The sequence below is a fragment of the Odocoileus virginianus genome, chromosome 11 (assembly GCF_023699985.2).
Source record: "Odocoileus virginianus isolate 20LAN1187 ecotype Illinois chromosome 11, Ovbor_1.2, whole genome shotgun sequence".
Lineage (NCBI taxonomy): Eukaryota > Metazoa > Chordata > Mammalia > Artiodactyla > Cervidae > Odocoileus > Odocoileus virginianus.
In genome coordinates, this window is record NC_069684.1 from 34124157 (window position 1) to 34250561 (window position 126405).

The 126405-nt window shown below is 44.4% G+C and overlaps 1 protein-coding gene and 4 long non-coding RNA genes across 6 annotated transcripts; 2 read left to right on the plus strand and 3 right to left on the minus strand.

The window, feature by feature from the left end:
* Positions 1–17202: 17202 nt before the first annotated feature.
* LOC139037480 (uncharacterized) lies at positions 17203–32824 on the minus strand. Its single transcript, XR_011490335.1, has 2 exons — positions 23120–32824; positions 17203–23041 (listed from the first exon to the last, which is right to left on the minus strand). It is a non-coding gene; the product is annotated as an uncharacterized lncRNA (long non-coding RNA).
* LOC110149102 (uncharacterized) lies at positions 24019–105618 on the plus strand. Of its 2 annotated transcripts, XR_011490333.1 has the most exons (11): positions 24019–24157; positions 55171–55288; positions 58951–59955; positions 64042–64167; positions 64695–64823; positions 72013–72053; positions 72350–72574; positions 72898–73294; positions 76381–76544; positions 80369–81197; positions 103099–105618. It is a non-coding gene; the product is annotated as an uncharacterized lncRNA (long non-coding RNA). The 2 variants fall into 2 exon arrangements; XR_011490334.1 differs by lacking the exons at positions 76381–76544; positions 80369–81197 and having other exon boundaries at positions 24021–24157.
* LOC139037481 (uncharacterized) lies at positions 35085–47419 on the plus strand. The gene is made up of 2 exons (XR_011490336.1): positions 35085–35722; positions 46974–47419. It is a non-coding gene; the product is annotated as an uncharacterized lncRNA (long non-coding RNA).
* Positions 48842–57037, minus strand: LOC139037482 (uncharacterized). Its single transcript, XR_011490337.1, has 3 exons — positions 54933–57037; positions 52113–54357; positions 48842–48931 (listed from the first exon to the last, which is right to left on the minus strand). It is a non-coding gene; the product is annotated as an uncharacterized lncRNA (long non-coding RNA).
* Positions 95772–96737, minus strand: LOC110147667 (protein FAM209-like). Its single transcript, XM_070474239.1, has one exon. It carries the CDS (start codon positions 96512–96514, stop codon positions 95864–95866), a length of 651 nt encoding a protein of 216 aa, XP_070330340.1. The 5' UTR covers positions 96515–96737; the 3' UTR covers positions 95772–95863.
* Positions 105619–126405: the final 20787 nt, after the last annotated feature.

Sequence of the window (126405 nt, forward strand, 5' to 3'; positions counted from 1 at the left end):
AGTGCACAAACTGTTAAACAAAATATGTTCTATTCTCTTACCTTGACAGTATAGTTCATAATGAACTATAAAAATTATGCATAAAGATACAGATTTTATATGATTTTAAAAGTCAGCAAATTATTCAAGAAACCAAATACTTTGGTGCTCTTTTCAGTTTTCCACTGCAAGTTAGTTCATCATGAATTATGACTCAGGATGTACTGGGCCTTGGGATCAGCATTCTGAGCATTAGATATCATTGTAGAGGGGTGTGGACATAGTGACGTTGGATGATGCATGCCGAATGAATCACCCAAGGAACACCAGAACAAAATCTGGCAGTTTTGTTATTTTTTTTAATAAATAGATTTCATTTTGGGCTTATTTCATGATATTTTAGGCAAGAATACTGGAGTGGGTTGCCATTTCCTTCTCCAGGGTATCTTCCTGACCCGGGGATCAAACCTGGGTCTCCCGCATTGCAGGCAGATTCTTTACCATCTAAGCCACCAGGGAATCCCCATGATATGATTTACGTTCTTTAAAAGAAAAAATAATTACCAACCCCTTTTATTCTTGTTAGTTTGGAAGATTTTTTTTGGCTTGATCTTAAAGGATCCCATTTTTTTCTCTCTTTGTACATCTTGTGCAGTGCTCTGGAAATGGAGCGAAGCTAAATAATTATGAAAACAGTTTCATGAGATAAGGTTTAGAGAAGTTCTTTATGAAGACACATGATGGATGACAGCTTTCCCTTTCCTGAATGGCAGTTGCACAGGTCAAGCAGAAGCAAACTTAATAGGCGGCTATTATGTCAAACCACAAAGAACTTTGAATTCCGTGGTGGCTGATCCTCTGACCTCACCGCCAACACGCAGAGACTTAACTCTTCTTGTGGTTTCAGATTCAGAAATGCAGTATTTCCATCCTCCTCTTTCAATGAGTTATCAAAGGGAAATGCTTCCAGAATCATCAATGTGAAGGCAGCTATGCTTCAGAACAGCGGTTGAATGTTTACAAGGGTTCAGCTGATTTCAAAAGCATTAATGTGCAGCAAGCAGACACTGGGGCTTTCAGGACGCAGTTCATATTGATATCCCAGAGGCTGGAAAGCTCCCCCCAAGCCCAGGAGATCAGCTTGGCCATGATCCATAGTTTTAATTGTGGAAATTCCAGTTTATTTCTACTTCTGGTCTAGACTAGACTCTGGCTACAGTCCCAGACACTCACCTTTTCTATCACTGCTCATTCAGGAAGACAGAACCCACATGTGAGAGGAGGAACTGAATTGTGTCGCCCTGAATCCATAAGTTGAATTTCTAACCCCCAGTAAGACTATATTCAGAGACAGAGCCTTTAAGGAAGTCAGGTTAAATGAGGTCATAAGGTTGAGGCCCTAATCCAACAGGACTGGTGTCTTTATAAGAAAAGGAAGAGACACCCTAACTCTCTCCCCATCTCGTGAGCACACAGCCAGAAGGTGGCCATCTGCAAGCCAGGAAGGATGCTCTCACCAGAACATGACCATGCTGGACCTTCAGCCTCTAGAACTGTGAGAAAATAATTTCTATTGCTATCTGTCATGTTGTATCATGGCAGCTGGAGCAGACTGCTACAGTGTGGTTTGCCCCCAGTTCACTTCTAAGTTAAATGTAGTGCATGTGTGCATGCTAAGTTGCCTCAGGTGTGTCCAACTCTTTGCAACCCCATGGACTGTAGCCCACCAGGGTCCTCAGTCCATGCACTCTACAGGCAAGAATACTAAAGTAGATTGCCATGCCATCCTCCAGGGGATCTGCCTGAGCCAAGGATGGAACCCAGTCTCTTATGTCTCCTGCATCTGTAGGCAGGTTCTTTACCACTAGCACCATTTGGCATGATCCCCTAAATTCTTCCTTCCCAGGATGTTGTATAGGAATTAGCTGTACCACTTGTTTAAAAATAGACTATTTTAGTTTGGACTTCGCTTTTTCTGATCCCCTGGAAATTGTTATTTGAATGTGAAAGTAGAATGAAACTTTTAATTTATCTATTTAGGTCATGCAGAAGGATGTGTCCTGGGCAAGGCTGCCACCCAGTTGAGATTTCCCCTTTACTTGGAGGAAAAAGGATTGGGTGAATTATAATGGTAACACCACTGATAAATGCCTTTTAACTCACTGTAAATGATCAAATCGGTACTTCATATTAACTCTTAGAGGCATATGGCACACATAAAAATATGTCTATTTCAGAGATGCTAAAAGTGAGGCTTAGAAAGGTTGAAGCCTTGGCCAAGATCGTGTAGCTGCTGGTGAGTGCCCAAACCTAGACCCCCTGCTCATGTAGGGGAAGATGAATGATTATGCTGTGTGGTGATGATTAAAGGGGTTATTGGGGGAAGTCGCCATAATAAACTGAACTATATCATGTCATTTAAAGAGGCTCCATGAGGAGAGAGTCTGGCTGTGTTCCCCTCTGCCCTATGCTGATGCCTGTAGTCTGGGTACCACCCACCTCCATCACTTGTGACCTAAAAGCCATCCACTCTTGGCAGCAGATGCTCAGATCCTTTATCTGTTACTCCTTTTCAAAACAAGAAATATTTTCAAAGACAGAACCATTTGTTATCTCTCTGAGTCATTTCTAAAAAGTGTAAGAAAAACTCTTGGTAAAAGAAGTCGTTCAATTGGGCTGTGCCCCACGGTTTGTTTTTGAGATGGCAGAAAGCATCTTTTATTCCCCCTCCATCCACGCGTGGAAATCTCTCTCAAAACAAGAAAAACACAAAACCGAAACACAAACTCAGTCCTAGTGAAACAGGAGAGAAACATGCAACTGAGCTGTTATTGGTGATAAAGGGGGAGGGGGGCAGGATTGTTGATAGAGGGCAGGAGGGCAGATGGAGGCAAGGAGCCCAAAGCCTGTGTGGCAGAGGGGAGGCCAGGTGAGGAGGGGGCTAAAGACAGGAGCCCTTAAAAACCGCCTGTTCACTTCTTTTTAGACTGCACCCTGGGGCAGGTGAGATCTTAGTTCCCTGACCTGGGATCAAACCCATACCCCCTGTAGTGGAAGCACAGGGTTTTAACCACTGGACCTCCAGAGAATTCCCTTTTTTCCCCCTTTCTTTTCTCCACCTGCTCACTTCTTTCTTTTTCTTTTTTTGCTGCACTGCAGGGCTTGCAGGATCTTAGTTCCCTGACCAGGGATCAAACCTGTGCCCTCTGCAGTGGAAGTGTGGAGTCTCAACCACTGAATCGCCAAGGTAGTCCTTTTTTTCTTCCAGCTTGTTCACTTCTGCTTAGGCCAGAGCTTCTTGCCCTGGCTACACCCAATCATCCAAGGGACTTTAAAAATGCTGATGCTCAGGCCTAGCCACAACCCTCCCCCCTCGCCCCCCAATTCATGCCTCCTCTCTGGGATTATGACTTGCATGGCTGGGGACACTGGGGAGAGGATCTGGACTCCATCGTGCTCCCCTCCCTCTCTGATCCTCAGGCTCTGCCAGCCTGCGGATAGCAGGTGTCCCATCGGTCTCGCCCATCTGGGGAGGCTGCCGCTTTCCGGCACAGCTGGGTGGGTGCACTTAATTCTAGGGTGCAGAGGGAGGATGTGCCCTTGGCTGGCAGACAGGGAGCCGCCTCCTCCAAACAGGCCTGGTGGTGAGAAAGCTGCTGTTCTGACCTTCATCTCTCTTACTCCAGCACCCACCTTTCAGCTGGCTCTGTATACTTGCTCAGGAAGCTTCTGGAAGATGTGGTCCACGAAGGGGAGGGAGGAACCTGAATAGCCAAGAATGAGGAAGAGGAAGTCCCAGGAAGGCGGGCTTAGAGGAGCAGAGGGAATTTCCAGGGTGGTGGTGAGGGGAAGTCCAAGGACAAGTTTATGGCACCTGCCAGGGGAACGGAGTTTAGCTACAGTCGATGAGCCTGGGTTCCAGGAAGGAGTCTCTTGGAGACAAAAATGGAACCAACAGATTATCAGCTGGAAAGAAGGAAAGTTAAGGGATGAGGGGAGAAAGTACAGATATGAATAAAAGAATGGAAATCCAAAATATAAGGCAACTATTTTTAAAGTGGGAAAGGGACTTGCCTTGCAGTCTAGTGGTTAAGACTGCACTTCCAACACAGGGGTGCAGGTTTGATCCCTGATCAGGCAACAGTGATCCTGCATGCTGTGTGGCCAAAAAAAGAAGAAAGGAAGAAAATAAGGAAACTATTAACTTTGAGACAAACAAGAAGTTGCAAAAGAAACTATAATCATAGTTTATTACTTGACTCAGCAGTGAACAATATTTCACATGGTCTTAATAGTATAGATTTTAAAGACTGATTTAACAAAAAGTAATGCTGTAACTATAATTGGGTGTCAAAGCACTAAATTCTCAGCTACCATAATGGGAAGACAGTAGATGGTATCAAAGTTGGATTAGTCAAGACAGAGTTGTAAATAAACTGTGAAAGAATGAAAGTGTTAGTCGTTCAGTCATGTATAACTTTTGCGACAACGTGGACTGTAGCCCGCCAGACTCCTCACTCCATGGAATTCTCTAGGCAAGAATACTGGAGTGGGTAGCCAATTCCTTCTTTCTGACCCAGTGATTGAATCTGCATCTCTTATGTCTCCCGCATTGGCAGGTGAGTTCTTTACTGTTAGGGCCACCTGGAAGCCTGTAGAAGTGTGTGTGTGTGTGTGTGTGTGTGTGTGTGTGTTAGTTGCTCAGTCGTGTCTGATTCTGTGGCTCCAGGGACTGTAGCCTGCCAGGCGCCTGGGTCTATGGAATTTTCCAGGCATGAATACTAGAATAGGTTGCCATTTCCTCCTTCAGGAGATCTTCCCAACCCAGGGATTGAACCTGCATCTCTTAAGTCTTCTGCATTGGCAGATGTGTTCTTTACCACTAGTGCCAACTGGGAAGCATTGTAACAAAATGCTAAATTGTTTCAGTCATGTCCAGCTCTTTGCGACCCCATGGGCTATAGCCCGCCGGGCTCCTTTGTCCATGGGATTCTCCAGGCAAGAATACTGGAGTGGGTTGCCATTTCCTCTTCCAAGGGATCTTCTGGACCCAGGGATCAAACCTGGGTCTCCTATGTTGGGCAGATTCTTTACCAATTGAGCCTCCAGGGAAGCCCTTGTAAACCTGTACTTAAAAGTAGGGAAATAACTATCAGAAGAATCTGCTAAGAATCAGAAGTATCCATACAACAGTCTGCCCATGATGCAGGAGACCCAGGTTCAATTCCTGGGTCAGGAAGGTCCCCTGGAGGAGTGCATGGCAACCCTCTCCAGTATTCTTGTCCAGAGAATCCCATGGACAGGGGAGCCTGGTAGGCTACAGTCCATATGGTCACAAAGAGTCAGACAAGACTGAGTGACTAATACTTTCACTTTTCACACACAAAAAAATTAGATGTAGACATGATATCAAAAACAGTCTTCTTGTGGGGAGGAGGGTAAAAATGCAGGGTTTTGAAAATGCATTTGAAATCAAGAGATTAGCAACTGAAAACAATCCCATGTCTATAGAGACTGCTATGAAAAACATCATGGCAACTGCAAACCAAGAGTCTAGAATAGATACACACACAAAAGACAAAGAAATCCAAACATAACACTAAGGAGAAGAGAACAAAATTGCAATAGGAGAGAATGAAAGAAGAAATGTGTAGAGGGGGAAAGATCTACAGGAGTTGGAAGTATCCAATGAAATTAAATGGGACAAGTGACCACTCTTTTGATTTTGTAATGAGCCTTTTAACACTGTTTGACAAGACAAGCCCACACACACCTAAACCAGACACCCATGTTTCATCTTAATAAAAATGTAAAAAGTTTGGGTTTATATTCAGTTCGCACCTCCTGCTCAGATCTCAGAGAAGGCAAGTGTAACCCAATATACACCCCAAGAAGAACTTGTACTGTCTTTTTAATCTCTGGCCTATAACCAAGCTGTGCATACTCTACCTGCATAATGCCAATGTATTGTTAGGAAAAGCAGTTAGCTATGTATTAAGAATTCTGGAGTGTCTTGAATAGCAGAAAGTGCAATTCTGTTTGCTTATTTCTGATAAGCAGCTACTTTAAAAATTTTTTTATTTTATTGTAGCTAATTTACAATGTTGTTAATTTCTGCTGTACAACAAAGTGACTCAGCTATACATATATATGTGTTCCTTTTCATATTCTTTTCCACTTATGATCTATCACAGGACATTGAATATAGTTCCCTATGCTATACAGTAGGACCTTGTTTATCCATTCTCTATATAATAGTCTGCATCTGCTAATCCTAAAGTCTCACTCCATCCCTCCCCAATCCCCCCTCCACCCTTGGCAACCGCAAGTCTATTCTCTACATCTGGGAGTCTTGATGAACAGCAGTTTGGATTTTATTCCAGCTAGGAAGCAGGAAAATTTGGTGTCTGTAATTTTTGTGTATGTTGAGGTAAACCCCTGCTGAGTCCTCTACCTGACACAGCAATGCTTGGTCCACATCGTACTTAGAAAATGCGTGGGATGCTCTAGACTCCCAGAGCTGGAGGTAAGAGAGTCATCCCACAAGTCTGTTCTGTTAGCCAGATCTGTGGTAAACCTTGATTCTACTTGGCAAGGTTTTAAAAAGTGAACTTTCTAGTGTGAACTGTTATGCATATTAAAATACAAACTTGTATTCCTGTTTACTTCCAAAGAGGCTTAGAGGCAGCTTACAATAAAGTGATAGTAATGAAAATCAGTAAAAATCAGTTTCTTTCTTCTTCTTACTAATCAGTAAAAATTGGTGGCTCAGGGGCGAATAATCCACTTGCCAAGCAGAGATGTGGGTTTGATCCCTGGATCAGGAAGATCCCCTGGAGAAGGAAATGGTTACCTGTATTCTTGCCCCCGGGAAATCCCACAGACAGAGGTGCTTGGCAGGCTACAGTCCATGGGGTCACAAGGGTCAGACACAACTTAGTGTGATTAAACCACCACCACTAAAAATTAAAAGCAATCAAGATATTCTTTCATAAGCAAATGGATAACCAAACTGTGGCACATCCGTACAATAGAATATTATTCAGTGATAAAAAGAAATGAGCTCTCAAGCCACAGAAAGGTATGGTGAAGCCTCAAATACATATTACTAAGTGAAAGAAACCAGTCTGAAAAAGCTACATACCTCCTGTATGGTTCCAACTGCATGACTTTACGGAAAAGCAAAACTAGGGAGATGGTGGAAAGATAAGGGTTGCCAGGGGTTATAGGGAAGGGAGGGTATGAATAGGTGGAGCAAGGGGATTTTTACGGCAGTGAAATTTTTCAGCATGATACTTCGATGGTGGACACATGATATTATGTGTTTATCAAAACCCTTAGAGCACAGCACAGAGAGTAAACCCTAATATAAACTATAAGCTTTAATTAATAATAATATATCAATACTTGCTTATCAACTGTAGTAAGTGTACCATAAATGAAAGATGTTAATAATACGAGAAACTGTACACAAGGAGAGGAAGGGGAGATATGGTAATTCTCCGTATTTCTGTGCAGCTTTTCTATAAATCTAAACAATTGCTTGAATGAATGAATGAATGAATGAACAAAGAATGAATACCTCAGTGAAACCCAAAATCATTAAAATAAGAGTCAAGAGACAGGTAAAATTACAATGAAGGACTCAGAGTAAGAAAAAGAACTGAACTGAACACTGACCTTTACTCTGAATTTTCCAACAAGAAAAGGATGGATTGCACAGTGTATTGTCTGCAAAGAGGAAATGGACCAGTTTGTCAGGTGAGACAGACAGACTCAGAGATGAATTTATTCTTAAGAGACAAACAACATAATGGGGGATGACCTTGATTGGACTTTCGGAGAAATTTTTAAGTTTATTTTTAATTGAAAGATAATTGCTTTACAGTGTTGTGTTGGTTTCTGCCATACAACAATGTGAATCAGCCATAAGTATACATATGTCCCCTCCCTCTTGAACCTCCCTCCCACTTCTACCCCCATCACACCCCTCTAGGTCATCACAGAGCACCAGGTTGAGCTCTCTGTGCTATGCAGCAACTTCCCACTAGCTAGCTATTCCATACACGGCAGTGTATATGTTTCTGTGATACTCTCCAAAATCATCCCACCCTCTCCTTCCCCTGCTGTGTCCACAAGTCTGTTCTCTATGTCTGCATCTCTATTCCTGCCTTGCGAACAGGTTAATCAGGTAGAGGGCGTAAAGAAAAGGGAACTCTCTTGCACTGTTGGTGGGAATGTAAATTGATATAGCCACTATAGAGAACAGTATGGAGATATCTTTAAAAAATTGGAATAAAACTACCAACAGTTCAGTTCAGTTCAGTCACTCAGTTGTGTCTGACTCTTTGCGATCCCATGGGCTACAACACACCAGGCTTCCCTGTCCATCACCAACTCCCAGAGCTTGCTCAAACTCATGTCCATCAAGTTGGTGATGACATCCAACCATCTTATCCTCTGTTTTCCCCTTCTCCTCCTGCCCTCAATCTTTTCCAGCATCAGGGTCTTTTCCAGTGAGTTGGCTCTTCACATCAGGTGGCCACAGTATTGGAGTTTCAGCTTCAACATCAGTCCTTCCAATGAACACCCAGGACTGATCTCCTTTAGGATGCACTGGTTGGATCTCCTTGCAGTCCAAGGGACCCTCAAGAGTCTTCTCCAACACCACAGTTCAAAAGCATCAATTCTTCGGCGCTCAGCTTTCTTTATAGTCCAACTCTCACATCCATACATGACTACTGGAAAAACCACAGCTTTGACTAGATAGGCCTTTGTTGGCAAAGTAATGTCTCTGCTTTTTAATATACTGTCTAGGTTAGTCAGAGCTTTTCTTCCAAGGAGCAAGTGCCTTTTAATTTCATGGCTGCAGTCACCATCTGCACTAATTTTGGAGCCCAAGAAAATAAAGTCTCTCACTGTTTCCATTGTTTCCCCATCTATTTGCCATGAAGTGATGGGACTGGATGCTATGATCTTAGTTTTTTGAATGTTTAATTTTAAGCCAGCTTTTTCACTCTTCTCTTTCACTTTCATAAAAAATCTTTCTCTTTGCTTTCTGCCATAAGGGTGGTATCACCTGCATATCTGAGGTTATTGATATTTTCTCCCTGCACTTGCAATCCCACTACTCGGCATATATCCTGAGAAAAACATTATTGAAAAAGACACATGTACCCCAGTGTTCATTGTAGCACTATTTACAATAGCCAGAAAGTGGAAGCAACCTAGATGTCCATCGGAGAGATGAATGGATGAAGAAGTTGTGGTACATACATACAAAGGAATATTACTAGACATTTTATACCAACCCCCTGATTTAAAAAAAAAAAATCCTAGAGTGTCTGATGTCACGTAGTAGTTAATAAAAGCAGATTTGTGAGACCAAGTGGAGTAGAGAACAGGAACATTCTTCTGTTGGGTGAATGCTTACTATGATTCAATCTTATGAATACCCAGTTGCCCTCAGCTTCTAAGCTGAGTCAAGGCTGAGCCACACGGTTTTGTATGCACACACATTTCCTTATCTGCTCAATTGTTTTTTTAAAGGGCTGCTTTAAAAATCAACACACAAGCAGTGTTCTTGCTATGATAGATTTAGTCTTTTATAATATAATCCCCTTGCTCCTTTACTTGCTTCTGCAAAGGAAATCACAATACCATAGAGGTTAGAACGGAAGGGATTTGGCCCATCAAGGACCTCCCTGCCCCCCACTATTACAAATGAAGGAACCCAGACAGGTATAAATGGTTTGCTCATTGGCACAGGGCTAGTTACCAGCAGAGCTGGTTCCAGGATCCAGATTGATATCAGTTAAGTGATATGCCTGACCCTTCTACTCACAGGAAATTACTGCTCTGGGTCGGGCCAGATTCTAGAGCATTCATCATGATGTGGGCGGGGACACCACCCAGGAGGAGGAGAGCACGTGACTGCCTGCAAACAAGCTGCCTGATTGCCATCCGCACCGCCCACCATCCTACTCCAGCCAGCTGCCCCCTCCAAGACAGGAGCTATTTGGGCTGCAGGGTTTTGAGCAGCCACACAGAAAACCCCGTTTCACCAGACGGCGGCAGACCTAGGAGTGGTGAGATGGGTGTCAGCTTATAGTTGTGTACAGGGCTAGGAAACTCTGATCTCCTGACCCTCTTAACACCCTGCACCCCTAAGCCGAAACAACGACTTTCTATCATTCAGTCTGAAAGGAAAATCTTCTCACACATCCTGCTGGCCTCGTGCTGTGAGTGTGGACAGGGAGGAGCCACAACTCTGTCAGCAGAACCCCAGCTGCTGTGACTTGGGTCTTTGCCACTGGTGACCTGTGCTGATGGCCCTGGTGGGTGTGTTTATTTTGCCTGGCTGTGGAGAAACCCCACCAGAGGCACTTCCGGGCTGATGCTGGTTTCAAACCTTTTTTTTCTTTTTTTTTTTTTGGAACTAAGAAGTGGTAAAGATAAAGTTAAGTGAATCTTAAGGTTAATGAATCAAGCCTGATAAAGAATGCCGATTCTCTATCACTAGGTTTCCTGCTATTGTAATATACAAAGACTGGCAGACTGTTGTGGATGGTGGCTCTGGGGTAAACAAAGCCTGGGATTTTTTCCATCCCTGAGGACAAAGAACTTTTCAGGAGCATCTCTGGCCTCTGGGGAGCTGAGCTGCCAGGATTGATGGATGAGTGGCATTTCTCTGTCCACTGACCCTGTGGACTCTGTGTAGGAATTATTATTGGAGCTGCTGGCTCTATCTTAGGACGGACAGCCCAGGGAAAGCAGGCCGTACATAAACACAAATGTCATTTTGTGAAAACAAAATCCACACTACATGTGAAATAATTCTATGGTCAGAAGTGAGAAATATAAATTTAATTTTTATCTAGGAAACAAAGGTGGATGTGATTATATTTGCTCTTTGAGATCTCCCATTTCTTTTTCAATTTTTTGAGTTCTCTATGCTTTTGTAAAATTTTTTATTGAGGTATAGTTGATTTACAATGTTATATTAATTTTATGTATACAGCAAAATGAATCTGTTACACTCTATATGCATGCATGAGTGCTTAGTTGCTCAGTCGTGTCTGACTTTTTGTAGTCCTATGAACTGTAGCCTGCCAGACTCCTCTGTCCATGGGATTCTCCAGGCAAGAATACTGGAGTGGGTTGCCATGCCCTTCTCCAGGGGATCTTCCTGACCCAGGGATCAAACTCTGTCTCTTATGTCTTTTGCATTGGCAGGTGGGTTTTTTTTTTTTTTTTTTTTTTTTACCACTGGAGCTACCTGGGAAGCCCTGTACTATATATATATATCTCCACTCTTTGCTATACTCTTTTCCCATATAGGTCATTATGTAGTATTGAGTAGAGTTCCCTGTGCTATATGGTAGGTCCTTATTAGTTATCTGTTTCATGTTATAGTCATGTGTATGTGTCAATCCCAATCTCCAAATTTATCCCTCCCCTCCTACCCCCAACTGCCCCATAACCATAAGTTTATTTTCTACATGTGTAGCTCTATTTCTGTTTTGTAGATAAGTTCATTTGTAACCTTTTTTTAGATTCCAAACATGAGTGATATCATGGGATACTTGTCTTTCTCTGTCTGACTTACTTAGTATGATAATCTCTGGGTCCATCCATGGTGCTGTAAATGGGATTATTTCATTGTTTTTTACGGATGAATAATATTCCATTGCATACATGTACCACATCTTCTGTATCCATTTCTGTGTGGACATTTAGGTTGCTTCCATGTCCTGGCTACTGTAAATAGTGCTGCAGTGAATATTGGGGTGCATGATTCTTTTCAAATTATTATTTTCTCTGAATATATGCCCAGGTGTGGGATTGCTAGGTCATATGGTAGCTCTATTTTTAGTTTTTTAAGGAGCCACCATACTGTTCTCTGCAGAGGGTGCACCAATTTACATTCCCACCAAAGTGGGAGGGCTCCTCTTTCTCTACATTCTCTCCAGCATTTGCAGACTTTTTGAGGATGACCATTCTGACCAATGTGAGGTGAGGCCTCATTCAAGTTTGGATTTGCATTTCTCTAATAATTAGTGATGCTGAGCATCTTTTCATATGCTTTTTAACCATCTATATGTCTTCTTTGGAGAAATGTCTATTTAGATTTTCCACCCAGGCTTGACAGAAGAAAATGGTTTCAGCCTCCACCTGCCTCTCTAAGAGTATGGTTGGTGGAGCAGAAGGGAAGGAACAGAGAGGGTCCCTGGAATGTGCTTTGCAGTGTGGGCTGGTCTTCCAAGGGCCAGACAGCCTCTCCAAGCTCCTCCTCCCAGTCACCCTGCCTTCATCCTGTGGCCTTCAGAGCAGCTGCCTTTCCTGGCCTTCCCCTTGGCTAGCCTGACTGGCGTCAGTCCTTTATGCCTGGGCCTTCAGCCTCTACAGCTGATAGACGTTTATTTTATTGTATGATGGAGGACTCTTACCTGGAGATTGAATTCATTATGGTGGAGGGAGGTTCCTTCTGTTATCCCTAAGTCAATGTTTCTCTTCTGTAAGTTTCAGGCTTTTCTCATATTAACAGAGCAGTACCACATCCCCTCACCTGTCTCCCAAGACACCTATATGTGGGTCAAGAAACAACAGTTAGAACCAGACATGGAACAACAGACTGGTTCATAATGGGGAAAGAAGTATGACAAGGCTGTATATTGTCACCCAGCTTATTTACCTTATTTTCAGAGTACACCATATGTAATGCAGGGCCTGATGAATCACAAGCTGGAATCAAGATTGCCAGGAGAAATATCAACAATCTCAGATATGCAGATGACATTACCCTGATGGCATAAAGTGAAGAACTAAAGAGCCTCTTGATGAAGATGAAAGAAGAGAGTGAAAAACCTGGTTTAAAGCTCAACATTCAAAAAACTAAGATCATGTCATCTGGTCCCATCACTTCATGGCACATAGATGGGAAAAAAGTGGAAACAGTGACAGATTTTCTTTTCTTGGGCTCCAAAATCACTGCAGATGGTGACCGCAGCCATAAAATTAAAAGACACTTGCTCCTTGGAAGGAAAGCTATGAAAAACCTAGACAGTCTATTAAAAGGCAAAAACATTACTTTGTCAACAAAGGTACATTTACTCAAAGCTATGGTTTTCCAGTAGTCATAAAGAAGGCTGAGCACTGAAGAATTGATGCTTTCAAATTTTGGTGTTGAGAAGACTCTTGAGAGTCCCTTGAAGGTCAAACCAGTCTATCTTCTAGGAAATCAACCCTGAATATTCACTGGAAGGACTGATGATAAGGCTGAAGCCCCAATACTTTTACCACCAGATGCAAAGAACTGACTCACTGGAAAAGACCCTGGTGCTGGGAAAGACTGAAAGCAAAAGGAGAAAAAGAAGACCAAGGATGAGATGGTTAGATAGCATCACTGACTCAATGGACATGAATTTGAGCAAACTCTGGGAGAAAATGAAGGATAGGGGAGGTTGGCATGCTGCAGTCCACAGGGTCGCAAAGAGTCGGACATGACTTAGCGAACTGAACAACAACAGCAATCCGCTTGGATGACTGGGTTAGGTTTCTCTGTTAGAAAGGGAGGTGCAGACTGATTAACACAAATATTCAGCATACTCGGTGTGGCGCAATGGGAAATAGATAAATGCTTTTTTGTCTTCGTACTTGGAATACAGCTTCTAAAACCCTTGGCATCCCTGGAATGATGACTCTTTTGAATGAGATGACCCTTGGCTGGAAGTCCCTAGGTAACTTCAGGTTGGGGGCCGGTTGTCAGCATGATCAAGACATGATTAGACAGTTAAACTTTCAGCAGCACCCACGAACTCTCAAGCGTACACATGCACACACCAACTTCTAGCAAGGAAACAGGGACTGGAGATTGAGTTAGTCACCAATGGCCAAAGATTTCATAAGTCATCCATTTGTACTGAAACCACTGTAAAACCCTTCAGTGGTAGAGTGTGGGTGGGTGAACATGTCCAGGTTCTGGGAGGGTGGTACTCCCAGAAAGGGTACAGAAGCTCCCCATCTTTCCAACAGACTTTGTCTTGTGTATGTGTCTCTTCCATCTGGCTGTCCCTGAGCTGTATCTTTTATCATAAAAACAGTAATAATAAGTAAAGTTCTTTCCTCAGCTCTTTGAGGGCTGCCCAGATGGCACAGTGGTAAAGAATATGCTTGTCAATACAGGAGCCACAGGAGATGCTTGTTCGATCCCTGGGTGGGAAAGATCCCCTGGAGGAGGAAATGACAACCATTCCAGTATTCCTGCTTGGGTAATCCCATGGAATTGATGCTTTTGAATTGTGTTGTTGGAGAAGACTCTTGAGAGTCCCTTGGACTGCAAGGAGATCAAATCAGTTAATCCTAAAGGAAATCAGCCCTGAATATTCATTGGAAGGACTGATGCTGAAGCTCTGATATTTTGGCCACCTGATGCAAAGAACTGACTCACTGGAAAAGACCCTGATGCTGGGCAAGATTTGAAGGCAGGAGAAGAAGAAGATGACAGAGGATGAGATGGCTGGATGGCATGACCAAGTAAATGGACATGAATTTGAGCAAACTCTGGGAGTTGGTGATGGACAGGGAAGCCTGGTGTGCTGCAGTCTATGGGGTTGCAAAGAGCCGGACATGATGGAGCGACTGAACTGAGCTGAACTGAACTGAATCCCAGGGACAGAGGAGCCTGGCGGTCTACAGTTCATGGGGTCACAAATAGTTGGACACAACTGAGCATGAACAACTCTTTGAGGTATTCTAGCAAATTATCAGGAGAAGGCAATGGCGACCCACTCCAGTACTCTTACCTGGAAAATCCCATGGACAGAGGAACCTCGTAGGTGGCAGTCCATGGGGTAGTGAAAAGTCGGACACGACTGAGCGACTTCACTTTCACTTTTCACTTTCATGCATTGGAGAAGGAGATGGCAACCCACTCCAGTGTTCTCATCTAGAGAATCCCAGGGATGGATGAGCCTGGTGGGCTGCCATCTATGGGGTTGCACAGAGTTGGACATGACTGAAGTGACTTGGCAGCAGCGGCAGCAGCAAATTGTTAAACCTGAGGAGGGTTTGGATAAATCATAAGGGAACCCCTGGCTTATCTGCTCATCTGTCAGAAGGATGAGTGGCCTGGGGACATGAGATTGGCAACCAAAGTGAGGACAGTCCTGTGGGACCGAGACCTTAACTGTGGGCCTGACAGGTAAGGTCAGAATTGAACTGAACTCTTGGACACCCAGTTGGTGTTGGTGCAGGAAAAAACCCACACATTTGATGTCAGAGGTGGTGAGAATAAAAACAGTTCCTTGGCAATGATATTCTGTTTTATGTATATATTTAATACAAATAAATTATAAGTATTACTTATAAGAAATTTATATTTATTCTGGTTTAATCACTGAAATTTATTTATTTCCAGTCCCATCACTTCATGGCAAATAGATGGGAAAACAATGGAAAGAGTAACAGACTTTATTTTCATGGGCTCCAAAATCACTGCAAATGGTGACTGCAGTCATGAAATTAAAAGACGCTTGTTCCTTGAAAGAAAAGCTATGACAAACCTAGACAGCATATTAAAAAGCAGAGACATTATTTTGCCAACAAAGGTCCATCTAGTCAAAGCTATGGTTGTTCTAGTAGTCATATATGGATGTGAGAGCTGGACCATAAAGAAAGCTGAGTGCCGAAGAATTGATGCTTTTGAACTGTGGTGTTGGAAAACTCTTGAGAGTCCCTTAGACAGCAAGGAGATCCAACCACTCAATCCTAAAGGAAATCAACCCTGAATATTCACTGGAAGGACTGATGCTGAAGCTGAAGCTCCAATACTTTGGCCACCTGATACAAAGAGCAAACTCATTTTAAAAAGACCTGGATGCTGGGAAAGATTGAAGGCAGTAGAAGAAAGGGATGACAGAGGATGAAACGGTTGGTTGGCATCACTGACTCAATGGACATGAGTTTGAACAAGCTCCAGGAGATGGTGAAAGACAGGGAAGCCTGACAGGCTGCAGTCCATGGGTTCATGAAGAGTTGGACATGACTAAGCAATTGAACAATTTATTTTATGTAAATTATATTAACATGCATCAATCTAGAAAGCTAGTTTCTTTTTTTTATATAGAATTTTATAGTTTTAAGTTTATTTATTTATTTCAGATGGGCTCTGGGCCAGCCTGACATAGACCCGCACACCCAGTGTGACTGGGCAGAGAGAGAGGGGTGGTCCCTCAGCCTGAGAAGAGCACAGAAGTGACTTCGAGGACTGGTAGGTGAGAGGAAACCTCACATTTGGTCCCTGAGAACAAAGAGCATAGCATTTGACAACCGGAGGCCTCAGCGGGTTGTAGGCGTCAATCACAGGGCCACAGGAATGGAGGGCAGAGCCCAGGACCTGGTGGACAAGGGACTCTCAGGAGCAGCCAGGGCAGAGGGCCATGGACCAGCTGTGCCAGCCTGTCTGTGACACTCAGATACTGTGTAAACCTCCCCTGAATCCCAGTCCCACCCAAGATAAGGAAAGAAGATGGGATAGAGTGGGGAGCACCTCAAACTGACCAGTCCAACACCACCGTCTTCAGGCAGAATCCCTTCTCCAGGAAACCACAGTATTGGCGCTTAAGGCCTCTGACTGGTTGGGTGAGGCCCAACCCCATCATCAGGGATCCTCTCATTTCCTTGAATTCAGTGATGGCAGAGATTGACCACATCTACAAAATACTTTCAAGGTAACACCCCAGTTGGTGTTTGATTAGATACCTGGACAGGACAGCCTGCTCAGGCTGACACAATAACCATCATTCTGGCTTTTTTTGCATATCCAAGTTTATGATTCTGTTTAAATTCACACTTGAGACAAATATAGTGTATAATCACACATCCTGATGCTTCTAACAGGGCATACCAAGACTCTTGTGTGAGGCAAATCCCCATTCTGTCCACTCCCATTTTTTGGGGGGCCTGGCTCCCCATTTTCTCTTGACGGGGAGGGAAGGCGCAGGAGCTTCACAACAGCCAGGCCCTGTGCCCTCCTTCCCCAGACTCGGGAAGGTTCTATTTTGTTGCTGTTGTTGTTTAGTCGCTCAGTCATATCCAACTCTTTGCAACCCCAAGGACTAAAGCCCACCAGGCTCCTCTGTCCATGGAATTTTCCAGGCAAGAATACTAGAATGGGTTCCCATTTCCTTCTCCAGGGAAGAGAGAAATATAATTCACAAACCGTAGAATTCACACTTTTAAAATATATAATTCAGTAGCCTGTAGTATATTTACAGAGCTGTGCAAACATCATTACAATCTAATTTGAGAGCAGTTTCATCACCCCCTGAAGAAACTCTGCCCCCATTAGCAGTCATTCCTTGTCTCTCCCTGACTCCTCTAGCCCAGGGCAACAATTAATCTGCTTTCTGTCTCTGTGGATTTGCCTGTTCTGGACATTTAGTATAAATGCTTAGTCACCCAATTGTGTCTGACTCTTTGCAACACTTTGAACTGTAGCTTGCCAGGCTCCTCTGTCCATGGGATTTTTCAGCCTATAATGCTGGAGTGGGTTACCACTTGCTCTTCTAGGGGATCTTCCTGACCCAGGGATCAAACCCATGTCTCCTGTGTGTCGTGCATTGCAGGCAGATTCTTTACTGCTGAGCCATCGGGGAAGCCCTTTGTGTAAATAAAATCATCCAATAGGTGGTTTCCTGTATCTGCTTCTTTAACGTCACAGGATGTTTTCCAAGTTCATCCACATTGTAGCCTGTATCCAGATTCCATTTCTTCTTGCTAAATATATTCCGTTGTACAGACACAGAGCATATTCCTCGTCTGTTCACCAGTTGATGGACATTTGGACTGTTTCTGCCTTTTGTCTGTTGGGAATAACGCTGCTGTGAACATTTACATGCCAGCGTTTGTGTGGACATATGTTTTCATTTCTCTCGGGTGTCCACCTCGGAGTGGAACCACACAGTCATATGGTGACTCTATATTTAACCTTTTCAGGAAGCGCCTGACTGTTTTCCACCGCAGCGGCTCTACTTTTACCTCGCCACCAGCAGGGTACGGGCTCCAGTTACTCCACATCCTCACCAGCCTGGGTTTTTCCGTCTTTTTGATGAAAGCCATCCTGTGGGTGTGCCTTAGCCTGTTTGTGTTTTTGTATGGCCTGTAAGCTAAGAATAGTTTTTCTATTTTTAAAGGGTTATAACACACACAGAGAGGAAGAAAATGTGACAGAGATGGTATGTGACCCACAAAGCCTTAATTAAACATTTACTGTCTGCCCTGTCACCTTGACCATCCTTACAGACTTCTCGCCTGCAGGAAAAAAACACTTACAAAACTTTACATGTTTCTGCTCACCGGTCTCCCACATGTGAATGCTAGCATTTTCCTTTTATACCTGGGAGATGCCTTCTACCCCCCCCCCCCACCTTTTAAAAAATATGTACATTTTATTTCTTTAATTAAAACTTTTAAAATTGTATTTATTTTTGGTTGCGCTGGGTCTTCATCATAGCACACAGGCTTAGTTTCCCCGCAGTATGTGAGATCTTAGTTCTCCAACCAGGGATCAAACCCACATCCCCTGCATTGGAAAGTGGCTTCTTAACCACTAGGCCACCAGGGAAATCCCTCTTCCTCTTTAAGACCTGAAGACCATCTCGTTTTCTTGGGGAAAGTTTCTGGGTGGTCTTCACACTCCCATTTGCCTTTCCATGCATTTGGCAAACACCCTCTCTGGCAGGATGCTGACCCTCAGTACACCGTTTATGTTTTTTACCATCTGAGACCCTGAGGACAGAGATCAGGGTTGGTGTGTTGATTCTCATCTTTCTTTCCAAGCCAAGTGCTGAGCACAGCATTTGCTTATTGAAGGAGTGAAGGCCCAGAAAGACAAGATGAAACCCTTGCCTTCAGAAAGCTGAATATCTCGTGGGGTGACACACCTTGCACATAAGACCCTGACAAGCTGCCAAGGCATTCGTGCCTCCTGCAGTGTTTTTTTAATTGAGGTTTTAAAAATTATCATCAAAATTTTCTTATTTTTTGGCCATACTGCACAGCATGTGGGATCTTAGTTCCCCAACCAGGGATCAAACCCGTGCCCCTTACATTGGAAGTGCAGAGTCTTAACCACTGGGCCACAGGGGAAGTCCCAGCAGTGTTTGCTGACTGCCTTCTTGTGCCAGGCCCCACGCAGGCAGCAGGGGTACAGCCATAGAAGGGAAAGAAGCTTGTGTCCCCATGGAACTGAACGTGCCGGTTGCAGCCTCTGTCACGTGGACACTTGGCTTCAGCTGGCACGTGGGCTCCCCTCCCTCCAGCCAGGGGTCTCCAGGTGTCGGCTAAGCAGGGACCACCGGTAACGATCCAGTTCTGGGGAAGTCACTAGCGTTCTTTACCTGAACCTCGGGTTTCCTCTTTCTAGGCTCTTGATGGGCTGGCACCTCCCTCCTTTTGGCTGGGGAGGCTGTTTGACTCAATGAAACATGAGCAGAAGCAAGGTGTGTCATCAGGGGGTGGGAGGACCTTGAAGGACCAGGGAACACTGTCCTGTTTGCTTCTCCATCCTGCACTGACCGTGGGAGCACATGGCCAGTGGAACCTCCTTCTGCCTGGATGACTCTGCAGATCAGAATTTTCCAGACAATGCTGGACATGTCTCATAGGACTTGGAGGTCGCACAGGACTGTGGCCTGACCTAGCCTCTCCTATCTGACACAAAACCCACATCCATGGGAGTTCCCCCGCAGGAGGCTCTGGAGTGGCTACTGTCAGAGGTGGTGTTGACCCAGGCCATACAGGATGAGTGGGGCAGGGGTGGGCAGAGGGCCAGAGAGGACTCAGGAAGGATGTGCTGCCCCTGGAAGGTTTCAGCTGAGATTGCTGCTCACAAAGACTGTCCCCCCCGCCGCCACCAACACCTTGTTTTCCAACCAGGGTTAGAGCCACTTTGCCAATGTCCCTCCCTCCTTCTCTCGGCAGAGATTCCATTAATGCACATTTTATACTTTGTGAGTGAATACACATTGATCCTTCCTTCTGCATCTTATTTTACTTCAGAGCAGATGCATCAGTAAAATATCTGTGCTCTCTTTGGCTCACAAAGTTACCCAATTCTGGCAGGCAGGTCAGAGGAGAGATGAAACAGCAGGGGTGTTTGCAGCCAGTTAACAAGAGTCAGGACCTCTCTTACGGAATTATGCTTTGGTCCAAAGCACCATCCATGAGTCTGGGTGATGGTGGCATATGGTCTGTTTTATTTCTAAAATCAAGGACTCACTGATGAAGCTGGGCTGGGATTCTTTTTTTTTTTTTTTTTGATTGGAGGATAATTGCTTTACAATGCTGTGTTGGTTTCTGCCATACAACAATGTGAATTACTCATAAGTATATATATGTTCCCTCCCTCTTAAGCCTCCCTCCCACCTCTCTAGGTTGTCACAGAGCACTGGGTTTAGCTCCTGGTGTTACACAGCAACTTTCCGCCAGCTATTTATTTTACATACGGTAACTTGTACGCTTCAATGCTACTCTCTCAATTTGTCCCACCTTCTCCTTGTCTCGCTATGTCCACAAGTCTGTTCTCTAGCTTCTGCATTTTTATTGCTGTCCTACAAATATATTCATCAGCACCATTTTTTTCTAGATTCCATATATATGCGCTGTTGTTGTTGCTGGTTAGTCACTAAGACATGTCCAACTCTTTGCGACCCCATGGACAGCAGCACTCCAGGCTTCCGTGTCCTTCACTGTCTCCCAGAGTTTGCCTAAGATCATGTCTTTTCAATCAGTGATGCATCCCAACCATCTCATCCTCTGTCTCCCCCTTCTCCTCCTGCCCTCAATCTTTCCCAGCATCAGGGTCTTTTCCAATGACTTGGCCTTTCACATCAGGTGGCCATAGTATGGGAGCTTCAGCTTCAGCATGATAGGGTACAAGAATATGTGCATTAATACATTGTATTTGTTTTTCTCTTCCTGACTTGCTTAACTCTGTAACAGGCTCTAGGTTCATCCAGCTCACTACAACTGACTCAAATTTGGGCTGGAATTCTTAACTGAAGTTTGAAAAGTGTTCCGTGTTTGCTTTTTTGTTGCAGGTCATACATCACTGTTTTCTGTCACTTTCATGAGTCTTGTTATTCAAAAATAATGACATGAATGATTTTAGTGCTGGGAAGAGTTAATTTACTAAAACAGTGTCAGCATAGAGGTGTTGATGGGATTTCAGAAAAACACCATAACAGCATCACTTCTTGCTCATCCAGGACAGCTATCATCACTCCTTTTCTCATGGGCTGCAAGATCTATCAGAGAAGCACCTGGTGAGGGTCCCCAGTAAGCTGCCTACTCCCAGAACTGGATTGTTTTTCTTCAGTGACAAGGGAGGGGAGGAACAATGATGCCCTTTACTCACCAGTGACTAAATAGCAACCTTCTGGGCCAAGAAGCCCAGGTGCAGGTGTTTCCTCTACAGGGAGTGTGCGAGCTGAGTTTTATGGGCTGCAAACTCCTATCAGAAGTTGATAAGAGAACTTCTGGGCCATTGGTTCTCCACTGATTGGACATGGATTTCCTAAGCCCCAAGTGTGAAACAGCTGAGGATGAATCATCCCCATGAGCCATGTTCTGCACAAAAAAATCCAACTATTGCCAACAAAGGTCCATCCAGTCAAAGCTGTGGACTGTGAGTTGGGCCATAAAGAAAACTGAACAGTAATGAACTAATGCTTTCAAACTATGCTGCTGAAGAAGACTCTTCTGAGTCCCTTGGACTGCAAGGAGATAAAACCAGTCAATCATAAGGAAACCAACTCTGAGTATTCATTGGAAGGACTGATTCTGAAGCTGAGGTTCCAATACTTTGGCCACCTGATGCGAAGAACAGACTCATTGGAAAAGACCCTGATGCTGGGAAAGATTGAAGGCAGGAGAAGAAGGGGATGACAGGGGCTGAGATGGTTGGATGGCATCACCGACTCAATGGCCATGAATTTGAGCAAACTCTGGGAGATAGGGGAGGCCAGGGAAGCCTGATGTTCTGCAGTTCACAGGGTCAAGAAGAGTCGGCCATGACTTGTTGACTGAACAGCAACAGCAACTGGTGTAAACACACACACACACACACGCATGCACACCTTCAACCTGGTAATCAGGGCCCCTGAGGAAGTGGTGAAATCAGACAGATAGTGTGTGCCACCCCCTACCCCGACTCAAGTTACAATCAGAAAGTGAGATCTACCAGCCCAGGTTGGGTGCATGAGATAAGTGCTCAGGCCTGGTGCACTGGGAAGACCCAGAGGGATCGGGTGGAGAGAGAGGTGAGAGGGGGGACCGGGATGGGGAATACATGTAAATCCATGGCTAATTCATTTCAATGTATGACAAAAACTACTGTAATGATGTAAAGTAATTAGCCTCCAACTAATAAAAATAAATGGAAGAAAAAAAAAAAGAAAGTGAGATCTGATAGAAGGGAGGAAAGAGGGCAGCCCCAAGGGATTCCTCAGAAGGAGCCAAGACATGGAGGGAATGTGACAGGAATCGTCGGCAGATGTGTAGCGGTGATTCCGTGTGTGTGTGTACATCCCAGGGTTTAAGTGCCAGGGGGGTGAGCCACCTCCGGGTACCCTCCCCACAGCCTCCCTGCTGCTCCTGTCACCTGGGCCCTTCAGAGGGGCCCCTCTTACAAGACAAGCTCCCTTACCGGGGTGGTGGGTCCCCTGGTCACACAATCTCACACAGCCATGGCTTTTCAGAGTTAGGATACAAAGGTGCGTCTCTGAGAGCAGACACTGCAACGCTTTGGAGCTGCCGAAGTTCTGAATGTTTTATAAGTCATACTTCACGGCCATTCATCTTCTGTCCCAGGAACACCAAGTTCTTCGAGGTCGGCGTCTGAGTCTCACTCTTCGTGGGGCTCCCCGCGTACCCACGAACCACACGTGCAACATCCCTTGACTCTGTGTCTCTGTCTCTCTCTTTGTCTGTCTCTCTGATGGAACTGCCACCAGCTGATCAGAGTCTGTGCCTCCGTTCCTTTTTCTTTTTGAGGGCCAGTCTTCGTGGAAAGCAATAAAATTTAAAGCTCTTTAAAATACCTAGGATACCACCCTCTTCAGGGACTTAAGATAATTACCGTGTGTGATGAGTTAGCACAAATGTAGCAGGTGAAGGTGAGTAGGCGGCGGCACTCGCTGGAAAGTTCAGAGGGGCTCTCCAGCTTCAGGCTCTGCTATGCCTGGGGTGGCAGAGGTGGCAGGGGGGTCCTGGGTGATTCCCCTGCAACCTCTGAGCTGTAGGCAGGTGGTACTGCCTTCAAATGCCCCCTGCAGGCCTTACCCCGTTATGTTTGAGCTGTCTCCACCTTATCTGGTCTCCACTGGCCCCATCCAGAAGTCAGGATAAAGTACTTCAGTGGAAGTGGGGGGATCAGGTGCTGTGAGCAGTAACACCAATGGGGGTCAGTGGGCAGTCTTAAAATGGGTGAGAGAAAGAGAGGGAGGGAGGGGGGCAGTGAAGAGGAAGAGCAAGGGAAGGAGAGGAAGAAAAGAAAGGAAGAGAAGGAAAGAGGAAGAGAGGGTGTGAGGAAGAGCGATAGAGAGGTAGGGAGGGAAGGAGGGGGAAGAAAGAAAAAAAGAAAGAAGGAAAGGAAGGAAGGAAGAGTCTGGCACTCTTCCCAGGCATCTCACCCACAAACTGGTTTAGGCCAGTGGGACGGGGTGTTCTGCAGAGCAAAGATCATGTGATCACACAGTGTGAACAAACAGATGGTGTATCATTAACAAAATGCAAGGCTGCGTCTCACCATCTCTGCAGGGTGTCAGTGACCCAGGCAATTTAATTAAAAACATAAAAAAATAAAATAAAAGTGACAAAGGCCAAAGTTTCATCCTGTTCAGATTCAACCTTGCCAACCACGTGGAGTGGCTGCCTGCCATGCAGGCCTGCACATCCGGCCCTCTGTGAAAGGTGGCCAGTCTGCCTTGTCCCATCCGTGTCATCCAATCTTTGTTCTAGCTCAGAGCAGAGGGAGGGGCTCCAGGACAGGGACCTGTCCTCTGCTTTCTCCTGGGGAGTCAGAATGGCAAGCTGCAGAGAGGATCAGGCGGTGCACATGGTGAACCTTTTGTACACACAAGCAGGTGTCACCTTGGTAATGGGATGCAGGTTCCAGGTGAGCTGGGAGGGCTCAACCACAAGTTGGCATCCAATGCCCCACTCTACTGTAGGCAGCCTAAGGTGATGATGTCAGGGCTGCATACCTGGGGCTCTACCATCCCCCAGTGGTGCACACCTTATTAAAGCCAGCCTCGGTGTTCTCACCTGCAGCATCACGGCAGGGTTCTTTCTTGGGAGAATCCATGAGAAGACCAGATAAAGGCCCAGGACTGTGCCTGGCATGGTGGCCATCCTGAATCCGACTCCTTGTGCAGAGGCTGCCTTAACCACCATGGCCAAGTTGAGCCAGGATACGCTGGCCTCACAGGTGGATGGGGCTCTGTGGGTAGGATGAGCAAAGAAAGGGAGGGCTTCCCTGGTGGCTCAGTGGTAAAGAATCTGCCTGCCAATGCAGAAGATATGCGTTTGATTCCTGATCTGGGAAGATACCACATGCCACTGAACAACTAAGCCTGTGAGCCACAACTACTGAGCCTGAGCTCTCGAGCCCGTGCTCGAGAAAAGCCTGCACGCCACAGCTAGAGAGTAGCCCCCAGGCACAGCAACTAGAGAAAAGCCCATGCGGGAACAGAGATCCAGCACAGCCAAAAATAATAAAAAGGAAGGGAAGGGACAGACAGGGACAGGGAGGGAGGAAAGAGCAGCCAGGTGTTCCCTGGAGCTGGCTGGCTGTGGCACGGTGTGGAGCTCTAGCAGGCTTGCAAAGGCACCAGCAGGCACAGAGCTGAGTGGCTCCAGGACTTGTCTCCAGGCAGGGGTGCTGCTGGAGCTCTTCTTTGGGGACCTGATGTGATGGATGCATGTTTTCAAAGGCTCCTTTGCAGTCATGGGGAACTCCTGTCCAGCAGTGGTGTTAGGCTGCACCAAGGCAAAAGAGCCTCAGAGCAGAGACAGGGAGATGTTGAAGGGAGCTAGGGACAGGGTAGGAATCTATGAGCAAGGATGTAGAGGTTTTTAGAAGGGGATATAGTTGTAGGCCTCTGAGAATGCAAATGAAAGAATTCCTGTTAATCCTAAATCCAGATCCAAAGAGTTTGGAGGGCTTGTTTGTATGTCAGCATCTATGGAGAGCAGTTGTTTAGTTGCCAAGCTGTGTCCCTCTCTTTTGCGACCCCATGGACTGGAGCCTGCCAGGCTCATCTCTCTATGGGATTTCCCAGGCAAGAATGCTGGAGTGGCCATTTCCTTCTCTGGGGGATCTTCCTGACCGAGGGATTGAACCCATATCTCGTGCATTAGCAGGGGGATTCTTTACCACTGAGCCACCAGGGAAGCCTTGGAGAGCAATAGCTTTCTAGAAATTCTCAATAAACTGTAGCATGGATAAACCTTTTAGCCCAGGGATACATCTAGAAGAAGCACAAACCTAAGGTCACGAGGCTTTCAAGAGAAACATTCATCTGTTACACTCAAGCTCTTTTTGAACAGATGGCAGAGAGCATCAGAAAACACAACCTACACAATGAACCATTCTGAACAAGCTTCCCCACCTCTCCCCTCAAATTTGTTCGTCATTTACTCTAAGCACCCAATACATGCTCTGCTCTAGATGCTGAGCTGGCCAATGGGACCCTGCAGGTCTCTGGGCTCTGCCTTGTTTAAACTGTGATCTGAATGACCAGAAGAATCCAGTCACACAGAGAGCTGAGGGGGAGACTTTAAGGGAGAAGGAATAGCTTGTGCAAAGGCCCTGAGGTGGAAATGAACCTGACACGTTTCTGGAAAGCCAATGTAGCTGGAGATTGGGAAGCAGGATTGCCAACACCAGATACAAGTGTTGTGGGGAGATAGGAAGGGGCCAGGTCACAGAGGATCTTTAGGGTTAGATAAAGGGTCTGACTTTTACTCCCAGTATGTGGAATAGCCATCAGAAGGGAGTTTGATTCAATTTACCCTTTTTTTTTTTTTTTTTTTTGGTCTTTATTGAATTTGTTACAATACTGTTTCTGGTTGGTTTTTGTTTTGTTTTGTTTTTGGTCCTGAGGCGCGTGGGATATTAGCTCCCTGACCAGGGGTCAAGCCTGCACCTCATGCCTTGGAAGATGAAGTCTTAACCACTGGACCACCTGGGAAGTCCCTCGATTTACACTTTAAGAGAGTATCCTGGGTCCTGGTGAAGGATGGAGTCTGAGTGTTGGTGGTAGATGTGGTGAGAGCAGAGAGGAAATTATTACAGAATCCTGGCTCCAGGGACTTCCCTGGTGGTCCAGTGGCTAAGACTCCACATTCTCAATGCAGGGGGCCCAGGTTCACTACTTGGTCAGGGATCTAGATCCCACATGCTGAAACTAAGAGTTCACATGCCACAACTAAAAATCCTAAATGCTGAAACTAAGACTTGATGCAGCCAAATAAATAAGTAAATACTAAAAAAAAAAAAAAGAATCCTGGCTCCTGCTGGGGTCAGGCAAGGAGGTCCACAGACATGGGTGACTGGGACATGCTTCAGACTAACAGGACTCTACTGAGGGTTGGAAGTTGAAAATGAAAGGATCATTTCTGTTCTCACAATGTGAGAGTGAATTGAGAGTGTGGTACATGGGAAGGTGGCGATTCCTGCTGTGGGAGGTTCATTTACTTCTGGGTTTTTGTTTTCATTTGTTTTTGTTTTGTTTTTTTTTCATGGAAGGTTAAGAAAGGATGCTCTGTTGGAAGGGAGGGAGAGTTCAGAGTAGAGAACTGTGGTTCTCAAATATTAGGGTGAATCAGAATCACAGGAGTGAGTGGAGTGAGTGAAAGTCGCTCAGTTGTGTTCGACTCTTTGCGACCTCATGGACTATACAGTCCATGGAATTTTCCAGGCCAGAATACTGGAGTGGGTAGCCTTTCCTTCTCCAGGGTCTCTTCCCAACCCAGGGGTCAAAAGGTCACCTGCATTGTGGGCAGATTTTTTACCAGCTGAGCCACAGAGTCTGCCCTCCCGCCTCCCCCCAACCCCCGAGTTCCTGATTCAGCAGGTCTGGGGAGGAGCCTGAACATTTCTAACATGTTCTCAGGTGATGCTGAAGCTGGCTTCCTGGGCTCCTCTTGGAGAAGGAATGGAGTTGATTAAGGAGAGTGCAGGAGGCATGTCTTGAAGACTGGGAAAGCAGTGTGGTGTGTGCTAAGTCACTTCAGCTCTGTCTGACTCTCTGCTACTCTATGGACTGTTGCCACCAGGCTCCTCTGTCCATGGGATTCTCCAGACAAGAATACTGGAGTGGGTTGCTATGCCCTCCTCCAGGGGATCTTCTAAATCCAGGGATCGAACCTGAGTCCCTATGTCTCCTGCATTGGCAGGTGGGTTCTTAACCACTAGTGCCACCTGGGAAAGCAGACCCAGGGGCATTTCTAGACAGAATGAGTGCCCATTGGAGATGTGCAGCCACTGGGGCTCTGTAGATGATACAGCGCTGGGGGTCAGTGCAAAACCCAACTGACCTTTAATAGCAGGTCCATGTGCAGAGAGAAAGCTTGGTTCGGCCCTACATCGAAAGAAGGTCGAACAACTCTACACTCACAAGATTTAAGTTGTAATAAAAAGTGTTTAGAACAGAATCCTCTTGGCATTATTATCTAAATAAACTTTATGCTTGACTTTGGGATTATAGAACTATTCCACTTTGGAAAACAATTTAGTGATACCTCAAAACTGAAAATATGCATTATCCTAAAACCCACACACAACAGTACAGTAAGCCCCCTACATACAAACCCACAAGTTGCAAACTTTCAAAGACGTGAACATACATTCCATTAGTGTCAGGTGTGAGGGACATTGCAGCTTGCCCTCCAACTCCTGCTGCTGACGACCCTTCAGCTCTACCGTCTCCCACCTCCTCTCTCTCCTCCAGGCAGTAACACTTTTGCCTGGTGACTTGATGCCAGCCCCTGTGTGCCAGCTGTTGGACTATACTACTGTTTACCTTTTCAAGGTACTATACTATAAGACTTTAAAAAATGGATATTTTTGTTTTGGGGTTTGTTTTTTATGTATTATTTGTGTGAAAATTATTATAAACCTACTATAGTACAGTACAGTATTTAACAGAAGCAGAAGATATTAAGAAGAGGTGGCAAGAATACACAAAAGAACTATACAGAAAAGATCTTAATGACCCAGATAACCACAATGTTGTGATCACTCACCTAGAGCCAGACATCCTGGATTGCAAAGTCAGGTGGGCCCTAGGAAGCATCACTATGAACTAAGCTAGTGGAGGTGATGGAATTGCAGTTGAGCATTTTTAAATCCTAAAAGATTATGCTGTGAAAGTGCTGCACTCAATATGCCAATAAATTTGGAAAACTCACCAGTGGCCACAGGACTGGAAAAGGTCAGTTTTCATTCCAATCCCAAAGAAAGAAGACAATGCCAAAGAATGTTCAAACTACCACACAATTGCACTCATCTAACATGTTAGTGAAGTAACACTCAAAATTCTCCAAGTGAGGCTTCAACGGTATGTGAACTGAGAACTTCCAGATGTTCAAGCTGGATTTAGAAAAGACAGAGGAACCAGAGATCAAATTGCCAACATCTGCTAGATCATCGAAAAAGCAAGAGAGTTCCAGAAAAGTATCCACTTCTGCTTCATTGACTAGGCCAAAGCCTTTGACTGTGAATCACAACAAACTGTGGGAAATTCTGAAAGAGACGGGAATACCAGACCACCTGACCTGCCTCCTGAGAAATCTGTATGAAGGTCAAGAAGCAACAGTTAGAACCAGACATGGAACAACAGACTGATTCCAAATTGGGAAAGGAGTACTTCAAGGCTATAGATTGTCACCCTGCTTGTTTAACTTATATGCAGAGTACATCATGCAAAATGCCAGGCTGGATGAAGTATAAGCTGGAGTCAAGATTGCCAGGAGAAATATCAATAACCTCAGATATGCAGGTGACACCACCCTTATGGTAGAAAGCAAAGAGGAACTGAAGAGCCTCTTGATGAAAGTGAAAGAGCAGAGTGAAAAAGTTGGCTTAAAACTCAACATTCAGAAAATGAAGATCATGGCATCCAGTCCCATTACTTCATGGCAAATAGATGGGGAAACAATGTAAACAGTAACAGACTTTCTTTTCTTGGGCTCCAAAATCACTGCAGATGGTGACTGCAGCCGTGAAATTAAAAGACACTTGCTCCTTGGAAGAAAAGCTATGACAAACCTAGAGAGCATATTAAAAAGTAGAGACAGTACTTTGCTGACAAAGGTCCATATAGTCAAATCTGTGGTTTTTCCAGTAGTCTTGTATGGATGTGAGAATTGGACCACAAAGAAAGCTAAATGCCAAAGAATTGATGCTTTTGAACTGTGGTGTTGGAGAAGACTCTTGAGGGTCCTTTGGACTGCAAGGAGATCCAACCACTTAATCCTAAAGAAAATTAGCCCTGAATATTCATTAGAAGGACTAATGCTGAAGCTGAAGCTCTAATACTTTGGCTACCTGATGTGAAGAAGTGACTCGTTGGAAAAGACCCTGATGCTGGGAAAGATTGAAGGCAGGAGGAGAAGTTGACGACAGAGGGTGAGTTGGTTGGCTGGCATCACTGACTGGAGGGACATGAATTTGAGCAAGATTCAGGGGTTGGTGATGGACAGGGAAGCCTGGCATGCTGCAGTCCATGGGGTCACAGAGTTGGACACGACTGAGCAATTGAACTGAACTGAACAGTACAGTACTGAATAGCCAGTTGTTTTAGTTGGGTACCTTGGCTAACTTTGTTGAACTTATTGGACTAAGGAACACACTCTCGGATCAGAGCTCACTCATAGGTAGGGGACATACTATAATCATTGCTTCTTTTTTTTTTTCTTAAACAGAAACTTCTTTGTTGTAATGAATTCAATAAACACTTTAAAACTGGTCCACATTAAAAAAAATCAAAAAAAATATATACAATTCAGTGGTCTTGAACATATTCACAATTTGTGTAACCATTACTTCTTAATATTCTTCAGAAGATCAGTGCATGTGATAGGTTCATATGAAAGAGTACAATGCATGTCAATGAGAACAAATCAAATCTGTTCTCTTCCTCCTTAACGTAGTTGTTTGATTTTTATCAAATGCCTTTAGGCAAGTTGGATTGGTTATATACTTTTTCACTTAGTTCAAATTCTGTTAATCTCTCATTAAGATGATTATATGAATTCATTTCGAATGGGAGAGAATTCTTTTACATATGAATAAGCTTGGTCATGAAACCCTAATACAAATAAAACCTCTATTTCAAAAAACAAAGCAAAATGCTTAGGATTTGCATATTTTAATTTTTTAAAAAAATAATTTTTATTTAATTGGCTGTGCTAGGTCTTAGTTGTGGCATGTGGGATCTAGTTCCCTGACCAGGATTCAAATCAGGGTCCCCCGCATTTGGAACAAGAGTCTGAGCCACTGGACCACCAGGGAAGTCCCAAGTCTTTGCTGTTTTTTTTTTTTTTAGGTTATAAGACTTCCCTCTATGTTCTGTTTTTAAAAAATTTGAAGTATAATTTATATATGAAAAATGTGCAGATGTTAAGGGTATAGTTTGATGAGATTTGGAAAATGTTTACACCCATGGAACCACTATCCCATTCAAAAAATATATTTCCATTTCCCCCAGAAAGTCCCTTGTATCTTCTTCCAACCAATAATCTCTCCCTGCCAAAGGCTGCCACTATTCTTTCTTTTGTCTCCATAAATTAACGTTGCCTGTTTTAGAATTCCTTATCAATGAAATCATACAATGTTTACTTCTTTGTAGGCAGTTTTTAAAAAATTATTGTTCAGCATAAAGTTTTTGAGTTTCACCCATGGTATTGAGAGTATTCACAGTAATATATTTGTTTTTCTTGTGGAATATTTTATTGTATGACTATAAGGGGACGACAGAGGACAAGATGGTTGGATGGCATTACTGACTCAGTGAACATGAATTTGAGCAAACTCCAGAAGATGATAAAGGACAGGGAAGCCTGACATGCTGCAGTTCACGGAGTCGCAAACACTACTTAGCGACTGAACAGTAACAATATGATGCTGTGGTTACTCATTTATTTGTTGATGAATATTTAGTTTGTTTCCAGTTTGAGGTTGTTACAAATGATACTATGGTAGATATTCTTTTTTGTGTCCTCATTGTTTTTTAAAATATAAAAACATTTGTCTCCAATGTGTTTATGATAGTTTATATAGTTTTGCTGGCTTTTAAGCTCTTTAGAAATGGCATTATGTTTCAGCAGTTCTTCTGGGACTTATTTTTCCCTTATAATTTTGTCTTTAGGGTTAATATATGACACACAACTGATTTTTTAACATAGCTCTTACAGGTAGCCATCGTGCTAAATTATCTTACTGTTTTAAAATGTCTATTTATCTATCTTTTGGGTTTTATTTATAGAAAATCATATAATCTGCAAATAATAACTGTCCTGATTCTTCTTTTCTAATGTTTATGGCTTGAATTTATTTTTCTTATTACATCCTCTAGAATGCCAGTAAATTTAGAGAAAGAGCAGTGAATAGTGACATTTGTGATTTGCTCCTGACTTTAAAAAAATATTTTGAACATTTCTATGTTTATAGTGTTATTTATATTCTCTGTATCAGGCTACAGAAGTTTTATCCTAATCCTAGTTTACTAAGGTCTTTTTTTTTATCAAAATAATTAGAAAATTTTATTAATATTTTTTCTGGATCCATTGAGTTTACCCAATTTTTTTTTTTCATTCATTCGACTACTAAGAGTTAGCCAAACTCAAGGTGATGGGCACAGTCTGCCAGGCTACCAAGTTGGCCTGAGACTTCTGACACCAGTTTCAAATTGAGGGGTCTCCAAGGCCACCTCTGCTCAGAGCATCTGGCTACAAATTCAGGGGCCTGGACTCTCTCATGGTCACTAGAATAATTCATCAGGCTCAGGGACATGCTATATGTAACAGTTACAGTCTTATTATAGTGAAAGGATATAAAACAGAGCCAGACAAGGGAAGAGATACAGAAGGCAGAATATGAAGTTGGGAAGGTTTCAGACACAAAGCTTCTGTGTGGTCAGGGATGCACAGTCCTTGCAGCATCAGCGCATGGCAATACACAGAGTGTTGTCAACCCACACAACTCCCCTAAGCTTTGCTGTCCACATTTCTTTTCCCAATTTTATTTATTTATTTTTGGTTGTGCTGGTTCTTTGTTGCCGTGCGGGCCCTCCCTAGTTGCCGTGAGTAGGGGCCATTCTACAGCTGTAGTGCCTGGCTTCTCATTGTTGTGGCTTCTCTTATTGCAGAGGATACGCTCTAGGGGCTTAGCAGGGGGTTAGCATAAGGGCTTTAGCAGTTGCAGCCTGTGGGTTCGGTAGCTATGGCTCCTGGGCTCTAGGACAACAGGCTCAAATTTGTAGCACAAATTTGGCTTAGTTGCTCCATGGCATGTGGAATTTTCCTGGATCAGGGATCAAACCTGTGTCTCCTGCGCTGGCAGTCAGCCTCTTCACCACAGAGCCATCAGGGAAGTTCTGCTGATTAAATTACTGCCCATGTGGTTAACTTCAGTTTCCAGCAACTTTCTCCCTGTCCTGAGGTCAGGTTGGATTCAAGTGCCCCAAAGCCCCAACTCTCTCATCAACCTGGTTGGTCTTTCTGGTGCAGCCAGTCCCCACCCTGAGTCATCTTGTTAGCATAAATGCTCAGGTGTGTCACAAGGGGCCCACCGTGAATAACAAAGACACTCCTATTACTCAGAGAATTTCAAGAGTTTAAAGGTTACCTCCCAGGATCTGGGACTAAAGCCAAGATCTGTCTTTGAGCGAAGTTAATTTTTCACTACACAATGACATTCACAGATTTCCTCATTTCAATCCAACCTTGCATTCCTGGAAAAATAAAACATCATCTGTTTTAAACATGGTTGGATACATTTTGCTAATTTTTAAAAGAATTTTGCACCAATGTATATGAATGAGCTTAGCGTATTTTTCCTTTGTCTTACTGACTTAGCCTGATTTTTTAAATTGATATTATACTGAGCTCATAGAATAAGTTGGAGAGCATGTTTTCATTCTTTCTGTGTGCTAGAAGAATTTTTGTTGGGTTGGAATGATGAGTCTCCTGAAATTTTGAGGAACTAGCCCGTAAAACCGGAGAAGGCAATGGCACCCCACTCCAGTACCCTTGCCTGGAGAATCCCAGGGACAGGGGAGCCTGGTGGGCTGCCATCTATGGGGTCGCACAGAGTCGGACACGACTGAAGCGACTGAGCAGCAGCCTGTAAAACACTGTCTGGTGTTTTGCTGTGGAAGGTGTTTTAATACTGCTTCAGTTTTCAAAAATAATATTAGGATTCTTCAAGCGTTCTATTAATATTTCTTCTTGAGTCATGATTAATAAATTGTATTTTTCTAGAAATTTGTTTCATCTAATTGTCAAATATATCAGCATAAAACTTCACTGTATTCTCAAGTTTTGCTTTCTTTTTTTATGAATGAATGAATGAATGGCAATGGTGGGTTTTCCTTGCTGCACTCAGGCTTTCTCTCTAGTTGCGGTGAACCAGAACTACTCATCACTGTGGTGTTGATTCTTCCTACTGTATGATATTTCTTCTCCTACTCATTGATGCCTGCTCTTTTCTTTATGATTTTCTCTTTTCTCTTTCTTTAGATTTTTGCTGTGATTTTTGCCATTTTTAGTTAGGAGTTTGCTCATTAAATTTCAGCCTTTATTCTTTGCAAATATAAGTATTTAAGACCATGCAATTCCCTCTGAGAGCAGTTTTTACCATAATACACAAGTTTTAGAGAACCTCATGGGCAGTATGAGTTTTATGATTATTCCAACCATTTCTAAATTTTCATTCTAATTTCTTTTTGGAGTCATGAATTACTTAGAATTCTGTTTTTTAAGTTCCAGTGTATAAAACATCATATCTTTTTGTTATTGACGCTACTTAATTAGGTCCCTTGTGGCTCAGATGATAAAGAATCTGGCAGCGATGCAGGAGATCTGGGTTTGATCCCTGTGTTGGGAAGATCCCCTGGAGAGGGGAATGGCTACCCACTCCAGTATTCTTGCCTGGAAAATTCCATGAACAGAGAAGCCTAGTGGGCTATGGTCCATGGGGTTGCAGAGTCTTGGACACAACTGAGCAATTAACACATTCACACTTTCACTACTTAATTACATTGTGTTCAAAGAATGTGGTAGGTATGTGATTTGTTTTTGGAAATTTGTTGAGATGTGCTTTACTTTATTTTTTATTTATTTATTTTTTGCCACACCATTTGGCATGTGGGATCTTAATTCTCTGTCCAGGGATCACAACTGACCCCCCTGCAGTGGAAGCACAGATTAATAACCTCTGGATTGCTAGGGAAGTCCCCTGATTAATTTCTGTACCTGTTTCATATGTACTTAGGGAAAATGGATTTGGTTGTTATATTCAGGATTTTACCTGTGTCCATTATATCAAGGTTTTTAATCAAATTGTCTAAATATATTTATTGATTCATTTTTGTTGCTCGACTGACCAATAATTGAGAGAGAGATGTTGGATTTGTCAATTTCTCCCTATACTACTAATTTATAGTAGTACATATAAATTTTTGATTTAAATGGTGTGAGACTGCTAGATGTGTATCCATTTAGAATTCTTATGTCTTCCTAGTAAGTTGAAAATTTTTCCATGATTTAGTAACAGTTTTTGTCTTAAAGATCATTTTTGTGTGTGTGATTTTGGTGAAGGTATGCCAATTCTCCTTTCTGGTGTATCTTTTTTCGTCCTTTTAATCTCAACTTTTCCACGTCCTTTAGTTTTAGTTGTCTCTTAAGCAGAACTTCTCCCAGTATGTCTGCCTTTTAACTTATGGGCTTAATCCACTTATATCTGTGAGGATTATGACTACTGTGAATATAAACTTCCACCATCTAAATGAAGGCACAGAGGAGAATGAGAGTCTTCACCAGTCATTAAAATGAGTGATCTGACAACTCAGACCTGTTGATTGCCTTCCACTTTTCCTCAATAGGGCTTCTATTAAGTTTCGAATCTTGAGAAAATGTTACTTTCTGATTAGGCATAGGAATGGAATCAAATCTTTGGGAAATTAAAGAATCCACTTAATTTCTCAAAAGATTTCTCAGGAAACTCTGAGACGTAGCAGAGGGTTGAGTGCTGGACAGAACTGACTGCTAATCTTTGCTTGGTCCTTTTCTAGCTATGTGATTTGGGGTACATTCCTGAATTGCTCTGAGGCTCATTCTTCAGCTTGAAATAAAAAATCACCACACCAGTTTCCCCAGGATTCTCTGCCTGTGGATGGGATCGCCTGTCATAGAGTGGGTGCCCAGACTATGTTTTCACTCTCTATGTTCCTCCTTCCTCTTTCCAAGGGCATGGCCTTAATGATGTCAAGAACATTTTGTAAATATTACAATAAGATGTGTCACTGTGACTATTACTTATTAAAATCACTTTGCTTTCTGACTTAGGTGATTCATTTCAACTAAAAGAAAGATTTGAGCAAAACAATAACTGCCTCATTTCAGCAGCTGGTTCTGTGTTGATCATGATGTCAGTCTACACTGGCATAGATTTCAGGTAATTACTGAGCTTTCTGAAGCTGTTTGTTTGCATATTTGTCTGAAGGCAGTTAAAGTGTGACTTAGGTAATGTGATTGTATTCTCAGGTATTCACAGAGATCAAAACACAGATTTGAAAGGTGCCAGAAGGAATAAGAAGTTCCCAGTGTGTAAGAGTAGAAAAGTACAAGAAAGTGAAAACACTCAAGGTTGGCATTTTGTAAAAATAAGGAACTTAGACATCTCTCTTTTCTAGGCTCCTTTGACCCATCAGATGCTGATAAAACAGGGTATTTATTATCTGTCACAAACCTTGTGTTGTTCCTTTTTCCACATTTTTATCATCATCAAATTTTTGAGTGTCCATGAGTGTTACATAGTTTTGATGTGATTGCCATTTGACTGGAAGGTATTTGAGTATCACTCTGTGCTCAGTTTTCTTTTTTGTTTTGTTTTGTTTTTGTTCATGCTCTCCAGCAGTTTGGAATCTAGCATGAAATCTCATAAAGAAGATGACACAGAGGAAGTGTGAAAATGCACACAAAAACTATGCTTATACCTTTGCGTTTTTCATGCATGTCATGGTTTGGCTAAGAAGGAAACATGAGATAATCAGAGAAGGCTTACTCGAGAGGCTGTACAGAATCTCCTCCCAATGCTGATTGCCACTTTCTGGCTGTGTGATCTTGGGCAAGCTGCTTTACATCTCTGTGACTCAGGTTCTTCAACCCTGAATACAGACCGATCATGTCTTCTTTATAGGGCAGTTGTAAGGATTAAATGAGTCAGTACCTATAAAGTACTTGCTGTGGTCTACAATTTCCCAACATATTTGCAGATTATATAGACTTCACGTGAGTGACAGAACTATTGGTCCCAGGTACCTGGCTGCAGACTTAATTTTCTTGGGCTCCAAAATCACTGAAGATGGTGACTGTAGCCATGAAATTAAAAGACACTTGCTTCTTGGAAGAAAAGCTATGGCAAACCTACATAGTGTTTTAAAAAGCACAGACATCACTTTGCCAACAAAGGTGCATGTAGTCAAAGCTATAGTTTTTCCAGTAGTCATGTACGGATGTGAGAGTTGGACCACAAAGAAAGCTAAGCGCCAAAGAATTGATGCTTTTGAACTGTGGTGTTGGAGAAGACTCTTAAGAGTCCCTTACACAGCAAGGAGGTCAAACCAGTCAATCCTAAAGGAAGTCAGTCCTGAATATTCATTGGAAGGACTGAGGCTGAAGCTGAAGCTCTAATACTTTGGCTACCTGATGTGAAGAGCCAACTCATTGGAAAAGACCCTGATGCTGGGCTAGACTGAAGGCAGGAGGAGAAGGGGATGATAGAGGATGAGCTGGTTGGATGTCATCACACATGGACATGAGTTTGAGCAAGCTCTGGAAGTTGGTGAAGGACAGGGAAACCTGGTGTGCTGCAGTCCATGGGGTTGCAAAGAGTTGGGCTGAGTGACTAAATCGAATTGAACTGATTCTTTGGAAAGACTGATACTGAAGGGGAAGCTCCAATACTTTGGCCACCCGATGTGAAGTGCTGACTCACTGGAAAAGACCCTGATGCTGGGAAAGATTAAGGGCATGAGGAGAAAGGGGCTGGAGAGGATGTGATGGTAGGATGGCATCATTGATTCAATGGACATGAATTTGAGCAAACTCTGAGAGATAGCAAAGGACAGGGAAGCGTGATGTCCTGGGGTTGCAAAGAGTCAGACTCGATTGACTGAACAATGCTTGGCTATGAGCATCCCCATCTGTTCCCCAGTGTGCTAGAAACTTCGCATTTACTATGATGGTCATGAGATGACAAAGCCTGTTAGGTCTGGTTCTCTGTCCCTGAGGATGTGGGTATCTTGGTGACAAATGCACTGCTGAAGTAATACAAGGCCACCATTATTAGTTTGTACTTGGGGACTTCCTCGGTGGTCCAGAGCCTAAAACTTCACATTTTAATGCAGGGGGAGCAAGTTCAATCCATGGTCGAGAAGCTAACATCCCATGTGCTGTAGGGCGCAGCCAAAAATTTTTTAAAAAGAAGAGTCTGTACTTGATCTATTGACATCAGAGGTTTTTGAACTTTTGTTTGATCTGTTGGGAGTAAAAGTATTTGACACTTGGGAGCACAGCCAAGACCAAAAACAACTGAAGTGACTTATGCCTCTTTAATTATCAAGAGGCAGAATATATTTTAAATTAAAAAATGTGAAAAATGATTCTTGAGAGTAAACATTTGCTGTAGGGGCTAGATTCCTACCTCCTCAGATAAAGTAAAAGCTGTTGCTCCTTAAGAAGTCTGATTTTGCAGAAGGACTGGCTCTGTGCTGTCCTGACCACCACATGACCAGAGGTGCTGGGGACGTGGGGCATCGGATTGAATGTGCTCAGTTAAACACAAGATGGCATGTTGCTCCTTGTGGAATGTGCATCTGGACACATATGCTTCCTTACATGAATCTCCCCGCTTTTATATAGGTCTGACAACTTCCATAATTAAAAGTTTTAAACATTCACTCAGATAAATAAAAGATCTTTATTTAGGGTAAAGAATGCTATGGAGTCATGATTAACTCTTTTATTGATATTTATATACATTTTTAAAGCTTTTATTTATTTTTTTGGCCACACTGGGTCTTTGTGGCTGTGCTGGCTTTCTCTAGCTTTCTCTAGTTGTGAGCGAGGGTTCCTCTCGAGTTGTGGTACTTGAGTTTCTCACTGCTGTGGCTTCTCTTGTTGCCCAGCATGGGAACTAGGCCCAAGGGCTTCAGGAGTTGCAGCGCATGGGCTCAGTAGTTGTGGCACACCAGCTCAGTTGCTCCATGGCATGTGGGATTTTCCCAGACCCAGGATTGAACTTGTGTCCTCTGCATTGCAGGCAGTTTCTTAACCACTGGACCACCAAGGGCATCCCAATATTTGTATTATTAAGAAACTTTCTAAACCATCCAGAAAGTCTGATTTCCCTCCTTTCTGTCATTTTGAGACTAGAGTTCATGAAAAGTAATAAATCATGAGTTAGCTTTCATGGGTACTAATTAATAATTGATAATAATAATAATAATGTCTTCCCTGGTGGCTCAGATAGTAAAGAATCTGCCCGCAATGTGGGAGACCCAGGTTCAACCCCTGGGCCAGGAAGATCCCCTGGAGAAGGAAATGGCTACCCACTCCAGTATTCTTGCCTGAAGAATCCCAGGGACAGATGAGCCTGGCAGGCTACACTCCATAGGATCGCAGAGTCAGACACAACTGAGTGACACTTATTTAATAACAGTAATAACAGCGAACACATATACTTCCATTTATGATAAGAAGGGCACACTTTTGACCACTTGGCACATATCAGAGAGTTCTCACCACAACCCAACGAGGTGGGTATTTCATTATCCCCATTTTATGGAAGAGGAGACTGAGGCATAGAAAGTAACTTGTTCAAGACCACCAGCCAATAAGTGGCAGAAAAAAAAAATGAAAGTATTAGTCACTCAATCATATTCAACTCTCTGTGACCCCATGGACTGTAGGCCACCAGGCTCCTCTGTCCATGGGATTTTCCAGGCAAGAATATTGGAGTGGGTTGCCATTTCTTACTCTAGAGGATCTTCCCAACCCAGGGATCGAACCCAGGTCTCCTATATTGCAGGTGGAGTCTATACTGACTGGGCCACCAGGGAAGATAAATTAAAAGTAGAACATCAAAGCTCATAAAGAGAAAAGTCCCAAACTCATGTATAACATGTCAGTGATAAATAATAATCTATCCAGACACAGTACAGAATATGAGAAGTGTGAATAAGTGGAGAAGGTGCTAGGGAAAAGTCAGGAAAGTTAAACTATTTTACTCTTCCATCATTATATGGAAAAGCACACCTATTTAATATTTTAACTGTGCCTACAGGAGTGACATAGTTGATAGCACTGAGAAACTTTTTCTATACTAGAATGTTAAACCTTTAAAATATAATTATCCAATTTTAAAAGTTCTAAGTTTTGAATATTTAAAATAAAATTTTAGATAGTTTATTATATCTTAGAAGTTTATTTTGTGAGGATTATTTATCTTAGGTCAAATATTGGCTTCTGTCATTGTCACTATTGGACCAAACTCTGCATTCACTGAACCTCTAGTAGCTAAAATTCTATAAAACAGGAATGAAATCAAACTTTATCTTAAAAATGATAAAGTCTAGCAGAGACTACCCAGATAGTATTTACAGAAGAAGAAGTAATCATTCAAATATGGGATAGGGAAGAACTTAACTAGATCCAAGGAAGAAAGATAAAGAGCTTGGGATCAGTGATGAATTCAGGTTGAGTGACAGTTGGCATTAAAAACAACAACCGGAAGTCCATTCTCTATGAACATTGTAAATCAACTAGACCAGTCAAACAACCATGACAACCACCACCACACTGGTATGATTTGGAGGGTAAATGGGTCTCTGTGTTTTGCATCTATCAAACAGTTATGAAATGTTATACCAAGTAAGAGCTGACATGATATCAGACCCTAGACAGGGTGTAGAACTGATCATAAAAATAGGTTTTTTAGTAGCTAAATAAACAAACTGGAACTGTTCCATCAACAAAACAGTTGATCAAGAGACATCTTGATTCCTTTTTCAGGAATGTGAAAGTTTAATAGAAGTTTGCAAATATATGTTCTTCGTGTTTACAGCAATCTGAAAAAAAGGAAATACCACACTTGTTAATAAGATTTGAAAGATATGAAGACTCCTTAAACCAATCAGTCCAAAGATACTTAGTGAGGTCAGATTATTTGTCAGGCGCTATCTTTGACATTATTGTCACCTCCAGAGCTGGGGCTCGGGGCCTCTGAGATGATCTCAAGCACCTTGAAACACTGTACTCAGTTGCTCAGTTGTGTCCAACTCGTTGCAACTTCATGGACTGTAGTCTGCCAGGCTCCTCTGTCGATGGAATTTTCCAGGCAATACTGGAGTGGGTTGTCATTTCCTTTTACATCTTGAAATATTGGGGTCCTGAAAAATTGTATTAACTACTAAATAAAGGAGAAAAAATCCTGAAATAATGTTTGGATACCTCTGAAATGTGACACATCATCAACCTTGTTGGTTTATAATTTGTAAGCATCTTATTTCATTAAAAAACCACCTGGAGGGTCTTCCCTGGGGTCCAGTGGCTAAGACTCCGTACTCCCAAACCAGTGGGCCCAGGATCCATCCCTGGTTAGGGAACCAGATCCCACATGCCACAACTAAGACCTGGCACAGCCAAATAAACAAATATTTTTTTAAAAGCTATCTGTAGATTACATATCTTCCCTCTTTCACTATGTCCCAATTTGCATGATAACTGCTGAGAATGTCACAGCTAATCATAAGTTAGTTATCTGGAGCCTAATCATTTCAGAAGCAAAACGATCAAAGCTGTTTCAGATACTTTCATGGACAGAAGCTTGTGGGGCTCAGGTTCTTTTTATGGTGTCTGGTACAATGTGGGCAGGGTCCCCACCTGTAAGAGTCCTCAGGTCTAAGTCCTGGAACAGACAGGAAACTGTTTTGTTTCTCTGACTATTGAAATACACACTCTTCGCAGACTTCAAAGGATCCTGGATGGAAATTTCAGATAATCCCCCACTCAGAGACACCCCCTATTAACATTTTGATTCAAAATACCTTCCAAAGTTTGCTCTATGCCTCAATCCACATAAATGGATTTTTAAACAGCTTGATTGAGATAAAATTCACATTTTGTTTTTTTGGCTGCATGGGGTCTTAGTTGTGGCATGCGTGATCTTTTTAAGCTGCAACATGTGGGATCTAGTTCCCAGACCAGGGATCAACTCAGGCCCCCTGCATTGGCCACTGGACCACCAGGGAAGTCCCTCACATGCCATTTAACTTACCCACTAAAAGTATACTCTTCAATGGTTTCTAGGATATTCACTGAGTTGTACCACCATCACTACAATCAATTTTAGACCATTTTTATCATCCCCATCCAAAAAACCTCTACCCATTAGCAGTCACACTTTTCACTCCAAATCACTCCCAAACCAGCCCTCAGTTCAGTTCAGTTGCTCAGTCGTGTCTGACTCTGAGACCCCATGGACTGCAGCACACCAGGTTTCCCTGTCCTTTACCAAGACTCTCTGAGCTTACTCAGACTCGTGTCCATTGAGTCGGTGATGCCATCCAACCATCTCATCCTCTGTCGTCCCCTTCTCCTCCTGCCTTCAATCTTTCCCAGCATCAGGGTCTTTTCCAATGAGTCAATACTTCACATCAGGTGGCCAAAGTATTGAAATTTCAACTTCAACATCAGTCCTTCTAATGAATATTCAGGACTGATTTAATGAATATTCAAGACTGATTTCCTTTAGGATTGACTGGTTTGATCTCCTTGCAGTCCAAGGGACTCTCAAGAGTCTTCTCCAACACCACAGTTCAAAAACATTAGTTCTTTGCCACTCAGCTTTCTTTGTAGTCCAACCAGCCCTAGGCAACCACTAATATACGTTCTGTTTCTATGGATTTGCCTATCCCAGACATTTCATATAAGCCAAATTAGACAACATGTGGTCTTTGGTATGTGGCTTCTTTCATGAAGCATAATGCTTTTAAGTTTCATCCACGTTGTAGCATGTATCAGTACTTCATTTCTTTTTATGGTAAATAATATTCCATTATTTATAGACAAACCAAAATTTATTTATCCATTCATCACATGATGGACTTTTGGGTTATTTTCATTTCTTATATCTTTCAAATAGTGCTGTGAAATTTGTATACAAGCTTTTATGTGGACACATTTTTATTTCTCTTCAGTATATACTTAGGTTTTTCCAATAGTCATATGCAGATGTGAGAGTTGGACCATAAAGAAAGCTGGGTGCCAAAGAATTGATGCTTTTGAATTGTGGTGCTGGAGAAGACTCTTGAGAGTCCATTGGACTGCAAGGAGATCAAACCAGACAGTCTTAGGAAATCAACCCTGAATATTCATTGGAGGACTGATGCTGAAGCTGAAGCTCCAACACTTTGGCCACCTAATGTGAAGAGCTGATTCATTAGAAAAGACCCTGATGCTGGGAAAGATTGAAGGCAACAGGAAAAGGGGGCAGCAGAGGATGAGATGGTTAAATAACATCACTGACTTAATGGACATGAGTTTGAACAAACTCTGGGAGATAGTGAAGGACAGAGAAGCCTGATATCCTGCAGTCCATGAGGTCAAAAAGAGTTGGACATGACAGAGACTGAACAACTGCCAATTGCAATAAACCCAGTAATGGAATCACGTCAGATAATGACTCTATATTTAATCTTTTGAGGAACTGCCAATCCATTTTCCAGAGCAACTGTACCATTTTCATTCCCACCAGCAGGTCTGAGGATTCTAATTTTTGAACATCGACATCGACACATTATTTTTGATTATAGCTGTCTTAGTGGTGAGAAGTGGTACATAATTAGGTTTGTAAGAAGGAAAAAGAGGAGGAGAAAGAGATGAGATCATTTGACATGCATTTTTATTTCTTTTTCAAATAACATTTAATGGTACATATCACTCCAAGTCAACAAATATAATTTTAAATGCCTGTATGCGATACCAACTCTGTGCGACCCCATAGACGGCAGCCCATTGAAAGGTAGTCCAGTAGTTTAATTAATCCTTCTTGCTGGACACTGTCCTTGCTTTCATTTTTTGCTATTATACTCAGCAAATTTGGAAAATTCAGCAGTGGCCACAGGACTGGAAAAGGTCAGTTTTCATTCCAATCCCAAAGAAAAGAAATGCCAAAGAATGTTCAAACCACTGCACAATTTCGCTCATCTCACACGCTAGTAAAGAAATGCTCAAAATTCTCCAAGCCAGGCTTCAGCAATACGTGAACCGTGAACTTCCAGATGTTCAAGCTGGTTTTAGAAAAGACAGAGGAACCAGAGATCAAATTGCCAACATCCGCTGGATCATCGAAAAAGCAAGAGAGTTCCAGAAAAATGTCTATTTCTGCTTTATTGACTATGCCAAAGCCTTTGACTGTGTGGATCACAATAAACTGTGGAAAATTCTGAAAGAGATGGGAATACCAGACCACCTGACTTGCCTCTTGAGAAACCTGTATGCACATCAGGAAGCAACAGTTAGAGCTGGACACAGAACAACAGACTGGTTCCAAATAGGAAAAGGAGTATGTCAAAGCTGTATATTGTCACCCTGCTTATTTAACTTATATGCAGAGTACGTCATGAGCGATGCTGGGCTGGAAGCACAAGCTGGAATCAAGATTGCTGGGAGAAATATCAATAACCTCAGATATGCAGATGACACCACTCTTATGGCAGAAGGTGAAGAAGAACTCAAGAGCTTCTTGATGAAAGTGAAGGAGGAGAGTGAAAAAGTTGGCTTAAAGCTCAACATTCAGAAAACAGATCATGGCATCCAGTCCCATCACTTCATGGCAAATAGATGGGGAAACAGTGAGAACAATGGCTGACTTTATTTTTCTGGGCTCCAAAATCACTGCAGATGGTGACTGCAGCCATGAAATTTAAAGACACTTACTCCTTGGAAGGAAAGTTATGACCAACCTAGATAGCATATTAAAAAGCAGAGACATTACTTTGCCAACAAAGGTCCCTCTAGTCAAGACTATGGTTTTTCCAGTAGTCGTGTATGGACGTGAGAGTTGGACTATAAGAAAGCTGAGTGCTGAAGAATTGATGCTTTTGAACTGTGGTGTTGGAGAAGACTCTTGAGAGTCCCTTGGACTGCAAGGAGATCCAACCAGTCCATCCTAAAGGAGATCAGTCCTGTGTGTTCATTGGTAGGACTGATGTTGAAGCTGTAACTCCAATAATTTGGCCACCTGATGCGAAGAGCTGACTCATTTGAAAAGACCCTGATGCTGGGAAAGGTCAAGGGCAGGAGGAGAAGGGGATGACAGAGGATGAGATGGTTGGATGGCATCACCGATTCAATGGACATGGGTTTGGGTGGACTCTGGGAGTTGGTGACCGATGGGGAGGCCTGGTGTGCTGCAGTTCATGGGGTCGCAAAGTGTTGGACATGACTGAGTGACTGAACTGAACTGAACTGAACTGCCCTGCAGTGGCTAACCTCATACTTCTGTGTCTTTTTACATTTGTCCTTTTATGGCTTCTTATGTTAAAACATTGACTTTTCTTAAGATCTTTGATGGATATTGGCAAGTATCTTTCCAGAAAGATTCTACCAGTGTATTCCCCACTCCTATCCTTATCCATAGTGGTTTTATATTAATTTTTTTTAATGTAATAAGCTAAAAATTCTCATTTTAGTTCAGATATCTTTTGCAGCTCGTCAATCTTTTAAATTGCCTAATCATAGTCTGTTTTTATGTAGGAAAATTTTTTTTCTGTTTGTTCTTTGTATGACTTAGCCAGTGATTTTTATTTTTAATGTTGCAGAAGATATATTGTCATCAGTCTTTTAACTTTGATTATGGTATTTTTGCATTCAGATGTGTGCTCAGTTGCTTAGCTTTATCTCACTTTTTGAGACCCTGTGGGCTGTAGCCTGCCAGGCTCCTCTGTCCATGGGATTCTCCAGGGAAGAATACTGGAGTGGGTAGCCATTCCCTTCTCCAGGGATCTTACCAACCTAGGGATCGAACCCATATCTCCTGCTTGGTAGGTGGATTCTTTAGCACTGGACCACCTGGAAAGCCCACCTCACATATACACAAAAATTTAGTCGAAGTAAGGGAGATTTCACTCCCAGGGCCCCTCCCTCAAATTTTACTAAGTCCCCAGCTATTATTGGGCTGGGGGCTCTTCCTGTGAGAACCCTTTTCGCTTCCTAATCATGCCTACCTTCCTCACTTACGGGAGCCAGATTTAACAAGTATAAATACAAGACACTCAATTAAGCAAGAATTTAGATAAACTATGCATCTTTTTTTGTTGTCAGCATAAATTCACCCCTTGTAACTTCTTAACTGATGGCCCTCCCCCTCTGGGTCTGGGCTCACAGACCAGGTGTCATGGCCTAGTCCTAGAACATAATCCAGCTTCCATTGGTCTCAGTTGATCAGAATCACTAGCAAAGTTTGAAAGCCACTAGTGGGGGTCATGTTTATTTAGACCCAGTTGAAACCAGAAGAAGAGGGGAAGTGGGGGAGGGAGTATGGGGGGTATTTTATTTTATTTTTCAGTTCAGTCACTCAGTCGTGTCCAATTCTTTGCAATTCCATGGACTGCAGCACACCATGCTTCCTAGTCCGTCATCAACCCCTAGAGCTCATGTCCATCAAGTCAGTGATGCTATCCAACCATCTCATCCTCTGTCGTCCCTTTCTCCTCCTGCCTTCAATCTTTCCCGGCATCAGGGTCTTTCCCAATGAGTCAGTTCTTTGCATCAGGTGGCCAAATATCGGAGCTACAGCTTCAGCATCAGTCCTTCCAGTGAATATTCAGGACTGATTTCCTTTAGGATTGACTAGTTGGATCTCCTTGCAGTCCAAGGGACTCTCAAGAGTCTTCTCCAACTCCACAGTTCAAAAGCATCAATTCTTTGGTGCTCAGCTTTGCTAGGTGGTATTTTTACCCATGGCCCCTGCAGTGGAAGCACGGTGTCTTAACCACTGGACTGCCAAGGAGTCCTTATGTTCATATGTGTGTGCTCAGCCATGTCTCACTCTTTGCAACCCTCTGAACTGTAGACCACCAGACTCCTCTGTCCATGAGATTTTTCAGGCCAGAATACTGGAGCGGGCTGTTATTTCCTCCTCCAAGGGATCTTCCTGACCGAGGAATCGAACCTGCATCTCCTGTGTCTGCTGCATTGCAGGCAGATTGTTAACCTGCTCAGCCATCAGGGAAGCCTTAAGTCCCTATAGGAGTAGTTTAAATTTATTTTAATGCTGCCTATAAACTTGTCTTTGGTGGTCCAGGGACACGATGGGATGGAAGAGGGTGTGAGGATGGAAGCAACCTCTCCAGAAAGGCTGAAACCACCTGGGACCTAGCCCAGCTTCCCATGGCCACAGTGATATCCCTTCTGCTAAGCCCCTATCTGGCGGACTTTCTCACACAGCTTTGATCCCAGGGGTCTCTGTGGCTAAAGTTATGAGTGGTCTACAATTGTCCCAGTTACATTTGTTGGGTGAGGGTTAGGGTTCAGCAGAAAATCCAGGAGGATGAAGGAGTCAAACGCATGGATAACTCTGGACATGCCTCTTTCCTGTGTCCTTTAAAGACCGTAACTGTGGATGATTTTGGTTTCCATAGAATCCCACACAGGAGAAGACTGGACCAGAGAATTCCTGAGAGTTCTTCCTTTTCTGTAATGGTTGAGTCTGTGAAGGGCTCACTAAGCCATGGGTTCTGAGCCTGAGGTCCGATGAGCTTCAGTTCAGCCTTCTCTGGCCAAGATAGTTTTCTTCCCTCTGAATCCGTGAATAGCCAGCATACGTCTTCGATTCGAAAGGGAACAGAGAAGAACTTGGGAATGAACGAGAAAAATGCATTGCACCTGGACAAACAACTCAAAGCAGATGGTCCGTGGAACAAAGATCAGCCATGCTATGTTCCTATAGAAACGCTCACATGTTGTTCAGACAATCATGATGAACTGCTTACCATCTCCCCCAGGAACTGAAGGAGAGGAAATTGGTCCAAATCGCAACAGGAAGTTTACATTATAGTAAAAAAAAAATTTTTTTAATCCACCCACAGTAAGTGGTCCTTGATAATGTTATTGTGTCTCTGGGAGGATGTACGTGTTCTGGTACATGCTCGCTCAGTGATACAGAGATTCTCACATGTACATCTTGTGTGGGCTCAAATCCCAGTGCTTTGAAATTCAGATAGATCAAAACCTCACTGAAACCTGTGTAGGAATCAGCATCTTAGATGAAAACTTAAATGGTGACAGATGTCTGAATGTTTGCCTGAGCAAACAAGACTTCGGCACTCTGCCCATGTTTGGTGTCACTTCTCAAAAAGGCTACTCTGGCATTTATTAGGCATGACATCATTTTCTCTTTTATGAGCTGAAAGGATGAAATATCAAGAGAAGGAATTAAATATATGGAACTGGGGGCTGGGAGACATTTAACTACAAGGACCTTCCTTATAACTGTGACATAAGGAGACTGATCCACCCAGCCTTTGCCTTGTTTGGACAGTGACTAGGCCATTAAAATTGTTTTTGAAGCTACTAGAAATAGAATCAATTGCTGTTTGCTGTGATATCAAAAACATATGTCTTGGGCTGGGAAAAGAGAGAACAAGGAAGCAACAAACAATTAGGGAGTATGTTTTAATCTGGGTTGAGCTTTGGAACATTTACATTAGCAAATGTATATTCTAAAAACAATGTTATACTTAAAAAAAAAAGTCCTTTCTATGAGAAACATGAAAATACAAATCCACCCAGAACGGGCCTTTCTGCAGAGCCTCATGGGTGATCCTAAGGCCTGACATTGGGGTCTACCTAATGAGGGCTCCTCAAACAGCCCTAGCATCCTGATCTTATCCTTTTAATCACACCTATTGTCACTCCAAACGTGGCAGGGGAGCATGAGAATTTCTTTGGGTGTAACTGAACAACCTAGAAAGACTGGGTAGCTTAATTGACTAGGTAGCTATTATTCTCCTGCTGCTCCGCATCCAGCCTCGAAACAGGGTTAGTGCCTGCTTCCAAGGAACATGATGAAGCTGGAAGCTAAAACAAATATCCATGAAAAACATCAGACCCAAGAAAGCATTTTTTTTTTCAATTTATTTATCTTTGGCTGTGCCGGGTCTTCTTTGCTGCAGGCGGGCTTTCTCCAATTGCAGCAAGTGGGGGCTACTCTAGTTGTGGTTGCAGGGCTTCTCACTGTGGTGTCGTCTCTTGTTGCAGAGCACAGGCTCTAGGGCTCTCAGGCTTCAGTAGCCGTGGCATGTAGGCTCAGCACTGGGGGCTTGTGACCTCCAGAGCACAGGCTCATTAGCTGTGGCACACAGGATCGGTTGCCCCGTACATGAGATCTTCCCAGACCAGAGATCAAACCTGTGTCCCTGGTATTGCAAGGTGGATTCTTAACCACTGGACCATCAGGGAAGCCCAGAGAGCATTCTTGAGTTACAGGAAAGTTGGGTCACAAATGTTGGTGAGTGGAAGGCCCACACCCTGGGGACAGTGAGCCCAGGCAGGAGGCCCCTATCATTATCCGCAGAGAGATTACAGGAGCTGGAGCTACCTGAAGAGAAGAGGAACAGGAAAGGAAGAACGAATAAGATGTGGACCAAGGAAGAAAGGTGAGGGAGGAGACGGAATCTGGAGTTGATGGCCTTGGAGGAGATAGGTTTGGTTGCAGGGGAAAGAGAAGAGCTTTAGAGTGGGTTATCCTGTGGGGTCCTGTGCCCAGCAATTCCAAATACAGGACTGGCCAACTGACCAAGCTGGAGATAAGGCCTTAGGAGTCATCCTCCTGGAGATGCTAAGTTGAAGTCCTAAGAACGGAGGGATCCAGTCAGGAGCAAGAATGCAAGGGACCCCAAATTCCTCCTCTCCCCCTCTTTCTCTGTTCCCCTCTTCCTTCCTTCCTTCCTCTCTTGTCTGTCCCCTCCGCAATTTTTTTATTCTCTTACCTCTCCCTTTCCCACTCGCATCCCCCTCCTTCCCATTCTTCAGTATTTGATGGGTGTCGTTTGGTTTTTCAGGGCTTCCCTGGTAGCTCAGACAGTAAAGAATCTGCTTGGAATGCAGGATACCTGGGCTCAATCCCTGGGTCAGGAAGATCTCCTGGAGAAGGAAATGGCAACCAACTCCAGTATTCTTGCCTGGGAAACCCCACAGACCAGGAGGCTGGCAGGCTATCGTCCATGGGGTTACAAAAGAGTCAAACATGACTTAGTGACTGAGCAGCACACATGCGTTTGATTTTTATAAGATCTTGCTATTTGTGTACTGCTATTTCAATGCATGTACTTCTGCTAAATTTTATTTTGGAATAATTTAAAATTTCTTGAAAATCTGCAAGAATAGTACAAGGTGTACCCTTTGCTCAGGTTCATTCGTTGTTTACACATTGCTCTGTAGGCTGTGTCTACAACACACATACACGTCTGAAAGTGTTAGTCACTCAGTCATGTCCAACTCTTTGTGACCCCATGGACTGTTGCCCACCAGGCTCCTCTGTCCATGGGATTTCTCAGGCAAGAACACTGGAGTGGGTAGCCATTCGGATCAAATCTGGGTCTCCTGCACTGCAGGCAGATTCTTTACCATTTCAGCCACCTGGGAAGCCCACACCTAGATTCATATTTTTTTCTGAACCATTTCAGAGTTAAGTAGGAGGCACTGTGCCTCTGGACACTTCAGCGTGTGTTTCCCAATCAACAAGACATCCTCGGATACCACCACACCACAGTGACCAAGATCAGGAAATTTAACGTAAAGAGAAAGCCAGGATACAGTCCACAATTTAAACTGGAATTCCACCAGCTGTCCGCATGTTGTCTGCGCAGCTCCTCTCCTGGATCTGAGACCTAATCCTGGATGGCGGGGGCCTTGGTCATCCTTTCTTTTCCACCCACGCCTTGCACACCTGGGCCTCTGATCTCCCAGGTCTTAGAGAAAGGTCACCCTGTGGCGCTCCTCCTAATACGGGTCCTGAGCCCTTCCTGCAGCACTTTGCTCCCTGGCTTTATCAGGTTATCTCTTGGTCCACATCCTCTTTTATTATCTCTTCCTTTTGATAGTCGCGGATACGGCCTGGGGGCAGGCGGGCTGGACTTCCCAGGGGCCCTTCTGGGACTGCGTGACCCTGGGCAGCTTAGCCCCAGCTCAGCCATTTGTGAAACAAGGATGATGACTGCACCCATTTCACTCGGGTTTCTGGGGAACAGACGGATGGATCCATTGTGAGAAATGAATGACTCCAAATGTGTGAGTGCTTGGCACACACTAAGTACTCAGGAAATAGAAGCTGTTCTCCCTTTCCTCCATCCTTCATCATTACCAACCTTGTCATTGTTTAGAAAAAGTGCCTGACACAGAGTAGATATCCAATAAAATATTTGTTGGACAATTGGGTTTAGGCAGAGGTGGTGGGAGGCAAAGGGGGAAAGAGAGGAGGATGCCAAGAGAGCATGTGGAGCAGGACCCGTCATTTCATCAAGTCCTTTCATTCTGCAAATCCCACCATTGGGAGATGCATGGTTCCCAATGACACAAGAATCAATTACACACAAGGAGATGGGATGCACTGTAACTAGACTCACGCGCATAAAAGTGTTAGGGTGTAGGTTCCTTCACCAGCAGGACTGGTGGAACAGGGATGCGTGTCCAGGGAGCCCCTTCTGGATTGAACTGTGAATGATCAGGAACAGATCGCTTTGTTGTTATCATCACAGCTTGGCAAATGGAGCACTACCTAGCTCACAAGAAGACAGGATTATCCTTACTTTGCAGGTATGGAGTCTAAGGCTCCGAGAGACGGTAATAGATGGAAGACCTGAAGTTCAGCCAAAAATCTGGGAAGGTGAGGGCAGATTGTAGTGAGAGAGTGAGAAACATCTTCCCCTAAAACTGGGAGCAAGAAAAGACAAGGAGAAGCAGCAATTCTCGGGGATTACTGGAGCGTGACTGGGGGACGCAGCTGTGGATTCAACTGCCTTGTCCTATTCAGGTTTTCTGAGAGAGAGGATGGAGAGAGGTCCTGAGGCCAAAGAATAAGCCTCCCCATCATAGGAGCTGGGGAATTTTGCTAGGAAGAAAATTAGAGGTGATCAGAAGGTCTGAGCTGATGGGGCACCTGGCTCTGTGTCTCCAGAGGACTTTCTGTGATTGGGAGCAGGAGTAGGGGGGCCCAGGGAGGAGGCTCAGTGAATAGCAGGGGTCCCCAGAGCTGTAGTGGGGCAGGTGCATGGAGGTGGTGGACTCCGGGCTTCGGGGTGGAGAGAGGCTCCAGTGCCCGGATGGACTCCCACGCGCTGAGTCAGTGCCCCTTGTTGATTCAGGCAGGAGTTCGTGCCCTCGGTAAACTAGGAGTGGTCATGACCCAGGAGGGAGGGGGAGGGAGGTCCAAGGCCAGAACCTTTGGACGTGTCCACGTGCAGGGAGGAGGGCGGAGAAAGGCAGCCAAGTTAAAGACAGGCAAGAAGCAGCGGGAGAAGCAGGAGATGGCTGTGCTCAGAGCCCACCCGTGGGGAGGGGTCAACTCCAGAGGGTGGTCCCAGAGGTGGGGTGAGGGAAGGTGGGGACGGGGCCTGGGGACTCCAGGTGTTTTGTTTACCCATCCAATGTCAAGGGATGAAGGTCTGACCTGGAAAGAGGAGGTGGTCAATACTAGTTAACATGTAAAATCCGGGAAAAGCAAATTGTTTGAATCACACCCAGATTTTCCCAGTTACCCCTCCCCAGCCCTCACTTCTCACCTGATGACAGAGGAGTGGGGGCTGCCCCCACCCAGACCAGACTTCACAGGGTCATTACTGAATCGTCCATCTAGCAGTTACACTCCAGGTAGTCTTGAATGTCACTGAGCCCCCGGGAACAGAATCATCTCATGGTCTTCTGAGCCCTGACAGCTTTACTGATTTTTTTTCTTTTTAACTGACAGTTTTAGCTGATCTGATTTGATGAGGGTGAAGAAAAGCCCAGGACCCACGTCTTCTTCCTTTAGCGGTTGTTTTGATCTCACCCTAGCAGAGGTGCAGAGAAATGCAAACCATTTCCTTCCAGCATTGCTTTTTTATTTTGGAGAGTCCCTTGGACTGCAAGATCAAACCAGTCAATCCTAAAGGAAATCAACTCTGAATATTCACTGGAAGGACTGATGCTGAAGCTGAAGCTCCAATCCTTTGGCCACCTGATGTGAAAAGCCGACTTATGGGAAAAGACCCCGATGCTGAGAAAAACTGAGGATAAGGGGGTGGCAACAGAGGATGAGATGATTGGATGGCATCACTGACTCAATGGCCATGAATCTGAGCAAATTCCAGGAGATGATGAAGGACAGGGAAGCCTGGCGTGCTGCAGTCCATGGGGTTGCAAAGAGTCAGACACGACTTAGCAACTGAACTGAACTGAGCTTCTTTAGCACCCACTAGAGAGAGGAGCTAAAAATCTTTTTTTTTTTTTTCGGCTGAGCAGCATTCTGGATCTTAGTTCCTGGATCAGTACCCCTTGCATTAGAAGTGTAGAGTCTTAACCATTGAACCACCAAGGAAGTGCCTAAAAAGCTTTTTAAATTCAGGTCCATGGAGGAAGATTAGCTTGATTGTCCTGTGATGAGGGGGCATGGCTCACCCGAGGTGACAGAGGGCGATTTGGCAAAAGCTTCTGTGTGCCCCAGGAAGTACCAGGCTTCAGAGTGAGCACTGGGAGTGCAAAGGGGGTCCTGGCTGCACACAGCACCTGTGTTGGGAAGGTTTGGATTGCACTTGACCTTGAGAGTGGCTGGAGGGTGCCTGGGGCCAAGTCCTCAGAGAGCTCGAAGATTTGGGGTCCGCAGGGCCTGGAGGGTGACAGTGATGTTCAGCCAGAGACAGCTGGGAGAGGAGACCTGGGGACCAACCCTGGGGCCCCTTCTTTTTGTCTCAGATTCTTGGATAAGCTCTTGGAGGAACAAAGTATCCTGATAGTAACTGAGGGTGCTGCCTTCCTCGTCCTGTAGAACAGGATGTGGCCGTTTGGGTACCCAGTTCACGGCTTGCCTTGCCCCAGAGCTGCTAAAAGGAGTCTACACATGCGTCCTGACTTATACTCGAAATGTTCAGATCACTTTTCCCACACTTTACATGTTTCTTGCATTTCTATTCTTTTATTGTGGAAAATTTCAAACACACAGAAATAGACTAGAACTCACCCAACTCACAGATAATGTTGTTTCAACTGTAACCCCCACCCTTTATGTCTTCTCCCTCTATGATTACTTTTATGTGTATATAAACTTTTTAACAAAGTCTACTATCAATGGTAACTCACTTCAGTATTCTTGCCTGGAAAATGCCATGGACAGAAAAGCCTGGCGGGCTACAGTCCGTGGGGTTGCACAGAGTCAGAGATGACTCAGCACAAGCGATGTTAGAGAACCGTACACAAACCATAAGTGTACAGTTCAATGAACTTTTGCATCCTCCCGCATCATTTCAAAGCCACTGTGTTGTATTATTTCACCTACCTATTTCATCCTTAAAGATTTTTTTTTGTTGTGGTAAAAAGTGCTGCTTTGAGTTTTAGCATCTTAATTATTTTTCAGCGGACACTTCGGTAGTGTTAAGTGCATGCGCACCCTGCAACAGAGCTCAGAGAGTCTTTTCACCTTGCAACACTGACACGCAATTTCAAATCCTTTTTAACAAGCATCAGGGGAGAGCTAAGCTGTCTCAGCTGCCTGAAAAAAAAGATGCATGCATCCTTCTTATATCACAGCACCTGCCAAGGAAGACAGGGAAGGAACACACGGGGGTCATGATTATATACACCTGACGCCAGAAAGGCTCTGTAAACAGGAGGCTGACAGCATGTGCTGCTTGGCGGGCAGGCTTCCTGGAGGCACAATGATTACGGGGTGGACGGCACGTAGGAAATGAGATGAGGTCAAGGCTCCTCAGCCTGGGGGCCGTCACCTTTGTTCCTGGGGAGTGACTTGTCGCTCGGTTAGCAGTGCGCTGCGGCCTGCAAGGAATGAAGGGAAAAGTTGATTAATGTGTTTCTAAAGGGAGTGGAGGAGAGTGCAGAGCCTTGGCCGGCTTTCCCACTGAACCAAAGGGTCTTTGACCCCCACCCCCACCACGTCTGGGCTGGGCAGTGGGAATGGCTGAAGCCAGGGAGACTGTAATTCCTCAACCCGATTCTATCATTCTTATTTACATTCTATGTCCTCTCTTTCAAGAATATTTTTCTGACATTTGCCTTCTGGCAGAGCTGGGGCCCGTGCGTGGGAGTTGTGGGGAGGTGGACTTGGCTGGAAGCAAGGAAGAATTTTCTTAGTCAGAGTTGTCCAAAAATGGAACGGCCTGACTCAGAAGGCAGTGTGTCCCCAGCCTGGATAAAGTCCCGGAGAGGTCCTTTCAGGGGAGCACTCCCTCTGCTGCCACCGTTGTGTGCAGAAATTAAGGATGACCACTGCTTTCTGAGCACCTACTGTGTGCCAGGCATTGCTCTCCTGTGTTTGTGTGGACTGACCCATTTCATCATCAGATAGCCCATTGTAAAGATAGGGAAACTAAGGCCCGCAGAGGCTTACTGACCTGCCCAAGCTATGGGTCACGAATGCTAAGTCACTTCAGTCGTGTCTGACTCTTTGTGACCCTATGGACTGTAGCCCACCAGTCTCCTCTGTCCATGGGATTCTCCAGGCAAGAATACTGGAGCGGGTAGCCATGCCCAAGCTGACGCACTAAGTGAGGGAGGCAGGATCAAGAGCCAGGCAGTCTGCTCCCCTCCCTCAACCCCCACTGTTTGTAACTCTGTGAACTGTGACCTCAGGTGAACACCCAGCCGGGTGACCAGCTGTTGTCTGCTAAAGTGAGCTGAAACAGCAGTTGACTCAGCATGCAACGTCCGGTGAGAAGGCCGGAGGACTGCCACATTCCAGACCCCACAGGTAACAGGGGCTGGGTTTGCTCAGGACTGTGTCTAAGTGACAGGTGGACTCCAGGGCCCAGACCTCCCAGCCCAACCGTCCAGCTAGCAATGCCCTTCTTGACCCCAAGGTCTGTAAACTGGCTTCTTGCCTCGTTCCTTCAAGTTTATCCTCCGGTTTCAGGAATCCATCCCAAACTACCACTGCCCCTTCCCCAAGGCTGAGTCCTTGCCTTTATCATCTGCCCAAGTTGTGGTCTCTATGAGGAAGCCTCAGGGTCTGGAGAGGCAGGCAGGCCAGCCCTGGAATCTGGGCGTGAAGCCTGATTCTCCCACCCCCAGGGGAAGGTTGCTTACACATCTGATTCCTCAGGCAGGAAACTGATGCCTGTTTCATAAGACTGCGGTAAAGATTACCAAGTGATCACATGGGAGGTGGCCAAGCACCTGGCAGCCTCTATGGACGATGGTAACCTCCATCATCTCCCTCTATTGACGGAGGGTCTCATCCTGAGCTCAGTGCTTACTGAGCCCCTAGGGTTGTTGTTCAGTTGCTCAGTTGTGTCCAACTCTTTGCGACCCCACGGACTGCAGCACGCCAGGCTTCCCTGTCCGTCATCATCTCCCGGAGTTAGCTCAAACTCACATCCATTGAATTGGTGATACCATCCAACCATCTCATCCTCTGTTACCCACTTTTCCTCGTGCCCTCAATTTTTCCCAGCATCAGGGTCTTTTCCAATGAGTCAGGTGGCCAAAGTACTGGAGTTTCAGCATCAGTCTTTCCAATGAATATCAGGGTTGATTTCCTTTAGGATTGACTGGTTTGATCACCTTGCTGTCCAAGGGTCTCTCAAGAGACTTCTGTAAAAGAACTCACATCCACAAAGTCTGAGGAAGAAGGTTCTTGGGTATGAGTTTGCCCCACAGTGGGAGCAGGGAATCAACTGCTGCGTGGGCCATAGCTGGGTGGAGCTAAGTGGTCCCTTTGAACAATTCTCAGAATCAGAAAATTCAGCTCTTAGCTCCATGGCCCGCTGTTTGTAAAACGAGAAATAACTAGAAAACCCCTAAAACTCCTCCTAGCTATAAAAGTGTTCTGGTTCATGATCAGGGGAAGGAGGAAAATGTGTATGTGATAAAATAAAAATACTTTCTGCAGTGGGCCAAGAGAAGAGAACAGAAGTAATTCGCCTTCCAGTTCAGCCCCACACTGTTGAAAATTCAAGCTGCTGCACAAGGCACCTTCTGGTTTCCTTCTGCTCAGATTGCACTATGGCCCCCGAGGGACATTTCTGAAGTCCCTGACAACAGATTCCAATCAGGTGAATTGGCTGTAACTTTACACCATGCAGGCTTCCCGGGGGCCTGGAAATCTTAAACATTTATGAGACAGTTAACAACAAGTGAATACTTCTCAAGCTTTATCCAAGGTTGTGTTTCCCCTGCAGTATCATAAAATAGGTTAAAATAATTTTTCTGATTTTGCACTTGGGATAACTGAGGTACAGGAAGGTTTAGTCATTTTTCCAGAATGTGTCTAGGGAGAGAAACCTTGGGTCTTGGAATTGGCTAGATCCTTGCTGGCTAAGCAAGCTGTGGGACCTTTACCCATCATGTCTTTGGAGAGAGGAGAGTTTCTTCTTGCTTTCCCTCAAATATTTTCTCCACATTGCTGCACCTGCTATATTTGGAGAAGATTTTCTGAGGGGTGAAGTTATTATAAAACCTCTGTCTCCTCTCTGCATTTCAAGACCTCTTAGCCCTGCAGCCAAACTTTCATTCTCAGCAAAGGAGTAGCTTCCTTCATTGCTAAACTCACTGTCGCAGGACATAGTTTGGGCCAGAAAGAATAACAATATGGGTGTTTTTAACCACTTGAAGCATCTGTTGTTATGACACAATCTTTAAAGCCTTTGTTAACTTTTCTGATTACGATCACCACGGTACATTCTTTCCCACGTGTCTGGTCCTTTACTGGGCCAGCCCGACCATCCAAAATTACAAGATTTCTGAAATCCCAACCATTCTCTGTCCCAAAAGACGATGAGCTTTAGGATTCATCGGTGAACTGGGCAAAGAACTAAAGGACAACTGGTCAGGTTGGAAGGACACAAGATAGGAACATTGATACCTGGATTTTCCCCAAACCCTTTCCCAACGATACAAATCAATGCAGCCTTGAGTGTAGGAAGCACTTGCCCAGATAGGGAAATCTCACAGGCAAACACTGCCTGTCCCCTGTGTTTGCTAACTTTCTCTCCCAAGTTTTAAAACTTACTGACACATTTAATGAGGTGATAATACTCTGTCTTAGAAACTGTGCCCCAGTGGGGGAAAAAGCAAAAATAATTTTAGGGAATTTCACATTTGAGTCTCTTATGGAAGGAAAAATCTCCGTCACAGATGTGGATAGGAAAAAAAGGACTTGGCTGTTAGATGTGGGTCATGTTCTCCGCATGGGTTTGGATGGACCAAGGCACCCGGGAAATCCACTGTCTGAAATCAGTAAGGTTACAGTGTCCTGAAGATCTCCTCCCTGGGAAATTTGACAGTGTCAAGGACATGGAGTAGGGTCGGTATTTTCTCAGCTACTTTGGATTTATGTGATGGTCTAGAAGGGGAGATTTCAGTCACCACTCTGGAACTTTCTTATATCTTTTCTAAGCTTATTCCGTGATCTTTTGGAGAATGACAACCAGGAAGGCTCCCAAGCTCACAGAACACACACGGCTCACTATCAGTCGCATGCGATCCACATGATCCCAGGATATGATTTAGATTAATTTAGGATGTAATGCTAATTTATGCTATGATGCTAAATTAAGCCTCATGCTTTTAATCCATTTCCCAATAATAAAATTTTTTTAACTTTATTTTTTTTTATTGAACTATAGTTGGTTTACAATGTTGTATTAGTTTCAGGTACACAGCAAAGTGATTCCATTATATGTATTGTTTAAATTAAAAAAAAATTTTTATAATGTTATGTTGGTTTCTGCTATACAAGAATGCAAGTCAGCGATAATTATACACACCTCTTGCCTCATCCCACCCCTCCAGGTCACCACAGAGTACCAGACTGGGCTCCTGTGCCACACAGCAGCTTATATATATTCTTTTTCCTTATAGGTTATTATAAGATATTGAGTACCATTCCCTGTGCTCTATAGTAGGTCCTTATCGGGCACCTATTTTATATATAGTAGTGTGTACCTGCTAATCCCAAGCTCCCAATTTATCCCTCCTTCTCCCCTCCCTCAATAGCTGTCAGTTTGTTTTCTACGTATGTGGGTCTCCTCCTGTCAATAATACAAAAGTTTTACAGAGGAAAAATCACGGCACATTGTCACAGAGAGGGTTTGGTCATTCTATACAAGGCCGTCCTCATTCAACTCTGCCCAACAGCAGAAGGGATGTTCACTAACCTCTCCTTTTATTGTACACCAAGCCCAGGATCTGAGATGCTGTGCATTCTCATGCAGTAAGTCTAGATCCTTTTCTGCTGTTTTCCATTGCCAATAATCATAAAAGCTGTTTGTTGCCAGGAAGCCATGATATCTTGTATCTCCCACTCTGGGTTTTCAGATCATAAAATGGGCTTTGTCATGTGCTTAGAATCATAAGATGCTTTAAGAGCTAGAAAAGATCTTGAAGATCACATTGCCTAATCTCCTTTCACAGGTGAGAAAGTCAGGCTTGGATCAGGTGACCCTGGGCCTCTGGCTGTGGCGGCCAAGCCCACAGGACTACAAGGACCCCGGCAAGTGAGCGTGGTAGACCAGTTCACTCCAGCAGCCCACGTGCACTGGATGAGGAGGAGCACACAAAACACAGACAACTCTATAAAGTACACAAACCTGAATGCATCGGCTAGGCCAGGCTCTTTAGCCAAGGTGAAATGACACCGGTTGTAGGGAGTTAGGGATTTATGAGGCCCCAGGGCAAAGTAACAATGCAGGACTCCTTGTTCAAAGAGCAGAAAAGGGATTTCCTTGGCAGTCCAGAGGTAAAGACTTTGCCTTCCAATGCGGGGGATGCGGGTTCAAACCCTGATTGGAGAGCTAAAATCCCACATGCCTCATGGCTAAAAAACTTAAAACCAGAAGCAATGTTGTAACAAATCCAATAAAGATTAAAAAAAAAAAAAACGGCAGGAGGAAAACTTTGTCCTTTCTTCCATGGTCTGTCTCCACCTTCCATGGTATTTTCCATTTGCTGTTTAATGAGGGTACTTCTTCAGACGGGGGGTAGGGGTGGCACAGATGTCTCTGGGAGTACAGATCATCCCCTACTAGGGGCCTGGGAACCCTTTGACTTTGAGAGGGGCGTGAGTGTGTGTCCCCAACCCTGACTCTCCTCCCACCTGGGACCAGGCCCCACTGGTGGTAGAGGGTATCAGTTGTCCTTGGACAGGGGCAGAGAAGGGGATCTGGGTCCCCCAGGGCACCAGGACACCAGGCAGTAGGCAGCCAAGGACCCACAGGAAGTGGACCAGAAGATCATGTGTGCGACTCCAAGCCCCTGACACGCGCTTCATCATCCCACTGAACTTCATTCACAAACCACAAGATCAAGGATAAAATTAGTAAGTTCAAGACCACAGTCACAGAGCATGAAACCCTGCGCGCATGGTCTCCTCTGAGCATCGGAGCCAGTGTGTCTGATCCTCACATATTCAGGCCAGAGGTGAGTAGGCTGGGACCTCTGCCATGGCCCTGGGCTGACAGAGGCCCAGGCCCTGCAGGGATGCAAGCTTGAGTCTTTCTTATCTGCAGCCTTTATCTACAACCTTTCCTGGGAGGGTAGGGGATAGGGCTCCAGCTCAGACCAGCATGACTTGGTGATGGAAGATTTCGGGGTGGACTCTGTCTCGGCTTCCCTAGTGGCTCAGATGGTAAAGAATCTGCCTGCAATTTGGGAGACCTGGGTTCCATCCCTGGGTCAGGAAGATACCCTGGAGAAGGGAGTGGCTACCCACTTCAGTATTTTTGCCTGGAGAATCCCATGGACAGAGGAGCCTGGGGGACTACAGTCCATAGCGTCGCAGAGTTGGACAAGACTTAGCAACTAACAAACTTTTTCTGTCTCAGGTGGTGGCTGAAAGAATTCTCAGGTTAGCAGGTGAATAATACAGCTTATCAAAGTTGATATCACCCTTCGAAGGAGCACTCTTCTGAGAGGTGTAGAAATGGGGCTGCCAAGGGCCCCATCCCATTCATCTGAATCTTTCATTGGGCAAACACAGGTTTTGCCATTTGACCCAGGCGTTAAACCTGGATCTCCCACATTGCAGGTGGATTCTTTACCATAAGCCCCCAGGAAAGCCCGAGTTTTGCTATTTAAGATGGCCTCTTCTGACAGCACAGACCTTCCCTCCTCAGTCTTGCTGGACCCTAACCTCCCTGCTCTTTGCTGGGCTAAGTCAGTGTTAACACTCATTTGATGGAGCCATGGGATTTAACCCTGAAAGACCCCACTGAGAAAGACTCAGACCCTAGAATGGGGAACTCCACTCCTGAAGTCCCCACCTGCCACAAAATGTTCCCTGGGAAAGAATCTTGCGTTTATTTGTTCATTTAACATCATGGAGTCCAGGCACTGTCGTAGGTACTTTACAAAAATAGTTTGCCTTGATCACAACCCTGCTATGATTCCTGGTTTTCAGGTTCAGAGAGAGAGGATCAGTGATTCCCAGAGAGGTTAAAAAGTGAGCTCAGAGAATGGAGAGCTGGTTGGGATATTGGGATTGGCATATATACACTGCTTCCCTGAAGGCTCAGGGGTAAAGAATCTGCCTGCAATGCAAGCAATGAGAGTTCTATCTCTGGGTCAGGAAGATCCCCTGGAGGAGGAAATGGAAACCTGCTCCAGTATTCTTGCCTGGAAAATCCCATGAACAGAGGAACCTGGTGGGCTACAGTCCATGGGGTCACAAAGACACAACTGAGTGACTGAACAACAATATATACACTACTAGGTAAAAAATAGATAACTACAAGCAGGAGACTTGGGTTTGATCCCTGGGTCAGGAAGATCCCCTGGAGAAGAGAATGGCAACCCACTCCAGTATCCTTGCCTGCAAAACTCCATGGACAGAGAGGCCTGGCAAGCTATAGTCCAAGGGATCACAAAAGAGTCAGACATAACTTAGCAACTAAATAACAACAGCAACTGAGAACATACTGTATAGTATGGGGAACTTTATTCAATGCTCTGTGGTGACCTAAAGGGAAGGAAATCCAAGGAAGAGGGGATACATTGTATACATGTGGTTGATTCACTTTGCTCTACAGCTAAAACTATCACATCTTAAAGCAGTTATATTTCAATTAGAAAAGAAGAAAGAAATAAAGAAAATGGGGAGCCAGGAGCCAGTCCTGGTCAGCTCCAGACCCTTAGCCTCTGGCTCCACTCCACTGCTCCGTATTCACGCTGGGGGCTCTAGGCCCCCACTGTGAAGACGGGTAATGCAGGCAGGGCTATCTCTTTATCAGCTTAGTTGCCACATGGGCACAAGGCCTTGGTGGCACAAGCAGAGCCAGTTTCAAAGATGATAAGTTTAGGAGGTGCTGCAATAGGCCGGCCACCTGCAGGAGGTGGAGAACTACAGTGCCCACCTGTTCCCTTCTCAGCTTCTCATGATAAACGGATGTTTGCTTGGTGAGCATCTCAGGGACCCTTCAGAGCCTGTGTTGCACCCACCCCACCTGCATCTGTTGGGTGTGAGGGTCCTACTGGCAACCTTGGGGAATCTGAGTTTTCTTTCTTCCAGATGAGTTACTATGAGTTTGTAAATAACTCCTGAGGGGTGTCCACTGCTCAACACTGCTTTGGGCTATTGGCCTTGAAACAGTGACTACCTACAGGCTGCAAAGGGGACCCTGCCTAAGGGTGGAGGGGGGGGGGTGCTGGGGGCTAGAGAAAGCCACTGACAACCTCTGCCCAGCGAGGCAGGCTGGTGATGGGTCCCGTCTCGCTGCTCATGAGCCCTGTGGCCAGGCGCCCAGAGGTGGGTGGAGTGAACAGGTGGCTCTACTGTGGAACATTAGAAAAAAAAAAAACCCTGCAAAGCATGTGCTGTGCGTTCAGGGAGAGTTGCCAAATTCTTGCCCTTGGAATAATGTTTCAGGTCTTTCGATTAGAAAAAGGCTTAATTTGGAGAATGAGGGAGGAAGAATGAAGTCCAGGAAGGAAGAGCCAAGTTAGCATAAAGCCCCAGGGTCTCTGAAAATCAGAGAAGAACTTTGTCACGGGAGCCTGTTCTAAGGACAGAGCCCCCACCTTCCCTCACCCCTGTTTCCGCAAAAGGAATAATCAGAACCACAGCTGAATTCACAGAGTTCAGGCTGGCACATCTGATCATAGATACAAGCGCCTCGTAGACCTCTCACTCCAGCTTTGAGAAAACAAGATTGTGTTTATGTGGTTGGTCTCTGCACACCCAGTGCCAGGGCAGCCCCCAGACTTGGGGGACCCGCCGACTTGGCAACAAGCGCTCTCCGCCACCCTGTCCTCGTTAGCCCTGCTCAGGCTCAGCAGCCCAGGGAACTGTGAGTCATCCGCCTCCTTCTCAACCACGACATGTTTCTGGGAATGTGAGAGTACTCAGCGACGTGACATTCCTTAGCTCGTAGTAGGAAGGCAACTCCCCACTTCCTTTCTCGTCACGTTGCATCATCTTTCCCAACAGGACCGGACAGATTTACTTGAAACTTACATGCCTTTAGGAAAGAAGGACCTGAGTCCACGTCCAAGCCCCACCCTCTCTTTATAGCACAGCCCGGTTATCCTGCCCTAGAGGAAGAGGGCAAGTGTCATGAAAGACATACGTGACATACGTTCTGCGCTCACCTCACCATCATGAAAACAGGGATGCGACAGTCAAGGCACCTGTGTGTCGCGACACACAAGTACATGGTGCCTAGTTCACCCGTATCAGTTCAGGTGGGGGTATCTCAGTTTTAAAAAAATTCTACTCACTTGTCATCTCAGAGTAAGTCTTGGAAAGGTAAATGATCTCTGCGAAACTTTGGCCTGTGGGTAAACTTTTGAACACTGAAATCCTGGGAGAATGTTATTTATTAACAGTGTGGTTAACAGGCAAACACTGGGGGTTTGTGGACGGGAGATGGGGCGGGGGTGGTGGATACAGAGGTGACAGAAAGTGAATCTGTTCCCACGAGGGCAGAGTCATGATGGGGAATGGACCTTCTTTGGCATGCAATCGAGGGCAGTGGGGTCGGGGGAGGGCAAGGGTGGGGCTCAGGGGAGGGGGCACTGAATGTCCTGGGGGAGGGCTGGGAGGACCAGCTGCAGGAAGGATGTTTGAACCGGGCTGGGAGATGCTGAGATGGGGTACTAGTGTCCATTTGGGTGATGGGACCACCACAGAGAAGGTGGGAACTGTGCAGGAGAGATGGACAGGAAGTGGACACAGAGATGGGGAGGTGGCAGCCAAGGTGGGTAAGCGCAGGTGACAGAGTGACCAAGCTGGAAATAGGCACAGGCCAGGGATCCATGCAAGGACAATTCAGGTTTTAGTTTGTAGATGGTCACAAGCCATCGAGAGTCTCAAGTAGATGAAAAGCTCCAGAAATTTGGCCTGGGAAAGGCTGAAGGTGGGAGGCCATGTCTGTGCCACAGGTGGGCTGGGACTGCACTCGAGTGATAGCAAAGGCCAGAGAAGGTGAGAAACAGTAATCATGGTGACAGAGCGCATCGGAGCTCATCCCTTAGAGATACTAAGCACTTCCTGTCTCCTTTCACCATCAGAACCTCGGTCCTAAGTGACAGTTCTATCAGCCCATCTTACAGATGAAGAAATTGACACTCAGAAAAGGGAGGGAACTGCTTCCCAACACATCATGTGTCAGCAGCAAGGCCAGCATTTCAATCGAGGTCAGTCTGACTCCAACCCCACCCCGTATCATGGAATAACAGAACTGTTTGGCACCCAGTTGTGGGAGGGGTGGGGAGGTGTTCTGGTGGTTTCTGCCTGGGCGCCTCTGAGGAAAGATGACGGTGGGTAAGATGGGGGCAGGCATGATAAAGAGGAGGAACTCATAACTAATCTGATCGGGACCAAAAGAAAACACCAGCAAAATACCATGGGTGGTATTCACAGTCTGGGATCAGACCTAGAGGCCTGGGGCGCATGTAAAAGGTGAGACCAGAATTGTCCACTTGATACAAGGGAAGATTGTTTTTATCTCAGGGGCAGGAAAGCAACGTGCAAGCAGAAATGGAGGAGCACGGCTTCAGCCAGGGGCTGAGCTCCTTCCTGCCATTTGTTGCTACTGTTATTGTTTAGTCGCTCATTTGCATCCAACTCTTTGCAACCCCGTGGACGGTAGCCCGCCAAGCTCTTCTGTCCATGAAATTCTCCAGGTAAGAGTACTGGAATGAGTTGCCATTTCCTTCTCCAGGGGATCTTCCTGACCCAGGGCAAACCCTTGTCTCCTGCACTGGCAGATAGATGCTTTACCACTGAGCCACAAGCACCTGCTGTGCATTCTGACAACCAGCCCTTCTGCTATTGCCATCTTGAGTTACAGGTGAGAAAACAGAAGCTTGATGACAGTAAGTCATCACCTGAAGCCATACTGTCAGTAACGGTAAACCTGGCACTTGAGCCACAGTCTGACTCCCGAGGGCATTCACATAGACAATTGTGGGACAAAGTTACCCAACAGGGGTTATCAGGCAGCACCGGAGTGGCAGGCTACCCACAACTACTCTAGCTGCTTAACTGCCTCCTGTCTATAGTTCATAAGCACTATTTTTATAACAGAGACAAAAGGAGTTTTATAAAAGCAAAATGGTGGATGTGCAGTTGGATAGACTTTTTGGAAGACAATTTTCCAACCTCCATCAAAACTGAAAACTTGGCTTATTCTTTGACACAACAGTTCTATCTTTAGAAAAAAATCAAAGGAGACCCGCAGAGCACCGACCTAGAGACGTATGTACAATGCAGCAGATTAGAGGCAACTTGAAAATACCATTAATGTCTAGTAATAAAAGGTTGAGATAAATTTTGGCTCAGTCATACAGTTGAATTCAACACCAGGTAGCATTAAAAATGATTACATCGATTGAAATGGGTGTGTAAGGATTATTCACAATGACGGCACCTCCCTGGGGGTCCATTGGTTAGGATCCTGCACTTTCACTGTTCGGGGCACAGGTTCGATCCCTTGTTGGCAAACTAAGATCCTGCATGCCATGTAGTATGGCCAAAAAAAATGTATATGATATATTAACATATGAGGAAAATACACTACAAAACACTATCTACCAGTTGATCTTACTTTTGTTTAAAGAATTCATTCATATGAATATATTCATTAAACAATTCAGCTTTTTAGAAAAATAGCATGCAAATATTTAGTTCTAATTATGATAAATGTTCATCAGAAGAGGCTGCACTGAATGTATGTGATGGGGAGGAAATTCAGTAAGAGTTGTAAGGGTGTATGTCAAAATGCTTTGTGGCTTTAATTATTCTTTTTAAAACATTTTTTTCTCTTATATTGGAGCATAATTGATCTACAAGTTTGTGTGTTTCAGGTGTACACCAAAGTGATTCAGTTATACAAATACACATATCTATTCTTTTTCGGATTCTTTTCCCATATGTTATTACAGAATATTGAGTTAATTTTTCTTTCCATGGTGGGTGGTGGTGTAGTCACTCGGTCATGTCCGACACTTGTGACCCCATGGACTGTAGCCTACCAGTAGCCTACCTACTGTAGCCTACTGTAGCCTCCTTTGTCCATGGGATTCTCCAGGCAAGAATACTGAAGTGGGTTGCCATTTCCTTCTCCAAGGGATCTTCTCAACCCAGGGACTGTCATCCCTTTCCTTCCAGGCGGTCTCCTGCATTGCAGGCAATCTTTACCAACTGAGCCACCATTGTATTTTCTAGTTTTTTTTCCCAACAGCAAAAATGGATTACTTGGGGAGAAATATTTAATTTTAAATAAAATTTAAAACAGAAAGGAAAAAAACTGAGGTAGAAAGAAAAGACGAAGGGTATGTGAGTTCAAGGGCTGATGGAAGAGAGACTTTCCAGAAGGTAGTTGATAGCATCAGCTGCCTCTGAAAGATTGAAGGGGATGAAGACCAAGATGAAGGAAGGAGGTATGTACAGAATCCAAAAAGAAATGATACAACTGAACTTACGAAACAGAAAGAGACTCACAGACTCAGAGAACAGCTTTGTGGATGCTGGGAGAAGGATGGGGGAAGGGTAGTTAGGGAGATTGGGATGGACACGTATGCACTGCTATATTTAAAATGGACAACCAACAAGGACCTACTGTACAGCACAGGGAACTCTGCTCAGCCTAGATAAAAGGAGAGTTTTCGGGGGGAATGGATACACGTACATGTATGACTGAGTCCATCCATTGTTCCCCTGAAACTACCATAATATTGTTCATTGGTTATACCCCAATACAAATAAGATGTTTTTTAAAAATGAGGTAAGAAGGGAGACACACATGACCTCACCCAACTTACAGAAAATGTTTATTTATTGTTACTTATCTCCCGCCACTTTCCTTTTTCAGCTCAGACCTCCATTCTCCACTGAGTCCTTTCAGCTTCCATTTCCTGGTTACGGAGCTTCCCAGGTGGCACTAGTGAGAAAGAACCCACTTGCCAATGCAGGAGACCCGAGAGAGGCAGGTTTAATCCCCGAGTCAGGAAGGTCCCTTGAAGTAGGAAATGGCAACCCATGCGGGTATTCTTGCCCAGAAAATTCCACGGATAGAGGAGACTGGTGTGCTACAGTCCATGAGACCGCAAAGAGTAGGACACAACTGAGTGACTGAACACTATGGCATTACCTGGCTATTCTGTGGGTGGTTCAAATTTGGCATTAGAACTGCCTACACCCTCCACCCCTTCATTCCAGCCCCCAAACAGTCAGACAGGCAGAAAGACAGAAACCAGGCTCATTCACCTACACTCTCCATCTTTCAGGCTACGCCACCATCCACCCAAACAGAGCGTCATCCTAGATTCCTCCCTCCCCTCTCACTATACACATGTAAATGATCCTTAAATATCTCTTTGACTAAGCTCTCCTCTCTAACCTTGAGGGGACAGCCTTAGTCAAACCTTTCTCATCTCTTGTGTATACTGATTCACCTACACCTTAATCCATCCTCCACACCTTCATCAATTCTAAATGCCATTGGACCATTTGACTCACACCTGACACCCTACTCCCATTCTGTCAAGAATAAATCTAACTTTAAAATATTGCAAATAATGAAGCAATAAGCATCTGTGTGCAAACAATTCAGTTTTTTTCATTCAAATTATTTCCTTGGGATAAATCCACCCCTCTGATATTGAGTACTAATGCACCCCACTGGCATTCTTCTCCAATATAAACGTTTTTAGAGTTTGTAGGGAAAGTAAATTTTAATTTCTGTGCCCTGACTGTCAGAATTTTTTTCTCCTGTTTATGTCAGGTCCAAGTTACCTTTTTATCAAGAAAGAAATTATTTTCATTTTAAAGCATGGTATATATAAGCACCTTCCTCCCTCTAGTTTTTGATTTTGCTTTTACACTCATACTGCTTCAGGTTATAGAAAGTGAAAGTTGTTCAGTTGTGTCCGACCCCCATGGACCATGCCATCCATGCAATTCTCCGGATCAGAATACTAGAGTGGGTAGCTGTTCCCTTCTCCAGGGGATCTTCCCAACCTAGGGTTTGAACCTAGGTCTCCCACATTGCAGGCAGATTCTTTACCAACTGAGCTATCAGGGAAGACCCTGAGGTCACAGAATCTTGTCTCTAATTGGCAGGCATTTCAAAAGCTTTGCAATGTGATGATTTCTCCCCAGTGAACTCTTAAAAATTGGGGCAGGGATGAAAAGGAGGTTGGGTTTACTTTCTTCGAGGTGCTCCAAGTTAACAGCTTTTTTAAAATGTGGAGAGTCATCTGTATTCAGAGAGTAGTTGACTCTTACTAGCCTAGTGGGTCATTTTCTCTTTTTGAAAAAGAAGAATGTCATGGGTGAGGCCCCTAGATGGGGAGATATGAAAAATCTCTTCTGAATTGACTGTAGCCATTTTGGGCAAACTAGAAACTGCTTGGGATTGACATCAGGATAAAATGACAATTGAATGAATGACTGAGCCATTCTTCCTCGCCCTCCATAGAATTATCCAGGAATATCCTGAGCAAGGAGGCCAGGACCATGAGTGCTTATACCTGCTGGACAGATTTAAATGATTGTTTTGGGGGTAGTGGAGAGATTTCAGAACCTGGTTCATCCATATAAATCATCAAATAGAACTTACCATCTCTAGATCAGATACACATTTTCAGTGACATAACTTTTCCTCAGATCAGGAATACTCTGTGAAATGGTGTTTTAAAATGCCCTTCTCACAGTAACAGACTCACAGAGGTTGAAAGCAAAATTATGGTTCCTAAGGGGAAAAGGGAGCGGGGGCAAATTGGAAGTCTAGGATTAACAGATACACACTACTATATATAAAATAGATAAACAACAAAGCCTGCTGTAAAGCACAGAGAACTATAGTCAGTATCTTAAAATAACCTGAAATGGAAAAGAATCTGGAAAAGAATATAGATAGATAGTGTAGGATAGATTGATAGATAGCTCTTCATTTGAAGGTCTGATGCTAAAGCTGAAGCTCCAATACTTTGGTCACCTGATGTGAAGAACCGACTCATTGGAAAAGGCTTGATGCTGGGAAAGAGTGAGGGCAGGAAGAGAAGGGGAAGCAGAGGATGAGATGGTTAGACAGTATTATGGACTCAATGGGCATGAATTTGAACAAACTCCGGGAGATAGTGGAGGACAGATGAGCCTGGTGTGCTGCAGTTCATGGGGTCACAGAGTTGGACACAACTTATCAACTGAACAACAACAGATAGACAGATCTAAATTATTTTGCTGTACATCTGAAACTAACACAGTGTTGTAAACCAAATATAGTTCAATTATAAATATGTTTATCAAACACCTGCAAGCCTCTGACCTGCTTTATCATCCTCACAGATGACCCAAACATCAGCAAAGAACACCTCTCTCTTCTGAGACAAAGAAACCCACCTACACTTGGCCCTCCCTACCTTCCTTGCTCTCTTGCTCAGTGAAGGCCCCTGCCCCAGGGCCTTTGCACAGCTACTGACTCTGCCCACAGGCTCTCAGGTGACACTAGCGACAAAGGATCTGCCTGCCAATGTAGCAGACATAAGAGATGCAAGTTGGATCTTTGGGTCTGGAAGATCCCCTGGAGGAGGAAATGACAACCCACTCCAGTATTCTTGCCTGGAGAATCCAATGGACAGAGGAGCCTGATGGGCTACAGTCCATAGGTTTTCACAGAGTTGGACACAACTGAACGACTTAGCACACACACCTGTGGGCTAGCTTACAAAGCAGATCTGTCACTTCTTGTCTCCAATGCTGTTACCATGGCCAAAGGTAGACCAGCTCTTTGGTGGACCACTCAAACACCTTCCCCCTGTGTGACCTGCCTTCACTCCAGCTCTACAAAATTCACGTTCCACACAGCAGCGGGGATAATTGGTTAATAAGCTAAATAGAATTACATCACAGGCCTGTTCATAGCTGGGCATGGCTTACGGTTCCAACCTCCCCATCTGTGCCTTCCTGTGCCACCTGGTCCTGACCTGGTTCTCCTGTCTCTCTCCTCATCCATTCTGCTCTAGCCACTCCGGCTGCTTTGGGGGACCTCAGCTACTCGAACCCGGAGGTTGTTCTCTCTGCTGGGAAAGCCTCACAGGACCACCCCCTTTCTTATCCAAGTGAAAGAAAAGTGAAAGTTGTGACTCTAGGCCAGAATACTAAAATGGGTAACTTTCCCCTTTTCTAGGGGAATCTTCCCAACCCAGGGATCAAACTCAGGTCTCCCTCATTGCAGGCAGATTCTCTACCAGCTGAGCCACAGGGGAAGCCCAAGAACACTGGAGTGGGTAGCCTATCCCTTCTCCAGCGGATCTTCCCGACCCAGGAATCAAAACGGGGTCTCCAGATCTCCATGTAATTGTCTTCTTCCTGGAGAGATCTTCCCCACTCTCATGCACACAGTTCTCATTTTGTCTTATTTTCTCCCCAGCTCTTATCTCTGACTTTGTTGTTGTTTAGCCACTCTGTCATGCCAGACTCTTTGAGACTCCATGGACTGTAGCCCGCTAGGTTCCTCTGTCCATGGGGTTTTCTAGGCAAGAATACTGGAGTGGGTAGCCATTTCCTCCTCCAGGGGATCTTCCTGACCCAGGGATCAAACCCACATCTCCTGCATTCCAGGTGGATTCTTTACCACCGAGTCACCAGGGAAGCCCTATCTCTGACTTGGTGCTGTTTATTTTCTCGTTGACGTGTTTACCGTGTTTTCCTCCCAGTCTCCTTAGTACCCAGAAAAGACCTGGGACCAGGAGGCACTCCGCACAGGCCTGCTGAGTGGGAGAATAAAACTCCCTGAATGATCACCAATGAAAACGTCCTAGTTGAAGAGGAGGAGAAATCCAGCATGTTAGGCTTGGGAAGGTCTTGGACAGCATTCCTAAGGTGGGCGTCCAGACTCTGCCGGACCTCTTGCACGGACCGAGAGCTAATTCTCATTCAGGGCACAAAGGCAGATAAGAATAGCCAATGAGATGGCACATTACATAATTTTCCAGGTGGCACTAGTGATAAAGAACCTTCTTGCCAATGCAGGAGACGTAAGAGACACAGATTCAATCCCCGGGTTGGGAAGATCCTCTGGATAAGGGCATGGCAACCCACTCCAGTATTCTTGCCTGGAAAATCCCATGGACAGAGTAGCCTGGCAGGCTACAGTCCATGGGGTCGCAAAGAGTCGGACACAACTGAAGCAACTTAGCACAGAGTTTTCAAGAGCTTATTTAATAACCAGGGCTTCCCTTGTGGCTCAGCTGGTAAAGAATCTGCCTGCAATGTGGGAGACCGGGGCTCGAACCCTGGGTTGGGAAGATTTCCTGGAGAAGGGAAAGGCTACCCCCTCCAGTATTCTGGCCTGGAGAATTGAGTCCCAAAGAGTCGGACGTGACTGAGCGACTTTCACTTTCTTTCACTTTCTATTTAATAACCGCACTCTGAATCACCACTTAGTGTAACATTTATTAAGCACATGCTAAGTGAGGGAGTATTAATAAAAAATTAATTAAAAAAAATAATCCAAGCCGGTGCTCCAACTTAGAAGAAAGTCAAAGTGAAAGTTACTCAGTCGGATCTAACTCTTTGCACCCCATGGACTATACCATCCATTGAATTCTCCAGGCCAGGATACTGGAGTGGGTAGCCTTTCTCTTCTCCAGGGGATCTTCCCAACCCAGGGGTCGAACCCAGCTCTCCCACATTGCAGGCAGATTCTTTGCCAACTCAGTAGAATAGGTCTAAAGAGGTCTTTCCCAGCTGTCTCAGTGTGGGTAAAGGATTGTGAACATTAAAAGATAATGTAGGTAGGGACTCCCCTGGTAGTTCAGTGGCTAAGACTCCGAGCTCCCAATGCAGGTTCAATCCCTGGTCAGGTAACTAGATCCCACATGCTGCAACTATAGATTATGCAGCAACTAAGATCGGGAATAGCCAAATAAATAAATACCTTAAAAAAAAATGGTGGGGAAGACCTCAACAGAGGCACCAATGCTGAACTGCACATTAAACGATTAACATGAAATTTATCAATAAAATTTCCACAGATTCAGAAAGAGGGACCCACACTGGACGCAGAAGTCTGGAGGTGAGAAAGCCCTTGCTGCTTCTAGCCTAGTGTTTCCCTATTAGACTTGTCTGCTTGTTAAATACAGATTCCTGGGCTCCCTCCACCCCCATCCTGACTCCACGACTCAGACCTTTTGAATCAGAATCCACAGGGCAGGAGCCAATGAACCTGGATTTTTACCTGGTGCCTCGGGGCACTATTGTGACCAGCAAGTTTGGGAAAGCTGGACTGAGCTGCAGTAAGTGGCTGATGGGGTTTTGAATTCATCAAGACTTTGAATCTTAACACAAAACCCTTCGGTTTTTTTCTTTTAGAAGAGAGGCCACAAATTCTTTTTAAAACGTGATGAAACAAGCCTTTTCTGAGAAAATGCTTCTCCCTGACACACAACATTTGAACACATTTTCAGGAACCCAGGAGTCTGCTCTTTGGAACCTAGTGGGAGAAGCTTGAGGGCAGTAATTGCAATCAAGAGAGACCCTGGATAACATCCAAGGCAGTTCTCATAGCGGTGCAGAGATGATGGCAAAGGGCTCCAGGTAGGAAGTCTAGTCAGTGGGTAAATAAGGATGGAGAACGAAGGGTGTAGATGAAAGTCAGAATGAGGTTTCCAGGGCACGTGACCAAGAACTAGGCAAGAGCCTGGAGGGGGTAGAATTCAAAGGGAGGGAGGTTCACCTTGGAGAGCCCTGCAAAGAGGGACATGGGGGAGGAGGTTCCTTGTCATGTCCAGTTTACAAGGAGTGGAAGGATTTCAAGGAATCAGGCACTGCTTCAAGGAATTTCAAGGAATCAGTGGACATTCAAGTAGAAGTTTAGAAGGGGGCCCAGGCTAAGAAAGTCAAAGCTGTGGTTTTTCCAGGAGTCACATTCGGATGTGAGAGTTGGATCATAAAGAAGGCTGAGTGCTGAAGAATTGATGCTTTTGAACTGTGGTGCTGGAGAAGACTCTTGAGAGTCCCTTGGACAGCAACGAAATCAAACCAGTCAACCCTAAAGGAAATCAATCCTGAATATTCACTGAAAGGACTGATGCTGAAGCTAAAGCTCCAATACTTTGGCCATCTGATGTGAAGGGCCAACTCACTGGAAAAGACCCTGGTGCTGGGAAAGATTGAGGACGATGGTGTTACCTACTCAATGAACTTGAGTTTAAGCAAACACCAGGAGATAGTGAAGGACAGGGAAGCCTGGTGTGCTGCCATCCATGGGGTCCCAAACAGTCAGACCAGACTTAGGGACTGAACAAGGAATGACAGGTAAGATTCAGTGCTGGAAGAGGACGGGTGACAGCTAATGCTGTGAGAGCCCTTGGCCTCCTCCGGGAAGAAGTGGTAAAGTGAGATAAGAGGCAAGACCCTGGAGAGATCACCTGTGAAGGGAGGGAAGAGAGGAGCCAAGGAAAGGGGAGAATCAGAGTAGGAAGAGACAGAGACAGACAGAGAGAGCAAGGAACAGAAGGGTCAAGCAAATGAACTCTGCCAGGCCATTGGACTGGGCAGCTCAGAGGTCACTGGGCATCCCCAAGACAGTCTTTTTCTTTAGCTGACCCTTGTCCTTAGTGATAAGGAGACAGGCAGTCTGCAATTTACCTGCAAATGATTTAGAAAAAAATACAGATACATAGAGAGAGAATGATCAAGCAAAGGTGATAAAATGTTCCCAAGGGGAAAAGCTGGGCAAAGAGTTTGGGGAACCTTTTTGTAGTATTCTTGCAATGTCTAAGTTTGAAATGATAGAAACATAAAAACTCTCTTGTTTTAAAAAGAATAGTTTACCAAGAGTCAGGCAGTGTGGGTTAGCCTGAAGATTAAGCTTTGGAGAAATCTGAGGTTGCGTGTGTTATTCGCTCAGTCATGTCAGACTCTGCCACCGCATGAACTGTACCCCACCAGGTTCCTCTGTCCATGGAATTCTCAAAGCAAGAGTACTGGAGTGGGTAGTCATTCCCTTCTCCAATGGATCTTACCTTACCCAGGGATCAAATCCAGGTCTCCTGTATTGCAGGCAGATTCTTTATGGTCTGAACTACCAAGGAAGCCCACAATTGAGGCTGAAAGAAAGGAAAAGGAGGGTGGGATTTTTTTTTTGGGGGGGGGGTGCGGGTAGATTCACTGAAAGGTATCTGGGATCTTAGTTCCCCCACCAGGGACGGAATCGGCGCCCCCTGCAGTGGAGCTTCCGTGGTGGCTCAGTCTTGGAGTGGCACGTGGGGCCCTTTGCAAACTGGGGCCATTTACCCCCGTGGGAGTTAGGTGGGCCCTCCTCCAGTCGGCCACCGGAAGCGATTGCCCGTTTAAGGCGCGGGCCGCTGCAGTGAGTCACGCGGCCCGCCCGGTGGGGGTGCCTCGCCCGCCCCCCTCGTCCCCGCGCCGTCAGCGCGCCCCGCCCCCGCGCCGAGGGGCCCAGCGGCCGCGGCGCAGGAAGTGGGCTCTCGGCGCCGCTCCATTCCTTTCTTCTGAGCCAGGCGTCTTCGCGCCTTTATCAAAGTTATTTTTACACGTTGAGAAATGTTCGAGTGAGCACTTGTGCGGTGCCACCTTCCCCTTGTGGCACTGGGGACTTGAAGAAATTCCCCCGGCTTATTTATAGGCTCTGTGTATTTTTACTCGGGTCCCAAACTTGAGCCTCTAGGAAGTGCTGGTCTGAGTGGCCCGCAGGTCTGTAGGTAGTCCCGGCTTTCTGATCACGGATCCAATAACAGGGATTGGCCTGTGACCTGGGGGAGCCCCTGCGGGGCGAGAGGAGGGACAGACCCAACCAAGTTCAGTGCTGCAGTGCAGGGTGCTGTTGGAGACACTCCCCGCGCCCGCCCCGTGCGGGCAGAAAGTGACCTTGGCCACCCAGCCCTTCCTGGGTGCGCTTTTATTTCAGCCCCCCACTCCAGGTGTAAAATCAGACCATCTTCATCCTCCCTGACTGGTTGCCACCTGCTGAGAGCTTATCAGTGACATCAGACCTTTTAAGAAATATTTTTTTATTTTCATTTATTCAGCTGCTGGGTCTTAGTTGGGATATGCACATGTGTGTTTAGTCGCAGCATGTGGACTCTTAGTTGTGGCATGTGGGCTCTAGTTCCCCAAGGAAGGATGGAACCCCCAAGCCAATTACATTGTGAGTGCAGAGCACTGGACCACCAGGGAAGTCTCAAGACTTTTCAGAAAAGTGATGGTTTAGCTTTTGCTTTACTGTGAGGCTCAGATATACACATCCTGTTAGTCTCTTGGGGCTTCATATGGTTCGGTGGAGCCCCACTTCACAGGGAATCCCACTTCACAGAGCCAGAGAAGCTTCTAAGGTGGCAGGAGTTACCCCTTGCAGGGTAGGGTGGGATCCTTGAGGAGTTGACCACTTAGCACCCTGTTTGATGTGCGAGCTCACAGCCAAGGACAGAAACACTTTGGAAGTAGAAGAAAGTCCAGGTGTGACATAAAGAACAGGTTTCAAAGCCACCACATGTGTCCCCCCTTATATGTATTGTTGTTCAGTCACCAAGTCGTGTTGGACTCTGCAACCCCACGGACTGAAGCATGCCAGGGCTCCCTGTCCCTCACCATCTTCCCAGGTTTGCCCAAGTTCATTTCCATTGAGTTGGTGATGCCATCCAACCATCTCATCCTCTGTGGCCCTCTTCTCCTTCTGCCTTTAATATTTCACAATATCAGGGTCTTTTCCAATGAGTCGACTCTTTGGATCAGGTGGGCAAAGTATTGGAGCTTCAGCTTCAGCATCAGTCCTTCCAGTGAGTGTTCAGGGTTGATTTCCTTTAGGATTGACTCTCATGTATTAACACAGTGAAGTTTCCCAGGGATTGCCCAGAGAGGGTGCAGACTTAGAATCCTGGAAGACAACTTTGGCAAAAACTCCAAAGTTGGCCTTGGACGTTCAGATTCCCTGTGTAACTCACTGTCTTAAGCCTGATGGAGCCAAGCTTTGAAGGCCATCTTTGGGGCTCAAAACTCAGCACTGAATAAACCCCATCTTGGTTCTTTTACATTTCCCTGGAGCAGTTAGATTTTCCATTCTTATGAGTCAGGGCCTGTTGAATTTATTTTACATTTATTCTAAAACAGCCTGGATTTGGCTGAAGTCATCCTCATTCAGCACTAGACTCTAAAACTGCATTAGCCCAGCAGTTGAATATAAAAGAAAGGATCGAAGAATAGTGCTCTTTTGTTTGATTTTGCTCTTACTCTTCCCAGAAAATGGGTCCGTGGGTGGAACCTGGGGGATTATAGACCCAGGGTCCCAGGCAGATATTCTGCAACCTCCGCTGACTCGCGGGGGCCCCTGCTTCCTGAACCAGCAGCCTGGGGGGTCCCTCCCGTGTTTTGTTTGCAAGTAGATGGATGGACGTGCAAAGGACAGGAGAATCATTAACGAAGAGAACTGAAGCAAAAGAGATTTTCTGCCTGAACTAGTCTCCGGCTAAGAGACAGCCCTCAGCCTGGATCCCTTTCAACCCTCAGTTTCTGGAACTTCGCAGCCACTGTTGGGGAACCATTCTAGGTAGGCATATGGTTAGTGTTCAGTGTTTCATCTTTTCATTTCTACCGTATAGAAAGGGAATATCTACTTTAGCCAGCTGGATGCTGACCCAAAGCATCCACTCTGTGCAGGCACTTGGTCCTGACCTAAGATGTCGACCCATCTTAAAGCAAGTAGACAAACACCCATTCTAAAATCTGATTTGAACTTTTGGTTATTGAAAACAGTGCTTTCTTCTCTTGACTTCATTACTTTATGCTTCATTAATTTAAAGAGTTGTTGGGAATTCTCTGGTCATCCAGTGGTTAGGACTTAGTGCTGTCATTGACAAGGGCTGGGGTTTGCTTCCTGGTCAGGAAACTAAGGTCCCACAAGGTATATGTTGTGACAAAAAAAAAAGCTTTTATTGAACAGTTATGAAAATTACAAAGTTCCTGAGAGCAAAAATGCAAAAACTGTTTTAAATATTGAAGTAGGTATTACTGTCTACTTTAGCTATCCAATTTTCTATGGTTTTGGCCTAATTTGCTTATGTATCTTAAGATATGGGCTTCCCTGGTGGCTCAGTGGTAACGAACCGGCCTGCCAATGCAGGAGATGTGGGTTCGATCCCTTGGTTGGGAAGATCCCTTGGAGAAGGCAACCCACTCCAGTATTGTTACCTGGGAAATCCCAGGGACAGAGGAACCTGGAGGGCTACAGTCCATGGGGTTGCAAAAGGTCACGATTTAGCAACTAAACAACAGCATACAAGCATACTTTTTATTGCAATTCATGTTATTGTGATTTACAGATATTGCTTTTTTTTTTTACAAATTGAAGGTTGTGGCAACCCTTCAAGCAAGCCTGTCAGCACCATTTTTCTAACAGCATTTGCTAGCTTCATGTCTCTGTGCCACATTTTGGTAATTCAACATTTCAAACTTTGTCATTATTGTATTTGTTATGATGGTCAGTGATCTTTGATGTTACTATTGCAAAAATTTTATAACTCCCTGAAGGTTCAGATGATGGTTAGCATTTTTTTTTAAAATAACGTTATCAAGTTATGTATATTGTTTTTTAGACCTCATACTTAATGGATGACAGTAAACCTAATTTTATATGCACTGGGAAACCAAAAAACTCGTGTGTCTTGCTTTATCGGGATTCTAGTTGATTGCAATGGTCTGGAACCAAACAGACAATCTCTGAGATATACCTGTAATGAAATTAACTTCATTTTTCTACTTTTATGCTTCAGGAAATGGGAAGAATATGTTTAATGTGATTTTGAAAAACACTGGGCTTTTGAAGGAAACATGCTAAACAAGCATTGCTCATCGTGTTCCTAGATATGAACAAATACGCCAGTCTCAGCGTCCACTAAAGTTCACCAACAATGATACTGCAGAAGGTGGCTAGGTCTGGAGTTGATGCTTTCTGTCTAGTGAGTGAAAGTTGCTCAGTTGTATCTTTGCAGCCCCATGGACTATACAGTCCATGAAATTCTCCAGGCCAGAATACTGGAATGGGTAGCCTTTCCCTTCTTCAGGGGATCTTCCAAACCCAGGGATCAAACCTAGGTCTCCCACACTGCAGGTGGGTTCTTCACCAGCTGAGCTACAAGGGAAGCCCAAGAATACTGGAGTGGGTAGCCTATCCCTTCTCCAGCAGATCTTCCCGACCCAGGAATCGAACCAGGGTCTCCTGCATTGCAGGCGGATTCTTTACCAACTGAGTTATCAGGGAAGCCCTTCTGCCTAGAACTATTCTCTTTAACTGATTAATTTGGCTGCACTGAGTCTTAGTTGAGACATGCAAAATCTTCTGGTTATAGCATGACTCTTAGTTGCAACATGTGGAATCTGGTTCCCCCACTAGGAATTGAACCCTGGCCCTCTGTATTGGGATTGTGGAGTCTTAGCTACTGGACCACGAGGGAAGTCCCCAGGGCTATACTATTGTACCTTCTGTGCTATTCACAGTTCCGGAGGGGACAACAGACTTGATGAGAACCCAGGTACCCAACCCTAGGGCTGAGTTTGCAAGATTATGACTTAGCCACCCAGAGGTGTCATGGGCTAAAGACACCTGGAAGGTCCCATCTATTCACGGGGGTTCTAAAACCTAGCTTCTCAGAAAACCTAGAAATAAGATGTTTTTTCCTCCTAAATGATTTATTCTTTTAATTAATGGCAGTCACGTCAACTGTAATATATTTCAGCCTCACCAGATGGAAGTATATAATAATTTACATACATGTTGTAAAAGAAGTTTTGCTGAGCAGTAAAGATCAGAGGGAAAATATCTAATTTATGTGACACAAAAACATTTTTCTAGATTTTAGAAGCCCTCCTTTGTATATTGTAAATTTAATGTTGATTTAAATGATTCTTCTCTATTCCCTAAATAAACCTGCCAGGGTGTCCAGGGGGCAAGCCTCTGTTTTCCCAGGGACTTCCCTGGTAATTAAGTGGTTAAGACTTTGCCTTTTAATGAGAGGGTGTGGATTCGATCCCTGGTTGGATAGCTAAGATCCAGTAGCCTTGTGGCCAAAAACCCAAAACATAAAACAGAAACAATATTGTAATAAATTCAATAAAGACTTTTTTTTTAAGAAAGAAAAAAGTTCTGCATTTTAAAAGAATCTTTAAAAAAAATTTCTATTTTCCCCTATTTTGAGTTTCTGTAGTTTTGAGGGCAGTAGAACTAAGTTTCTTTTAAAATATCACAGAAGATCAAAACACGCCATCCCAAAGCACACCACTTTGGCATAAGGATTGTTTTGAGCTGAAGACAACTGAGAAAAAGCAGACACAGGAAAGGCAATCTGCTGTCCTGCTCTCTGCCTGAAAGTAGGTCATAAATTTCCCTGGTGAAGATGTTCTTCCCTCCCTCGTACCAGGAAGACAGGAGCAACCTTTATCACTGGAGATGGAGATGGCGCCAAGATGAGTCTGTATAAACAAAACCCTACTTTATCTTGTAGTACTTTCTCCAATATATTTACTTTTCCACCATTTACCACTCCTAGAAACCCAAACCCATTTTCCTGTCTCTTCTCAAAAATGTATTGCCCTTTGCTAAAATGGTATATAAGCCCTCTGAGTTTAACCACTTCATTTCATTTCTATGAAGTCCTCCATGCATGTTAAAATTTAAATATTAACCCATGCACATAAAAATTAAAATATTAACATCAAATTAATATCAGACAAAATTTGTATGCCTTTTTCTCTTGTTAATCTGGCCTTTATCAGCCTAATTTGCAGGCCTTAGCTCTGAAACTTAAGAGGGAAGAGGACAATTTTTTCTCCCCCAAAAGTATTCTCTAAATAGACTAATTAAAATGGGTGGTCCTATAATCTAATCCAATCTGTAAGATTTTATAATATGATAATTTTTGAGAAAGAAATGTCCAATTTATCACCATAGCTGGAAGCATTTGAAAATTCTTTCTAGGTTTGTTTTCTCTCCAGAAGCCCCAAGAATATTCATTTCCTGAGTCTGGAAACAAACAGATAAGAGATTCCAAATGCAGAGATTTGAAGTTTAAAACAAATGTGAATTCTTTTCCCATTTGCCAGGTGATTCACTACCTACCTGTTCTTACTGGCTGTGCTAACTGGTCATCATTTGCTAATAGTAGCCAAGCTTTTATTCCTGATCATGGGTAGGAAAAAATGTGAGTGTGTGTGAAGGAAGTGGCTTATGGCTTTCTTGAAATAGGGGTGGTGGTGGGGTGGTGGTGATGAACCAGAGTTCGAGAAACAAATGCAGTTTAGCTCAGCATCGCCACCTTTGTCATCACCATCACCTTTGTCTTCTTTCTTGTCTTCCTCCTCTATGTCATCATCATCCAGTCATCCTACCTGCCCCCGTACACCATGCCCAGCACAAAAGCAAGCACTTCATAAGCATCATCTCACAGTCACGGAGAATCACAATCTTTCTTGGAATTCTACTCGCCTACAAGACACTGTGATGATCGTTCCAAGGACTGACAATGAGCAGTGTGCATTTTCCTGAGTAGAGCCACAAATGCAAACTGGTTACTGGGTCCAGAGAGACAATGGATCAGCTCAGGACCAGGTTTACTTCTTAGAAGGAAGAGTTCCCAGAAAAAACTGATTCACTCATTCAAGTAAGATCTGGAACGCCTGTAAGGAATGGAGACTGTGCTCGGTGCTGGGGTTCCGGGGATGAACTGGGCAGAGATGGTCCTGCTGTCAGTCTTCTGTTTCTAAACAGACCCAGTAAGAACCGAGGAAGCAAGCAGTTGAAGATGCGGATCCTCTGAAAGCCAGGACTTGATCAAAGAGAGCAGAGGACTGTGATGTTGAAGAGAGAAGAAAGCCTCGCTGCTCCGAGTTGGGAGAAACCTTATCTTCTGGTGAAATGGGGACCAGGAAGGTCTCTGGGAGAGGGATGAGTCACGGGAGTGGAGTTCTCTCAGTAAAAGGGAGCGGCCAGACCAAATGGACCTGACATGGCCGTGGGAGACGTGCTGTGTCCCCGAGCCACCACCCATCCATGTGCCCACCTGCTGCAGTGTCCACCCAGGAGCCGCTGGCCCATGTAGCACCTTCAAGAGACTGTGAGGGCCTGGGCCTGACGCAGAAGGAAGCAGGGGAGAGTTTCTCCAGTTTCCTCCTGCTGAAATGGGAACAGTGGAAAGAGAAGATGAGGGAGGTGAGTGACTGGTTATTTGGCTTTTGACTTCCTGGATCTTGCACTTCTTAAGATATCAGAGAGAAAATGCCCTTAGCTAGAAGTGAGCGCATGGGGCAGGGTCAAGAATGTGTTTGCCCAACGACTGGCTGCATCCCCAGCAAGCTTGGAGCTGAATATTGCAGAGGAGGGAGGAAAACTCCCAGGCATCAGTGACTTGCCGTAGAGGATGGCAGGGTGGTGTAGAAAGAACTGGAGGGCAGGAAGTGCCCAGTGATTCACGCGGGGAATAGTTAGGACAGGCAGAATAATGCTCATGGCCTGGAAGTAGGATCTCACAGAGAAAAGCTGTGCAAGACTCACCCCATCCCAAAGGGAGAGACCTGGCTGTAAGCCTGAGGGACGCAGGGAGAAGAGGGACTCATCAGGAAGGTAAGAGAAAGCCAGAAGGTGGCTGCTGTTATGGCACCTGGACCCAGGAGGTATTCCTCCTGGGACAGAGCTCCTCAAATGGGCAGGGAGCAGCATCTAGGTGTGACATCTGAAGGAAGCCTCTTCACGTAAATCAGATTCTTTTTGATTTAATTTTAATTTTATGTTGGCATACAGTTGATTTATGGGCTTCCTGAGTGGTGCTAGTTGTAAAGAACCCACCTGCCAAAGCAGGAGATGCAAGAGATGCAGGTTTGACCCCTGGGTCAGGAAGATCCTCTGGAGGAGGCCATGGCAACCCACTCCAGTATTTTTGCCTGGAGAATCCCATGGACAGAGCAGCCTGGTGGGCTATAGTCTATAGGGTCGCAGAGAGATGGCCACAACTAAAGTGACTTAGCATGCACACATGCATAGTGGATGTATAATGTTGTGTTAGTTTCAGGTGTATAGCCAAGTGATTCAGTTATACGTATACATATATCCACTCTTTTTTGGTTCTGTTCCCTAATAGCTTATTACAGAATACTGAGTAGAGTTCTCTGCGTTATACAGTATGTCCTTGTTGATTATCTATCTATCTATAGTAGTGTGTACATGTAATCCCAAATTCCTACTAATTTATCCCTTCCCCCACTCCACATTTCCCCTTTGGTAACCATACATTTTTTTTCGAAGTCTGTGAGTCCCAAATCAGATTCTTTCACAAACTAAAATGTATTGAGTATTAGCCCTTAGTCAGATCTAGGCTAGACATGGGGTACACAGTGGTGAACAAGACAAATATCAGAGTCCCTGCCCTCTCAGAGCTGACCTTTCAATGGCAGGAAGCAAGCGAAAACTGAAACCAAAACCAACAAGTAAGCAGACTAATAAATACAATCATTGCAACTCTGAAGAAATAAGAATAACCACAGGGGACCTTATCCTTGGACCTGATTAACCAAGGATAATCAGAGGAAGCCTCCTGGAGGATGTGGAATTCAGCCCGAGACTTAAAAAGGAAGAGAAGAGATGAAATAGCAGGTGCAAAGGTCCTGGGGCAGGAAAAAGTTGGACCTGTTCAAAGGCTAGAATTCAGCTGAGACCTAAAGGAAGAGAAGAGACGAAGTAGCAGGTGCAAAGGTCCTGGGGGTAGAAAAGAGTTGGACCTATTCAAAGATTGGAATTCAGCCTGAGACCTAAGGGGAGAGAAGAACAGATGAAGTAGCAGGTGCAAAGGTCCTGGGTCAGGAAGGAGTTGGAATACTGGAAGGAATGGGGCAAGAGTTGCGTTGGATGAATTTGGTGAGAATGGCAGGGGCTTTCAGGGTATTCAGCAAGGGATGACATGACCTGCTCCACATTTTTTAAGAAGCCCATTTTCACTGCCATGTGGAAACTAGATTGTGGGAGCTTCTAACAAGCTCTTGACTTGCCATGTGAATCTTTTCATGTCTCTGAGAAGCTATCCCCAGGAATGGCCACCATATTGAGGGGCTTTACCCAAGCAGGAATGACAGAAACCCTGGAAATAAGCATCTTGCAACCTTTAGTGTTCATGATAGTTGAGAAGGATAACAGTAGGTGTGTTTTCTGATCTTTAGTTTGGGAGATTTCAAAAGACATTGAGGAGCCTTATGATTCCAACATGTGCATCTCAAAAGGCGAGATCAGTTCAGAAAAAATTGGAAGTTCCAGCTGTGTGATTACAGATGGCTTTCTTTCTAATGAGAGGGACATGGGCAGTGGCTACAGATATCATTCCACAGCAGAGCTGAGATTTTTAAGGAACAGGTACCTAAAAGGAAAGGTGACCTAACTGTGACCTAACTGAAATACAAGAGACTGATACGACCTCTGAGAATAATCTCAGGAATGCAAAGCACAATAGAAAGGGAAACTTAAAAACAATGAGCAAAAACCACTACAATATTGTAAAGTAATTAACCTCCAACTAATAAAAATAAATGAAAAAATAAAAACAATGAGGACAGCCATTTGCAGCAACATGGATGGGCCTAGAGATCATTAAACTAAGTGAAGTAAGTCAGACAGAGAAAGATAAATACCATGTGATACCACACATGTGGAACCTAAAATATGCCGCAAATGAACATCTCTGTGAAACAGAAACAGACTCACAGACATAGAGAACAGACTTGTGTTTGCAAAAAGGAAGAGGGAGTGGGGGAGGGAAGGATCAGAAGTTTGGAGTTAGCAGATGTAAATTACTATATACAGGATGGATAAACAACAAGGTCCTACTGTATAGCTCAGGGACCTATAGTCAATGTCCTGTGATAAATAATAGAAAAGAATATAAAAAAGGATATATACGTGTTACTGAGTCACTTTGTTGTAGAGCAGAAATTACAACATTGTAATCAACTACACTTCAAGTAAAAAAATAAAAACAAATAAGGGGTTTCCCTGAGGTCCAGTGGTTAAGAATCCCCCTTCCAATGCAGGGGACACACGCTCAATTCCTGGCTGGGAAACTAAGATCCCACAGGCTGCAGGGCAACTCACCTGCATACCACTCCTGAGCCTGCACTCTGCAACAAGAGAAGCCCACGCACTGCAACTAGAGATAAAAGCCCACGCTCTGCAACAAAGACTCAGCATAGCCAGAATTTAAATAACAGTAATAATAACAAAATAATTACAAAATAAAAACAGAGGGCAAGACTCCTGGGAAGTGCAGCTGATAGTAAAGGTGCAGTGTGGCTGGCAACCAGGGAAGTGGAATTCGTCACTTCCTGTATTGTCTCTGTATTTTCGTCCAGGGGGAAATCTTTAGCCCAAGAAAGAGGAAACCTGCTGGACGCGGAGGACAGCCAGGACAGAACTCTGGGAGGGCAGGGGTTCTTGCTTTGTCATCTGCACTATCCCCTGGGCCCAGGTTGTTGTTCAGTCACTAAGTTGTGTGCAACTCTGCAACCACATGGACTACAGCACACCAGGCTCCTCTGTCCTCCGCTGTGTCCCAGAGTTTGCTCAAATTCTTGTCCACTGCATTGGTGACGCTGTTTACATTTTTTGAGTGAATGAAGCATGCACACAGGCAGGCATCAATGAATGAATGACATAAGTGCTATGGTGTTGCTGTGGTAAAGATATATGCAAACTATCCAGGCTGGGGTCACAGACTCTTCCTGGAGGAGGACTTTGTCCCTTTCTTTGGTTTCCCAACATCTGTTTGGCGGCCTCTGTGTAGGTGGGAGTGTTGCTGGGAGGCAGCCTCATCCACCTATTCAGCAGGTGAGGGGATGAGAGATTCTGTTTCTGGCTAGGGCATAGATCTGAAACCTGCACTTGGCTTATCATGTGCATTTGTGGAAGCAGCAGGGACTGCTGAGAGATTTTGCCAGCCAAGATTCTGCAGGGTGTCCTCATTAGAACACAGTATCGATGGGCAGGCATGGCACGGGCTCTGTCCCCTGCTTCCCTATAGCCAGCACCCCCACCCCATCCTTGCCTACTTTGTCGTTCTTTCTTTTACACTTTTTACCTTGAAATAAGTATGTTTGTTGTTGTTTAGTTGTTCAGTCAAGTCCAACTTTTTTGCAACCCCATGGACTATACCCCCCTCCCCGCTCCCAACTCCTCCGCCCATGGGATGTCTCAAGCAAGAATACTGGAGTGGGTTGCCATTTCTTACTCTAGAGGATCTTCCTAACCTAGGGATTGAACCGGCATCTTTTGCACTGGGAGGTGGATTCTTTACCACTGAGCCACCAGAGAAGCTGTGTAAAGACGTGAGGACAGATTATTCTAGGTGCGATGTGGCAGCAGCTAGGGGCTCTGGACAGGCGTCCAGTGGAGAAGCAGGAGAAAATCATGCTGAGAGGAGGGAAAGAGCAGTCCAGGGAGAGACCCAGATGGCATGTGCAAAGGTCCTGTGGTAGAAAGAGGTTAGTCTGCCCAGAGAGCCAAAATAAGACCAGAGTGGAGGACAGTTGTGATCACAGAGGAATGACCCAGCCGAGGGCATTGAAGAGGCAGGAAGGGCAGATCACTTTTGAATTTTATTCTAGATCCCCTGGGAAGTCATCAGAGAGTTTTAGGTAAGAAATGAGAGGAGGCTCGAGCAATAGCTCAGGTGAGAAAGTCTGACGACTTGTACCTGAGTAGTGGCAGTGGAGACAGAGAAAGGATGCATTTGAGAAATCTTGGAGATCGAATTGGTAAGCTTTGCTGCTCAGTTTGACAAAGGGTTGGGGTGCAAGGGGGAAGGAAGTAAGAAGCAGGACCCCCAGGTCTCTGTCTGAGCACCTGGGGAAGGGATGCTGCTCACTGAGAAAGAGGCAGGTGGAAACAGGTGGCCTTAGGGAAGAGGTTGGATATCTGAGGGGAGCAGTCAAAGAACTGATTGGAGATGCGGGTCTGGGGTGCATCTGGATCAGATGTCAAGGCCATTGGTATAAGTCTGGAGAACATGAGCCACCAACCATGGTTAAGGTCATGGGGATGAGGGAGACAGAAGAACTCTAAGAGTGGTTAGAGAAGAGAGCCCAGGACCCAGCTCTGGGGACCCCACTATTTTAGAGAGTAGGTGGAAGTGTCTTCAGTGAAGGAACCCCAGGGGTAGTTGAAACAGTGAATGTCTTAGGGTGAGGGCTGGGTGTAGTGGCAGTGGTGCTGGTTGTCCTGGAGAATTCGGTAGGATGCCTCTAAATATTTGAGAAGTGACCACACATAAGGATTTAGACTCCAATTGCAGTATGATCTTTGGCTTAACCTAATGAAAAGTTGCCCATATCCAGAGCTGTGCAGAGATGGCCAAAAGGATCTAGAGGGAATTCATTTGCAGCTGGGCACTTGGAGATAATCTTCTAATCTGAATTTCATGATTCTAGTTCTAGAGTAGATCTGCACCAAGGGAAAAAAGAAGACTTTGCTTTATTTCAAATTTAGTCTTTTTAATAAAATGTAAGCCATTAGGATTTCCCTCGTAGTCCAGTAAGTAAAAATCCACTTGTCAATGCAGGGGACACGGGGTTGACCCTTGGTCCAGGAACATTCCACAGGCCGTGGGGCAACTAAGCTCACGTCCGACAACTACTGAGCCCACGTGCTCTAAAGCCCATGCTCTGCAGCAAGAGAAGCCGCTGCAACGAGAAGTCCAAGCACCACACAAAGAGTAGCCCCCACTTGCCGCAACTAGAGAAAGATGCAATGTAGCCAAAAATGAATAAATGAAAAAAATGTAAATCACTAGGTCATTTGACACACATTTGGTGAGTTCCTCGCAGCGTGCTAAGCTCTGGAACACCGTGGTCAGTGCCAGGGGCAGAGCTGCCCTGCCCTCAGGGACTGTGGGGATGGACACTTTTAGATCTCTGTAAATGTGCATATTTATCTTTTATCCAGAAAGTGCAAGTCAGGGACCATGTCCACATTTTCCTGTTGGTCACTGAAGCATAGCAAGAGATCATGAGTTTGTTTTACAACTTATTTAACAACTCTTGACACATTCAACCAAGAGGTGAAACACAAGTCTCCAGCATTTAGAAAAGTATTAATTTTAGAAAGTTGAGTGGATGAGGAACTGTTCCACATGCTCACCAGTAACATGTCCTCTTTTACCAAAAGAAAAAACCATAGATTGGCCACTAGTATAACCCACAATGGCGAAGCTGGTCAGATTGGACGTGTCAGTACTGAGTAGTTTACTGTACGCACACTTCATCTTTTCCTCCTAGACCCTTCCTGAAAGCCATGTCTGTGCCAAAAGAAACAGTGTAAACAAAACCAAAGGTGTGTGATGCAGGTAGTAGTTCATGCTGTTTGCACTTTTCTCTAAAGGCCTGGCTCCTATTCCCTCATTATATTTTTCCTCCCTTAGAAAGTGCCAGACATTTGTTATCAGCTTGTGTTATTCCTTCACAGGAATATTGTGAGAGGACAGTATTGACAGAGGACACTGAATGAACAGGAAGTGGAGTGGGAGAAGGGCTTGAGGATGGAGACGTCTGAGGGTGGAGAATGTCAGGTGAGAACAGAAACCCAGCCAGCTAAATGGATCTATTTGCCATCTTTTCATGGCAGATAGAAGGGGGAAACTGTGGAAGCAATGACAGGTTGTATTTTCTTGGGCTTCAAAATCACAGCAGACAATAATTGCAGCCGTGAAATTAGAAGATGCTGGCATGGCAACCCACTCCAGTATTCTTGCCTGGAGAATTCCACGGACAGAGGAGCTTGGTGGGCTACAGTTCATGGGGTCACAAAGAGTCAGACACTGAGAGACTGAGTGTCAGACACTGAGTCAGACTGAGCGACTAACACTTTGCTTCTTGGAAGGAAAGCTATAATAAACCTAGACAGAGTATTAAAAAGCAGAGTACATCACTTTGCTGACAAAAGTCCATGTAGTCAAAGATATGGTTTTTCGAGTAGTAACGTATGGATGTGAGAGTTGGACCATAAAGAAAGCTGAGCGTCAAAGAATTGATGTTTTTGAACTGTGGTGCTTGAGAAGACTCTTGAGAGTCCCCTGGACTTTAAGGAGATCAAACCAGTCAATCCTAAAGGAAATCAACCCTGAATCACATTGGAAGAACTGATGCTGAAGCTGAAGCTCCAGTACTTCGGCCACCTGACATGAAGACCTGACTCATTGGAAAAGACCCTGATGCTGGGAAAGATTGACGGTAGGAGGAGAAGGGGGGCGACAGAGGATGAGATGATTGGATGGCACCACCGACTCAATGGACATGAATTTGAGCAAACTCTGGGCAATAGTAGAGGACAGAGGAATCTGGCATGCTGCAGTCCATGGGTTTGCAAGGAGCTGGACATGACTTAGCAACTGGACAACAACAACAAATGGGTCAGAGAGGGAGGCTGGGGGCAAGATGAGGGGAAAACAGATTGAAAGGAAAAGCTGAACAGGCAGGGGTGGTGAAAAATGGATAGGCTGTCAAAAGAGCAGCAACTAAAGGTGATTCTCACCAGGGCCTCTCCTTTGAAATAGATCTGCTCCTCTGTTCTGCTATTGTTGTGCGTTCTCATACCGTGAGGTCAAAGGTCAAATTCCAGAGGTGGGGTGGGTAGTCTTCTGGGCTGAGCTTTTGCCACACTTGATGAAAAGGTGGGGCAGGTTGGTGGACACCTATTATGGAGGACAGGTACTTCCTCCAAGAAAAATCTAGTAGGGGAGATGTGATGCATTCATGATAAAGAAAGAAGGGAGGTGTCCTGATAAAAAATAACACCTACTTTTAATAGGGTGGTGAGATGCTGGGGATGAAGCTGAGCTTGCAGAGAGATGGGGGAGGATGTACCCAGCAGAAAGTGAAAGTGAAAGTTGTGTCCGATTCTTGCGACCCCCATGGACTATTCAGTCCATGGAATTCTCCAGGCCAGAATACTGGAGTGGGTAGCCTTTCCCTTCTCCAGGGGATCTCCTCAACCCAGGGATTGAACCCAGGTCTCCAGCATTGCAGGCGGCTTCTTTACCATTTGAGCTATCAGGGCATCCAGCAGAGAAGGCAGAAGGCAGCAAATTCAAATCCATGAAGTGAGACAGAGCAGAACAGAGCAGGAGCTGAAGCAGGTGGTACTTGAGCTTTTTTCCCCCTTTGTACATTGAGAAACCATAAAAGGATCTTTAAAAAGAAGGTAACATGATCTGATTTTTGCTTGCAGAGATTGCCCTGGCTGTAGGGTAGAGAATATATTGGACTGTTAAGCATACTCTGTGGGTGCTCAGTCAGCACTGCGTTGTGGATGAGAGTGGGGCATGGGGCATGTAGGGGAGGGAAAAGTTGTCCTCTATCCTTTAGTTTCTGTGACTAGAGTGTGTGAATTAAATTGACAAAAGACAGACTCATAGGGAAGATAATTGAAAGCCCAAAGAAATGGCTAGACTTGGGGGCTTATATACCACTTTAACAAAGGGCAGCATGGCAAATAGAGGAGGAAAAGGTGGGAGTAGTGATAGATTTCATCATCTTGGGCTTTAAAATCACTGCGGATGGTGACTGCAGCCATGAAATCAGAAGACGTTTGCTTCTTAACAGGAAAGCTGTGACAAACCTAGACAGTGTGTTGAAAAATAGACATTACCCTACCAACAGAGGTCTGTATTGTCAAGGCTATGGTCTTCCCAGTGTTCACATACGGTTGTGAGAGCTGGACCATAAAGAAGGCGGAGAGCTGAAGAATTGATGCCTTTGAACTGTGGTGCTGGAGAAGACTCCTAAGAGTCCCTTGGACAGCAATGAGATCAAACCAGTCAATCTTATGGGAAATCAACCCTGAATACTCATTGGAAGGACTGATGCTGAAGTTGAAACTCCAATATTTTGGTCATCTGATGCAAGCAGCTGACTCATTGGAAAAGTCCTTGATTCTGGGAAAGATTGAGGGCAGAAGAAGAGGGCGCCAGAGGATGAGATGACTGGATGGCATCCCCAATGCAATGGACATGAACTTAGGCAAACTTCAGGAGATGGTGAAGGACAGAGAGGCCTGGCATCTGCAGTCCATGGGGTCACAAAGAGTCGGACACAGCTGGGCAACTGAACAACAGCAACAATATATAGTGGAGAAGTACCAAGACAAAGGAACCCCAGTTTCTTCTAGGGCTAGTAAATTGCAGAGAGGTGAATATATGGGGGCTTCCGTTGTGGCTCAGTGGTAAAGAATCTGCCTGCCAATGTAGGAGACATGGGTTCAATCCCTGGTCTGGAAAGATCCCCTGGAGAAGGAAGTGGCAACCTACTCCAGTATTCTTTCTAGGAGAACCCCATGGACATAGGAGCCTGGAGAGCCACAGTACATGGGGTCGCATAGAGTTGGACACAACTAAGCAACAGCAAGTATATGGGTAGAGCTAGTGGCAGGTAAAGTTCATTTAGTAAGGTCTGTTTGTGCAGACTCAGTTCAGTACTGTCTCTGTCTCCGGTGATAAGGGTTGGTCTAGCATGGGAGAAGGGTAGGGGACAACCTGGCAAGGGGAGTTTATGCCTTGCTTTTAGGCAAATAGTGAGAGCACAGAGAGCCCTTCCTGTGGCTACTTTTTCTCAGTTGCCTTCAGCCCCAAATAAACCTGTGCCAAAGCACCTGATTGTGGGTGGCATGTTTTGACCCCCTTTGAAGGTATGGGGATAGGATCAAGCAGACCAAGGAGTAGGGGGACATCAGTTATTACAGGAAGAAGACAGCAAATATAACAGATGCAGGAGGCCCAGAGCAGGACTTTGAGAATCCTTTGGTAAAAGGAAGAGCTAGCAGATACCATGGAGCCAAGTTCAAGACCCAGGGTGTCCTTGAAGGTGGAGAGAACCTCACAGGTACCAGGCACCCAAGTAGGCAGGCCATGGAGAAGGAAAGGGCAGAAGGCACTGTGAGTCTAGATAAATAATCAGGTCCAAAGTCTGTGGAGGCTAAGATGGGCCAAGAAGAGCCAATGGGTCCGTGGGAGAAGTGCCAGCAGGCTGGCTGTCTGCCCTCTGTCCCCCTGGTTCATCGTCTTGCCCAGGAGGGAAGGAGCTATGAAGAGCCACGTGTCCTGGAGGGTCTTGATGGAAGAAAATACAATCCTCTTAGGTCTTCTGCAGTGAAGGACAAGGTGATTCAGGGAACGGGGTTTGGCGGTTAGACAATGGTGTTCACAACTAGAACTTTTCCTATTTATCCTACAGGTGTACTTGTACAAATGCACAAAGACATATGGTCCAAGGATGTTCATTAAGGCATTATTTGTAATAGTAAATAGAATTGTTGTTGTTCAACTGGCCTTGGAGCAATTAACTCAGTGCCCCACAACTACTGAGCCCATACCCTGAAACTTCTGAAGCCCACACACCTAGAGTCCAAGCTCCACAACAAGAGAAGCCACCACAATAAGCCCACACACAGAAATGAAGAGTAGCCCCCATTCACTGCAACTAGAGAAAGCCCAAGCACAGCGATGAAGACCCACCACAGCTCCCCAAATTAAATAAATAAATCTTAAAAAATAATAAGTAAGTCCAATGCAACACCAATTAAAAGCCCCAAAAGGATTTTTTGAGAAATTGACAAGCTTATTCTGGAGTATAGGTGGAAGAACACATGGCCAAAACTATTTAAGACCATTTTCAAGAAACAGGGCAAGGTGGAAATTTTGTGGGTTTGTCCTTCTAAATGACAGGACTTATTATAAATGCACAGAAGTTAAGATGTGGCATACTGAATCAGAAAGAAACAAGCAAACTAAAGGACAAAGCTATGACAAAGCTAGATAGGGTATTAAAAAGCAGAGATATCACTTTGCTGACAAAGGTCCATATAGTCAAAGCTTTGATTTTCTAGTAGTCATGTGTGGATGTGACAGTTGGACCATAAAGAAGGCTAAGTGCCAGAGAATTGAAGCTTTTGAATTGTGGTTCTGGAGAAGACTCTTGAAAGTCTCTTGGACTACAGGGAGATCAAACTCATCAATCCTAAAGGAAATCAACCCTGAATATTCATTGGAAGGACTGATGCTAAAGCTGAAGCTCCAGTACTTTGGTCACTGATGTGAAGAGCCAACTCACTGGAAAAGATCCTGATGCTGGGAAAGATCGAGGGCAGGAGGAGAAGTGGGCAACAGAGGATGAGATGGTTGGATGGCATCATCTACTCAATGAACATGAATTTGAGCAAACTCTGAGAGATAGTGAAGGACAGGGCAGCCTGGCATGCTGCAGTCCATAGGGTCACAAAGAGTCAGACACAACTTAATGACTGAACAACAACAAAGGAACAGAGCTCAAAAACAAACCCCCAGGTTTATGAGTATTGATCATGCAATAGAGATGGCATTGTCCTGACAGGGTTTGGGCATACTACTCCAAAATACAGCACCTCAACATATTGACTATTTTTATTTTTATTTGTTTTGGCTACACTGAGTCTTCTTTGTGGAACACAAGGGTTTTCTTTGGTTGCGGTACATGGCTTAGTTGCTCCCAGGCATGTGGGATCTTAGTTCTTCAACCAACCAAGGATTGAAGCCATGTCCCCTGCCATGGAAGGCAAATTTCTAACCACTGGACCTCCAGCAAGGTCCCTGGCATATTGAATATTTTTAAATGAAAAGATTTGAGAAATGACAGGTGCCAGAAGGACTCTGACTTTCCCATGAAGCAGGTCATAAGACCCTCATGTGAGAGGTCCCCTCCCTGTACCTGGAGAAAAGGAGTCTTTTTGATGCCAGTGATGGAGGGATACTGAGGGGAACCTGAAAGAATAGACTTTGCTAAGTTCCCCCCAGTTCACTACCCTGGGCTCAAACTCTTTTTTTCTATTACATTTTCCCACAATTTTCCACTCTTTGATCAAACTTGGTATAAAAAAACACTGAAGCTTAACTGTTTCTTCAGGTCTTCCTTTCCTTATAATGGCTCCTGTATCTCATGCAACTTTTATTTAATAAATTTGTGTGCTTTTCTCCTGCTAAGCTTTTGTTACAGAGTCCCAGTGAGAGCACAGAAGGGTAGAAGGAAAGGGATAATTTTCCTCCCTTAATAGTAGATTAGCAATAAAATATTTGATTGTATCAATTGGAACTGAGCAACTGATTGTATGAAAAAAGTAAATTAGACCCTCACTTTGGGTGTTGTTGTTAAGCTTCTGCTCTAGCTGAGGCAACCTTTTCAATTGCATGGATTTGTATATTGGGGAAAGAAACAGGATTCCAGTGTCCCTGGGGCAATGGGATTAGGGGAACCAGGAAGTGGAGGGTCTTTCGAGTTATACCCAAGTGCATGTCAGCAGCTCTTGAGCACAAAAAGCAGAGGAAATAAACTCTGACTCCGCTGGCTGACATTGAGGCCTAAAAAATAAATTAAATGAAAACCCTGGAAGCAAATCGGGTGTTGAGATTTCTTGTGGTTTTGATCTAGTCCTCACATGAGGATACAGTAGCTTTGGTTGTTTCACAACCAAGTGAGTTTGTTTCCAACTGTAAAAATGATTTGGTGCAGGATATCAATTTTATGACCTTTCCCTGGGTGTAAAAGACTGGAAAATGCTGGAGGAAAAGCTCTCTGAAACACAAGTGCTCGCCACATACCTTCCTGCCTCTAGGAGTGAGAGCTAGTGGAGAGCTAGCAAATGATTACATTATTTCTGCAATAAAGCCTGATACATCCATAATAAAAGTTAATGATTATGCACAGACTTTCAGATACTTCCAAAGAGTCTAGACTAAAAAACACTAAATCTTATGTTCACTCTTGCAAATTCCATGGCAGTAGGATTTTAAATTTGCTTCAGTAACAGCCTAAGGCTATTAGTAAACATATTTTTTTCTCTTGTCATCCAAACAGCCCCACTTAGGAAAGCTCTGTCAGAACTCTCAGAATAGGTCTAGGCTGTAAACTGTGTTTCAAAACATCAAAAAGATATAGTGCATGCTCAGTTGTTTAGTCATGTCCGACTCTTGCAGCCTCACAGACTGTAGCCCACCAGGGTCCTCTCTCCATGGGATTCTCCAGGCAAGAATGCTGGAGTGGGTTGCCATGCCCTCCTCCAGGGGGTCCATTGGCAGGCAAGTTCTTTACCACTAGTGCCACCTGGGAAGTCCTTGTCTTTTGATGGTACCATACTGTTTTGATTCCTGTAGCTTTATAGGAAGTTTTACAATCAGGAAGTGTGAGGCCTCCAAATCTGTTCTTTTTCAAGATTTTTTTGGGCTCTTCTGAGTCCTTTGAGATTACGTATGAATTTTAGGATGAATTTTGTTTTGCAAACAGCATTGTTAAAGATTTTGATAGAGATTGCATTGAATCTGTAGATGTTACTATTACTTTTTTAAAAGCTTGTCAAATGGGCATATTGAAATGGTATTTTGCTGTATTTTGTTGTTGTTGTTTATTTGGCTTCACCAAGTCTTAGATGCAGCATGTGGGATCTAGTACCCTGACTAGGAATGGAACCTGAGCCCACTGCATTGGGAACACAGAGTCTTAGCCACTGGACCATCATGGAAGTTCTGAATTTTGCTGTATTTTAATATGCATTTCTCTTATTACAAATAAAACTGGCTACTTGTACCTCCCCTTATCGAATTGCCTGCTATCCTTTGCCCACTTTTTCTATTAGAGTTTTACTGTCATGTAAATAGAGGATGTTACAAGTAGCAACACTTTTGTTACATAAAATCATCAAATACTCATTGGGCACCTTTTTAGATGAGGCCCTGAGTTGGATGTTGGGCTACAAGTAGAGGTTGGAAACAAGATCAGAATCCCTGCAATCATGGGGCAGGAAGGTAGATAGTGTGGAAGAATTACCCAAATACATAATAACGAGTTGGGATAAGTAATACAAAAGTAAGGACCAGAGTGTGATAAAGAGGATCAAATCTAATCTAGGGTTCAGGGAAGTCTTTTCTCAGGAAGTGACACTGTAACTATGATTTAGAAGATGAATAGGAAATAGCTAGGGCTTTCCTGGTGGTCCAGTGGTTAAGAATCCTCCCCCCAATGCAGGAAACACGGGTTTGTTCCCTGGTCCAAGAAGATCCCACATGCTGTGGAGCAACTAGGCCTGTGTGCCACAACTACTGAGCCAGTGCTCTAGAGCCTGCAAGCAGCAACTACTGAAGCCCAAACGCCTAGAGCCTGTGGTCCACAAGAGAAGCCACTGCAATGAGAAGCCCAAGCACTGCCAGGAGCTAGAGAACCTCACTCACTGCAAATCGAGAAAGTCCTTGCACAGCAATGAAGATCCAGCACAGCCAAAATTTAAATATTTTTTTTAAAAAAGGAACTAAAGATGGTATGTGGAGTTGGAGAGCATTCCTGGCAAAGATATTTAGCAGGTGCAAAGGCCCTGAGGCCAAAGAAGCTGGTTATGTACAAGGACATGAAAGAAGGTGGTTTGAACTGAAATGTGAAGGGAAGTGGGAATCAGGCTTGGAGACTAGAGATCCAGGCATCTGACAATTGGTCAGAAGCGATTTCCCCTTTCTTAAGTAAAGTGAAAATCACTTAGTCGTGTCCAACTCTTTGCAGCACCATGGACTAATTCCCCAGGCCAGACACTGGAGTAGGTAGCTGTTCCCTTCTCCAGTGGATTTTCCCAACCCAAGGATCAAACCCAGGTCTCCTGCATTGCAGACAGATTCCTTACCAGCTGAGCCACTAGGAAAGCCCCAGAATATAGATATAGCGACAACCACCTGAGGCGTAGGCTTCCATCTTGTGGTTTTGCTTTTGCTTCAGAATAGTTTTATTGGTTTGGATACACTTTTTCCACAGTCAACTTTTCCGCTTCTACTTTGACACACATATTCACTCGGAGTCTTCATTGAAGTCTTCGTCACCGCATAACTCATGTATTGTAATGTTATTGTGTATGTCAGCAGGTACCTCGAAACTGGGAAGACTGAGGTTACTGCCGGTTGCCATGGCGAGTTTCAGATTCTGCACCCTGGACACAAATTTCACAAGGTCCATCTCGAGCTGGATTAAGGTATCGAACATATAGTCTTTGTTGGGGGAAGCCTTTTTTTCTTTCTTTCCCGAAGAGCCAAGTGAACCACCCCGAAGGGCAGGAGGAGTCTGCACAGTACTCTCGTCACTGTCTCCTGGGAACTTCTGTATCACAAACAGCACAACGAGGAGAAAAAACCAGTGCAACTTGCTGCCAAGCCAGCCTCGGTCATGCTCTGGTAGATTCTGCTGAATTCGAAAGTGCCTTCCGCAGGGCACCATCCCGGGGAGCTCTATGGTGTCATCTCTCAGACAGAAGAACACAAAAGCACAGAAAGAGGACACACACATAGACCAGAAAAAGAACCACATCACAGACCGCATGGTGAGCGGAGAAGTGGCTCCTGGGGCGCTGGTCTGCCCTGGCATCTGGAGACTGAGGACCAGGCAGGGCGGGGCCCTTGGTGATGTCACAGAGGGCCCCGCCCTGGCTAGGACCCGTCTGGCCATTGTGATGACTTCAGGGCAGAGAACAAGGAGGCTTGCGGGGGTCAGCTGGGAGTAGGGCTTAAAGGGAAGTGGTAACTTTTCCAGCAGGCAATCCAAAAAGAGGCGGGGAGTGACGGAATGCCATCCATCTCCTTGCCAGTGTATTCTTTCTGAACCTGCTGCTCTACTGGGAGGGTGGGTCCATCTTCTATTTTTAGTTTTCCCTTTGTTGAATCCAGACACTGGTGAGCAGAGCAGACCCACAGGCATGTGCCCCTGTGGAGTAGAGCCAAAGGGAAAGAAAGATATTAAACCAGAGGCTGCAAACGGGGAGCCACTGATGTGTTTTGTACGGCCTACACTGTTCCTAAAGATGGTTGTGCTCAGTCACGTCTGAACCTTTGAGACCCCACGGACTGTAGCCCACCAGGCTTCCCTGTCCATGGGATTTCCCAGGCAAGATTACTGGGGTGGGTTGCCATTTCTTTCTCCACATCTTGTTTTCTTCTCCCCTCTCCACTCTGCCATTTTCTTGGATGAATTCACCTTCCATCACCCTGGTGCTTTCCTTAATAGGTTCATCCATTCAGCCATTCATTTATTCCACAAATATTCACTGAGCACCTTTGATGTGCTGGCTAATCAATAAGCCAATCTCAGATACTGATAAGTTCTTAGAGGTGGATGAAGAGGGGGGAAAGTGGAGAGTCGACTGGGCGGCAGTTGTTGTAGAGCCAGTGTGGCTGGAGCTCTGGGCAGACACCATGGGGCAGAAGGAGGGATGCTGGTGCAAGCCCCTCCTCCTGCCAGGGTGAAAATGGGATCTTCTTCATGTTCAGGACAAAGGGAAGTCACATATGATTTTCCATCAGGTTTGTGTCTGGGAAAGCTGTCTGGCTAGGTTGGGAATAATGAAGCCAGGGCAGCAATCCCAGAGGTCCTGCGAGGCCATTCAGTTGCCCAGGTGGGAGATGAGTGTGTCCTAAGAAAAATGGGCTTTCCCTTATGGCTCAGCTGATGAAGAATCTGCCTGCAATGCAAGAGACCTGGGTTCGATCCCTGGGTTGGGAAGATCTCCTGGAGAAGGGAAAAGCTGCCCATTCCAGTATTCTGGCTTGGAGAATTTCATGGACTGTACAGTCCATAGGGTCACAAAGAGTCGGACATGACTGAGCAACTTTCACACTAAGAAAAAGCAGCGAACACAGAATGACATGAGTGGATGACTCCAAGGTGTTCAAGAAGGTGAATTCACAAGACCCAGCGAAGGGAGAGTCAGGGAGGGCGGTGGGGGGAAGCCCAGGATGTAGACTCAGGTCCTGGGGGTAGATCCAGAGAGAATGCCTTTTAGTGAGAAATGGAACTCTGCAAGGGTCCCACTGGAAGGGAGGACCTAGAGTTTTGTTTTGGTGAGTTAGTGCTTGGAGGCGCCTGAGCAAATAGCAAGTTGGAGGAGGCAGAGAAAGGGCAGTCTGTGGATTTGATATATTTCCAGGGGGAAAACAATAAGATCTTTAGATCCATTGAACACTGGGAATCAGAGAGGCAGAAGTGATGAGGAGGAACTGGAGTCTCCAGCTTGTATCACCTGGAAAGATGATGGTGGTGTTTGTGATAAATATTTTTACTTGTTTGCCTTTTACTTTTGTTTGGGGTGGGATTAACTTAGCTGACCATGGGAGAATAGTTTGCCTGTACATTTTAAGAAAGTTAAAGTGAAATATATGTTGGTCACAGAAATTTGGGGCCGTGGTAAACCAGTATCCTAAAAATAAAACCCTCATTATCTCCAAGAAAAAATATTGAGTTGGCCAGAAATTTCATTTGGATTTTTTTGGCAAGATCTTATGGAAAAACCCAAATGAACTTTCTGACCAACCCAATACAAATCTTGTGCATTAACCCAGAATAATCAGAAGAACTGATTATTCATTCATCAGTTCTTCTTTCATCAAGAGAATGTGAGTTTGCTTATAATATTCCCATTGTCTCTCAAAAATTGTTGAATTCCAGTAGCGATTAAAAAAAGTCCCAGATTGTGGGGGAGCAATAGACTGGGAGCTTGGGATTAGCAGGTGAAAACTATTACATATAGAATTGATAAACACCAAGGTCCTACAGTAAAACACAGGGAACTATATCCAATATCCTGTGATAAACCATAATGGAAAAGAATATAAAAAGAGTGTATATATAAGTAAATCACTTTGCCGTACAGCAGAAATTAACACAAACTTGTAAATCAACTATACTTCAATTTAAAAAATGCATCCCTGACTTAAAAAAAGGAAAAGTCTCAGGTTATAAACTGACAATGTAACCTGAAAGCCGCTCAGACCTGATGAATCGCTTTTTAAGCACTCACGAAAACAACTGTTCCTCTTGTTCCCAGTGCAGCTTGGAGCCACAAAAATTAATTACATCACCTGCGAAATTAGTCCTATGTTTTGCATCCAAAGGTCAGTGTTCTGACTGAGAAATGGTTTAGTGCTTTCAAACACAGGGCTGAGCACATAAATATTTATCACAGGAGGACAGGAACTCACTGTACATGCGTGTTTGCCTTATCAAGCAGTTACCTGGGGCAACAAGTAAGTCTGTCTGCTTCCTGTCCCAATTTCTTTTGCCCAAGACCTTGGGCAATTGTTTATTGGACAGAGTGTTCTGTCCCATTTCTCTTCTGGGAATAAAGGCATAGAGTGCTAAACAAACACACCTCCTGGTCTACCAATACCTGATTTCTGGAGAGGAGAGGGTTCTAGGTGTTTGCTAGAAAGATCAAACAACACTTATGAAAGAGAAAACTGTTGGCTACACCCAGCAGAGAACAGAAAGCATGCATTTCCCCATTCCTGATTTGCTTGTTTTCATTACGGTTTTGAATGCTTTCCATGGACTTTATGGAATGTTCAAGCTTTTGATAGTGAAGATGATGTAACAGAGAGATGGGTAAGCAACAGTTCCTGGTCATGATTTGTGGTAAATGCACAGCCTTGTATTTTATTAGTTTTCTATGTTCATAAGACGAAAATGTTAAAGAAACATTGGCCAAGTCAGCTTGAATCTGGCTACATATTTGTTTTGGCCACTCTGAGCTTTCATTTCACAAGTTCTCATACAAACCAGCGGAGGCCATTGTTACATAAGAAAGTTCAGCTGGTCCGGATGCCAACAAGTCAATTCAGCATTTCTCTGTCTCCTCTTGGTGGTCTCAAGGAATGGCTTCATGAATCTTCCGGCTTAAACTAAATAAACTCATATGCAGGGAAACTCTAACAACAAGTTATGTTTCAAGTGTTAGTTTCCATATCCTCCAAGATTCTGGTTCTCACTAATGGATCAGTAGACACCTGGTGTAAATTTATCATAATCAATTTTGAGTCTATTAGTCTCTTCCACCTGCTGACCTACTAACTCTGAAGGTTTATTGGCAATTCCAGATTGTTGTATTTTAATTTGCATTAAATTCAACAGGCCATTTATATCTCTTTCTGAATTGCCTGTGGAGTTTTGATACTAGGTATGTAAAGGATAGGGCTTCCCTGGTATCTCAGACTGTGGAGAATCTGCCTGCAATACAGGAGACCTGGGTCGGGAAGATCCCCTGGAGAAGGGAATGGCTCCCCATGCCAGGATTCTCACCTGGGGAATTCCATGGACAGAGAAGCCTGGCAGGCTACAGTCCATGAGGTGCAAAGAGTCGGACATGGCTGAGCAACTAACACATACCTATAAAGGATATTTTGGAAGAAAAGCTATAACAAACCTAGAAAACATAGTAAAAAGCAGAGACATCACTTAGCTGACAAAGTTCCATGTAATCAGAGATATGGTTTTTCTAGTAGTCATGTATGGATGTGAGAGTTGGACCATAAAGAAGCTTGAGGGCAGAAGGATTGATGCTTTCAAGACTCTTAAGAGTCCCTTGGACAGCAAGGAGATCAAATCAATCAATCCTTAAGGAAATCAACCCTGAATAGTCACTGGAAGGACTGATGCTGAAGCTAAAGTTCCAATGCTTTGACCACCTGATGCAAAGAGCCATCTTATTGGAAAAAACCCTGGTGCTGGGAAAGATTGAGGGCAGGAGGAGAAGGGAGTGAGAGAGAATCAGATGGTTGGATAGTATCACCAACACAATGGATGGACATGAATTTAAGCAAACTCTGGGAAATAATGAAGGACAGGGAAGCCTGGCATGCTGTGGTCCATGGGGTTGCAAGGAGTCAGATATGGCTTACAGATTGAACAACAAAAAAACCTAAAGGGTATCAAGCATATCAACATTTCTTTGTTACATAAAATTGCTAACTGTCCTTTGGGCATCTCTCTGGTCTTGGGCATTGTGGGCAGATTCTTTTGTTTGTTCTAAATGTACCCCTGCCAAGCTTCATGAGATAATCCTTCCAACTAATTTCCCAAAATTTGGTAAACAAGCTCATGTTATTTAATGACTGCCTGAGGACAGAGCTTGGTCTATCTTGTGCATTTTGAGTCCTAGATGTGCCCAGACCAAGTAGGCATTTGATAAATATTTGTCGAATGGACAGAAAATCCTTCAGAAATTATTTTCTAGTTTCCCTTGATCTATCCTCTTAGTAGGTGGAAAAAAAAAAAACTATTTTATTCTAACCCCAACAACAATTTCCCCTCCTTGTGATTATTTTAATGGTTCTCCTTCAAGCTATTTTCTTGACACACAATAATTTAAAATGTGGACTTCCCTGGTGGGCCAGTGGCTAAGACTCCATGCTCCCATGCAGGGGTCCTGGGTTCTATCTTTGGTTGGGGAACTAGATCCCGTATGCCAACACTAAGAATTAACATGCCACAACTAAAAAAAAAAAAAAAGTGCAGCTAAGACCTGGCACAGTCAAATAAATAAAAATTTTTACAAAAATAGTTAAAAGTGTATATGATGTCCCAGGTTGTACACAAAAATATGGACATGTTTTCATAAAATCCTGCCTTATGTGTTTTATGGGTTTTTGGCCACAGGGATCTATTAGCCAATATGTTCAATAGAATAGTCTGTTGTAACTCCCTTAAAACTGATATAATGGAGTTTATTATCCTGTAATTATCACTTGTGTTATGATGCCAAGTTTCACTGATTCATTAGCTTGTGCTTGTCCTTCCTGAAACGAGTTTTCAGGATTACACAATCCTACGCACGTGTGGCATAGGTGATGCATCACAACCGTGAATGAACTGAGGAATTCTGGGTGGCTCCCTCTTGCTCCAGAACCTCCCCCATATCCTAGTTCAATTGTGCCTGAGTTCCAGTCCTGTTCATCCATTCCCTGTTTATTAGGAATATCTGTGTCAGATATTACATGAGGCACCAGGAGCAGAGATTTTTGCCTGGGGCTAACGATTTCTTTTCAAAAGTAGGTTCAACCTGGGTAGATATCACATGAATCACAGATGTCTTGGTGTGAATTGATTTATGAGGTCCCTTAAGTTCACCAAGCCTGGAAGGGGTGGAGTCGAGCTTCCCACCCAGGCAGTCTGGCTTCACGTATTCCAAAAGTGTCATCCAACCACGTCATCATTTGGGGAGGATACACATTTACTGGGATGGGTCTGCCATTCCCCAGACATGTTTGGAATTACTCTCTTGGAATCTGATGAGAAGTTGTAGAGTTCGGGGGGACTTCCCTAGTGGCCCAGCGGTTAAGACTCTGCACTTCCAGTGCAGGGGGCGTGGGTTCCTTTCCCGGTTGGACAACTAGGATCCCGAATGCCAAGCGGCACAGCCGAAAAAAAAAAGAGAAATGGAAAGAATCTAATTACAGCTCTACTAGCAAGCAGATAAGATATTATAAGTGAATGGCTTCAGTTCTCCAACTCCTGTTTTCTCCTTTGTAAAACAGGGAGAACAGACCCATCTTATGAGATTCCTTTCGGCTCTACAAATCTGTGCTCCTGTCTCAACAACAGCATCTCCTTTTGTTATGAGCTTGATTTCTATATAAAATGGGGAGATATATAGACTTGCTTGGCTTATTGTGCTGAGTTGTTGGGCAGAGGATGTGAGATAAAGGCTGTGAAGACAAAATAATGAAGCGTGAGCTAGATGTAAGTTACGGTCTTGTGATGATATGTTCTCCAATCTTCAGATTGCTACTTTCTCTAGCCTGCAACTCATATTTTTAAATTAATTTTTATTAGAATATAATTGCTTTACAGTGTAGTGTTAGTTTCTACTGTAGAGCAAAGTGAATCGGCTCTATGTATATAAACTCTTTTTTGGATTTCCTTCTCATTCAGGTTACCACAGAGCACTGAACTATACAGTAGGTTCTCATTAGTCATGTCCGACTCTCTGCAGCCCTATGGACTGTGGCCTGTCAGCCTCTTCTGTCCATGGGATTCTCCCGGCAAGAACACTGGAGTGGGTTGCTGTGTCTTCCTCTAGGGGATCTTCCCAGTCAAGGGACTGAACCCGAATCTCCTGCAGCTCTTGCACTGCAGGCAGATTCTTTACCCCTGAAGCACTGGGAAAGCCCAATTATCTTATACATAATATCAATAGTGTATATATTTTGAAATACATGAGTAAAAACGCATGGTGCATCAATGTTGTGCATATACCTTTCCAGGCTCTGGAGAATGAGCAGCTGTATGGACCCAGTGCTCAAGGAGCTTAACTTACATTCAAGTGAAAGGTGAACACAAAGATAAGACAACTGAACGAATATGTTCATCTAAGTTGAGAAGACTGCCACGGAAGCTGGCTAAAGGCTGAGCTAAAGATGCACAGCTCACCCTGCAGAGCTCAGTCTCTTGGACGAAAGAGGTCTAGTCTGAGATCTGAAAGCTGCTACTAGAGGTTGAATTGTACCTGCCCACCCCTCAAGATCTGTCAAAGGCCCAACGCCTAGTACCTGTGAAAGTCACCTTGTTTGGAAATAAGGTTGTGATAGAAACAGTTAAAATGAGGTCATACTGGAGTAGGACTTCCCTGGTGGTCCAGTGGCTAGTTGGGTTTCCCAGGTGGTGCAGCGGTAAAGAATCCGCCTGCCAATGAAGGAGACACAAGAGATGCCACTTCAATCCCTGGGTTAGGAAGATCCCCTGGAGAAGGAAATGGCAATCCACTCCAGTACTCTTGCCTGGAAAATTCCACAGACAGAAGGGCCTGGCAGGCTACAGTCTCTGGGGTTGCAAAGAGTCAGATGCAACTGAACACACAAGCTGGAGTAGAATGGGCCTTCACTCATTATGACGTATCCTTAGGAAAAGGGACAATCGCAGAGGAAAATGCCATGAGAAGATGGAGGCAGAGGACTTCCTTGATGGTCCAGTGCTTAAGAATCCACCTGCCAATGCAGGGGACACTGGTTTCACCCCTGGTCGAGGAAGATTCCACATGCTACAGGGCAACTAAGCCTGCCTGCCACAATTATCAAGCCTGTGCACTCTAGGGCCAGTGCTCTGCAACATGAGAAGCCCATGCACTAGAGAAAGCACGTGTGCAGCCACAAAGACCCAGCACAGTCAAAAATAAGTAAATAAAATTTAAAAAAAAATGAAGATGGAGGCAGAGGCCAGAGTGATGCAGCTACAAGCCAAGGACTGCAGGTGACACGAGAAGTTGCACCAGGCAAGGAAGGAAGCTCCTCTTTAGGTTTCTAAAGGAATGTAACTCTGCCAACATTCTGATTTTGGACTTCTTACTTCCAGAACTCTGAGAGACGAGATTGCTGTTTTAAGTCACTCAGTTTTCAGTCATTTGTTTCAGCAGCCCTATGAAACCAATACCAGTGCAAAGGAGCTAGGCACACAGTGGATGAAGGCAGAGGGTCCCAGGGCTGCAGATACAGCATTTGCAGTGTCTCTAAGGAGGCAGAAACCTCAGCAAATGCAAGGAAGCAAGACAAAGCTTAGGAGGTGCAGCTCTGCCAGGAACAAGTTCCACCGGGGAATTTGTCTGTACGCTTGTGATGGTGATGGGACTTATGAAGGGTGGTCAGCCAGAGAACAGCAGAACGTACCTGGTGAGAAGGGATGGAGGGGGCTGGAGCCCACAACCTCATCAGGAGGTTGGTGACCCATGGCTTAACATGGGGCAGTGAGAGGATGGTGGTGCTGGGTTCTGGAGTAAATAAGTAGACCAGGAGTGGATCAGGTTTGGGCAGGCAGAAAGGAGAGGAAACACACGTATGACTGAATTTTAGATAAATGCTTTAGTGAAATTAGTTTTCAGGCTGGTGGGTAGTGATGCTCTTCATGAGCAGGTGAAAATTGGAGAGGAAAAGGTTCAGGTGGGGTGTGAACACCACGGGTTTGCTGAACTGTTGTGACTTGGCTCAGTCTTTGCTTTTACTCATCAAACTTGACATCAGGTGACTTGGCCGATTCCAAAATTCAAGTCCCCTTGTCCCCTCAAAAGGGTTGCAGGAATCTCTGTAGCAGATATCAGGAGAGCCTCTTGCCTCCAAAAGGCGTTTCAATGACGTCATTCCAAAGGGCGTGATCATTTGACTAATCCTCGCACTTTGAAGAGGAAACACTCTTGGAATACGTTAAGTTCTGGTGTCTTTGTAAAAACAGTAGATCTCATTTCTTCAAAGCCAGACCTCCTTGAGTCCAGATGTAGAAAGATCGTGTCAGAGCATGTCGTAAAGCTGCCTCACTACATTATCAAAGACTGTTTGCTTAAAAATAAATAATAGATGTATTTTCCCATCCCCATTTAATGAGGACCTTTTTAAGTTAACCATGAGCTAAGAGTCTCATGATTGAAGCAACGTGTAACTAGAAATTCGTAACCATCATGCCAATGGCATTTTCAGCTTGTGACTCGGTTTTTCTCGGACTTTGGATGATGCTTATGATCATAGAAAAACGGACTAGCTTTTGTGGTGGTTATTTTTATATGAAATGCTCTGTACTATAAGGCTGGGGAAAATGACTATAAATACAGTGTTTGGAATGGCAATCAAAGGGCAGAGGTAACAACATCGTAAATTACCTATATATCAATAAAAAATTAAAATAAATAACCATTAAAGACATACTGTACAGAACATAGAACTATATGTAATATTTTTTAATAATCTATGAGGAAAAAGAATCTGAAAAAAATATGTGTATATAATAAATATATAAAGAACTAAGTCACTTTTCTGTATGCCTGAAACTGACACAACATTATAAATCAACTATACTTCAATTGAAAATAAAATAAATACTCAACAAGGACCTACTATATAGTACAGAGAATTATATTCAATACTTTGTAGTAATCTCTAAAGGAAAAGAATCTCAAAAAGAATATATATATGCATATATATGTATATATGTATGAAGTCGCTCAGTTTTGTCCGACTCTTTGAGACCCCCAGAACACTGGAGTATTCTGGAAAGAGAAAGAGCCTTTCTCTTCTCCAGGAGATCTTCCCAACCCAGGGATTGAACCCAGGTCTTCTGCATCGCAGGCAGATTCTTTACCAGCTGAGCCGCAAGGGAAGCCCATATATATGTATATATACATAAAACTGAGTTACTTTGCCGTACACCTGAAACTAACACAACATTGTAAGTCAACTAGACTTTCATAAAAACAATTTTTAAAGGTGGAAGCAGCCAGTTCAAACATAGAGCTTTATTATTACTGTTGTTATTATGTAGCCACACCTCATGACTTGTGGAATCTCAGCTCCCTGACCAGAGACTGAACCAGGCCACAGCAGTGAAAGCTTGGAATCCTAACCACTCGGCCACCAGAAGCTCCCGATACAGTCTAAAACCACATGAACAGTCATGTCTGGTCCAAGGTCCCCTTTCCTTCTGGCTTTCCCTGGGTGATGTCATCAGCCCAGGGGCTTTATTTATTATCCACATAGCCTGATGACCCCTCAATTGTGTAGTCAGAGCCTGGTCCCACTCAAGAGCTGCAGGCTGGGTCCCCCCAACTCCTACTAGATCCCCACAGTCAAAGGCTCTGGAATCAGACATGCCCCAACAGAACTCTCAGCTTCCTACACACACCTGCTCCTTCTGAGTCCTTCCTGAGAATAACCAACACCACCTCCCCACTGGGGCAGCATCAGACTGCAGGTGTTTTGCTCCCGGTCTCCCCAGCACCCGCCCCATGCCCATCACCCTGGCCCAGGCTACCTTCGTCAGTCACCTGCCTCATTGCCAAACCGCCTGCCTTCCGATCTGTTGTCTACACCACAGCCAGGATCATCTTTCAAGAACGCAAGTCTATTTATTCATGTCACATCCCTTCAAAGAAGGAAAACAGTCCTTCTATGTCTCCCCATTTATTACTACAAAGGTGAAGCCCTTAACTTGACGTCCTGTTCTAAGTGAAGGGTCCTCTTCATCCTTCTGGGAACACTTCATCCTTCAGTCCTTCCTCCTGGGAATACTTCCAATACTTCCTCTTTCAGTCCTCCCTGACCTGGCTGAGTGGATATGGTGCCAGGTCACTCCTCTTTAGGGCACACATTTTACAATGCATCGAGATGGCTGGTTTACGATGTGACATTTACCCACACATTCAGATGCATGGAAATGTCTATTTCCCTAGTCCTTACCAGTGAAGATCACCTGTGAGCCTCTATCCTGTCAGCAAGTGGGAAGGTCAATGTGGTTCATTCTTGGAGCTCCTGCACCTCTCCCCATCCCAGCCCAGTGCCCTAGCCAGATGAAACATCAGCAGCAGTCCCTCCCGTCCGAGGGCCACACCTGGTAACTTAGGACACTCATCTAGCCCACTGTCATTCCTGGACATGAGTGTTGTGGCCCAGACAGGTGTCCTGGTACCCAAGCTGCCCCCAGGAGTAGACACAGGGCCACTCTCTTCATGGAGTTGTTCTCCATCCACTTACCAGTCTCAGGGACTCCTTCCAACCAGGGGCAGCCACCTCTCTCTCCGCAAGGAATTTAGGTTTTTCCAGAACACAAGGAAGAGGTGGCTTCCAAATAACTTGTGTTCATCTGCCCTACCCCCAACCCCAGGGGGACTCTCGGGAAGGGAGAGGGGAGAATAGAGGGAACTCACCACAAATTGGTACCCATGGATCATCCGGGACTGCATCCCTTCGCTCAGCAGTGACTCTAAGACGGACATGTCCCTCTTATGGAATTGCCCCACCCAGTGGCTGGTCATCAGTGGAGGGCCAGAGGAAAGCGTGGGGAATCAGAGGCCTGGAGACACTACAGTGGTTTTGTAAATGGGGCAGCCACTTCAGGGACCAAGTCAAAAACATCTAGTAAAGTTAAAATGCTCATTCCAGCCACCATGAAAATGTCTACAAATAATAAATGCTGGAGAGGGTGTGGAGAAAAAGGAACTGTTGGTGGGAATGTAAATTGATGCAGCATTTATGGAGAGCAGTATGTGAATTTCTCAAAAAACTAAAAGTAGAGCTGACATATGATCTTCCAATCCTACTCCTGAGCACGTATCTGGAGAAAAATGTAATTTGAAACGATACAAGCACCCCAATGTTCATAGCAGCACTATTTCCTAAGACAATAGCCAAGACATGAAAGCAATCTAAGTGTTCATGGACAGATAAGTGGATAAAGAAGATATACAATATACATATACATAGAAACATACAATATATGGGTTTCCCAGGTGGCACTAGTGGTAAAGAACCTGTCTGCCAATGTAGGAGACGTAAGAGACTTGGGTTCAATCCCTGGGTCGGGAAGATTCCCTAGAGGAGGACATACCAACCCACTCCAATATTCTTGCCTGGAGAATCCTACGGACAGAGAAGGCTGGTGAGCTACAGTCCATAAGGCTGCAAAGAATCAGACACAACTGAAGCGACTTAGCACACATGCATGCACACATATATATATGTACAATATACATATACAATGTACACTACATATACAATGGAAAGGGCTTCCCTGATGGCTCACTGGCAATAAATTCACCTGCAGTGCAGGAGACATGGATTCAATCCCTGGGTTGGGAAGATCCCCTGGAAAAGGAAATGGCAACCCACTCCAGTATTCTTGTCTGGAAAATCCCATGGACATAGGAGCCTGGCGGGCCACAGTCTATGCAGTCACAGAAGAGCTGGACAAGACTTAGTGACTAAACAACAATACAATAGAATAATACTCGTCCATGTAAAAGAATGCCATTTGCAGCAACACGGGTGGACCTAGAGATCATCACACTAAGTGAAGTTAAGTCAGACACAAACATCGTGTATCAGTCATATGTTGAATTTTTAAAAATGATACAAATGAAATATGCAAAACAGAAGTAGACTCATAGACATAGAAAACAAATTATGGTCACCAAAGGAGATAGTTGGGGAAACTGGGATTAGCAGATACAAACTACCATATATAAAATAGACAAAAAGGACCTACAGTTTAGCACAGGGAACTATAACTTGAAATCTAGTAATAACCTAAGGATATATATTCTTTTCCACTTTGTTGTACACCTGAAACTAACACAACATTGTAAATTAATTATACTTCAAAAAAAAAAATTCTAAGCAGAAAGCAAAACCCCAAAGCATCTGTTTATTCACCTGTCAGTTCCACATATCTACAGTGAAACCTAGAGAAATTCCTGACTCGTGAGATGTGAACACGCTATGGATATTCCTGGTAGCATAGTTCCTCAGAGTGAAAAGCTGCAAAGAATCTGAACATCCTTCAAAAGGTAAAAAGATAAATCATAAAATATCCTTATGTAAAATAGCATACAGCTGTAGTCTTTCATGTTTGTTCATATAATCCTTAATGGGATTTTGTGAAACTACATTCCCTTCCGTTCAGTTCAGTTGCTCAGTCATGTCCAACTCTTTGAGACCCATGAAGCATCACATCAGGCTTCCCTGTCCATCACCAACTCCCAGAGCTTGCTCAAACTCATGTCCGTCAAGTCAGTGATGCCGTCCAACCATCTCGTCCTCTGTTGTCCTCTTCTCCTCTTGCCTTCAATCTTTTCCAGCATCAGGGTCTTTTCCAATGAGTCAGTTCTTTGCATCAGGTGGCCAAAGTATTGGAGTTTCAGCTTCAGCATCAGTCCTTCTTTCCAAAGAATATTCAGGACTGATTTCCTTTAGGATTGACTGGTTTGATCTCCTTGCAGTCCAAGGGACTCTCAAGAGTCTTCTCCAACACCACAGTTCAAAAGCATCAATTCTTCAGCACTCAACCTTCTTTATGATCCAACTCTCACATCCATCCATAACTACTGGAAAAACCATAGCTTTGACTAGACAGACCTTTGTCAGCAAAGTAGTGTCTCTGCTTTTTAATATGCTGTCTAGGCTGGTTGGTTATAGCTTTACTTCCAAGGAGCAAGCATCTTTTAATTTCATGGCTGCAGTCACCATCTTCAGTGATTTTGGAGCCCCCAAAAATAAAAAGTCTGTCACTGTTTCCATTGTTTCTCCATCTATTTGCCATGGAGTGATGGGATTGGATGCCATAGTCTTCATTTTTTGAATGTTGAATTTTAAGCCAGCTTTTTCACTCTCCTCTTTCACTTTCATCAAGAGGAGAGAATAGCATTAAAACATTGATATTATCATATGTGAACTAGATCACCAGTCCAAGTTTGATGCATGAAACAGGACAGTCAAAGACAGTGTACTGGGACAACCCTGAAGGATGGGATGGGGAGGGAGGTGGGAGTGGGGTTCAGGATGGGGGACACATGTACACCCATGACTGATTCTTGTCAATGTATGGCAAAAATGACAATATTGTAAAGTAATTAGCCTCCAATTAATATAAATTAATTAATTATTTTAACAAAGATGCTCTTTAGTTCCTCTTCACTTTTTGCCATTGGAGTGGTGTCATCTGCGTATCTGAGGTTATTGATATTTCTCCCAGAAAACTTGATTCCAGCTTGTGCTTCATCCAGCCCAGCATTTCAAATGATGGACTCTGCATATAAGTTAAATAAGCAGAGTGACAATATACAGTCTTAACATACTCCTTTCCCATTTTGGAACCAGTCTGTTGTTCCATGTCCTATTCTAACTGTTGCTTCTTGACCTGCATACAGATTTCTCAGGAGGAAGGAAAGGTGGTCTGGTATTCCCATCCCTTGAATAATTTTCCACAGTTCGTTGTGATCTACACATTCAAAGGCTTTGGCGTAATCAATAAATCTGAAGTAGATGTTTTTCTGGAATTCTCTTGCTTTTTCTATGATCCAACGGATGTTGGCAATTTGATCTCTGGTTCCTCTGGCTTTTCTAAATCCAGCTTGAACATCTAGAAGTTCATGATTCATATACTTGAAGCTGGCCTGGAGAATTTTGAGCATTATTTTGCTAGCATGTGAGATGAGTGCAGTTGTGCAGTGGTTTGATCATTCTTTGGCATTGCCCTTCTTTGGGATTGAAATGAAAACTGACTTTTCGAGTCTTGGGGCCACTGCTGAGTTTTCCGAATTAGCTGGCATATTGAGTGCAACACTTTCACATCATCAGCTTTTAGGATTTGAAATAGCTCAACTGGAATTTCATCACCTCCAACAGCTTTGTTTGTAGTGATGCTTTCTAGGGCCAACTTGACTTTGCATTCCAGGATGTTCCTTCTGTAGGGGATCTTCCAGACCTAGGTGTCAAATCCATGGCTTCTGCATTAGGAGGATTCTTTACCACTGAGCCACCAGGGAAGCCCTTTTTATGACTTATTGATAATAAAGAAATTGAATTCTTTAAAAATCTCAAGCAGTATAAAGACAACTAGAAGAAAAAATAATGTTATTGCTATTTGTTCAGTAGAAATTGAGAGAGGATTAAGCAGTAGCTCAAATGGTAAACAACCCGCCTGTAATGCAGAAGACCCAGGTTTGATCTCTGGGTTGTGAAGATCTCCTGAAGAGGGAAATGGCAACCTACTCCAGTATTCTTGCTTGGAGAATTCCATGGACAGAGGAGCCTGGCAGGCTACAGTCCATGGTGTCGCAAAGAGTTGGACACAGCTGAGGAAGTAACACTTTTCACTTTCAGCATCTTGACCAATATCACCAACGTTAAGAAAAAATCTCTAGTTGTGAAAATGATAGATAACCCAACACCTATTTGTTTAACGGAGAGAGCCTTGGGAGAATTTGATGTCCTTTCAAAATATCAAAAATCTTAATTCATACAAATATTAGATGAACACATGTCAAAGATTTTGACAGTGGTGGTTTAGTCTCTAAGTCATGTCCAGCTCTTCTGACTCCATGGACTGTAGCCCACCAGGTTCCTCAGTCCCTGGGATACTGGAGTATGTTGCCATTTCCTTCTCCAGAGGATCTTCCCAACCCAGGGATTGAACCCACATCTCCTGTATTGTAGGGCAGATTTTTTACTACTGAGTCACCAGGGAAACTGTCAAAGATTTCGTTGTTGTTCAGTCGCCCATCCGTGTGCAACTCTTTGTGACCCCATGGACTGCAGCACACTAGGCCTGCCTGTCCCTCACCATCTCCCAAAGTTTGCCCAAATTCAAGTCAAAGATTTTGCTGTGCTTTGTCACTCAGTTATGGCCAACTTTCTGCAACCCCATGGACTGTACCCCACCAGCCTCCTCTGTCCATGGGGATTCTCTAGGCAAGAATACTGGAGTGGGTTGCCATGCCCTCCTCCAGGAGATCTTCCCAACCCAGGGATCGAAGACCGTTGTCCCACATTGCAGGTGGATTCTTTGCCATCTGATCCACCAGGGAAGATTTTACTTAACTCATTAATTGAAGAAGGGAGCAGAAGGACATTACAATCAGCTCAGAGGAAAATTCAGAGAACACACCCTGTATAAAAAATCAGGAATGCTGAAACAAATAGATGTAAAGTTTGAGGCAAAGCAGGTCAATATCCCTAAGGAAATAGTTTATTGTATCTCCATTGGACAATATTTGTTTGCATTTCTATCAACAAAAAGCAATTGTATTTCTATTGGTCTCTATAACTTACAGAGCTGTGAGCTAACTCAGAAACAAAGGTGCATCTAAGCCAGGAGTGAAGACATCCACCACTATTTTTTTGCAGATTTCAAAGTTTCTCACAGTTTTTCTCAGTAGTGTCATTTCCAATATCAAATCACAGCTCAGAGCTGCTAGTGGTATTATATAGCTAGTGATACCCATGCCCAAAAAACAACCAAAATTATACCCACATATGTAAAAATCAACAAATAATTTTTTTCCATTTATTTTTATTAGTTGGAGGCTAATTACTTTACTATATTGTTGTGGTTTTTGCCATACATTGACATGAATCAGCCATGGATTTACATGTGTTCCCCATCCCGATCCCCCCTCCCGCCTCCCTCCCCATCCCATCCCTCTGGGTCTTCCCAGTGCACCAGCCCCGAGCACTTGTCTCATGCATCCAACCTGAGCTGGTGATCTGTTTCACCCTTGATAGTATACTTGTTTCAATGCTGTTCTCTTAGAACATCCCACCCTCGCCTTCTCCCACAGAGTCCAAAAGTCTATTCTGTACATCTGTGTCTCTTTTTTCTGTTTTGCATATAGGGTTATCGTTATCATCTTTTTAAATTCCATATATATGCATTAGTATACTGTACTGGTCTTTATCATTCTGGCTTACTTCACTCTGTATAATGGGCTCCAGTTTCATCCATCTCATTAGAACTGATTCAAATGAATTCTTTTTAATGGCTGAGTAATATTCCATTGTGTATTCAACAAATAATTTAGATATAGCAAGATCTACTTGATGAATTGTTTATGCTACAATGTATCACTTTAAAATCAATTTTATTAAAATATATAATTCCATTTATTTAGAAATTTAAGATGTATGTTTTAAATTCTCATATAATATTAAAACTATTTACATATTTTATAAAATGTCATGTTTAAGTTGGTGCAGTGGTAAAGAATCCACATGCTAATGCAGTAGACACAGTTTCAGTCCTTGGATCAGGAAGATCTCCTGGAGAAGGAAATGGCAACCCACTCCAGTATTCTTGCCTGAAAAATCCCATGGACAATGGAGCCTGGTGGGCTACAGACTATGGGGTCACAAAGAGTCGGACATGACTGAAAGACTGAGGGCACATATTATCATTCTATTTATGTCTAAGATATTATCAAATATTTCTAGTACGGCTCCTGCATTTACACACACCAGTACACACATTCACATATGTAAGAACTGGATACAGTGCAGAGAAGTGCTGATGAAATCTTCCAGAGATAAGGAACCAATCTACAAAAAAAACCCATCAGTTCTATTTCCAAAACATACTCATCTCCCTCCCCTTCTTTCCAATCTCTGCTCACCAGCATCTCTGGCTTATGTAGTCTCTAGTTCCCTGCTTTCTCAGCTACAATCCATTGCCTGCCCTGCAGCTAGAGTAATCTTTAACAAAGCAAATCAGATGTTATTGCTGCCCTGCACACACATTCACTGGTTCCCTTTACACCTAGGATAGACCCTAAATGCCCCCCCTTAGCCAGAACAACTGTGCAAATACTGAGTTGCCTCTGATTTTGTATCCAATTAAAATTATAAAGGACTTACTTGCCTGGCAGTCCAGTAGTTAAGACTCCATGCTTCCAATGCAAGCAGCACAGGTTTGATCCCTGGTCAGGGAACCAAGATCCCGCTTTCTGTGTAATATATATATATATATATTTTAATGAAAGAAAGAGATGCTTCATCTATCAGAGCTGACATTATAGTAATGAATGATAAAGTCCTTGAACCCATAAAATTAAAATAATTTATGAAGGAGAAGAGAGAAATATTATAGGAACAAGAAAAGATATGTAACCATTTGAAAAAAGCTTAACAATTCTTGACACGGCCAAGAAAAATTTTTTTTTAATTATAAATCTTTTCCCCTATCCCAGCACTTCATAGCACACCCCTATTTCATTCTTTCTGTCATTTATCAATTATATATTATATTATGCTACATAATATAAGATTTTATCTCTATTATTTAAGATTTAAGTAGGGTTTTTTTTTCCTTTTCTTTTTCTCTTTTTGGCTGCAACATGCCATTTGTGGAATCTTAAGCCCATGAACAGGGATTGAATCCAGGCCCACGGCAGTGAAAGCACCAAGTTCTAACCCCTGGACCACCAGGAAATTCCGCTATATGTCTTTCTTGCAATGAAGTCTTAAGTTCCATGAGTTCAGGAATATTTGAGCATTTTATTCAATACTGTGTGTTTCAAGTACTTAAGGCAGAGTCAGGCATATAAGCAGGAGAATGATGAAGGGCCTGAGACGTTAAGCCTGCAGTTTCAGAGATGCTGGCGGAGGATATAAGACATCCAGTTCAGAGATAAAGGGCTCTGTCACTCACGGTACAGCAGGCAGCAGAGTTTCATGTTTGCCTTGGTTTCTGTTGCTCCTCAAGTCCCAGGCAGCTGAACGGAGCAGTCCAGGGGCAAACTGCCTGCTCAATGTGTTGGAGGCACCCTGACTTTAGGGAACCCAGATCTGTTATAATGGGCGCAAACACACCTGCTTCATCTCTGCCCTGAGAGTGACTTTATCACATTGGACAGTAAACAACACTGCCCTTTGCCCCCAAGGCACACACTATCCCTGTCTTCCAGGGTGTTGACTAAACAAACATCCTTGCAAAGAGAATGCAGGGCAAAGGCTACCCCTGTTCCCAAGACATGCAGAAATGCAGGACACCTGTGGAAATTGTCTCCCAGCAACAGCCCTATCGTTCTCTTTCACATCATCCTGGGTTGGTATTTTTTGGGGAAGGAGTCTTTGCACACTTGTCACTCTTTGCAAAGATCTTGCTCATGTATGTATTTCCTGATTGCCAATCTACTGCACCAACTTCCACTAGAGCATAAATTCCTGGAGTACAGTGACCTTCTCTGTATTGCCCAGGGCTGGATCTCTAGCCACCGGGAAAGAGCTGGAATGGGGAAATAGCACATACATCCATGAGATAATCTACAAGGAAAAAAACAAACAAAATACTTTCAGATTAAGAAGCTGAGAACTATGACAAAGAGTGTCTGGTGTGAAGGAAGTGGATGGTCTCAGAGAAGAGGAGATGACAACGTGGAGAATGGGCTTGCAAAGAAAAGAGAGAAGGCGGAGATGTCAGTTAGGAGGTGTTGTAATGAAGAAAGGAGAGATGAATGGAGGATGAGTGAGATGAATGGAAGATGAATTTCAAGTGTTGACAACTGGGAAAAGCCAGAGGAACAAGGGGAGGATGGCCCGGTCAAGAGGAAAGGCTTGGATCTAGTCTTACAGAAAGTAAATGCAAGTAAACGCGGGAATTCCCTGGCTCTCCAGTGGTTAGGACTCCATGCTTTTATTGCTAAGGGCATGGGTTCAATCCCCAGTGGGGGAACTAAGATTCCACAAGCCATGCAGCTTAACCAAATAAATAAAAATACAAACAAACAAAAAGAAAGTAAAGGCACCTGCAGAAGAAGGTAAGGAGTGAGACAAATGTCAGCCACACCAAGGCAGGCAGGCCCAGCACCTCCCAGCGCCTCACACTTTGATTAGTATGGGGTACTTTTTGCCCATGTGCCTAGCTGTGTCCAACTCTTTATGACCCCATGGACCCCAGGGGCTTCCCTGGTGGCTCAGATGGTAAAGAATCTGCCTGCAATGCAGGAGACCCCAGTGGGATCCCAGGGTCAGGAAGATCCCCTGGAGAAGGAGATGGCACCCCACTCCAGTATTCTTGCCTGGGAAATCCCTTGAACAGAGGAGCCTGTCAGGCTACAGTCCATGGGGTTGCAAACAGTCAGACATCACTGAACAACTGACACTAATACTTGAAGCTGGGTACTTTACACGCACTGACTCACCCCTTGATGGGTGAGGAAACTGAGGCTGAGTAGCTTCTCCTGGGCCACACGCAGTGGATCCAGGGAGTTCCCACCATCTGGCCTGGAGTCTAAGTTCTTCACCCATCACAAATTACGGTGACATTCTCTGGACTGGGAATTTACAAATCCAAGCCATAATCTAATATAACCTGGAGAAGGGCATTCACCTTCTTTTCGAAGAAAACACCTGGTCTCTTCTCCTGCCCATCAGGCATCTGAGGTCATTGACCGCTTCAAGGGCCATCACTCCAGGATGAGGTTCTAAATGTCACACCTGGGAAGAAAGAAAACAGGGCTCTGGCCAGCTAAGCAGGTGCAAGATGCTGAGGCTTTGGAAATGCCAGTGACCGAAGGTCAAGGGCCCCAAGGAAGTAGCCATTTGCCATTCACGGTGCCCTGTACCCGCCAAGTTCTCCATCAGCCCTGTGAAGTGGTACCACTGGGGAACAAGACAGGCAGGTGCCACCTACTCCCTGGAAGATGACAGAGCATGAGGCACTGGGTCCGTGCTGGTGTATCTGATCCCCGTTCCCCAAAGGAGGGGGCGTTGTCTCTGCCATTGCCAAAAAATGATCGCCAGTATTGACCACTACACCACTTCCACCAGGAGAGACCTGGGACGTTGAGCTATATCTCAGCTAAGGCCACCTTCTCTACCACCTCCAAGCAAGAATCATGTTATTTCTCCCTCACGTACCCAGGAATTCAGACAAAGAACCAAGCTCCTGCTCTCTGTGTATAGGTTTTAATACAAGCAATTAATCCACCCTCCCCCCTAAAAAAATCAACTCATTTTTAAGAGGATAATTGCAATGTATGCATCTTATTGGAATATCCTGCTTCCATTGAAAGAAAATGAAGTTGCTCAGTTGTGTCCGACTCTTTGCAACCCCTTGGACTGTAGCCTACCAAACTCTTCTGTCCATGGGATTCTCCAGGCAAGAATATTGGAGTGAGTTGCCATTTCCTTCTCCAGGGGATCTTCCTGATCCAGAGCTTGAACCCAGGTTCCCCACTTTGGAGGCAGATGCTTTAACCTCTGAGCCACCAGGGAAGCCCCAACCAATGGCCAAATATGAGCTCTAATAATATAGGGAATTCTTGCTAATTTTGGGGGAGTGTGCTATTTTATTTTTCTTTAAGAATCTTTATCTTTTAGAGGTATATATTGATACAGTGCGGAGATCAAACCAGTCAATCTTAAGGGACATCAACCCTGAATACTCATGGGAAGGACTGATGCTGAAGTTGAAGCTCCAGTATTTTGGTCATCTGATACAAATAGCCAACTCATTTGAAAAGTCCCTGATGCTGGGAAAGCTTGTGAACAGAAGAATAAGAGGGCATCAGAGGATGAGATGGCTGAATGGCATCACCCAATGCAATGGACATAAACTTGGACAAACTCCAGGAGATGATGAGGGATAGGGAGGCTTGGCATGCTACAGTCCATGGGGTTGCAAAGAATTGGACATGAATGGGTGACTGAACAACAACAATGAAAAATTTATTGAGGAAATTGTATCTGGGGTTTGCTTGATAGTAATGATAAGGGACAAGGTTTTGTTGAAGGTGCATGATGGATATATGAGTTCATGACATTTTTCTCTTATTTTTATATTTGTCATTTTTCACAATAAAAGTTTTAAAGCACTTCAACAGATTTTAAAACAAATTTACAATGCGATTTCCCCACATTTGTCCTTAATTACTATCAGTTCCTCTCTCAGAGCTTTGTCAGGGTGTTTCCCTTCCACAGTTGCCCTCCTGAGGATGGTTTTCGGGGAGGCCGTTGCTATGATCGGCCTTTGCCTGTAGCTCTGTTAATCTTCCAGTAGCTTTTCTTCTTGGGTAAGAATAGGCTTCTCAAATGGCCCCAACCAATCAGAGAAAAGACAGTGATTTTCCTTTCTGGTTTTCCTTCACTCTTTCTCCAATGTGAAAGAGAAGCCAAAAATGAGAAGAATTATAGTGTGTCGCCACACCAAGTAAGGAAGGTCTCCGTGCTGGCTTTTGTATTCAGAAAAGATGGATTTTCCCCTTTATTCTTAAAAAGGAAACAGCATGTCTGTCTTCTAACAAATATTATCCGCTGCTGGGTCCTACTTAGTTAGGACTCACACCCATTGCATGCCCACTCTACTGTTTTCCCCAGGAGCTATCTATTATCTCAGAAACAAACCATCTATTATCTCAAGTACAAACTAGATTAGAAACCAGAGTTCACTGGACTGCCAAAGGAATCTGGCTCCTTCTAGCAAAAACCTTTTTTAAAAATTTAAACAGAAAATTTAGTTATTGGGTTTATTAAAACATCTGAAAAGATACTCATCACAAAAATTAACATCTTAAAACTCGTCCATGACAACTTTTGTAAAATCAGGACCCAAACAAGACTCTTGCATCTGTGGATAAGGATCCTGTAATGAAATTTATGCTTCTCTGGTGATGGGCAGCCGTGTGATGTTACGACAGTGGCTTCAACATGGATGTGAAATTGTGCTTCCCATTCTCCCTTGAGAATCATTTTTGTTTGTTCCACAGGATATGAATAGTCTCATTGTGGAGGTTAGGAAATGCTTAACATGTGATCAGTCATGAAAACTTTGATTACTTCAAGAAGGGGGAAATATTTGTAAACTCATAGATGAAACTTTAGAAATTGAAAAATGGGGCTTCCCTGGTAGTCCAGTGGTTAAGACTCTGAGCTTTCAATGCAGGGGGTATGGGTTTGATTCCTGGTTAGGGCGAGAAGATTCTATGTGCCAAGGGCTGCGGCCAAAATTTTTTGTAAAAGATTATAAATTGAAAATGCAAAGTGTATCAACTGCCAGAATCGCATAATAGGGGAGAATGTTCCCAAACTCCTAACCTCAACACCCAGGCAAAATATTCAATGTGGCAGACTCTCCTCTCTTCTGGGGCTATAACTCTTTGCATTCTGATGAAAGGAGTGTTCTGGAGGACAAGTAGAATGGGAATAAATCTGTCCCTTTCTCTCTTCTCTCATTGAATCTACTTCTGGTGGAGTCAACCGCTTTCACCCGGTTCCCCAGCTCCTCACAGGAGGGGATAACTCAGAGCCTCTCGTAAACTCTGATCAGCGCACCATGGGGACAGCCTGCCATAAAAGTGTCTTCTCTCATTTTCAAGGTAAACAAATGTTATTGCCACCAGGAAATAGACCACATGAAAAGAATCATTGGGAACCTGAAAGAGCTGCCCAGACAGTAATTCTTTTCAGTTTCCAAGTTCATTACCCTCGTTAACTCAACTCAATGGGACAGAACAAAAGCCTTCTCGAAAGCCCCATAAACAGGAGGCAAATGTATTCCAAATCTGTGATGGTAAAATTAGGAGAGTGATTCTTCTTCTTGCTCACAATGCTTTTCGGTTTTTCTCTTTTGATCGGTTTGCCTTGTCTTCAAATCCTTGTGTCCTGTGTTACAAAGTACTCTTAATCTTGAACTCATGGATAATTTGGATGGATGGGAGGATGAACAGTCATAACCCCACATCCCCCAGTTTAGACAGTAACTGCAGAAGGTAGCAAGTGTCACAGACAACTTGGTGAGAAACATAAGTGACTGATGGTGGAAGACGAAATCTTATAGGTACCAGGGTCTGTGAAATTTCTGGAAGTCCTGTGGTCTGTGATGTGCCAGGATTTGCCCTCCAAAGTGAAGGTTTTACTGAGTCCAAGTTCATACTGCTCACTGAAGACAGGCCAATAAATCAAGAGACAAGGTACTGGGTAAAGAAACAACAATTTTATTCGGAAAGTCAGCAGACCAAGAAAATGGTTGACTCGTGTCCCAAAGAACCATTTTCTCTGAGTTAGAATTCAGGCTTCTTTTATATTGAAGTGGGAGGGAGCAAATTCAAACACTTCCTGGCCAGTCAAACTCCGGAGGGGATGTGTTAATTTCTTCCTTCCTGCAGCCATGCACAGGTTGGCCTGGTCAGGGTGTTCCTGTGAGCTAATCAGAGGTGTTTTAGCTTAATGCTCACTACATGTGAGGCAGGGTTCTCAGAGACTCGCCATTCTGTAATTACTGTTGTTCAGTCACTCAGTCTTGTCCAACTCTTTGCAACCCCATGGACTGCAGCACACCAGGCTTCCCTGTCCTTCACTATCTCCCAGAGTTTGCTCAAACTCATGTCCATTGAGTCAATGATGCCATCCAACCATCTCATCCTCTGTCATCCCCTTCCCCCCCTGCCTTCAATCTTTCCCAGCATCAGGGTCTTTTCCAATGAGTCAGCTCTTTGCATCAGGTGGCCAAAGTATTGGAGCTTCAGCTTCATCATTAGTCCTTTCAATGAATATTCAGGGTTGATTTCCTTTAGGACTGACTGGTTTGATCTCCTTGCAGTCCAAATGACTCTCCAGATTCTTCTCCAGCACCACAGTTCAAAACCATCAATTCTTTGTTGCTCAGCCTTCTTTATGGTCCAGCTCTCACATCCATACATGACTTTTGAGAAAACCATAGTTTAACTATATTGACCTTTGTCAGTAAAGTGATGTCTCTGCTTTTTAATATTCTGTCTAGGTTGGTCATAGCTTTTGTTCCAAGGAGCAAGTGTCTCTTAATTTCATGGCTGCAGTCACCTTCTGCAGTGATTTTGGAGTCCAATAAAATAGTCTGTCACTGTTTCCATTTTTTCCCCATTTATTTGCCATGCAATGATGGGACCAGATGCCATGGTTTTTTAAATGTTGATTTTTAAGTCAGGTTTTTCTCTCTCCTCTTTCATCTTCATCAAGAGGCTCTTTAGTTCCTCTTTGTTTTCTGCCATTAAGGTGATGCCATTCTATATGATTTAAGCTTATAAGTAACATCCATTTAGTGATTCAGTTCAGTTCAGTTCAGTTCAGTTGCTCAGTCATGTCCGACTCTTTGCGGCCCCATGAATCGCAGCACGCCAGGCCTCCCTGTCCATCACAAACTCCCAGTGATTAACTTGTAGCAAAAGCAACAGAAGAAAATGGTTAAAGTAAAAGAAACAGATCCAGTATGGAGTCAGCTTTGTTCTTCCTTGTTACAAAAGGACGGTCACTGCTCTTTGAGTCCCTGCCTTCAAGTGAGAATGAGGAACATGCTTGGAGAATTGCTGGGTTTGGGAGACTACATATGTCATCTTTAGCTTCCCAGTTGCCAAAAGCCACCAATTTGGAAAGGGCCAAAGAGCCAGAGAAAGCACTTCAGTTTGGACAAGCTATAATGTAGTAGCTTTGACCCTCATTGTCTATGGCCCAGCCTCACCCCATTGAGAGCTGCCTGTCTTACCGTGTCACAAGCCCCCAAAGCACTGGCTTTACAGGATGCTATGATGGTTAGTTTTGTGTCAACTTAACTGGGCCACAAGGTGCCTGGATGTTTGGTCAAACATTATTCTGGGTCAAACATTATTCTGGGTGTGTCTGTAAGGGTATTTCATAATGAGATTAACTTTGGAATTGGTAGACTGAATAATGCAGATTGCTTTCCCCAATGTGGTGAGCCCGATCCAATCTTTTGAAGGCCTGATTAGAACAAAAGGGTCAACCCTCTGGCAAGTAAGGGAGGACTCCTCCTGCCTGACTGCTTTGATCTTTCTCCTGATTTTGGACTCAAACAGATTCATTGGCTCTTTCTGGGTGTCAAGCCTGCTAGCATTCAAACTGGAACTACACCATCAGCTCACTTAGGGTCTCCAACATCCTGACTGCTGTAGATCTATGGGCTTATGAGCCTCCATAATCATCTGGGCCAATCCCTTATAATAAATCTCTGCACATAAATATGTACATTCTACTGGCTCTGGTCCTCAGTAGAATACCAACTAATGCAGATGCTGACATGGTTTTCTGAGAGCTCAGTTATTGCATCAGGTGGGAGTCAAGAGCTTGTGAAAGTGAGTGCTGTCAAGGAGGTTGAACATCCAGCTTCCATCCAGAGGTTCATGCTTGCTGCCTTTCTCCCTGTGGCAGGAATATGTATGTCTGGGGACCCAGGAGTGGAGGTAGGAGTATTCACCCCTTCTTTTTCTTTCTTTACTTTTCAGTTACATATAGAATATGTTCGTGGTGCTTAATTTACCTTTTAACTCATAGTCTGCATGCTGCTGCTACTAAGTTGCTTCAATTGTGTCCAACTCTTTGTGACTCCATAAACTGGAGCCCATCAGGCTCCTCTGTCCATGGAATTCTCCAGGCAAGAATACGAAATGGGTTGACATGCCTTCCTCCAGGGGATCTTCCTGACCCAGGGATCAAACTCACATCTCTTACCTCTCCTGACATGACAGGCAGGTTCTTTACAACCAGCACCACCTGGGAAGCCCAGTCTGCAGCATATCCACATGGAATTGTGACAGAACCAGAGGAAAAACAGACTTTCCTCCAGATTCTGAACTTGAAACTGGATACATATGTGTATGAGTTATTGGGTGTTGGATAGTAAAGAGGTTCATTTTCATTTGCACATGTAATAATTGTGTTTTATTTCAGGCTGTTCTGTAATTATTTGCATACGAAGCAGAATGCATGGTTGTTGGGCAGAGAGGGATGATTTGGAATGACTGTCTTGTTACTTTTGCTTGCTGGCACTCAACTTTCTGGCTCCTGGGCTTCCCTCATAGCTCAGTTGGTGAAGAATCCACTTGCAATTCAGGAGACCCCAGTTCAATTCCCGGGTCAGGAAGCTGGAGAAGGAATAGGCTCCCCACTCCATTATTCTGGGGTTTCCCTTGTGGCTCAGCTGGTAAAGAATCTGCCTGCAATGCAGAAGACCTGGGTTCAATCCCTGGGTTTGGGAAGATCCCCTGGAGAAGAGAAAAGCTACCCACTCCAGTATTCTGGCCTGGAGTATTCCATGGACTTTATAGTCCATGGGATCGCAAAGAGTCAGACACAACTGAGCACATTTCACTTCACTTCACTTCACTTCACGGTGTGACAATACAGGTTGGGAATCTAATCCTCTCTAGTTGGATGCAATCTTGATAAAATTTTCCATTAAAAGGCTCTTCCTTCCCTTGGCAAGGACTGGGTTTGTGACACCAGTTAGATTGATCAAGTATTCTCTCTCTCTGAAACTGAAATGCTTAACAGAATTGTGCAAACATTTCAAATGGCCAGAGCTGAGTTATCCCAGAGGGGATAACCTGATGAAATTATCACTTTGTTCCTGTTCCCCTGGTCCCTGTTCTTGTTCTTTCCAAGCCTGGTGCTTCACTTCTATTTTTTAAGTTTATTATTTACTTATTTATATATGTTCAGCTGTGCTTGGTCTCTGTTGCTGAGAGCAGGCTTTCTCTAGTTGCAGCAAGCAGGGGCTACTCTGTAGTTGTGGTGTGTGGGCTTCTCATTGCAGTGACTTCTCTTGTTGCTGAGCACAGGCTCTAGGCACTTGGGCTTCGGTTATTGTGGCACACAGGCTTAGTTGCCCCAGGGCATGTGGAATCTTCCCGGGCCAGGAATTGAACCTGGGTCCTCTGCACTGGCAGAAAGATTCTTAACCACTGGACCACGAGGGGAGTCCCTGATTCTTTACTTTTACTTTGATCCTTTGAACTACTCCATCTCGTCATCAATTCCATTTTAGCTTAAACTTGCCAGAGCCATTGTCTCTGATGGTTGAATGCATGGCAGCGGAGAATCTCTCTGGGAGGGTGCATGGTGAAAACAGAAGAGATCAGAAAGCTGGAGGAAGATGGGAGAGTCTATGAGACAGAGGCCAAGGCAGAGATGACGATCAGCGTGGGACTCTGGGGGAATGGTCAGAAACTGCAGGGTGTCCAACGATGGACAAGGGCCTACTGGATTTTGCCGGTGGTTTCTCTGTGACCTTGATGAGAGCACTTTCAGCCTGGTGGTGGGGAAGCTTGGTTGCAGTGGGTTGAGGAGTGAGTGATGGAAGAGAGGGGTAGACAGTGAGCACAAACAATATTTTTTTTCTTCTTGAGAATTAGGTTTGGAAATTACATTCCTCTTTTATTTATTTTTTGAAATATAGTTGATTTACAATGTTGTGTCAGTTTCAGATATACAGCAAAGTGTTTCTGTTAAACATACACATACATATTGGGTTGGCAAAAATTTTGGTTTTTCCAGAAGATGGTACAAAAACTCAAACGAACTTTTTGGCCAGTCCAGCATATCTATTTCTTCATTTCTGTATCCTTTATCAGATTCTTTTCCTTTATAGCTTATTACAAAATACTGAGTATAGTTCCCTCTGCTATATGGTAGGTCCTTGTTGTTCATCTGTTTTATATATAGGAGTGTGTCTGTGTTAATTCCAAGCTCCTAATTTAACCCTCCTCCCCTAAGGGATAACCATGAGTTTGTTTTCTGTGTTTTTGAGTCTGCTTCTGTTTCTTAAATAAATTCATTGCTATCATTTTTTTTTCTGGATTCCACGTCTAAGTGATATTATATGATATTTGGCTTATTTCACTTAGTATGATAATCTCCAGGTCCATCCGTGTTGCTGCAAATGGCATTATTTTGTTCTTTTTTACATCTCAGTAATATTCCATTGTGCATGTGTGTATCTCACATCTTCTTTATCCATTCATCTGTCGATGGACACTTAGGTTGCTTCCATGTCTGTGACAGTATCTTAGTTAAGATAGAGGTTGGGCTGCTTTCACATACATTACAGCCGCTCAGACAAGACACGGGGTTACGATAATCCTATACGCAAGACAGCAAAAAAGACACAGATGTATAGAACAGTCTTTTGGACTCTGTGGGTGAAGGCGAGGATGGGATGAATTGAGAGAGTAGCATTGAAACATATATATTATCATATGTGAAACAGATCGCCAGTCCAGGTTCGATGCATGAGACAGGGTGTTCAGGGCTGGTGCACTGGGATGACCCAGAGGGATGGGATGGGGAGGGAGGTGAGAGGGGGGTTCAGGATGGGGAACACATGTACACCCATGGCTGATTCATGTCAATGTATGGCAAAAAACCACTACAATATTGTAAAGTAATTAGCTTCCAGTTAAATAAATTTTAAAAATTAAAAAAAAAAAAAGACACGGGGTTTATTTCTCTCTCCTGTCCAAGCCTGGGGTACCTCAGGTGGGCGGCTCCATTCCACCAAGTTATCCAGTGGCTTCTTCTACAGCCTGCTCTGCCCCCACCCCAGCCTTCCCCAGATGTCGCCTGTGTCCATCTGGTCAAGGGCAGCTCACAACCTCAGGTCCACGGTCCAGTCCTCAGGGAGGGGAACAAGGAAGCAAGGGTAAGCCTCAGAGCAGCCCACACCACCCCATGCGGACCCCAGGCCAGAGCTCAGTGGCATGGGCTCCCCAGCTGGCAGGAGGGCAAGAGAGGCTGACCACATAGTCACAAGCGTGCGACCAACCAAAGCCAAGGGAAGCTGTTTCCAAAAGAAAGAAGGGGACTGGATGACAAGGAGCCAATAGCAGTCACTGCTACAGACAAGTATGCCCTTCGGTTGACTTGTGAGGGAAGGTGGGGAAGTGGCTGGAGGACTGCTGGTCCCAGGGCCAGGAGACAGAGATGTTAAAGACAAAAGAAGAAGAGATGACAGTGAGGGGGATCTCGGAGAGGAGGGGGCTGTAGACCAGTGCACAGATGGAGAGCTTGGCCTTGGAAAGGATGAAGGGAAGGATGAAAAAGGAGACGAAGCTCAAGGAGACTGGCAGGCTTGGTGGCAGCCAAGGGTGACTATTGGTTGCCATTTTCTGCATAAAATAGGAACCCACGTCTCCTTCTAAAAATTGAGAGGGAAGGAGGGCAGCTTAGTTTTTGATAGAAATGGTCCTTGTTGGAAGTTCTGATTAGGTGAGGGTGACAGAATCACTTGGCTGGACTGAGAATGCAGATGAAGCTGATGACCAACCATAACCCCAGTCTTGGTGGCTGGGAGATTTCAGCCAGGGGTGCAAAGCAACCAGACACAGGTTCTGAGAACACATGAAGTTGGGATCCTCCAGTTTAAGACCATCAGAGGAAAGAAATGAGGATGCTTTTCTTGGAGTGATGACCTAGCCATTTCAATGTGTCTCCCAGAATACAGTATAGGGGGGAAAAAAGCTTTTTTTAAGGTTTATTTTCTTTGTTTTTGCAAACATGGGTCTG

Coding starts and splice junctions, on each gene's coding strand:
- LOC110147667 (XM_070474239.1), bottom strand. CDS start 96,514: ATGGCCAGACGGGTCCTAGCCAGGGCGGGGCCCTCTGTGACATCACCA.